The sequence below is a fragment of the Artibeus jamaicensis genome, unplaced genomic scaffold (assembly GCF_021234435.1).
Source record: "Artibeus jamaicensis isolate MK-2021 breed Jamaican fruit bat unplaced genomic scaffold, CSHL_Jam_final contig_1998, whole genome shotgun sequence".
Lineage (NCBI taxonomy): Eukaryota > Metazoa > Chordata > Mammalia > Chiroptera > Phyllostomidae > Artibeus > Artibeus jamaicensis.
The window spans coordinates 2,871,354-3,014,321 of NW_026521407.1; the positions used below are offsets into that span (position 1 = coordinate 2,871,354).

Sequence of the window (142,968 nt, forward strand, 5' to 3'; positions counted from 1 at the left end):
TTCCCTGGCGAAGTTATGTTGTATTTGATCCTACTCATCCGTCTGGTGGCCCGGAGGGGAGGTGAGACAGTCCAGAGAGGCGTGCGTTGGGGCAAGGCGGGGAGGCCTGTGCATCTTCTTCAAGCAAGAGGGGAATGGTGGCCTCTCGCAGGGAGGGGCGAAGCACTCCTGCAGTCCCGGAAGGTCCTGGTGTCCCCATTATAAATCTCAGGGTCCCTCCCTTTCCCAGCACAGCCCTGACCTCGTCATGTAGGCTTGCAGTGGATGAACATTCAACTTTACCCGGGGCCATGCTACTCCCATAATTGTCGTGGGCCTGACCCTCAGCTGTTTTGCTTTCTGGCTGCAGGAGTTGAGTTTCTTCTTATCTGCTGCTAAGGCAGTTGGTTTTCTCTTGCTGTGTAACAAATGATCACAAACAGCTGTTTTAGACAATATGCATCTATCACGCAATTCTGTAGGTCTGGGCAGGCTGGGCTGGGGTCTGCTCAGGGTGTCAAGTTCATCTGTGCCAGAGAACATCACAGGACTAGTAGCTCATCATATTAGTGAGCTCCAGGGATCAGGGTGTGGTGTCTTGGGGGCTCCATATTTAGAATTCTGCCTCCTGCAGTCTGCTCTCTGGCCCCCAGAAAGTCACATCCCTCCAAAGTTCCCGAGGGTCTCACCCTGTTACATCACCAATCCAAAGCCCCGAATCTCATCTGAACACCATCAGCTCACAAATTCAAAATATCACCCTTAAAATCGGACGAAGATGAATCCCTGGAGCAGAACCCTATAAGCACGGCTCCTGGACACTATTCTTCTCCATCTGCGGGCCTGTGACACTGAAGAAAAGGGTTCCATGCTGCCAGCACTCCCAGCACACAATGATGGGACAGGCATGGACACAGTTATATTCAGGTTCAAAATGGGGGAAGTGGCCCTGACCAGTGTGGCTCAGTTGGTTGAGCATCGTCCTGCAAAGTGAAAGGTTGCTGGTTCGATTCCTGGTCAGGGCGCGTGCCTGGGTTGCAGGCCTGGTCCCTGGTTGGGGTACGTGCAAGAGGCAACTAATTGATGTTTCTCTTCCTTTCTTTCTTCTCCCTTCCCCTCTAAAAAGAAATAAATAAAATCTTTCTAAAAAAATAAGTGGGGTCAATGCCACCCCTTCAAAGCAGTTTTTAAGTCTAGTTGAGCAGACTCCATTAGGTTTCAAGGCCCAGAAATACCTTCATCCCTCTTTTTTTTTTTTTTTTAAATTATATTGATTTTTAGAAAGAGAGGAAGGGAGAGAGGGAGAGAGAGTGATATTGATGGATTGATTTGCTGATCCGCTTATTTCTGCATCATTGGCTGCTTCCTGTATGTGCCCTGACTAGGGGTGGACCCCGCAGCCTTGGGGTATCAGGATGATGCTCCAACCAACTGAGCTACCGGCCCTTCGTGGCTCTTGACTCCGCCCTCCAGGCTGTTGGATTCCCGCTCTGGTCACTCAGGATGAGTAAAACCTGGGGACCCAGCAGCCTGCTTTCATCTGCTGCTCTTTCTCTCTCAGCCTAAGCTCAAGGTGTTTCTATGGATATAAATGCTCCATGAACCCTGTGTGGACTGCACAGGGACTCACTCCTAATGGGTCTTTCTGGGGTCATTCCTCAGAATTTGGCTTTTGCTGAGAAGGCTAAGGGAAAACAAACCCCCCCCAAACCCTGGCTTGACTGAGATCCGAAGACTACCTTCGGTAGAGGTTGAACTGAGTCTCTCCCCATGAACTCACATGTTGGAATCCTGACCCCTGGTACCTCAGAATGCGACCTTGGGAAGGGGCTTGTTGCAGATGCGATTGGTTAGGACGAGGCCAATCTGGAAGCGGGTGAGCCCTCAGTCCAGTGTGACAGGTGGAAAGTGGGATGCACACACGCGCACAGGAGACGCCATGTAGGGATGGAGGTGATGCTCCCAGAAGCTAAGGAAGCCGACCGTGGCAGGCAGACCCCAGGAGCCAGGGCACAGGCCGGGGACATGGGCTCAGTCTCCAGGAGGAACGAACGGACACACTCTGATCTCGGTTTTGTCACCTCCAGAACTGTGAGGCAGTACATTTTTGTTGTTCAGGCCGCCCATTTGGTGGTGCTTCCTGGCAGCAGCCCCAAGGAACTAATGCAACTGAATCTCCTGTGACTGACCTTTGGGGCTTCCCGACATTTTAGCACAAGGCTGGAGAGCCGCACGGCTGGGCTTTCCTCTGTCAGTTTTTGACGGCCATTTCTGGATTTCGGCATCTTTTGCAATCCTGATGGGCTGAGAATTTCCCAAATCAGCACGTCCTGGTTCCTGTTTGCTGAGCAGTTCTTCCATTAATTTCTTTCTCCGCTCTTGTATTTAACTACCAGCAGCAAACAGAACTAAAATCGGGCTTTGCCTAAAACATCTCCTCAGCTAAACACCCAGGCTCATCATCGCTTACAGGGTATTTTCTGCGTGACCGCCGGACACAACCCTGCGGGGCTCCCTGCCCCTACACAACAAAACCTTGCTTCCTCCAATTCCCACGGCGTGTTCTTCACTTCCTTCTGAGCCCATCAGGGTCTGGAAGTCCAGGTTCCTACTGACAATCTACTCACGGAGACCGAAGAATCTTTCTCTAAGGCGAGTTCGGATCTCTCTCCAATTTCCCCCACATCCTTCTGCCCAGCCATGTGTTTGCCATTGTGTTACCACCAACGGTGTGCTAAGGCACCCTAGGCTCCTTCTGCTGGGCTCCGCAAAACCCTTCCAGCTTCCACCCACTTCCCAATTCCAAGGCCAGTCCCGTGCTCTTTGGGATGGGATATGGCGCCCTCCTGGCAGGTACCCACACCTGCCTCAGTTTTCTGCTGCTGCGCAATGAATGTCACAAAGGCAGAGGCTCCTTCAGTGCCTTCGGACAGGGACAGACACCCTCAGCATCTTGCCTTTCGCTCGCACATCAGAGACACTCGCCAGGAGCCTTCAGAGTCCAGTCTTCAGAATTAGTGCTGCCCTGACTGGTGTGGCTCAGGGGGTGGGGTGGGGTGGGGGGAACGGGGGGCAGGGGGAGAGGGAGGGGAGGGCGTTGTCTCGCAAGGAGAAAGGTCGCCAGTTCCATTCCCAGTCAGGGTACTGCCTGGGTTGTGGGTTTGGTCCCCAGTTGGGGTGCGTACAAGAGGCAATGAATTGATGTTTCTCTCTCCCTTCCTTTCTCATTCTAAAAATAAATACCCCAAATCTTAAAATAATAATTAGTACTTCCCCAACATCTCAAAAGCCGGTGACATTGCCACCCTCAGCCCAAGTGCATTCCCTTTCGTGGTTCGCCACCACAATTGTACCCGTTCAGCACGAGTAGGGAGTCTGTTCCGCTCACCACCAGTGCCGGGGTCTTCATCACCAGTGCCCAGCAAGGGTCCGAAACCCCCTCTTAGGGCCTGCTTCCCCGGACCACTCCCGGCACCACACGATGTTAGATCAGTTCCCCAGCAACTGACACAAGTCTTGAGAATAACAACCTGTGTCTTTAAAGGAGCAGGATTGGTCGGGGGTCGAGGTGAGCATGGAGGTGGGATGAGATGCGTTCACACCAGAGGCCTCAGCTGACCTCACAGTGACTTCGGGAGAGGGCAGCTCTTGGAAACTGTCCCACCTTGAAACAACAGGTCCTGGTCGCTACACTTCTGCACCAACCAGTCGCTGATGCCGGCTGCCCCTGGGGAGGGCAGGAGGTGTGACTTCGGGGAGGTGGCTCCCTTCAGCTGAGAGCAATTCCTGGAGAGGGACTGGGCGGAGAGTGGCTGGCACACACTGGGGAGCAGCCGGGGGCGACTCTGGGCGGCACGGCCAGCATCCTCTGTGATGACCGTTCCCTGGGGTTCCTGAGAGCTTTTGTTTGTACTCTGTGTGGACTGTCTATTGCTGCATGACGGGCCACCCCCAACTCAGAGCTTGAAATAGCATTTACGGTATTATCCCATCGTTTCCGTTGGTCATGAACCTGAGCTCAGCCTAGACAGTGTCTCTGGCTCAGGCGCTCTCCTGGGGTTGCCATAAGCTACTAGTTTGGGCTCCAGTCACCTTGAGACTCTCTGGGACCAGACAGCCCACTTCCAAGCTCACCCACATGGCTATGGGCAGGCCCCAGAAGATCCACATTCAAGTTCACTTCCCTGGTTGCCAGCGGCTTCAGCTCCTGGTCAGGTTCCCCTTAGGCTGCCTCTTAGTGCTTTTGTGACTCAGCAGCTAGTGACTGGGGAGTGAGAGACCACACTCAGCTAATCTTGGAAATGACATTGCATCACTTCTGTCATTGTCTACTCCTTAGAAGCAAGTCACCAGCTGAATCCAGCCCAATAAAGGGAAGAGGAGGGGGGGTGCAAGGGGGGCGTGGGTGTGAAAACCAGGAGGTGAAGAGCCCCGGGGGGCCATTGCAGAGCCGCCTGTCCCGAACACCACCCAACACAGGCTGACCCGAGCATGTTCCCTGCGCTGCTGTGTTCAATTCTCACAGTGACCCTAAGGGAGCCACTATCAATACCCTCTCTTGCAGATGTGGAGACAGGCTCAGGGCAGCCACGACACCACTGTGCAGGAGAGGGGGGGCGGCCTGGGTGTGTCTGGCCCCTTACTGTGTTGTCTCCTTCAGTTGCGTCTTCAGCAGCTCAAAGGTGTCACCGAATACGAAGCCAAACAGGGCTTGACTTGGCTCTAGGTGCAGGGCCACGTCACGTCTGAAACCAGGCATTTCCTAACTCAGAAAGTTCTGGAACAAAGCTGGGAACCCAGAAGAGCGGGCAGGCCAGAAGGCCTGGTGCAGGGAATTCTGGGACGGTGGTGTTACTGGCGGGGTCAGCCGCGGACACCAGATCCTCCTTCCTGGTATGGACTGGGAGTGGAGGTGACAGGTGTTACCAGGAAGGGGACCTGGCCCGGAGCGGGTCTGCCGGCCGGGAGTGCATGGGTGCTCCGCTTTGTGCAGGAAAGATTTTACGACAGGAGTCCTGGCAATGTGTAGGGAATGTTTATTATGGCTGGGGACAGGGGGACAGGGGGACAGGGAAGGGTTCGGCATGGTGGGAGTGAGGAGAGCCTCAGGGAGGGGGGCTGTGTTAGCTCACTGAGAAGAAGTCAGAGAAAAGGGGGCCTTGGAGACAGGGTCAGGGGTTTACCGAAGCCCATTGCTCCCTGGTTGTGGGCCTTGTGGGGCCCCTTCAGTTTAGGAGACGCACGCCCGTGGGGCAGAGAGAAAGGATATATAGTCTTACTCCTAGAGGTGGAGAGCATGGGGACACCTTGACAATTCTGAGAGGTTTTAAAGGCTGGGAGCTTAGGGGAGGTATTAGGGGAGGATCTCAATAGACTATTCATCAGTTTTATGCTGATGTGCCAAAATGGGATTTATTTCTTTAATCTCATCTGTCCTCGGGTGTGGGGTGTGGTTGGCAAATGTCGTTAACTGAATTTCTGCTTTCTCTCTTCCTGAGTGAGGTCACTGGAGCTATGTACCCTCTGGCTGGGGAGGAGAAGTGCAAGGTGCCCTTGGGGTAGGGAAGCTAGATTTACTGCAGGGCTGCAAACGGCCTGGAATCTGGATTCTCTAGGGGGTTGGGAACTGCTGGGCCACCTGTCTCAGTTTCCCTGTTCCACTGGTCCTGGCTCACCGGCCTGTCCACAGGGACCTAGATACACACAGGCCAATGTTATTAGTTATGGCCTAAGCAGTGAGCTTCCTCCAGAAGGGACCGTGCAAAGGTATAAGCTCTCACCGCACCTGAGGGCTGTTTCAGATGACCTACTGCTGTGTGACAAAGCACCCCAAACCTTTAGTGACCTGTACCAATATCGCTTTATTCCTAATTACTTCTTTGGGTTGGCTGGGTGGTTGTCCTGCTGGTCTCCCCTGGGCCCCTGAATGTGCGTTTAGTTGGGAGGGTCCGCTGAGACTAAAGGCCTGAGATGTCTTTAGCTCCAAGTCCTCAGCCTCGGCAGGACAGCCTGGACGTCCCCGTGCGGTCCCTCACCCCATAGCCGTCCGGCCTGAGCTCTGCACTTGGCAGCTGCATGCCAAGAGGAGAGAGGCAGGAGCCGCCCGGCGTCTTGAGGAATGGGCTCCAGAATGGGCACGTTATTTCTGCCCCAGTCACTCGGTCAGGGAAACCACAGGGCCAGCCCAGATTCCAGGGAATTGAGAAGGGCCGTTTACTGGGAACTCAGTGGGAGGAGAGGCGAGGGACAAGAGGGTGTGAACACAAGGAGGTGTGACTCACTGAGGGTCATCGTTACTGTCACTTACTATGGAGAACTTGAAAAGGGAGTTCATGTTTAAATTGCAAGGAAGGAGGGAGGGCGGGGTGTGCTGTGCTGGAAGAACATGTAGGAGGGGAAATGGTCACGGAAAAAACACAACAAAAAATTTAAAAACTGAATTGCAAGGAAGCAGCTCTGGCTGCTCCGGTACTGGCAGTGGGCTATGGGGCCGAGGCAGGGCTGCGGCGCGGCTGAGGCTGGAAGGTCCCCGCCAGCAACGGAACCGTGCGGGGACATCTACGTCACACAACCCGACTCGGTACAAAACAATTCAGGCAGGGCTTCTCGGTGCGCTTTAAAATTAATTTAGTTCATGATCAGCTTTTTTTAAAACTGGGGAATATCAAAGTGTAGCACGAAGGTATTTTCTTGAACTTTTAATTCGCTTACATAAATGAGCTCCTCAATATGTATACTGGAAAATCAAGTAATGGAAAAATACGTAAGTTTGAAGCCGCTGGTTCGTAGGTGTCGGGGTGCGGGAGCGCCCGCAACACATCCACGAGAGAATGCGGGAGCACCGGCAGGTGTGCGTCAGAGCTACGAGAGGACAGAGAGGAGGAACCGCAACCCCGGACGCGGGCAGTCTCGCTCCGTCAGGAGAAGTCTGAGACAGAGCGGGCCCAGCACAATAATTTGGTTTCCTTCCTGAACACTGGAGTCCTCGCACGGAACAAAACAGGGTGGACCTTGAGCTGGAGACACTTGCCACTGAGGGTAGCTGACCTCCCCGCTGGCGTCAGCAACAGCTCAGAGGGCAGGCCCACCGCTGACCTCGCCGGCTGACCCCGCAGCAGATGACCGTCTGTTTACCTCGGGGGGGTCTCCTCCTCTGGGGCAGGGGCTCCCTGAGGGCAGGGCCTCTGCCAGGCTCACTGCTGGGTCCCCGGGGGCTGGATCAGTGCCCGGCACGGACCAGGCACTGGACCAGCACGTGGGGAATAAACAAATAAGCGGAGAAATGGAACCTCACCCTGAGTGCCATATTTTATAGTCACTGCTTTTCACTGAATGTACTTTGTGAGCTGTTCCCATCTGTGCTTATTTTTCTTCAAACTGGTTCGGAACCCAAGCGGGATCTTTTTTTTTTCAAATACTGTTTTCTGGGGTATGTTCGGGTTATCGCTCAGCTAGATAGAATAGTATTACCGAAACCAATCAGCATGGAGCCGGGCAGCGCCCAGGGAAGAGAACTGACCTGTGTGGGTGGCCCGCAGCCTGGGAGACGCGGGGTCCTCCGTGGAGAGGTCTGCAGGGTTTGTGGGCTGCGCAGCCTGCTACCGGGGCCAGACACAACCAGTGACAGGAGACATGGGTTGTTCATTTTACGGAAAAAAGACAATTCATTTAACGAGGAGACCTCAGAACGACGTCAGCGGAGGATGAGGAGGAAACGGAGTGAAGAAAGACACAACAGCTATGGCTACTTTTTTTTTTACTTTGAACATTAAGTTGGTTACCGTACACATCCAAAGGCCCAGCATCTCGGGGACATAGTGAAGCGGTACACTTGTACCGGAGTCTCACAAGAATAAAATAGACAATGCTACATCAAGTGGTTAAAAATACACACAAAAAGTAGTTTTAACAGTCTATAAATTTCTTATACTTAAAATCATGATTGAGTTGAAATAAAAAAGTGCATTTCAATTGCTAAAAAAATAATATTGGTATAGTTAACGCAAGGGGGGAAATCAGTACATCGGGGGCCCGACAGGACGCCGGGGGAAGAGACGACTGTGCAGGGAGGCCGGGCCGGCGCGAGGGCTGGAGGCAGCTCTGTCCCGCTCGCTGCGGCCCCCCAGGCCAGCCCGCCTCTCCCCAGTCGCTCTCCCATCTGAAGAAATCCTGTCCTTCCTCTGTCACATCCCCAATCTTCTAAACTTCTCTGCAGCATAAGAAGTACCTGCCCTACACGAGTCAACCCGACCTTCAGTCGCGTCTTGGCAGAGGTAGGAGAGGGACGCTGCCCCCTTCTGAACTTGACACAAGCACCCCAGCCACATGGCCTTCACCCTTACGACCTGGCAGGCAGAACAGGGACCAAGCAGCTTCTGTTTCGTCAAACTCCTTTGGACAAATGTTCAACATTCAACACCAAGCTTTGTAAACCTAACACTACACAATTTCTGGCAAGCAAACTGGATTTTCTTTTCTATAAGGAATGAGGAAAAGTGCAAGTGATCTCAGTACTGTTGGGGAAAACAAAAATAACACGAACGAGTCACACCTGGCCACCTGTCACCTAAACCGATCACAGCTTCCGTTTCACCTTTTTGTCACACGGTGGAGTTACAAGCGGACACCTCCATCTCCCTGTTGCTCAGGGTCAGACTTGGCCGGGGACAAGGAGACAGACAGACGGACACGCATCAGGAAGGCCAGTCCAGGGGCAGGCGCCTCCTGGCTCTACAGGGGACACTGCTGGTTCCCGACCTGCTCACCGTGAGGACACCGCTGCGAGGAGCAGGCACAGGACCCACGGCCAGAGGGCTCCGAGGGTCAGGAGCCCCAAGGTAAGTGACCCCTAACCTGGAGGAGTGGCTGCTTCAGGGGACCTCCCTGACCCCGGGCCTTGCTCCCTGGTGTGACAGGCGCCCGTTTGGAGCAGACCCCGTGAAGAGCAGTTCCGCGCTCGCACTCCAGAGCTACCCCCGCCGCCCGTCTTTCTCAGGGATGTCTGGGTTCTGCTGGTGGTGGGATTTGGAAGAAGGAGGGTCGCTTTCCTGCTTTAGCACAGAAGACATCTCCCATGAGGAGGTCAATCTCCGGCACCATTATTTAAAATGTTTTATTTGAGGGAGAGAAACATTGATGTGAGAGAGAAACATCATCAAATCAGTTGCCTCTTATACATGCCCCAACTGGGAACTGAACCTGTAACCTAGGCATGTGCTCTGACCGGGAATCCAACTGGTGACCTTTTCACTTTGCAGAAAAACGCCTAACCAACTGAGCCACACTGCCCAGGGCTCGGGCACCATTATTTTAAAAGGCTAATTAACATGCCTGACCCACAAGGACCTCTGACCCACACATCAACCTTTGTTTGCATCGTGAAGTCTGAGCAACTACTGGACACAGTAATAAGGAAAAATGTCTTAAAAACCAAGATCTATAAATAAACATGGAGTCAAAAGAGGATATTCTATAGGAGACTTAAAGCGGGCTCTTTCTTTAGAACCTTAGAATGGAGAAGCTGAAGTACTCTGTTGCCCCCTTGTGGACAGAGCCAGTACTGCCGATGAAACAACATCCTGTGGAGTAATGAATGAATGCATCTCCCCGAAGGCCTCCTCTGATTTTTAGAGGCTGTACATAAATCCTTGGGGGTATGACTGCAGAAGCAAACAGCAACATGGTGCCACGCAAGTTTTTTTTGTTTTCTTTTTAGTTTTGAAAAATCTAACGAATTGAATAGTCAAGCACAGACAAGGTATTTCTGGGAAGGTTAGATTCTAAAACAGTGTTTCCCACCAACTTGCAAATGCAACCAAACAGAGCCTCGGGACCTAGGCAGGACGTCAGCTGGCACCTCTGCCCTCTGGTCACATGGTCCCTCTCACCTGTAAAAGACAGGTAGGGACAACCTGATTCTTTGGCACATCCGGTACAGAGACAGGCTCTTTGGTTGGTCAAAACGAGCAATGCAAGTATCAGATTTCCTCCTGAAGTTGGGCAGAATTCAGCTTCTGGCTCTTCTTTTCCCGCCTCCATCCTACGCCCCCCAAATAGTTTTCAAGTAACACGCAACACCCCCAGTCTCAGCAGAGAAGGTCCCCTGGTGTAAAGGGAACCTGGGACTCGAAAGCAGAGGGGGACACTGCTCAGGGGCAAGCACCCTTGGATACCTGCTCCAAACATTTCCTACCGTGGAAGACATGAAACACGCCAGCACTGTCTCTGGGATGTGGCTTCTCCAAGCGTGAACCCACCACGGCTCTCCACACGTCCCGCCTGGGACCACACGTTCTAAAGTGATTACTTCAGGCATCCAGTTGCTCCCGAAAAGAGGCAAAAGCTTCCAGGTCAATAATAGGGGACTATCAAGGCAAATAAAAGCGGAAAGTATGAAAATAACAAGAAGCCCTCGTCACTTCCTTCTGGAGACACGGACCTCCGGCACTTTGTAAACTAGCCTCCCCATTCCAAAGAGCCAGCGAGAGATGTCCGGCGTCTTGAACTTGCTCATCGTCAAACATAAACCAACTCTCACGGCTTTGCACTGCCCCCCAAACATACCGTCGCTGGACAGAAAGGACTGAGGGTCATTCACAGCTGCCTTCTTACCGTGCCACTTGGTGTGGTTTTTAGTCTTGAAAACCTGAGTATTAGTATTATTAATTTGAAGGGAAGAGGCATGACATCTTAAGTCAAAAGGAAAGACCTTGACTAAGACCAAAATACTCAACAGCTTCCATTCACATAAAGAAAAAATCCAACCCCAAAACCAACAATAAAAAACAAAAAGCCCAACAAACAACTCAATCCAATTTCCTCATTTTAAAGCGTTTTCAGTTTTGAGGGAGAACAGAAAGGAGCGAGAAACCCGTGCACAGCACAGACCTCAGTCCTGACTGGAAGATGAGCCAATGCTAAAATGTCTTAATAATAAGGTGCTCATGTCACACGGAGAACACACTGTTAACCCCCCTCTAACTACATCCTTCATTGAGTATCTATCAATCATATTTTAAAACTTAATCAGAGGAGAGCAAGTAGAAAAGGAAGTACTGGAATTACCGAGGGACTGGAAGATAGGAGAGGCAGGTCAAAAACCAATAAGGGACTTTTGATTAAAATAAAGCCATGGGTACAACCTCGCAAAAATGTTTCTGGAAGAGATGGGACGCCGAGGACTGGCAGCAGCGACAGCAGCAGGCGGGGTCCCCCCAAAACGGGAGGCATTCGGGAAGACTGGGAGGAGCAAAAGATATTCAAAGGGCATGCTCGCTGACCTCAAGTTTTAAAAGAACATCTAGTTGCTGGTGAAAGAAAGGAAAATGAAAAGTAAGATAAGGGTAAAATATTTCATCATTAGAGACGTAATAGGTGAAGCAGTCAGATGTAAATTAAAAATGCAATCCGAGCACGACATGGAGAAACCAAACAAATACGTTCAAAATCCTCTGTCCCAAGGTCTCAGCTCTCCTGGAGAGCCAAACCCTCTGGGACAAGCGCGAGCCCCAGGACTCATGGAGAATGAAAGAGTCAGAGGTAGGAGTTACACCAGGGGACGGACGCTCCGGGATGCTGGCTTTCTGAAGGCACTCAGGGACAGGGTGAGAGAGACTGACGCAGCGGTGGGTGATGGAGGATCGGAGCAGGGTGTGTCTATCCCTGCATCTGTCATACGGAAATAAAAGCTGCAGGAACATTGTGACAATACACGTCTTAGGAGAAATACACAGAGTAACGGTAGGAATCCACTTTATAAGCAGTTTCTTACAACAATATACCTTCTGCATGGGGAATAGGAAAAGAGGCGTTTGTCTTCCAAATAGGCAACCCTGCAAAATAGTTTTGACCTAAATGAGGAATTGGATAAACGGTACATTATCTGGTTCTTTATTCAAATTTACTCAACCTGAAGCTTCAAAGTTGCGACAACCAAGGAGTTTGATCTTCCTTTGAACTGTGCAAAATCTATCCTCTAGGACAAAAAGATCTGATCATAAAGTGTATCAAAAGTCTAGAGTATAAAAGTGTAGAATTATGAAAGTGGATGCGTTGATGGCAACTGCTATGGCTTCCATAGAAGTGGAGGGGGGCTGGCTTGCTTTAACGAGGTAGTGTCCAGGGCTGCAGGGTCATCGTTACCTGTCCCAAATGCTACAGGCGACAGAAGCAGACCAGCGGGGCTACTGCTAGTGCATAATAATGCCACCATCTCTAGCGGCCAATGACCTCTCATTCCTGGGGAAAAAAAAATGACCTTTTGGGAAATTTCTCACCTTGGTTGAAGCAAAGGAAAAAGAAAACCCAACTATTTATTTGCTAGACTTTACAGTCTGAAGAGTTCCAAGTGAGTTTATTTTTGTAATGGTACACAGCTGATAAAACCCTTAAAGGTACCCTAACCGCTTTTTCATTAAATACTTCCCATACAGTCTAGAACAGCATCGAAATGGTCATCGTGTGGATCAGCAATGCAATAAAAGATGCCTCTTCTGTACAGTAGCTCAAATAGAAAGGTTTCTCTAACTTTAGTTTTCTTTCATTATTTTTTTTCCTACAATAAAACCCACCACCATCTGTGTCCCACAAACTGAAATGTGCAAGATGGGGTAAATATATACACATCTGCAATGGATTTCTTTTTCTGCTTGATCTTCTGAAAATTTCAAACATCCAGTGAAATCACAATGAAACTAAACATACACATCCACTCAACAAACATAAAAACTGAAAAAACTGTCAAGAGTAGAAAACTCAAATATCCCAAGTGTCTCTTCAGCGTATTTTGCCTTCGGTCAGTACAGGAGGGACAAGCCAGTGGGGGGAGCGCGCGACCACAGGGGGAGGCGGCTCCCGCCCGCCCACGCAGTGCAGAGACACCGCGCCCACGCGCTGCCGGAGCTGGTCGCCCAGAGAAGCGCGAGTGGCAAGGGTGGGCTGGAAAAGCTCGTGGACCTGATGTGCGAAGGCTTCTTTGAACCCCAGTAAAGTTTTATGTAGCGGCCTCCCTGTTTGCTGGAAATAACCATCAATCAAATCACAGACAGACACGGAGATGAGGCCGGATGGCTTCCCATTGTTCATCTTCTACTCAATGGGAAACCTCACTTGGGACGGGCCTACCTGACTTCACGCGAGAGAGCAGCAAGCAGCCTTTCCGTAAGGCTGAGAAAGACGTTATGTTTCAATGATAAACCCATGAGAAAAGAACAGAAAAAGGAGAAAAAGCAGCACCAACTCGAGAAAGTCCCTGCGAATTTTCCTCAAGCAGGTCTCAACCCCAGCAACGATACAAGCCTTCGAAGACAACACAGCTAAGCGACGAGACAGCCTCAATCTGGTCTCTGTGTGGTGTGCAGAGGTGGCCGCTGTTGCCTTTGAAAGACTCATTTAAGTACAGATAGTGGCTGAGAACCCAAACCCCTCCACGGTTCTTCTTCATGAACAGACAGCAAAGAGAACAAGTTTAAAAGCCATGGGCGCTTCTGCTACGGGTGGGAGGGAACTCTGACCTCAGGAGAGGCCCCGTCAGATCCGAGGCCCTGGGCATGAGGCTGGAGCGAGCTGCACCCGACGTGTGTGCACGTTTAAGGCTTAATTAACCCTGCGCTTCTTGAGCTCAGACGCCGAAGCTGTGAATACTCTTAATGCATTTTGCTCTTCGCAGGTAACCGACACTCACAAAGAGTCAGTGACGTTCTGGGCATTTCCCTCAAGACCACAAATCCCAAGTCAGAGGAGGTATACTCATATATTAAAAAAAGCTGGAAGTTTCCAGAATGTCCCACAATACCATTCGCTTAGAACTGTATTGTGTGACAATGTTGATTCAAAAAAAAATTTTTTTTTTGCTTATGCTATGAGTGGTGGTGATTATTTGCTTAAGACTGGTTTTCCTATGTATGCGGCAGATAATTTCTTATGGCTATATTCGCTTGACTAAAAAAATCGAAGATGACTACCTGAATTTTCCAGTGTATAATTACAGTACACCTCATGAAACAGTTGCTTCGGTGGTCTCAGGTCCAGAAATCACAACTGCTGCCCTATTCCACAAATTTATTTAGGACAGAGAAAGGTACAGCCAATGAACTAAGCTTCAGTTTACATCTTTAAAAACTAATTTTAATGCTACAGGTTTGGCCGTGAGATGACGGCCTGTCTGCTCAGAGGCAGGGCCCCCAGGCTCATCGTGGGGTTGGAGGGACAGTGGGAGCAGCAGGAGGCGGCCACTCAGTCGACCGTCACATACAGGGGATCAACCCCCTCATTGGTCTGGGTGCCTAGATGCTCAAAGAGTGTATCCACATGTTTAAAACACCATTCTTTAGAAATTACATCCAAACCAGGGGGAAAGTTGTCTTTTGAGATACTTTTCTGCCTCATTCCCAAATTTTTCTATGCTCATGATAGAAAACAAAGGCAATATCGGAACAAAGTGGACAGATTAAACCAGAAAGCTAACAGAGAATGTAGTATTTTAAGAACAGGGACTTAACCTCAATGGAAAGAGCTCCACTTTTGCCTACCACAGAGCTTATCGGCCAGGAAGGTGCTTAAAGTATGTCTGCATATCTAAAATTAAAAATAAATAAAAGCCAGGGTTCTGATTCAGGCAATGATTTAAGAGGCTGAGGAAAGAAAATGAAAAAAAAAATTCAAGATTAAAAAAAATCATGACAGGCAGAGAAAGTAAGTAGATCTAGCTTTGGAATTCAGTTCTCTGAGGTGAAAAATTACAAAATTTTTAGCTCTACTGAGTCTGGATACATTTGATCAGTAAAACACATCGGTATGTTAGCCCTTCGGGTCTGCCTCTCCTTAATAAGCCCCTGGCTGACTGCGCTCTCCGAGCTGAAAAAAGTGCCCTGCCAGAGGCCCGACACTAGAGATGCTGCTCCCACCGCCCGTGCACGCAGCCGCCACAAAACTGTTTGCAGAGGACACGGCAACACACGCAGTTGTTCCCCCGCACCACAGATTTCAGCTGTGCTGGACTAGAGCTCGGAGCGGTGGGCGCACCCGGCGGTGGAGCAGATGCTGTGAAACATCAGTGATAACGCTGGTCTGTTATCACCCGGGTTTCTCAGCCACTCTCAGCGCCGCCGCATCTGTGATTTTAGTGCACTGCTTTCTGAAACGGTTCTAGAAAAATAAAGCAACCTCAAAACAGGAAGCGCACTATGAGACTTCGATGTGTCATCCCACGGGGGCCGAACACGAACACAGTTCCCGAGGGAAGTGAGAGACAGACGCAGCCGGGATGAGACAATCTCCACCACTTCCTCCTCTGGACGTGAACGGCTGGACTCGGCCCTCCAAAGCGTGCGAGCCGCGGGTGGCTTCCCGGAGAAGGTCCCACGCTCTGCTAGTGGCCCGCTTGACGAGACACGGAGGACGCGACACGGAGGACGGGAGCCCAAAGACACTTGAGTGTTAGGCAGAGACTAAAAGACCACCCAGGACCGACGCCAAGATCTGCAAGCAGAACCTCGCCTTCGCGTGGCCCGGTCCGGAGACCCTCTCAGACACGCCCAGTCTCCGCAGCACCTTTGAGTTGTACGGGTGTCAGAATAACTTTGAACTATAGAAGTTATATGCATCTTTTAAGAATCACATTTTGATGATTATAAAATTTTTTTTCTAGTTTACAACATAGGTCCAGCTACACTGAAAAAATTACACCGCTTATTGAAATACATTTCATTTTAGAAACAGACTACTAAAGTCTATACAAAAACTCTAAAATAATTTCTGTAGTAAAATAAAGAGTGTGTTAGGAGAGCTACACAAAGGAGAAGACTTCCGCCCTTCTCTATAATGCGTGATATGCGTGAGACGCGGCCAGCCCCGCTCTGTAGCCAGCACCGGAAGCTGAAGAGAATTCATTACGATGCACAGTGATGCAATTAATGCTCTGGGTTAACCTCACAGCCTCCCCGATTAGTACAAAGGAAACCAGGCCTGTCCCCTCTTTGAGGAGAAGTCCAGGATATAAAAGCAAGCATACCTCATCGGCTGATATGAAATTATAAAATTCCACGAGTCTGAGTACTTGAAATTTATAAAAGTCACCAGAAAATGCAAGCAAATCGGGCTTCGGTTTGGTGGTCCCCTGGTTTAGACGACAGTCCCCTCCATGAGCTCAGGGTGGTCTTGCTCACCCCTGGGTGTGCCGATTCACCGAGACGATGGCGGAGCTCCTGGTGGGGGCCGAGGAGAGCCTGCCAGGTGCAGACACGCTCGCCAGCCCCCTCTGCGCGCTCATACGCGGGCGCCCGGCGCACAGAGAACACACACAAGGAGGTGGATGTTAGTGATGCTGTGCCGGACTGTTCTTCTCTGCCAGGTGCCGCAGAAAGCTGTCCTCGCCCTGGCCTCTGTGATTTAAAGGCTCGCTCTTAAAGAGCGCTGGAGGGGGGGGCAGGTGAGGCACGGGAGGGATGGGCAGGTGGTGTGGGTGATGAGGGTGTGGGTGGATGTGCAGGTGCGAGAAGGGGTGGGGGATGGGCCGCGGGGGCAGAGTGCTCACAGGGTTCATGTTCATCGGAGGCGCGGGGGTGGTGGGGGTGTTCACTACCGACGGCACCGGGGCGGCGGGGGAGGTCGTGAGCGGGATCTGGACGGCGGGCGGCACGTTCACGGGGCTGGTCACCCGAAAGCACTTTTCCTTGTGGGCCTTGAGCATGTTGGAGAAGCGGAACCGCTGGCCACACACGTCGCACGGGTAGGGCTTCTCGCCGGTGTGCGTTCTGCGGTGCCGCTTCATGTTGGGGCGGCTGGTGAAGCTTTTGCCACAGATTTCACAGATAAAGGGCTTCTCTCCTGAGAGGAACGGAGACACACACAAAAAATGATTAACTCCGTGGCAGTAAGTAGGTGCTCAAGCCATTCCTCAGGTTAGAAAGGACGACCACTCCTCTCCCTTATGGCATCCTACGTGCTAACACAGCCTCCCAAAGTGGGGGCTTAACAGGCAAGAGCAGGTACGAGTCACACTTACATACAACTTACTGTCCTATCATCTAGGCTCGGTTCAAAAGAAATGGCACCCACAGCAGGCACCTTCGCACCCCACGGGAAGGACCGTTCATATGGCCTTTCTGGGCTCAGGGGAGCTACCACCACAGAGACTCTCTCCTCTAAGTCCAGGCAAGTTACTGCGATCTGTCAGCGATATCTGACGTCGCACCCAAAAGTGAGGTTTTGCTGGTAGCATCCTGTGAGGAACTGCGTCTCCTGGCGTCCACTCATGCTGAATCCTTACAGTGGGCCTTACTCTTCAGTGCTGGACCCGGGAAAGGCTGGCCATGCTCAGCCCACAGTGCGCACCCCGGCGGCAGAGCGCTCAGCGTCTCAGTGTCAGCCTGCTGCAGGCCCCAGGGACAATCGAAAACGTCCCACGCCATTTCCAAATGTCCGCCATATGCGGACATTGGGGGTGTGGGTGCGCCACTGCTTCTGGCTGGGAAACGCTGAGCCGAGGCGTCAGAAGGAAACAGAAGCCCGCGGGCTGAGGCCACCTGGGGAGCAGGGGGTGGGGTTCGAAGAGCCTCGTTTTTAAGCTTCCTAACTTTCCTTTACACTCATGCTCAGTGCCCTGCCATGTCTGCCTGCTTCTCGGCCCAGGCTGCTGGGGGGGCTAAATGGTAGTTCAAGTCCATCGACCACGTCACATGGAAGGCTGAGGTGGGGGTGGAGGACCTGGGCCACCTGTGGCTCGGTGACGACGTGGTTGCACTTATCGGTTCCTTCATCCAGGCCCCGTGTGCGTAGATTGTACCTCACAGTAACTCCTGCTATGAGTGAGTTTGCTGTCACTTCAGTTGTTGTCCCCTTTCTTTCCAACGGTGGCCCTATTCCATTCCATGTAAGTGCTACTCTGTGTTGGGTCTCACTGAGTCCTCAGCAGGGCTCTCAGTTTACGACCGTCAACCCCGGTGACCCTCACAGTGACACGCCAGAAGACTCACAGGCATGTGCGTAGGTTTTGGTTACTCCTGTTTCACTGGTAAGGAAATGAAGAGACTTGCGCACGATTCTACAGCTCGTGCAGGGCCAGCACTTACAACTGCCTTCTGGCCCCAGAGTCATTTTCTGGCACTTCCCGCCTCACTGCTCCGCTCCTGCACACACCCCGGAAAGTTCTTCCCTTCCTCCTCCTCCACCCTGGGTGCTCCCACACCAGCGTCTTCACCGCATGCAGTCCTCATTCCGTCTCTCCGCCTTTGAAGCCCCCTCCCTGCTCAAAGCCAGCATTTATTTCCCTTCCGTCCCCGAGAGAGTGGGCTGAAGGGCCAGGCGCGCCCGTGTGCTCTTCTGATGCCCCGCCCCTGCCGGGCCCTCCCTGTGGCTCACAGCCGCCTGTCAGAGGACTGTGCTCCTGCTCTGGGTCCCCTTCCTCCAACCGCCTCAAAGACCTCAAATTCTACGTTAGGTGGAGTTTTAATCGATTATGATACACCCACCTGATAGAAAGTACCATTAAAAACAATATTACAAAAGTACAGAATATAATTATTGACATAAAATCTGTAATCTATTAAGGATGTAGTATACTAAGTAAAACAAGCAAGTTATGAAAAGTACAATTATCTACTTAAGTTTTTTAAAGATGACTTACTTATTTATTAAGATTATTTATTTATTTTTAGAGAAAAGGGAAGGGAGGGAGGAAGAGTAAGAGAGAAACATCGATGTATCTGAGAAATATCCATTAGTTCCCTCTTGCCCACCACCAACAGGGATCAAACCCGCAACTCGGATATGGGCCCCAACTAGGAATCGAACCGGCAACCCTTTGGGTTGTGGGACAATGTCCAACCCACTGAGCCACACTGGTCAGAGATATATATTATCCTGACTGGGTAATAGATATAGAAAAATACATATAGAAAACATATGGGAAGAAATACAACAGATGTCATCAGTGACTGTCTCTAGGTGATGGGATTATGAGTGATACCTTATGTGTTTTGAACTCATGTATGTTCTGGTTTTCTAAAGCAAATGTGATTTACTTGTCCTACAAAATATACCAAAAGAACCTGCTCCGTAACCCACTGCGCTCCAGGACCCTCCGTTCCGGGTTCTCCAGCTGGTACTCACTCCCTCGTCTTTGAACTGCTCGATTCACTAACACTTCTTAGGTGCAGTAGACCCTTTATTCACAAACAGCATGCATTTAATGAAAGTTCATTGGCTTTTAACTTTGTTAGGTGCTCAAACTTGGCTCTCGTCCTGGGTCTCTCCAACCACCTCTCACTGCAGACGTCTAGGATAACGATTTGCCACAGAAACACCAAAAAGTGTTGGAACTCCCCTGCCACAAATTCACGGATTCAAATTAAAATGGGTCCTTATTCTATATGAACATAACCTTTTATTTTCATTTCTTAATGTCCTACCCAATTTTCCACATTTGTTGTTCCAGACACAAGGCCGCGATCCTACCCCCCCCCCACTTCCCATTATTCACAAAGCCCATCTTCTGATTGCGCTAAGGACTGATGTCAAGGTTCCCCTGAAACCCCAAGGTATGATTACACAGAGGCTGAAATAAGGAAAAGTCAAAATGAAGCATATGAAACTGACCACCTGTACATGTCCCACTTTAAGGAGCAGCTGTCCAGTGGGTGGCTGGGAGATACACTAACAACCAATTCCATCCAGACAACTAGAAGCGCACGTTTGTATCTCTATAGATGCATCTGAAGATGTGGTTACTGTCACATGTGATAGAGCCACCCTGACGCTAACAAACGGGACTGTCATGAGTCTTAAGAAGGAACATGTGAATGAAGACAGAATCTGCAGGGCAGAAAGAAAAGGGCAAGGACCTGGTGAGCTGTCCTTTGCAGGGTTCAAAGGAAAGAGCGCCCTGGCCAGCAGATACAAGCATTCTGCGGGCTCATATGGGCGCCCTTGAACAGTGCCAGACATCGGTCCTCCTGAACTTTAAACTCATTTTACAAGCAGCCTCCTAGATGTTTCCACCTGAATATCCCACAGATGCCTCACAACTGACAAGTGAGAAATTAAATTCACTGTCTTACCAGCAAACCCGCTCCTCCCTCTACCACTCTCTGGACAGATGGTATATAAGCTCCAAATATGGAACTAACACTCGACCCTCCCCCCCCAGCACCACCGACCTCCAACCAGGCTCCAAGTTCACTGGACTCTACCTTGTCTGTCACTTTGATTTCACCCACTACTATTCCCACAGTCCTCGCCATCATAACCACTCACGGGAACACGGCCAATACCCACCCAGCTGGCCTCACCGTCTCTGTTCTTGCCCCCCACCTTTCGCCCACTCTCCACACCATGGCTTTCAGAGAGCTGTGTCCTAAAACGTCCCTGAATTTCTCACTGTCCTTAGAACAAAGTCCAAACATTTTTACATGGCTCATGGCTGTGTGTGTGTGTCTGTGTGTGTGAGAGGGAGGGAGGAAGGGAACCTGGTCCTGCTCACTGCTTTCCCATATCATGTCTTATCATACTCCCTGCCCGCCCCCCAATGCATCAAACTCTAGCCGAGCCCGCTGAGTTCCATGTACTTACTACGCTTCCGTCCCCAACCCACTGCTATGCCTTGCTTGTCTGTGACCCCAACCTGACTAGAAGCTCTGTGAACCTAGGGACTACTTCGGTCTGGTTCATCCTATAGCAGCCCCATTCAGCAGATCCTCATAAATGCTTGTTAATGCTAAGACAGACACTTCCGCCCACGTACGAATGTCTTTGAAACTAACACACGCCCCACGCCCACAGTGAGCCGCTGCAGGACTTCTGGTGAGCGCATCAGGTCTGTCCTAACGCCGACGGCCTCTTGGATTTGGGGAGGTGCGGCACTCACCATTCAGTTCTTCCTATTACGTTTCTTTGTTCTAATTCCCTGTCCCTGATGGCCTTTTGACTGTAATTTACCTTCTCATAGAAATTATTCTTTAGGTGAGAAACATGCTACCAAAGAACATGAGTTTAAGCTGCTGACACTCAGCCTTTTCACTGCAAATAACCAGCAATTTCATTTCTGTATCACGAAGACTGTTTAGCACATACCAATTCCTGATCCCTCGTGTGCACCGATTTCTGGAAGCCGAAAACCAGGCTCAGGGATAGTGCTTCCTGCCCTCCTGATGCCCTGGGATTCTTTCATTTTTATTACCTGTTACATTAAATCTGTATCCGAATCATTAAGCCTGGGGCTCTGCAGTCAGACTGCCTTGGACAAATCACTTAATCTCTGAGCCTCAGTTTCCTCATCTGAAAAATGAAGCTAATGGTAATAATAGGTTGTTGTGATAAGTTGAAAACACAAGAAAAGTGCCTGGAGCGGTGCCCGGCACACGGGGGACACTCACTGCCACCGTTGCTGTTACCACTACCACCACTGCCGCTGAACTGTAGGCTCCTTGAGGACAAAAATCGAGTCTGAATTCCCCCGAGTCCCTAGGTGCTTGGCGTGTGCCTGGCACGGGACGAGCCAGCAGGCGCTCTGTTCTGTGCTGAGCTCAGCCACGCACTTCACCCTGGGAGGCCCTGCCTGAGGGCGGGCTGCTGTCCTGCGTAAGATCCGCCTCGCTCCTCTTCAACTGTGGCCCGGTCAACGTGGGTTCCTCCAGTGGTCTCTGCACCCCAACAACAGAGTCTAATGTGGTGCCACCCAGGCACGAGAGACCTGTCCCTTCTCTCCCTTACAGCTAACCCTTCTGCCCGTGTCCCCTCGGGCACTGCTGTCGCCCTCGCTCACCCTTTCCAAGGAGCCAGAGGCCTGTGGGGGTGGCCTGAACCGGCTTTCGGCCGCACCGCTCGAGAGGGGCAGAGCCAGGCCTGTCCGGCTGACCTGCCTTCCCGGTGTGAGTGCCACACACCATGTTAAAAGGCGGACGGCGAACCAGGGGAAAGAACTTTAATATGGCTGTCAAACACGGTCCAGTACATATAAATGCACATAAAGAGCTACCATAAACAATGAGGCAGTCAAACACTGCGAGAGAAAGCTGAATACAGAAACGGCACAAGAAACACAGAAAAGAAAATATACCGATACCCAACGAGCATATGGAAAAATGTTCAATCTTACTTAACAACATATTAAGTGCAAGTTAATACAATAGAAACCATTTCTCACCTGTCTAATCAGGGATTTATCTGGCATTGCGACCGGCTGAGGAACTAGGTGTTTGCCTACACAGTGGGCACCTGGCTATTTGGCAACACACCACCAAGTCTGAAAAAATGTGCTTACCCCCTTGCCCTCATAATCCCATTTCTAGAAGTTTACCCTGAATGGTACTGCTTATCACAGTATTACTCATAACAGTAGAAAAACTGGAAACAAATCATCTAAATGTCTAATGGGAACTGACTAAATAAAGCGGAGATGACACGCTTTACTTTATAGGATGCTGTAAAAATTTGATTTTATCGACTAAGTGCGATAATGTGTATGAAGCATTTAAGATAGAGCCTGGCACACACGTGCGGGACAAACAATGGCGACCGTGACCATTAAAGTGACGGCGCCGTGGATGACACAACGCAGTGCAATAAATAGCAGGTCACAACAGGGTGCAAGGACCCAACTCCGTCCTGTCACTGCACACATGAGCACACGCGCACTCATGCACAGCGGCCATCTGTTATCTACGTTACGAAACTAAAGAATTCTTAGAAATGTATGCCAAAATGTTTGTTTACTGAGCGATTTTTTAAGAGAGGGGAAGGAGGGAGGGGGATGGAGAGGGAGAGAGACAAATGTCAATTTACTGTCCACTTATTTGTGCATTCATTGGTTGACTCTTACATGTGCCCTGACTGGGGATCAAACCCACAACCTTGGCATTATCAGGATGACGCTCTAACCAACTGAGCCACCTGGCCAGGGCTGGCCAAAACATTGACAGTAATGATCTATTAGCGATAATGTTATCATACATTTTAATTTTGCTTTCAATTTTCAAATACAGTTAGTTGAATAGGTATGTGTTACTCTCTTAATGAGAAGGATAAAAATTTAAGTGGCTTTAGAAGACACAGGCAATGTTCAGCTTGCCTCACTGGCCCAAAAAATAAAATTTTATTCAACAAATACATTAATCACAAAATATACAGACTCTTATATCATGGACATTTGGGGTTTGAAGGAAGAAAGAAAGAATGACAAAGGGAAGAAGAAGGAAGAAACGCGGGGGAGCAGAGGAAGGAGCGGGAAAAGGCACGAGGCGGAGCATGGAGGCGGAGGCCTCGGTGGCCGCGGGTCTCTTCCAGCCCAGTGTCACCTGCCGGCCACTGCTGTGTGCCCAGCACTGTGAGTGAACGTGACACAACCGCCACCTTCAGAAACCTGTTCTCCGTCTAGTTCCGTGGTTTCCTGAGGCGTAACCAAACCCCTGAGGCGTAACCAAACCCGAATCCTGGAAGTGACTCAAAACTTACAGCCTCTCCAAGAGCCACCAAATTAGAAGAGAATTTGCTAAATATTCTGTATATTTTGCTCTCTATTTAGGCTTCAAAATTATCATTATCTTTTGAGGTGTAATTTACTTAATTAAACAGCTTCCAGGGTCCGAGCCCACAGCGTGGAGGTTACGCCCCAAAAGCACAGTGTGGTCACAGTGTCATTCAACCTCATCGGAGGGTGTGTTCCTGAGAAGCAGTGAATTTTCCTAAGTGACACCGATCAAACGGTTCAGCGCACTGACAGGGTATTCCATCCGAAGTGGTCAGTGTCCTCCATTTTTAAAGGCCCGGAGCCCTTTCCCTAGAAGAAAGTCCACACAGAACAAGCTCCGTGCCTCGTCAGTAGACCCCGCGGCCCAGAATCAAATCCTACAAACTTCCTCTTGGAGGAACCTGCTGTTAAAAGGCACTGACAAATCATCTTTTTACAGACAGACTTACGAAAGCCTGACCTTCGGTATGATACACCTACGTTTTTGCATTTCGGGTGTACGTAAGCAAAATTCCCACTCAGAACGAGAACCAGAGGTGGCGCGGCCGTGCCCGAGCCCCCGCGCCGCTCACCAGTGTGCGTCTTCATGTGCTCATCAAAGTACTGCTTCATGTTGAAGTCCTTGCCGCACCACTGGCACATGAACTGCTTGTGCCCGATGTGGATGCTCATGTGCGAGCGCAGCTGGTACTTGTACTGGAAGCGCTCGTCGCAGTTCTGCACGGACACAGTGGGGACGCGTGAATGCCGCGCGGGGCGGCGCCACCCGAGCCCGCCCCCCACGGCCGCAGAGACAGAACCTGCTTCTGCCCACTACTTGGCTCTGCTGTGATCCTGCAGCCCCGTTACCAATAAAAGGGACATTTCATGTTGTGACCACTGACACGTGCCCGACCCCCGCAAGTTACTAAAAGAAAAACAACTCCTGTGTTATTCCCCATTTAACTCAATCCAGAAACGCTAACAATGTGTTTAAAGGACACTTGTCTACCTGGCAGTGAGATAAGAAGGGCGCTCAGAGCCCGAGTCTGGAGACTCTGCGGAAACGCAGCCTGGCGCCCCGAGCTTCGGCGCCCCCGCTTCCCGCCCCCTGCTTCCCCCACAACCGCCCCTAGGCCGGGGCCTGGGGGGGCACGCGCCTCACCTCACATCTGAAGGGCTTCTCTCCAGAATGCTGCAAGGAGTGCACCTTGAGTGACATGCTGCGCTTGAACGATTTTCCACAGGTTTCACATGTAAAAGGCATGTCTTTTGTGTGTGCTGCAACACAGAATGCACCACGTTCAAAGTAAGTTCACCTGAAAGCGCAAACTGAAAAGGACAGGCGTCCTGTTGCAAGGGCCTCACGCCATCTCAACCCCCTACACTCACACTGTGAGGCTGCGGCCGTGACGCAGCACGAGCAGAGGCCGGGGTGTGCACATGGCATAACACACACCGAACGAAGAGCAAGGGAACGTTATGGGTGTGAGAGAGAAGCAGACAAAACTCACCGACCATGTGTTTCCGCACGTGAGCCATGGTGTAGAATTTCTTCTCGCAGATCTCACAGGAAAATTTCTTCTCTGCATATCCATGGACAATCTTGATGTGTTCGTGAAGGGACCAGAGTTTCTTGAATGATTTGTTACAGGAAACACACTGAGCAGGACAAATAAAAACAATCTTTATTCACGAGGGCTTGCAGAAAGCCATGCCTGCCTACTGGCAGACGACCCACGCGTGCTTTCGGTCCGTGGTTCAAGGCCGGACTCCCGACAAATGCTTTCCTTCCACGGAGTCCGGGCTCCAACACCAGTGTTGTGTGTTGTTTTCCAAGATGCACCTTTCAGAGACGCATCGGGAGTAGAGCAGCAATGGCAAAACATAAGACAGGAAGAAATGGGAACTCCCACTAATATCAAAGAACCGACTGATGTTATCCAGTTTGTGCTGTACCTATAAAAGGAACCTCCAAGGTTTGTTTCAATGTATGAATTACCTAAAGTGGGTCACTAACAGGTGTTTACCAGAAAATACAATGGAAGTTAAAATCAGCGTAAACAAGCCCTGGCTGGTGTAGCTCAGTGGATTGAGTGTGGGACTGTGAACCAGACAATCGCGGTTCGATTCCCAGTCAGGGCACATGCCTGGGTTGCAGGCCAGTTCCCAGCAGGGGACACACGAGAGGCAACCACACATTGATGTTTCTCTCCCTCTCTCCTTCCCTTCCCCTCTAAAGATAAATAAAGAAAATTTTTTAAAAAAATCAGTGTAAACAAGAACAAGAGAAAACAGAATACATGTAAATGATTACAGATCTGCAAAAGTATAACAATGTTTGTGTACCTTAGAGAATGTCTTTGGGGCCTTCGTTAACAAATTACTGAGATCTCATTATGGTTTTCTGAGTCTAATTTGCCCTATTAGACATGTGCCTCAGGCAGAGTTTAATGTAACTCCTACACCGTTAGCACCGTTTCCCTTTCCTGCCACAGCCCGGCCCCAGGCGTCTCGGACGAGTGCGGGTGGCGCCACGGGGACTTCTGAAGTGCACTACGCCTGACCGTTCTTTCGGTCAGGGCACTGGCCTCTTTTCCCGCAGACTGCCCAATTAAACAAATCACACTCATCGACTGTGAATGAGTCACACTCGATGGTTATTTTTTGTATTGTCAAAAATACAGTTTTTTGGTGTGCCACAGCATTTTAATAATTAGCGTACGTGTGCCACGAGATGAAAAGGGCTGAAAGTCGCTGCCCTACAGGAAATACACGCAACACGGCTTAGTTCCGTGTATTACGGACCACTAGTAGTCTAGACTACCAGGCATAAGGTATAGGAAAATAAAATGCTCTGGTTGGAGCGAAACGATGCTGGAGTTCTGGGTGACCATCGGACTCTGGGACGCGTAGGGACAAGCTGGACCTTCTAGCGTCTCTCTTACTCCAGGCAAAGAGGCCTCGGCAAGGAGTGAAAGCAGAAGCCTCCGCTGCACAGAGCCCGATGAAAGGGCAGACGATTCCTACAAACCATTTGGTGGAGCAAGGTTTTAATTTTTACTTGTTACTAGAGCAGCATGATTACCAGGATTCATAATTAAGAACAAAGCAGTGTCCCTAACGAATGTAAAGAGAGTTCACTTAGCAGCATCCAAAAACCTAAACACACGTTGAAACAAATTATGGTGGGGAATAGTAAGGAAAGTCACACACACGGAAAGATTAAATGCTTCCTTTTCTGTAACTTAATGAATTTAAGTTAAGAAAAACAATTCCAGAAAGCTCTTCAAGAGTCACACAGAGCCTGGCCGACCCCTAGGGTGCAGCGCCGCAAACACTGCCTTTGGGCCTGAAGGCAGCAGCCAGTTCGTCACCAAGCAAGGCCCTGGCAGCCCCTGGAAGGTGGGGGCCGTGACTCAGTCTCCTAGTTGCCCAGCGTCTGGGAGACCAGATCACAACTGACGAGTCAAGAAGCAGCGAATTTTTAGCAATGTGCTCTTTAAAGTAAAGCAATGAACTCAGTGGTTGATTAAAAGCAAGAGGTGTGAAAAATAAGGGGCAGTCCAGGAAACAAAACAATTGCACCTTTTAAAAGAAATTTAGCTTGAATATGGTACAACAGATGTCTATTTCACATATTTTACCAAAGGCATTAATAGACTTACCTTTCATAGGCATTAACATGCATTCATATGTGCAAACCAATGTGGCTCCACATAATGTAACTCACTCAACACAATGTAGTCAGCACACCTCTTACCCTACCACAACACAGTCCTCTGACGGCCGCAGCCCGGTTTGCATACCATGTTTTGCTACCTCAACAATACGGCACAGCAGCATCACATGACCTCACTGCTGGGTGGGCAACACTGTCAACCCGCTCGGCCTCTGTTTAAAGTCCGCACATGCCCGCGGGCTCAGCCTCTTGACAAATTTAGTGTTGTCATCTCTCCACTGGAAAGAGCACACCCACTGCTGGAGATCTTCCAGTTCCACCGTCCGAGTCATTACGGGTTTGGCCCCCATCGGCTGCACTAGGACCTGGCATCCATTTAAGCCTAGAAAGGGACCGCTCTATTCCTGAGCTTTGATCAGTATTTCCCACCTTGACAGAGAAGGTGCCGGAATGAACAGAACACATGTCCTACAACTGTGACTCTCAGTGCGCAGGCAGCGCTGGCTTTACCTCCTGGGCAAGCAACTGCCGCAGAGCCCCCTTCCAATGCACCCGGGTTCCCACTAGTCCAGTGTCAAAGTAAGTTTAATGCTTTTGAAATAACATGTTACACTTGGGTTTTGAAAAGGCCAAAGCGGGAGTTTTTAAAAAGAGAGAAACTGGTGAAATCTGTCCCTTCGGCCTCTACTGCATTTATTCTCTTGGGCAAAAACACCAGGTGAGTCTGAACAGCCAGGTTCTATTCTGGAAAGTTTGCCCTCTCGGTGATGAAACCTACCTGAATGTTTTTTTCACAGTCTGTTTGCTGGTGAAGGGACAGCTCACTTTCCAGGACAAACTTCTTGCCACACTTATCACAAATCTGCATGCGCCTGTGAGTAACGTTCATGTGCTTTTCCAGGTACCAGCGAGTATTAAACACCCTGGGGCACTTCTCACAGGTCAGAGTCTCTTTCTCTTCACACTTAGCTTTCTGGACTGGTGCTCTGGGCTCCTTTGCAGCCCGCTTCTTACGCTTAGGTGGCTCTACGCTCTTCCTACGACCTCTCGTGGCTCTGGGAGTGGGGGAGGCGGCAGCTGCGGCGGCGGAGGCCGCTCTCCTCGTCCTCCTCTGCGCGACGCTGCCTTTCTCCGCCACCTTCTCCTTTTCCTTCTGCCTCTCATTCTCTCCGTAGTCGCTGCTGTCGTCTGTGGGCTCCTCCTCGCTCTCTTCCTCTTCCTCCTCACTGCTTGTCTTAAGAACAGGAGTCTCTTTGGACTGAGAAGAGACACCCTTTTCCCCTTTAGATACATTTAATGTTTGATTATTAAGGTTTACCTCCACTATGATCTGCTCCCTTTTGTAAGAGACCTCCTCCTCCTCCTCTTCGGTGTCGTCAGAATTCTCCCGGTCTTCTTTAACGGCATGCGCGTCAGACACGGCCCTTGTCTCCCTGAAATAGGGCTGTTCCTCGGTGTCATGCAGATGCGGTTTGCTCATCTTGCTGTCCACTAGCGCAGAGTAAGGACTTCCTGATTCCCTTTTGTACACTTTGGTGGACAGGTCGAGTTCCTGGTTGGCACCATGATAGAAGGTAGACGGCACTGGGCCACGACGGCTGTCCTCCTGTGCCATTCCTGCTGCATGTGCAGCGTGGTCCTCGGCCAGGTCCCGACAGGGACTGGCGGTGTGGCTCATTGGTAAGTGGCCGATCTGTTAAGCAGTTCAGACTGTAGAGAAATGAAATATCTTTAAAACAGGGTAATTATCAAGACTCAAATCTTTTTCCATCCACAAAGAATCATCTGAACGACAAAAAAGGTACCCAGGGACCTGCGAGCAATCCTTCCAGTGTGGGAGCACCAAAGCGCAAGTCAAAAGGTTTGGTGTTACGGCAAGAGCAGAGCACTAGTGATTCTCCCTTTGAAGACGGCTGCGGGTGACTTGGAGCATCTTATCTACAAAGAAAAGCAAAGAAAAAAGGTCAGACACCACGACTTCCTTCGTACAGCATGCACGTCCGCCATGCGGCAGACGCAGCTTAAAATGATTAGGCTCTTTATACACGCACTTCTTTACTGTGCTGAAATGGCTCAGTGTGGGCCATTATTTTACGGAGTTACATGAATTTGACAGAATTTCTTTAACCTGTATAACTGATCTTCATCTTCAAATGTTAGTTAACAAATAACTGAACAAATAACAAATAACTGTTAAATAAGAAACGAGCAGGCCCTGAAGTTTATCAGCTCCGCTAGGTTCACAGGGGCCCTTGGTGCCACTGGGTGGTCCCTTCACTCCTCCTTCCTGCTGGGACCCCGGTCGTGTAGTCAAAGGTCACGGTTTCAAACCTGTTCGGTTCAGGCCCCTCTGACACACACGTTGTTAGAGTCAGATCCTAAGTAAACTCTGAGACAGCAGGAGTCACATCCCTTCACTGAGACGTCCTCAGAGCCAGCACAGTGCTTAGCACTCAGCAGGTGCACGGTACATATTTGATAATTAAATGAACAGCTACTACTACAGAGCATTCATTACCCTAGATCCTAGGGGACATACTGACACGGCAAAACACATGGTCCCTGTCCGCCAGGAGTTTACAGTCTTATCACACGAGTCACACACGAAACGCACCGGGGCACTGCTCAGCTTTCTCTGTCGTTGGACACCACTGGCCCCCCGCCAGTGAGCAAAGGCGGCTGTGGGTCAGGCTCTGCGGACCAGCAGAATAAAAGTTCACCGACAGAGCTGCTGGAGACAGAGAAAACGCCCCTGGCTTTAAGTAATTTTAATATAGGTATAGATATTACTGCAGACACTATGGTTTTCAGATTTATCACAGTAATTTCAAAGTGGCCAAGCATTTTCGAACTTGTTCCATGCAGAGCTCACTAGATCCACTCCGTAACTGGGTGACTTTTGACTTTTCACGTGTCAGTGCACAGAAATATAAATTCTAAGAAACAGTAACCATCAAGTTGATACGGTTCCAAGAAAAATAAAACCATCAATTTAAAAAAATAATCAGAAAGGCACACCACTTGCTCTGTGACATACCTCACATGGCTGTTCAGCCAGCGACCTAAGCCCTGAGCCGTGTGAGTGTCCCCGAGAACACGCAGCCGTCTGGCTGACGGATGGACGGAGACCAACCAGCGCGCGCTGAGGGCTGGCCATGCCCGCACCTGTCGAGGTGCTTGTTACCTGCCGCTGCAGCTCGGTGACCACTACACCACCTTGGAGTGCATTTTTAAACTATTCTCCTCCTTCTCTGTGGATTTTTTCTTTTAAACATTATTTTACTCAGGTTACTGCTATTTCAGAAAGGAATGGTGATAAATGCTACCATGTTTTGTCTGCTATCTGAATACAGTTATACATTTTTATATTTATTGACCATAAAATTATGCCTCTGAGAGGCTAATTGTCTATAACCACGTATCTATTCAGTGACAAAAGCAATGTTTGACTTCAGGCATGCTAGACTCCAAAGCTCGTGGTCTAACTCTGCTATGACAAAGGACACCTCAAAAAACAACAAAATCAATTATTCCTGTTACTACATATCTTTTTTTGCAACAAACAGTTCCATGCCTCATATTTTAAGTGGAAAACCCTAGTAGCTTTATTTTGCATGTGCCAAAACGTCTGACCCAGGGAAATAATGTAAACTACTCTAAATATGTTATTAAACTTACAGTAATTGCCTCAAACTAACCAAGGGAGGAGAGACAGTAAAATTCAACTAACCAGCAAAAGTTATTAACAGAAAATACATACAATTAAAGGAGACAAAGAAAAATAAATGAAGAGACATCCTCTGTGATAGTAATTCATGTGCTCTTCCCACATATTTCTGGGCCCGTGGGACACCTGTACTTTCTGCCCCTGCCCCTGTGGTTGGGCGGGGCCCCCTGGCCAGGACACCGTGAGCAGAGGTGACGCACAGAAGGCCAGGGTGTCTGTCTTCTCACCATCTGAGACCCTCTGCCGCAGGGACCAGCAGTCTTCAAGGCAACAACTGGTATTGCTGCTATGAACCTGGGTCTGTGAGTGACTAAAGTGACTTACAGGACATGTGCGCAGTGTGGTGCATTTTTCTAAAAATAATTACTTTTACACAGAGCGTGTTTTAAAAGCCATTGAGCCCTGGTTGGTGTGGCGCAGTGGACTGAGCACCAGCCTATGAACCACAGGGTGGCTGGTCCAATTCCTGGTTGGAACACATGCCTGGGTTGCAGCCCAGGTCCCCTGTGGGGGGAGGGGGCATTGTGAGAGACAACCACACACTGATGTTTCTTTCCCTCTCTTTTTCCCTCCCTCCCCTCTATCTAAAAATAAATAAATAAAATCTTAAAAAAATAAATAACTTAGAAGTTAGCCCTGGCCCAGTAGCTCAGTTGGTCCGAGTGCCGTCCCCATACACCAAGGTTGCAGCTTCGACCCCCAGTCAGGGCGCACACGAGAAACCACCCATGAATGCATGAATAAGCAGAACAAGAAATCAGTGCTTCTCTCTTTCCCTTCCTCTCCACCTCTAAAATCAATCAATATTTTTTTAAAACTTAGAAAATAAGACCATTTTTTCTTTTAACAATCAGAACTACAATGCTTTATTCTATTTTAAATGATACACACCCGAGTGCATACATTCCCGTATGAACCTGGGAGTGACGTCTCGCCACTGATAAAGTCACGGAAACTCGCAGGAACACCAACGCGTCCCTGTCACAACGCGAGAGGGAGTCTACTTGTTCATCTGGAAACACACCGGGCTTTCTGCCCACACTGTACTTTCTTCATTTGACTTTGGCACCTTTCCCTTTGAGTTCTGGTGCTAATCTTTATTTTCTTTCCAGAGAACTTAAAATATCTCCTAGGGGCAAAATAAAGTAATCTTTACAAAACCAAAAGAACACATTAGGGAAATCAGAACCTTCCGCGTTCCATTACCCAGCCCTAATGTGCACCCTCAGTTCCAACGTACTTATTACAGTATAAATCATCTCAACCTAGTTTTTTAGCAGACTCTCTGGGTGAATATACTGAGTTCTAAGAACCTGAAAGTTACAGGTGGAAGGGGGTGGGGAGAAAGGGAGGAAGAGAAATATTGATGCTGCCTCTCGCACGCCCCCAACTGGGGACCAGGCCACAACCAGGCATGTGACCTGACTGGGGATCGAACTGGTGAGCTTTTGTTTTGCAAGCTGACTCTCCACCAGCTGAGCCACGTCAGTCAGGGCAACCCCACTGATATGTAAAGCTGTCTAAAGTCATCTCTTGTGATATTAAAATAACACAAGTTCATCTGTTTTTAGAGATCATCTTCTACTGTTTTACAAAATAAATTCCAAGATAAAGCGGGTCTGTCCTTAACGTCTTGCTACAATAAATGTAACGCCTTAGGAAAAAAACGCAGCGTGCTGGTGCACAAGGCAGAGCCAGCAAAAGTTTTCAAAGAAGCAATCAGTCCCGGCATTCAAAATACAACTTAAAAAAATTAGAAAATATGACCGCATATTATAAAAAGTAAAGTACTGAACATGCCGTTTTCAATGCTGTTTTTCCCCCAGGTGGACTACAAAACCACAAAATAAGTTTACAGAGTCTTCAAGAATGTTTATTTAAATTTGGTTTAAAAATGAAAACAACCTGGCTGGCGTAGTTCAGTGGACTGAGCGTGGGCCTGTGAACCAAAGGATCGTGGTTTGCTTCCCAGTCAGGGCACATGCCTGGGTTGCAGGCCAGTTCCCAGCAAGGGACGCACGAGAGGCGACCATACATTGATATTTCTCTCCCTCTCTCCTTTCCTTCCCCTCTAAAGATAAAGAAAGAAAATCTCTTAAAAAATGAAAAGAATTCTGTTCCCTGAAAAGTTTTAATGGTTAATTTCTGACAAATTCAACAGGTTCTTCCCCTATTAGAGTACAGTCCTGTGCGCCCTCCCCCTATTTGGGGTGAGTCTTTCCCGCTGAAAGGGCTGCCCGTGCTGACTCTGCCTCCTTCACAGCCACTGCCAGCAACCCGTCTCCACAGCGCGCAGGGCCCAGCACGCACTGCCCAGCCACTGCCAGCTCCTGGTCCCAGGGAATCAGACTGGTTCAAGCATACGGCCCACAGTAAAACTACCAAAAAACTGGGAAAAACAAGGGGGACAGATAAATGCACACCGGCAAAGTTCTTTTAAAAACGTAACAGCCACTAGGAAGAAAGGACAGGATGACACTCGGGTCTGTGACAGTGATGGCCTGGCACTCAATTCAGAGCTCTCCTGATTTCACAGGCTACTTACTACTCACCTCTCTCTCATGGGGAAAGGACGTGAGTGACTTTTGCCAAAGACCAACTAATCTTAAAGTCTTTGGAGAGTCAAATAGTTATTTAACACCTACTGTATGCATAATATGAGTGAAGAAAACAGAGATCTAAAACTTTAGAGGAGGGATAAATCACATCCCCTTGGGGAAATTGAGAAGAGTTTTGCAAAGAATAGCACATTTCAGAAAAGCTTAAAAGGCATGTAAGTTTTGGACTGGTAGCAATGAAAGCCAGTCTTTGGGGTAAAAGAAGTCATTTCTAGTGACGGAAGATCAGAGTGGGGTATACTTCTGAACAAGAGACAGTTTAAGTTGCTCAGCTGTGCTGGAATACAGGGCGTGTGAAAGGGAGAGATGGTACAAAGGCGAGTTTTTGCCGTATTGTGGCCGACCTTGAAGGCCAAGGTCAGGCTGGCATGAATGGCAAGACACGGCCATCAAAGAGTTTTAAAGAAAGTCTAGTATATCAGACTGGTGCTTTAGGAGTCAAATTATATGACAGCACACAACTGAAGGCCTATGTTTAAGTGTATCTTTGAAATATACATATATGTAATAAAGCAAATATACAACTAAGCAAGATAGAAGAGATTTAAAATAAGGAAGTTGAAATAGAAAAAAATAAAAGTAGAAAAATAAGATATACCAGGATTAAGATAAAAACCAGATAAAAGCACAAATCATTTTATACTAAATCCTATATCAGTACTGACTATGACAAAATTTAAAATATTTGACTTGTACTTCAAATAACTTTTTAAAAAGAATACGCTCCTTGTGAAGTAATTACTTAATTTCCCTACCAAGTAATTAAACTGAATTTAAAACTCATGTCTACACTAAGAGCTTTATTTTTTTCTTAATACTTGCCTGAAATGAATGAAATCTCACCATGTCCTGTCTTTTCCTTCAAAATAATCTCTTAGAATAAGAAACCTTTCGGCACACTTACGGTGTACGATGGGCATATGATATGAATTACTCACAAGGCCAGACTGCTATGTAATCTTAACAAGTGTAGTAATCATTCAGATGCCCTGATCTTGTTCTTTTATATAAAATAAGCCATAATATCATGGCAAAAAAAGTGTAACCAGACAGGCTCCATCATGAGATAAACAACTAGTGCTCAGTCTTAACTTCATTTTTGCAAGTATCGACCCTTAAATTTTACCATTTTACATACCCTAGTCTGCCAACCCGAAAACTGAGAGGCAGAAAGACAAGCAAAACTGAAAAGCTGGGTAAATGCCACACTCTGATCTACAAAACGCACATGGTGACAGTGATAATAATCTGCATTTATATGATGCTTTATAGTTACATAAGGCACCTTTAGCATATATTTGCTAAATATTTATTTAGTGCCTACTGTGTGCTGGGCACTGCAGGAGCCGGAGCCAACAAGGTGTGCACAGGTCTCACTGGGGAGATAGACAGGAGCGCCAGGAATCACGGCACAGCCGTGTGATAAGGACAATTACAGACGCCAGTGCGGCACAGTGGTGAGTGAGGAGCACGGACTCTGAGCCAGTGCGCCTGCATTAAAAACCGGCTCTCACGCTTCCTGGCTGGGCGGCCTCGGGCACATCCTTAACCTCTCTCTGTCTCATACTCTCCACCTGTAAAATGGAGATAACAATAGCATCTCTCTCATGGGACTGCCTGCTATTGGGATTAAATGAGTTATACATAAATGTTTACAAAGTACTTTGCAACAATAATCACTCTTACAAGTGTTTCTTAGATAAACACACTCACCTATACATATAATGCACAGTGGCAGTGTGGAAAAAGTGTCTGATGTGTCAGAGAAGTTTCAGAAATGAGATAAAGCGGGAGCTGGTCTGAAAGCAGCAGCAGTGAGAGGGGGAAAGGGAGGCAGGCAAACTGCACACAAGAATCACTACATGAAAAAGACGGGAATGAAAGTACACAAGCTTTTGTCTCTCTCCATTAAGCGTCACTGCCTACGGTGACTGGGACTGCTGCTCCCCAGTCCCCAGCTGAGGCTCAGTTCACTGACCGGCTCCCTGTCCCTGCTGGTTGGTGCTGAAGCGAGGGCTGGGATTCCGGTTTTCTAATTCCCAGTCGCAGTTTCCTGGCTGTCTCCTGTTCAGCTAAATGGTAAACAACAATGATCGTAAAAGATGCACTTAGGCCTTGAACAAAAAATACCTATGCAACACTAAATAAAAATATAAAATTCCAGGCCAGTATTTAAAGGCCTAAGTTTTATGCTTCGCGGGTGGAGTCCACCCTCCTAGACCGACTCGCACAGGTACGTTACAACTTTCAATGCGATCCGTCTGCAGTTTCTGTTTCACAGCGACCACTCTGCTGACTTGCAACAAAATTGTTAAGTTTCCGGTGGATGAAATCTAAATAAATTTAAACTTGGTGTGTAACGTGGAAGTTACAGATACAAAATTTACAGTGAAAAAGGTTCTCTATCTTAGGACCAGTAGGGTACTTATCAACGTCCTTCATTTCCAAAGATGCTCCCGAAATCAACCTGGGCCATGACAGAGATGCTACCAACAGCAACGTGCAAAAGTCAACTTCACGACAAACCAACCTCAAATGACATGTGACATGGGCCACATTTCAGAGAAACATCATACAGTGTTCTCAGGTGCCTGTATGTTCTATCACTGAAAAATAGAATTAATTTAACGCAATCTCATTTAATAAAACGTAACGTCAGAAATTATTTTTAAGCAGTCCACCTAATCCAGTATCTGTAAGAAATGGAATTGAGAAATGCCTGTCACCTTCAGTTCTAGACAAAGCTTTTGTAAAAATACAATCTCTGTAGTTTTTTAGACATGCATTTAAATGGCACTGCCATTGTGTTTCCTCAATAGCCTGCCAGAAAAGCCAGCAGGAGAGGACAAAGGAGAGGTTCTCCACCCAGGTACTATTTAATCACCTCCAAGCATCGACAGTCTTCCATTTCCATATAAGACAATAAAACTAATGAGCATTACTCATTGCACAGTTGGCTTGAGCAACCTTAACTTTCTCCAATAGCGCCCTAGGGCCAAAGAAGAAATCAAATACTAAGTAGGCTACCCTTGAGGACCTGACCATCACGATTCTGTCCTTGACAGACAGGAGAGAATGTAATTTCAACAAAGGAGTTATTTTCAAAAGAATGTAAGAGCCCTGGCTGGTGTGGCTCACTAGACTGAGTGCTGGCCTGCGAACGGAAAGGTCACTGGTTTGACTCCCGGTCAGGGCACAGGCCTGGGTTTCGGGCCAGGTCTCTGGTTGGAGGCAAGCATGAGGCAAATAATCCACGTGGCTCTTGCACACTGACGTTTCTCTCCCTCTCTGTCTCACTCCCTTGCCCTCTCTCTAAAAGTGAATGAATAAAATCTTTAAAAATAAAAAAATAATAAAAGAACGAAGGTAAGAGTTTTGTATTACTAATTACCTTTTCCATTAAAATCTGACAAAGTCCTGGCTACACAAAGGCTCCAACAAAACACAGCGCCCTCCAAACAAGCGGAAGGCACGACCCACACACAACACAGTCGGTCCTGGGAGACCTCCGTCTAGCCCGACCAAAGGCAGTTTCATGGAAAGCAATTATTTTAATGCACTAGTCCATTTTATTTTTAAACAAACATTTTGTTTATTTACTTTAGACAGAGGGGAAGGGAGAAAGAAAGAGGGGGAGAGAAACATCAGTGTGTGGTTTCCTCTCACATGCCCCCCACTGGGGACCCAGGCCTGTGCCCTGACTGGGAATCAAACGGGCGACCCTTTGGTTCACAGGGACTCAATCCACTGAGCGACTCCAGCCAAGGCAGAGATTTTCCTTAAAGAAGTTATGGGTTATGGAAGGCAGAGCAGAGTTTTATATAATTTTAGAAGCTGGTGCACGCATTCTTCCATAGTGAACACGAGACAGTGAGGACGGAAGAAAGGAAAGACCGTGAAGGGCAAGTCGGCTGCAACAATGACACAGGCTGCCAACCACCAAAGAGAGAGTAACACTGAACTCTGTCAAATTGAAAACTTGTGTGTGTCAAAGGACACTATCAATAAACTAAAGAGACACCCCACGGAGTGGGAAAAACATCTGCAAATCACAGTTGTGATAAGGGTCTACTAGGCAGAACATATGAAGAACTCCTACAGTTCAACAATAAAATGACAAAAGCCCAATTTTAAAACGGGCAAAGCATTTGAGTAGGCGTTTCTCAAAAAAAGATATACAAATGGCCCATATGCACAGGAAAAAAATGCTCAGTATCTTGTCATTAGAAAAATGCAAATCAAGACCACAGGAAGATACTACTTCATACCTAGTGATGGCTATAATCAAAAGTTGGAAAACAGCCAGCGCTGGCTCGGATGTGGAGAGACTGGAAGCCTCACATATTACTGATGGGAACGTAAACTGGTACAGCCACTTTTCGAAACAGTTTGGCAGTTCCTCAAAACATTTAACAGATAGTTACCATATGACCCAGCAATTCCACTCCCAGGTACGTACTCAGGAGAACTGAAAATATACGTTCCAACAAAAACTTGTATATGAATATTCACCGCAGCACTGCTTGCAATAACTAAAAGATGGGAACAGTCCAAATCCGCACAAACTGGTGGACGCGTGGATAAAAGACGGAGCCGCGCCATGGAGTGCCGTCGGCAGCCGGCACAGGGAGAGGAGCACTGATAGGTGGCACAACGCGGACGGACCACGGAAACGTTATGCTAAGTCAAAGGAGCCAGACACTAAAGGCTGCGCATTATACGGTGCCACTTGAGTGAAATGAGCAGAATATGCAAATCTGCGGAGACAGCACGTAAATCAGTATTGACAGGAGCTGGGCGTAGGGAAAGCAGGGAGTGGCCGCTAAACAGGCCCCAGGTTTCTTTCCTGGGTGATGAAAATGTTTTGGGAACAGATGTTGCTGATGGCTGCGGAGCCTTCTGAATATACTAAAAGCCACTGAACTGAACACTTTAAAATGAAAAATTACATGGCAAATGAATTATATCTGAATAAAAATAAATGAAATGAAATAGACTATGCGGGTACTCATTGTCCAAAGGTGGTCGATACAATAAAATTATCTGAAAATCCTGATATTTTATATAAATATGACATTACTGATCACTGGCGAGGCCACAGACTACGAACCGGGCCCTTACGGCCGTGATGCCGGGACGCAGCATGGAAAGCAAGAACTTGCCCGCGCTGAGAACTGGGGGGTCCAAATGGCCCCACTGGGGCTCCTCCGTGCTGCTGGGCAGGTGACTCTGCCTCCCGAGCCACCAGCTTGCCCTCCCGCACACTGAAGGGGTCCCCTTCCACCTCGGACACTGACTGCGTGTGCGGATGCCTTGTTTCCGTCCTCTGGCCACACAGTCATTCCCATCCTTTCGACGTTAAGAACCTCCACGTACGCCCTTCTCTGCCCCCCTGGCCCTCCCCCGGCCATGCCCCCATGGAACACTGTTTTAAAAAACTGTAAGACTTTGCATTCGGGTCGTACATTTTTATTTTTTACTAACCAAGTATAAAAAATAGCCTTTTGGTTAGGCTGACCAGTTTCGCTGTAACTTCCATTCCACCTTTCGAACATGAATTTTAAGCTCATGGGTCTCAGGCTGGGGCAGCCCAGGTCCAAGGGGTGTACTGCCCACAGTCTTGAACTAAGTGTGACACTGAGAGGGATGGAGACGGCCACCGGACCGTGCTACAGACAAGTTTTCCCAAAGAAAACGCCGGCTCACCACCCTGCCCCCGGGCGGAGGAACTTGACCACACTCAACACCGTTCCTTGGTGATTCCACTCGGGCCTCCGCCTTCATCAAAAAACACTGAAGAAATGTGCCACCGGTTTGTGAAGAGACCCACAAAGCCTCTGGTACCTGCCATATCCACCACTACCCTTGCTTTTTATTTTTTAGAAGTTATTTATTTAGACAGAGAGATAGGGAGAAAGAAAAACATCAACATAAGAGAGATACATCGATCAGTTGCCTCTCACATGCACCCACCAGGGACCTGGCCCACAACCCAGGCATGAGCCGTGACTGGGAATCGAACCTGGGACCTTTCAGTTCACAGGCTGGCACTCAATCCACTGAGCCACACCGACCATGACTACCTTTGCCTTTTTTAACAGCCCCTTTTTAAAAAATAAACTTAAGTTGCAGGCTGGGTGAAGCAAAACCAGGTAACAATGCCACGAAATCCAAGGCAGGAGTGCCCGACTCCTCTGCAGGTGGCGAAGAGCACAGCAGACAGACGTGTTTTCCAGTGGATGATGGCAAACCACCCAGTGGCTCCTCCGTCCCCATTGAGAACAACAGCCGAGCACAGAGAAGAGGCCGATCACTGGGGTTCGGGCTGTTACCCGAACCACACCGAGTTACGGATAATCAACCTTCGAGACGCACCTGGCGTGTCAGTCTCGAAGAGACAGGACGCAGCTGAAACCGCCGCTGTGCGAACACGGGGGTTTATCTGAGAACGCGCAGGCTGCCTTTCTTCCTCCAGAGAAAGAAACAGATTTCCAGTGGCTTTCCGATTATACAGGTGAAGTTTATAGGTCAAAGGGATGCTATGATTCTCCTGTCCAATTCCTACACTCTCCTCTTCGTCCACAGCTTTGACTGAACCCCAAGTGCAAGGTCCCAAGTGGTCTAATGTAAGGGAAAGAGCTGACTTACACCTTTGAATATTTATCATGTTGGTTCCCACCTTCACAAGCTTAAAATCTGTTTGGGGGGCAAGAACTACACACACACACAATTCGTAACTGTCAAATAAAACAAAAGGGTTTTTTTTTTTAAAGGTGCCACATAATTACTTAAAAGGACAGGAAGGACGTAGAGTGGATGGGCTGTGGAAGGCCCAGTGCAGAGCGTGACCGGAGCTAGTTGCTGGGGAACGGGGGGACCTGGAAGGCAGAGAGGACATGAAAAGACAGGCTGAGGGACAGGCCGAGTGGGTGAAGCTGCCACTGTGAATGAGCACAGCACCGCAGTCAGGGGCCTCACCACAGGAAATGTACGCGGGATGAACAGGCGGCAAAGTTATAAATGTAAAGAGCAGGGACGGAAAACAGGCATCTGACTGGAGAGCTGAGAGGTACAGGCATCACTGAAGGTGGCCGAGAGAGCCAAAGATGGGGCAATCGCAGAATCTACTCATTACAGGTGAACGATACAGCAAGCAAAGGCTCCAAGGTGACCTGGACAACTTCAATTCCCATTCCTATAGCTAATAGTACAACACGGGTGGGAGGGAGAAGACACACTTTTTTTTTTACTACTGTTAAAACAGCCTCGAATTCAGAGATAGGATCTAATTCTTCTATCTTTGCGGTCTCTAGATAAGTTTTCGCTCATTATTGCTAAACTCCTTTATAGAGCCAACCACTGCCAAAAACATAAACCCAGACCGTCTTCAAGACCAGAGCGTGCACTTTACCATCCCTAACGCGCCTCCCTCCCCGCCCCTCCACGAACCCTGTGCGCAGTCCTAGGGTGCGCACAGTGCTCCCCGAGACGCCACACAACTGTCTGCCAGGCACCCGTGGGTGCCGCCCCGCGGCCCTCGTCTCCGTCCCTGAAAACTGAAGCTAGCTCTCCGCAATCACTTCGACAGCCACTTACTCTTTCAGAAACCCCCCAGGCCCTAGCACTTTCCTCTCTACTGCTCCTGCCGCTGTATTACTTCATTCCGTTCTGTTTTTGTGTGAAAACTGTTTACACGCCCACATTCCCACGGTCAATGATTGCTCTGTAAGGGGGCCCATGACCATACTTCGGATGGTAAAATTTAAGTGGAAGTCAACTGGGAAGGCCTTCGAGAAAGATTTCCAAACTCTTAAAAAGCGTAAGAAAGCAGTGATTGTCACCCTCTGCTGGATGTCATCTTGCCTGGACATGATGCCTGGAGCCGTGTACCCATCCTGCATCCGTGGGGGAAGCTGCAAGGACCGAGCAGACACGTCCCAGATGGCAGAGTGGGAAGGTGGGAAGAAGGTGGTCCTGATGATGTCGCTAAACCCCAGACTGAGTCAATCCTGGACTGTAGCTCCTTGTCGCTTATAAAAATAATTTTTTCTTGTTTTCAAATTATTGTGAATTGGATTTTCTGTCATTGTCCCAGGGCACTCTAATTTACACAGTTACCTCACATCCGAGATGCAAATCAGGCATCTAAGTTGAGATGTCAAATAGTCAATTGGTCGTAGAAAGACTTCAAATTTGGGGGTTGGGAAGGCAGGATAAGTAGAGAAAAGAAACTTTAGGGTACTCTAAGGGCAGGGGAGAAAGCCAAGAAAAAAAGAGGGAAGAGAAAATGAAAACATTAAACTGCAGCCCTGGCTGGTGTAGCTCAGTGGATTGAGCGCAGGCCTGAGAACCAAAGGATCGTGGTTCGATTCCCAGTCAGGGCACGTGCCTGGGTTGCAGGCCGGTTCCCAGCAGGGGACACACAAGAGGCAACCATACGTTGATATTTCTCTCCCTCTCTCCTTCCCTTTCCCTCGAAATATAAATAAATAAAACCTTAAAAAAAAAAAAAGAAAACACTAAACTGCAGTGCTAAGAGATTAAAAAAATTCTTTTTAAGAAAGAACTACTCAGTTGTATCAAATGCTGCTAAAACGCTAAGGCAGAAAAGTAGCCACTGGATTTACTGACGGAATCATCCCACAACACGAAGGCCCCTCTCCTTCCACCAGACTCCTCCTGGCTGGAAAGACCGCAGTCCCGAGCGCGCTGGTCAAAGGCTCGGCCGGCTGCGTGCTGAGCCCCCCTCACCAGCCGCAAGGCCCACTCCACCAGCTGCCCAGGTGTGATGAGGAAGGAATGGCAGCCGAGGACCAGAAACTGGAATGGGACTCAAAACAGAGAAATGGCCAGAGTTTGAAAATTTTTAAAAGATTTTATTTATTCATCTTTAAAGAAGGGGGAAGGAGGGAGAAAGAGGGGGAGAGAAACATCGATGTGCAACAGAAACATCCATCAGCTGCCCCTCGCATGCACCCGGACCAGGGACCTGGCCCACGACCTAGGAATGTTCCCTGACCGGGAATTGAACTGGCAACCCTTCGGTTTGTGGGACAATGCCCAATCCACTGAGCCACACCGTTGAGGGCTGATTTTTACAGACTGGAGAGACTTGAATATGTACAAACGCTGATGGAAAGGAACAGCTCCTACCACAAAAGAACTCCATTACAAGGAAGCATTTTTAGAATTATACCAGGTTAGTCATTAAGCTTTAAAAAACTGTATGCAGAAGAAAAGGTATGATAAAGCCACAATATTAAGCCCCATATCATATCAGAACATATCAACCAAAAGAAAAAAGACCCACTTCAAAAAGTAGTAGTAGTAAATGCAAAGTGCCTAGTTTTCGCTTGGTTGTACTACAAGATGATTCCCATATTAAAACACAAACTCGGAGTACTACACCACAAAAGGCCACACCCTTTAAAAGTCAAGGGTGCCTGTGACACAGCTTCCTAAAGCCACTTGGAACGGCCTCCTAACACACTCTCAGGTCATCGCCATGTTCTCAGATCTGAAGCATTTTCTCCCCTTTGGTCTTGCTGAAGAAATCTGCTGTCTGGAGAGAGAGCTTTCTGTTGCATAAACTTGTGTACGGCAACCACCTAAGAAAACATTAAAACATTTTTATGTTCACTTCAGGAAATTCTAGAATTTAAAACCACTCCAAATTAAAATGTAACCACTTCAAAGAAAAAGGGATAATTTCAAAGTCAAGACCAAAACAGCTTTTGATACCAACCACGGCACGTTGCAGAAGCAGTAACCTAGTTTCGTTCTGAATATTGTGTTTGCTGCCCTCAAGGGAGCTGCAACCTTCGGCAAGATTTTTTCATTACGTGCCAGATAACAGGTAAAGCAAGGGGGGGGCGGCGGTCAACACGTCTTCATGCACCGATGCATCTGCACGCCTCGGCTGCAGGGGAGAAAGGCACGGTCCTCGTGAACACACACACCAATGCGTGTATCATAATGACAAGCATCTGCTAATTATTGCCACCTAACTCTAAAATGTTAACTCTAGGCTAAACGAAAGACCATGCGGCCACTGAACAATCTGGGAGGAGGAGAAATAACCAACCCTCAGCATCCCACAAAATCATTCTTGGCCGTTTGCTCCCTGGCACCACCATTTTCAAGAATATAACCTGAACAGGGGAAGCGGGCAGAAGATGTTCAAATATACCAGTTTTCTCCACGTAGAAGTATTAACTGCCTTGTCCCCAAGTGTGGATCTCTACCGAATCGAGAATGACGGTGCTTCTTTCAGTGAGACGACCCCCAGCAGCCGTATTTTCTGAAGGAACAACCTGTTTCAAAACACTATCTTCCCATAAACTCCAGAGAAGTTGCTTTTAGGATGTGAAATAAATTAGCAACAATACACACTTTAGACATTTGTATTTTCTCTGCACTGGGATGTCTGAAAAATGAGCCTATAAAGAGAAAAGGCACTGAGCCCAAGAGGAAGTGAACAGACTCCTCCTGGCTCGCAGACAGATGGGTAGACGGAGAAAACGTTTCGGTGGAGAGATGGGTTTTTTCAATGCTTAAAAAAAATTTTTTTTTACTGAACTTAGTGACATTCATTAATAAAACTGTGTAGGTTTCAGGTGCACAATTCTGTAATACATCACCTGTATGTTGTCTTGTGTGTTCACCACCCAAAGTCAAGTCTCCTTCCATCACCATTTATCCCCCCCCACGTTCGTCTACCTCCCCCCACCCACTCTCCCACTGGTAATCACCATCCTGTTGTGTCTGTGAGTTTGTTTTTTGTTTAAGCCCTTCACCCCCTTCACCCAGCTCCCCCTCCCCCTCCCCTCTAACAGCCGTCAGTCTGTTTTCTGTATCTATGAGTCTGTTTCTGTTTTGTTTATTTCGTCCATTCGATCCCATATGTAAGTAAATCACAGGCTGCTCGCCTTTCTCCGAGTGGCCTACTTCAACTAGCACACCACCACCCAGGCCCACCCACGCTGCCACAAAAGCCAGTATTTCCTTCTTCTTTACGGTGGAGCAGCACTTCATTGAAATGTACCACAACTTTTTTATCCACTCATCTACTGACGGTCCCCTCGGCAGCCTCCAAATCTTGGCTTTTGTAGATAACGCTGCAATGTACATAGGGATACATATCTTTCAAATCAGTGTTGCGGGTTTCTTCGGATATATTCCCAGAAGTGGAATCGCTGGGTCAAAAGGCAATTCCACCTTTTAATTTTTTGAGGCAACTCCATACTGTTTTCCACAGTGGCTGCACCAGTCTGCATTCCCACCAGCAGTGCACGAGGGTTCCCTTTTCCCCACACCCTTGCCAGCACTGGCTGTTTGTTGATTTATTGATGATGGCCATTCTGACAGGTGTATGGTAGTATCTCATTGTGGTTTTACTTTGCATATCTCCAGTGATTAGTGACACTGAGCATCTTTTCACAAGTCTATTGGTCATTATGTATGTCTTCTTTGGAGAAGTGTCTGTTCAGGTCCTTTGCCCATTTTTTACTTAGACTGTTTGGGGTTTTTTTGGTGTTGAGTTGTGTAAGTTCTTTACAAATTTTGGATATTAACCCCTTTTCAGATATACCATTGGCAAATATGTACTCCCATTCAATGGGTTGTCTTTTCATTTTGTTGATGGCTTCCTTTGCTGCACAAAACTTTGTAGTCTGATGTAGTCCCATTTGTTTATTTTTCTTTTGTTTCCCTTGCCTGAGGAGATATATCAGAAAAAACACTGCTACAAGAAATGTCTAAGATTTTACTGCTTATGTTTCCTTCCATGGTTTTTATGGTTTCAAGCCTTACATTTAAGTCTTTAATCCATTTTGAGTTTATTCTTGTGTGTGGTCTAAGAAAGTGGTCTAATTTTATCTTTTTTGTATGTATTTGTCCAACTTGACCAACGATATATATTGAACAGGCTATCTTCACCCCCTTGTATGTTTGTGCCTCCTTAGTCAAATATTAATTGTCCATAAAGGAGTGGGTTTATTTCTGGGGTCTCTGTTCTGTTCCATTAATTGATATGTTTGTTTTTATGCCAGTACTATGCTAGGGTTTTTAAAATTTATTTATCTTTTGAGGAGAAGGGAAGGAGAGAGGGAGAGAAATATCAATGTATGGTTGCCTCTCATGTGAGTCCCCTGCTGGGAACTGGCCTGCAACCCAGGCATGTGCCCTGACTGGGAATCGAACTGCGATACTCTGGTTCGCAGGCCCGCACTCAATCCACTGAGCTATACCAGCCAGGGCAGTACCATGCCGTTTTGATCACTTTTGCCTTGTAATTATAGGTTGGTATCAGGTAGTATGATTCCTCCAACTTTGTTCTTCTTTCTCAAGATTGCTGTGGCTATTTAGGGTTTCCTGTGGTTCCACATGAATTTGGAATGTTTGTTCTAGTTCTGTAAAATACGTCTTTGGTACCTTGACAGGAATTTCAATGAACCTACAGATTGCTTTGGGTAGCATGGACATTTTAATGATGTTAGTTCTTCCTATCTGCAAACATAGTATATGCTCCCGCTTATTTTCATCTTCAATTTCTTTACTCAATGTCTTATAATTTTCCAAGTACAGGTCTTTTACATCCTTGGTTAAATTTATTTGGAGGTATTTTTTATGCAGTTGTAAATGGGACTGTTTCCTTAGTTTCCCTTTCTGATCGTTAGTGGTGTATAAAAATGCAACTGTTTCTGGATATTTATTTTGTATCCTGCTACTCTACTGAATTCATTTATCAGTTCTAGTTTTTTTGGTGGTATCTTTTTTAAGATTTTATTTATTTTTAGAGAGGGGAAGGGAAGGAGAAAGAGGAAATATCAATGTGTGGTTGCCTCACATGCACCCCCTACTGGGGACCTGGTCTACAACCCAGGCATGTGCCCTGACTGGGAATTGAACTGGTGGTCACAGGCCAGCACTCGATCCATTGAGCCACACCAGCCAGGGCTTGGTGGAATCTTTAGGGTTTGCAAATAGTGACAGTTTTACGTCTCTTCCTTTCCAATTTGGAAGCTTTTTTACAATGGTTTTTCTTTTCTTTTTTGATTTAATCTTTATTATATATTTTTTCCATTACCATTTAGTTCCTTTATACTCCCTCCCCCCAGCTACAATGCCTTTCTTAATCTAAAGAAAACCACAGGTCTTTACAACAAGTATGCTCTAAATAGATGGAATCAGTCAAAAGCCTGAATATCTGTTTGCTTGTTTTTTGTTGTTGTTCTGTTTTGTAAATAACTTTGGTCATAAATGGAATCCAGTGAGTGGTTAAGGTGACAAAGACAACATGACCAAGCCGGTCTCCTCGTTGGCAGCCTGGGAACATGTGACTAAGTCTCATTCCCTTCATTTATTTACGGTGAAGAAAAGATTTTAATTAGTACTATGGGTTTTTACTGTGACACTAGAGCCAAAGAATTTTCACACTTTTTCTTCACCGCTTTGGCAAAATCTAAGAAATGTGGCTAGGGAAATCAAAGATGGTTTCGATCACAGACATGGTTCCAAGTCATCACTCCTTCCCTTCCCAGCTCCTCCCTGCCCGGTGAGGGGGGCGTTCACCTAAGAATCACTAAATTCCTATCAAACAAGTATTGGTCTCTCATAAAGGGAAGAAACTAAGGCCTACTGGTTGAAAAGCAAGTCACAAGGACTCTGGGAGGCCAAAGCTAGTTGAGGATGCAACCGCAATTCTCTTTTCTCCCTTAAAATAAAATCCAACCAGAAGACAGGTAACTTTGCAGGTGAGGGCAGTGCAGGTGAGGGTTCGTAGTGAGGAGCTTTTCTAGATTTTCTAATGTGCTTACAATGAACATGTATTATTTCTGTAGTAAACAAAACCACTAATCCTGAACTTAAAAAATAAATGAATTCATCAAACCCATTCAAATTCAATGTATAAGATCATTCAGGTGCAAGGGGATGAAAGGAAGTTTTTTAAAAGCATAAATAACCCCTGGCTGGTGTAGCTCAGTGGATTGAGCGCGGGCCTGCGAACCACACAATTGCAGTTCGATTCCCAGGCAGGGCACATGCCTGGGTTGCAGGCCAGTTCCTAGCAGGGGACTCACGAGAGGCAACCATACATTGATATTTCTCTCCTTCCCTTCCTCTCTAAAAATAAATAAATAAAATCTTTTAAAGAAAAAGCATAAATATAATGTAACTAAGCAAGAAAAACACAATCTACACCAAGCCTTAAAATATCATTAGACTTTTAGTAACAGTTAACAAATTTATTGAGCATCTACTACGTGCGAAGTGCCACAGACATAACTGTGAACATGACAGATAAAATCCCTGGCCTCAGAGACTTATAGTACTGCCAATCAGCTTTTAAACAGGGTGCCCGGTGCCCACATGTCCTACTTTGGGCAAAGTCATGGTTTTTAGCCATTTTCCCCAGAGTAATTAACAATGTCCCTCTCACACATCTCCCAGTGCAGACAATAAATTATACTCAGGGTCCGGCACAGATAACGCCCCCTTTTTATTATAAGTGTGAAATTCTGTAACACAACGATATCACACTCAAGCAAACCATACGACAGTTTAGGTGACAGGCTCAGAATCCTGTCCACCTCGTGTGAGACACTCACGTACCCCACCCGCCACACTCGGTGCAGTTCAGGCCCTGCCTCTGCTGGACCCTGCAGTTACCCGTCTGTGCAACAAACTGCTGTTCCTGCAGGGCTGATGTTTTAAAGCGTTTGTCATTTCGAGGTTTCATCTTTTTAAACTCATTTTACTCATTTTTAATACACATTAAATTTTCTTAAATTATAAACAACTTATTTTAGACATTCATCTCATTTTGATATACATTGGTTATACCATGAAATCAAACATTTGTTTTCATCAGGAGGAAATCAACACCTGATTTTATCCCATGAAAATGTACACAAATAAATCAAACAAATAGAAAAATAAAATCTTTAAAGACCATACACTTGTGGAGAGCACATGATTCTTTTAAATCTACTACCTAACATTCTGGCCTACGTCTAGCTCAGCGCTGAGAACACACTGGGTTTCCAGACACTCCCCACGAGGAGGAAACAGGGCCGGAAGTGTGTGAGGTGAGTCTGGAACGGGCTGTCACGCTGGGAAGCAAGGGCGCCAGCAAAGACGCCCAGGCTTGTGTCAAAAAGGCTCAGGAGCCAGAGTGCCAAACCCCTAACGGACAAAGACGGTAACAGCAGTGGGTTCAAATACACCATATGTGCTTAAACCCACTGGTCACCTTTCCCAGATGCTAAAAGAACCAACTCATTCTTCTGAAAACTAGTGAAGGGCAAGAATCAAGCATTTAGTCTGCCATTCCAACTAGATTTGTACCTTAAGGAACCTAAATACTTGTTGAGAGGAAGTTCTTTTATAGAAGTATTCCAGCTCATAACTGAAGAAAAAATTACAGCATTAGACATCATTTTGCAACCCCAATGAATGAACAGATATGGGCAAAGACGGCCGATACCAGCATCAAAAGGGAAACAAACAGTGAGCACTGCCTCCTGGTAGAACTACATGCTGCTATCTATTAAGTAGTCTTGTCTAACACCCACAAGAAAAATTAAACCTTAATCTGTTCCAGTCTGTTGGTCTAAAAATGAACTTACAGAAGTACAAGGAATTGAGGAACATGTTAAATGAAACTGCATGGACGCCATCAGCAAAATCCAGACTATGGGAAACTATACAACAAATTGGATTCTTCAATGAAAACTACACGGAGAGAAAAAGAAAGAGAGAGAAAGAGAGAACTCACAGATTTAAAGACACACTAACCAACCACTCTTCTTTGGATCCTAATTTGACATTCTAGCCTGTGTCTGAATGTTAGAAAAACAAACTGAAAAAACAATCGCAAATGGACTGGGAAATATACACACTGACTGAACTCTTAGTGATATCCAGGAAGTATTTTAGTATTACTAAAATTAGTAATAACAGTATTGTGCTTGTTTTTTTTAAAGACTCCTTATAATAATAAATGACGTCTAGAATCGCTCTGAAGCAACTGGAGGGAGGGCGGGCGCAAATGTGACAGGGTCGGCCCGTCTCTTAACAGCTGTGGAAGCTGGGAGATGGGCATATTAGGTTCACCGTACTTTTCTCATATTTGAGAATCTCTATAATATAAAAAGGGTTTTTTTCCAAAAGTAGTATTATATGCTTTGAAAGACCAAAAGTAATATCATAATTCAGAAACATATAGATTATGGCTTGACAATAGAGAAGTATTTTATAACAACTATAAGTAAATCTACATTAACCCTTTCTCTCCCGCATTATGACTATATTTAATTTTCTCTTTATACAACTTAAATTTTCTATTTCTAAAAACTATACTGTAAGCAATATGGTGTATTTCTGATTTAATAAAACTTGAATATGTTAACACTTAGTGATAAAATGGTATATAAAAATTAAACAGAAGTAAAACAAGCTGCCTAGTGAGACCCTCCCTGAGGCCAGATCGGAACCCAATTTTCTAGACGGCAGCCCCCGCTGCATCCCAGACACTAACCGTCACTGCATTCTTCAAGGACAGAACAAGTAAAATGAACCCAAACCACTTTTGTCTTCCCACAGAACTTACTGTGCTGATCTAGCTACAGGTAAGGTTTTAGATCTACATCCCTCAAAAGCACAGCCCGTGCTTCAGCAGGAGCTGGTACTAAAGCTGCTTTGCACGTGATCTGCTGCCGCCACACATACTACCCACCGTGTCCTGCCACCTGTGGGTGTGCAGGTCCAACCAAGGGACTGTCACCCCAAGTACATGTGTGTCCACAGAGAGGCATAAGGATGGACAGAAGACTGTTTCGGGTGGTTCCCTAAATGTGCTGTACTGCTACCAGGTGGCCAGGATTCTCTTTGTGTTCGCCAGAGTTATCGTAGCGTTATCGTGAGTACAATGGTTGGAAGCATTTCACTGTAGAAAAATCAGATGTAGGCACAGGCCGTAACCACAGCTCTCACTATTAAATGAAAACCCACCTTCTGCCCTGGCCAGTGTAGCTCAGTTGGTTGGAGCATCGTCCCATAACCAAAAGGTTGCAGGTTCAAAGCCTGGTCCGGGTGCATGAGGGAGGCAACCCGTCATGCTTCTCTCTCACACTGCTGTTTCTCTCCTTTCCTCTCTCTCTGAAAGCCATGAAAAAATGTCCTAGAGTGAGGGTTTTTTTTTAACCCACCTTTTTCTTTCCCTTGTCTGCTCCCTTCAACCGGAGTCAGCAAATATTATGTGTCTTCAAAGCTAAGCCACACATTTTATTGTTTTTGAAATAGGAACCTAATCAACAAAACAAACAAGCAAGCAAAACATAACCAGAGACACTGAAATTAAGAACAAACTGACAGTCACCAGAAGGAAGCAGGAAGGGGTAACAGGGTAAGGAGGGGAAGGGTCATCAAGGAACATGTATAAAGGACCCGAGGACAAAGCCAAAGGGGGGAAGGATGGAGGGTGGGGGGTGGAGGTGGGTGGGATGGGGGAAAGTTGTGGCAGGAAAATGGAGACAACTGTACTTGAACAATTAAAAACAAAACAAAACAAAACATTGCAACATACTTTTCTTCAGTCTTAGATGCTACTGATTTTGAGCTCTTCCTCTCTGGTCCTTGCGGAAGATCCAAATGCAGCCACCACAGTCCCTAACTGAGGCGCTTCCAAACTTCACGTTCTTGTTTGGCTGTTCTCCCCGCCTTACCCCAATATCTAATAAACCAACAAGTCCCATTTTTAAAAATTGCCCTGTCCTCCCTGTTCCAATTGCTTACTCCTCCTAGGTCAGCCCCTAATCGCTTCATATACAGATTCTAAGAGCCCTTCTGCCTCCCTCTTTCAAACCACTTCACATAGAGATCTTCTAAACTACATTTTCCTAAAGAATTTGGATCATGTAACTCCCTATCTGCAACCCTTTATTGCTTTCTATAGCCCTGGAATGAAGTACAACTCCTCAGCAACGCCTTAAAAAGCCCTGCACCATCTGGGCTTGAGGGGCTTTTCAGCGCTGGCTCCCGTCATCCTCATGCTCTCTCCTAAACGCACTTGACTCTCCACCACCACCGAACCTTTGCCTACGTCATTCTTTCCTTCTACCCAGAGCACCGCCACTGTGCCCCCCCTCAAATTACAAAATGCCAGCCGTCTTTCAAGACCTAGCTCAAATGCATCTTCTTGAAGCTTTCCTTAATCACCATTTTTATTTCTTAGAATGCTTAAGAGGATTTTTTTCTTAAAAAATGTGGTATGCTAATGGAAGGAATACTCAAGAGTTCCATTTAGAGTTCGCTGGGAGGAAAGCGATTTTTAAAAATCCAAATCTACTCAACCTTGCCAATCTCTTTCTCCTCTTCCTTAACTGTTTCGAGAAATGATTCAAATTAACATAGTGTTTGGATGCCAAGGTTTGCCTCAGAAGGGATTCTTTGCCTTAGCAAATGTGGAGTAAAAGATACCCAAGCACTTGCCCTACCTGCAATGGTATTTTGCCTCAAGACCAGCACTTTTCTGTTCTTCAAGAACCACTTAATACTCACATTCTCTCAGAGCAAGACATCAGACAGAGAAACCGTTTGGCATAGGAGACTCTTGACTGTTACTTTCAATGGACAAGTTAACTTCCTAACTGACAAAAGGTGGCTATTTCCCTCGTGCTCCCATGACAGTGACTTGGACCTGTACTGAAAAGGGGACACTGTGCAAGAGCTGCCCTCACCAATGATGTAAATCCTCTTTCTGCATGAAATACAAAACCGGTGGGGAAAATGTCTTCCACACTGCCCTGAAGTGGCCGTGGGCAGACCTGTCTGTCAATCCCAAAAGATAACTCTCGAAGATACTGATGTCTAAGGTAACTTTGAACACAGGGATCAGATATATTACATGTGGTGCATACGTATGTATGACTGAAGTTAACCTGTGAGCAGATATTCATTTATTTAAGTAGAGTTTAAAAGCTTGACTTAAGATGTTTCCGAACAGAAAGAATATTAGTTGGAATCTAGTGAAATCTGCATCAACCTTGGAGTTGACGGCAATGTGCCAACGTTGGTGTCTTTGTTTATGTAACTTTAACAAGGTTATGTAAGACTTGAACAGTAAAGGAAATTGCATGAAGGAGACAGACACTGGTACTCTCTTCTCGAATTTTCTGTAAATCTTAAATGATTCCAAACTTTTAACTTTGTAAAAAAATTTAGAAAAAGAGAACTTACTGGGATAACACAAACTAAGTTATAATCACTTTACTTAAAAGCTTTTCTTTGAATTAAAAAAAGGAGGTTACTGTACCAGTTTATTCTCAAAAGTGAGATTTCTTAAAAACTAGTTTTGTTTCTTTAAGCTGTGATGTTTTTAAACATTCTCAGATTTACTCGGTAAAGACTGCCGATTAGCAAATAGGCTGGGTTTTTTTTTCAGCAGGATCCATATACAAACATATGTAGATATTTTTATGATTTAAAACCCAAGTTGGCTAATGCCAAGATACCTTGGCTGACCTCTGACATTAACTAGAGCGGCTGACCACAGCCTAGAATGCTGCGTGAATATAGAATAACCTTCCTTAGAGCAGGTCGGCACTAGTTCCTAGGTGTGAGGTGCGGATATTTCTGGACCCTACCATCAAAGATAATGACACTAGAAGTTGATGCCATAAGTATAAAAAGATGTGTATACATAGGTATTCATTTAGTACTGTTTATTTATTTGTTTATTTGGGGGTAAAATAACAATGTTTTCTCTTTAGAATAACAGGTATCCCTTTGTTAACTAAAACATCTTTGCTTTCCTTTTTGATGAAAGCAACATTTTCCTTTATATCTTACATGACAAAGTAAACAAGTTTATAATAATTATTGTCTTTTTCTTCCAAGTCCTTAAACGGAGTACTATCTAGCACTATTATAACAAAAACCTTGAAACATAAATAATGGTGCACGGACACTGACATCTAAATTATGCTATAGCCCTGGCTGGTGTGGCTCAGTGGATTGAGTGCAGGCCTGCGAACCAAAGGGTCACTGGTTTGATTCCCAGGCAGGGCACATGCGTGGGTTGCGGGCCAGGTCCCCAGTAGGGGACGTGTGAGAGGCAACCACACACCGATTTTTCTCTCCCTCTCTTTCTCTTTCCCTTTCCTCTTTCTCACTCTAAAAATAAATAAAATCTTTTAAAAAATAAATAAATTATGCCACGGATTTATATGAACTGACATAAGAATATATCCACGTTTTAAAAAACACATGAGAATGGGATCATGCTCTCTCACGATGTGTGACCATGCACACGTGTGTGCACACATGTACACTCACGCTGAGAGAACCTCAGGCCCAGGACAGGGATAAGTAAAGGTGGAGAAGGAGACACTTTTATTTTTTTTCTTTATATTTTCCTGTAATCCTTAAATAGCTTCAAATAAGCATGCATAATTCTTTAGAAAATTAATAAAGTTTTTATTTTGTAATGGTATCGAGAAGCAATTTGTCTCCTACTCAATCAAATAAGAAATTAAGAACAAGTAGTGGAATCTGTAATTTTTTAAAAAAGTGATCTCTTATTCATGACAAAAAATGGCAAAAAATATTTGCTATTAAACTTTACTAAAGTAAATCACTTGATTATATAATCATTTAATCATTTGTAGTAAATGATTTATTTACTATAGTAAATAAAGTTCAGTAAACTTTACTATAGTAAAGTTCAGTAAAGTTTACTGAACTTTTGCTATAAACTGTAACCCTAAAAAGCTAAGAGGAAGTTATACTATAAAGACATCAGACATTAGCCAGACTAGAGGTTGTCAGTACTGACTACAACACGAACTACATACTTTCAGCTCAGAGAGGACACACGCACCAGCACACGTCATCACGTGCGGCTCCAAAGAGCGAACTACAGCTACAAATCGAATGATCTTCTGTGGGTTCTCCACACGACTGTGTGTAGCGCTAGAGCCTGTCCTTCAGCTGAGATCAGTTGACAGATTTTTTTTTACACAAGAAAACACAAATCTGTCCTCTCGCCAAGGATCTTTCCATATCAATGCATTTGGGAACTGAAAGAGAACTTACAACATATTCAATATTCTCTATTATATGAGAGAGTGGAAAAAAAAACAAGAGGCTCAGGAAAGTTAAATGGCTCTTCTAAGGTCAACAGCGAGGTCAATGGCAGAGCTGAGCCTACCACCCAGATTCTGGTCATAAGGCTCAAAATGAATTATTCCTATTTACCTATTAGAAAGGCTTAAATAAAAAATATCGACAGTACCAAGTGCTGACAGCTGGAACTTTCATGTTTTTGCTAGGAATGCAATAGAGCACATCATTCTGGAAAACAGCCGGGCAGTGTCTTATCAAGTGAACCGTACCCACCATGTGGCCCAGCAGTTCAATGCCTAGGTTATTTCCTCTAGAGGAAAGAAAACTTAAATTCACCCCAAACCCTGCTCATAAACATATGCAGTGCCTCTGTTCATAATTACCAAAATCTGGAAATAACCTAAATGTCCTTCCACTGGTGAATGGATAGCAATTTGTGGTACAGCCACACAATGGAATATTACTGGGCAATAAAAAAGGAACGAGCTTCCAATACACACAAAAACTTAGATGAATCTCAAAGGGATTGTGATGAGTAAAAAAGGTTAGTCTCAAAACATTACATACTGCATGATGCCATTTATATAACAGTCTCCATGGTGATGGACGAGGGCTGTCAGAGTTGGAGGGCGGGGAGGGGAGGGGAGGGATGCCAAGGAACAGCAGGAAGGGTGTTTCTGAATGACGGGACCGTTCTACATCCTGACGGTGGAGGTAGGGACATGAATCTGCACATGTACTGATATCTTACAGAAGTGTGTGTCCACAAAAATGTCAAGTTCACTGCACATTAATTTAAAAATGAAAACAAATAACCTACTCAGTCTCTGGTTCCTAAAAGCCAGAAATAATTATGAATTTTAAATGGCCTTTTTAGAAGATTTTATTTATTTATTTTTTAGAGAGAGGGGAAGGGAGAGGGGAGAGAAATATTAATGTGAGAGAGAAACATCCATCAGTTGCCTCTCACACACGCCCCAACCAGGGACCAAACCTGCATCCCAGGCACGTGCCCGACTGGAATCGAACCGGAGAACTTTCCCCTGGTGGGGCAGCACCCAACCAACCGAGACACCCTAGTCGGGGCAATTCTGGTTTTTGAAATGAATTCTTCCATTAGCAAAATAAAATTATTTTGTTTTTAATGTTTTAAAAACATAAACAATTATTAATGGTTTTTCTTTCCTTACAAAATCTCATGCCAAGAAAAGTACATGTTCAGCTTGGAAAATTACATTAACCTGACTTTGTCTCAATTTCTCTTGCAGTGATTATATATATATATATATATATCTCAAAGGGTTATATGAGGATTAAATGGTAAAGGTTTGTTCAATCAATAAGTAAAAATATAGAAATATACACAGAACACAATAACTTTGGGTACAGAAATGAAAGACAACTCCGACGAAGCAACGTCCAAACTGTCCTGGAGAACCAGGTCCTGACGACTGCTTTTCTGAGGAGTCGTCCCTGGAGCGCAGTCCAAGCCCACAGTCTGATTTTAACAAATAAGCAAACATTCACTATGACATTATTGCTGTATTTTTATTCTGTAACCACTCTACACAAGTTTTCTTTATACCAGACTCTGATAAAGGAGATTACACTAGAGATTTAAAAACCTTTCTATCTATTAATCCTCTCAGTCCTGCCTAACCTATCAAATAAACAGGTAGACTGTGTGTGCACATGTCTGTGTTAAACAACAGTAGGTGTGCTACCTCTCAGACCAAGACCATAACTTAAATACTAGGCAAAATGAGGGTTCAATCATGACTCGTCTGGAGTTTTAGTTCTTCAAGAATTATCCCTCTAGCCTCAGCTGGTGCGGCTCAGTGCACTGGCCGCCGGCCTGCAAATCAGAAGGTTGCTGGTTCAATTCCCAGTCAGGGCACATGCCCAGGTTGCAGGCCAGGTCCTCAGTTGGGGGCCTGTGAGCAGCAGCCCACTGATGTTGCTCTCCCTCTCTTTCTCACTCCCTTCTTCTCTCTCAAAGAGTAAACAAATAAAAAAATTTTTTTAAAGAATTATCCCTCTATATGGAGTAAGGTCATAAGTATGATTTTCTTTCTGCCACATTTCTTAGCTTTCTACGTTAAACTCATACTTCTAAGCACTGATTTTAATTTGATCACTCCTGCCTACCCCCATTTAATCTAGTAATAATTTGCTCAGGATCTACTTCAAGAAAATACTTTTTGTCAAGCACTATATGGGCCAGTGATTTTCACGCTGCCTATCCCAATTTTAAAAAATGGAATAGGATAATAATTTTTAAAAGACTGCCACACAGACAGTAAGGTAAGCACTGTTTCACGAGACTTGTTTCAGATGTGGGTGGGATGTGAATGGGAGTGGACACTTGTGTGGTGCTTCTTACCGTGGCTCACAGTCGAAGTTTAAGAAATGGCGCTATACGGAAATAAACAACAGTTCTAGATTTAGAGCAGTCTAAGCCACAACAGCTGGCATCTGTGGACGTGTCTTTTATTTTTTTTTTAACTGTTGTTCAAGTACGGCTGCCTCCATTTTCCCACCCCCTCCTCCCACCTCAATCCTTGTCCTCTTTGGCTTTATCCTTGGGTCCGTTATGCATGTTCCTGCCCTGTTACCCCCTCCTGCTTGCCCTCTGGTTACTGTCAGTTTGTCCTTAATGTCAATGCCTCTGGTTATATTTTGCTCGTTTCTTTGTTTTTTTGATTAGATTCCATTTATAGGTGAGATCACATGGTATTTGTCCCTCACTGACTGGCTTAATTCACTCAGCATAATGTTCTCCAGTTCCATCCATGCTGTTGCAAAGGGTAGGAGCTCCTTCTTTCTTTCTGCTGTATAGAATTCCATTGTGTAAATGTACCATATATATATTTTTTATTCACTCATTTACTACTGATGGGCACTTAGGTTGCTTCCAGCACTTGGCTATTGTAAATTGCACTGCTATGAACACTGAGGTGCATGGGTTCTTTTGAATTGGTGTTTCAGGATTCTTTGGGTATAATCCCAGCAGTGGAACTGCTGTGTCAAAAGGCAGTTCCATTTTTATTTTTTGAGAGAATTCCATGCTGTTTTCCACAGTGGCTGCACTAGTCTGCATTCCCACTAGGGTTCCCTGTTCTTCCCACCCTCACCAGCATTTGTTTGTTGATTTGTTTATGATGGCCATTCTGACTGGTGTGAAGGGGTACCTCACTGTGGTACCATCTCTCTGATAGCTAGTGATGCTGAGCATCCTTTCATACGTCTCTGGGCCCTCTGTATGTCCTCCTTGGAGAAGTGTCTGTTCAGGTCCTTGGCCCATTTTTTAATTGCATTGTTAGTCTTCCTAGAGTGGAGTCATGTGAGTCCTTTATACATTTTGGAGATCAAACCCTTGTCCAAGGTATCATTGGCAAATATATTTTCCCATATGGTTGGTTCCCTTTTCATTTTGCTGATGTTTTCTTTAGCGATGAAGAAGCTTTTTATTTTGATGAAGTTCCATTTGTTTATTCTTTCCTTTATGTCCCTTGCTCTAGGGGACATGCCAGTAAAAACTGTGGGCATGTCTTTGAGCACTCAGTGCACCACCTGGCCTTAGAGACATAAGTCATCTTTAAAGAAAAGAAAAAAACCTAACTTTCAGTTTGAAGTGACAAAAAGCTTGAGGAGAAACTAGAAGCCAAAACAATCTTCCGGGTTTTGTGATGACACCTGACCAGTTAGAGCAGATGCAGAAGTGTATCTGTTCTTTACTACGACATGACAAGAAGGAATTACCACTTGAAATCAGATCATTTTTCTATTATGTATGTATTTTCCAAATGTAAGTTAAAACATTTTCTCACTCATCAATATTAAAACTTTTAGGTTACCATACTGTATAAAGTTTAAAAATATTTTGTCAGTCTTAAAAGTAAACATGTATCTGGTTTTGAAAAAATTTACCCACCTAGATGTCTTTGCTATGTAATATATATATGAAGACTTCTTGTTTTCTCTTTGTGAATAACCTTTTAGATAACAGCTATATTCCAAGGTAATCTGGCTTTACCCATTAGGAAACTATAAATAGCTTAAGAAAAAGATGACTGCCCACTAAAACTTACACTAAAATCAGTCTTCATGTTTAATATATTATTATTTAGAAAATTACCTAGCTTATTTCTTCTCTAGAGTTTCATGTACTAAACCTAACGAAGTGCTGAAATAGCTGCCTGCCCAGTAGCATCAGTCTAGTGACTAGCGCTTTATAGGAGGGTCTCTCAACCTCAGCACAGCTGGACTGGAAGACCAGATCATTCTCTGCTGTGACGGGCTGCCCTGTACACTGTAGGACACTTACCAACATACCTGGCCTCTACCCACCAGGTGCCAACAGCACCCACCCAGCCCTGCTTGTGACAATCAAAGATGTGTCCAGACATTGCTAAATGTCCCCCGGAGGCAAAACTGTGCTTGGATGAGAACCACTGTTTTACAGGTTTATACTTTAATCATTATTTCCATGTTTGGAGAAAAAATGATCAAATGCAGTTTTTAATAGAAATGATGATGCCTCCGCAGTTATTAAAGTGCACAGGGTACAGGCCCTGGCTTGTGTGGTTTGCTTGGTTGGAGCGTTGTCCCGCACACCAAAAGGCTGAGGGTTCGATCCCTCGTCAGGGCACATGTCTGGGTTGCAGGTTCAATCCCCAGACAGGATGTGCAAAGGAGGCAACCAATTAATATTGCGCTCTCTCTCTCTCCCTCTCTCTTTCAAAGCAATGAAAAATGTCCTCAGGTGAGGACAATAAATAAATAAATAAAGTGCACGGGTACCAAATTTCTAAGTGTTGACAAGGTTAACTGTATTTAACTTTTTCATGTTGCTATTTATTTAAACCTTGGGTTTCCAAAGAGTTTAAATATTCAGCAGCTACAAGAATTCCATTAAGTAAAATACATTTTTAATAATTAACAATTCAGGAAGAATTGTAACTTCAATATTATGAAGATCAGATAGTAAAATAAATTGAGTTACAAAACAAATTTTCGAGAGTTGTAATAATTTTTAAGACACTTTCCGTTATATTTAACTCCTCTTTATTTAAGGATAAACGAACACAGTTTTCTCTTAGATTGGCTTGGGAACTCTCCTGACATTGTGAAAATACAAGGCAGGTCTTCGAGAATGTGAAAAAGGAATGTTTTGAAATGACTTTGCCCCACTCAGTACCTTAATATTTAATTTAAAATACGACATTACAATTTTCCTATGATCAGTTGGGTGATATTTTTAAAATAAAAAAAATTCATAGGTATACATTCACATGAGTTAAAAGTCTTAATTATAGAAGACTACATAGTAAATAGAGCAACACTACTCACACTAGACCAAACCAGAAACACTCTGAATGTCTGTCAACAGTAGAATGAATAAATTATAAGATAGGCATATAATAGAATATTACGTGAAAATAAACTATTATATACAATGTAGGTAACTTTCATAAACATAACGCCGCACTAAGGAAGGCACACACAAACGACTAGTATACACTGTACTGCACTTGCGTGAAACTCAAAAAAACAAGCAGAAGTCATCTGTGACGGCAGAACTCAGAACAGCGGCAACTTCCGGGACAGCAGTCACCGGGAGAGGACAGGGGAGGCTTCTGGAAGCTAATCTAGTTCTTGTTCTAGAAATAATCTGTGTAATCTGATTATAGAGAAAAGACCCTGTGATTTTTCTGTGTGTACCTAAGATTTCCCTACTTTTCTACGTTGTCGACTTTAATTAAAATTTTACTTAAAAAAATAATACAGCAAAGCATCTCTCTCCACCCAAATACCCTCAGTTATCCAGTTTGCTTCCCCAGATGACAACTAATACTAGTTTCAGAAAATGGATTAGTAGCTTCCTAGAGCTATTTTACGATATGGAAGAAAACCCACAGATATAATCACTCTCCCACCCAAACTTTTATACAAACAGTAACACATTCTACCTACTGTCACATGCCTTGTTATTTTCATTCACAATACAGCTTTGAGATTTGCCACAGCTATATAAATATATAAAGAGTTTCCTAAACTCTGGCTAGTGTGGCTCAGTTGGTTGGAGCATCATAATAAGGTAAACCAAAGGGTCACAGGTTCAGTTCCCAGTCAGGGCACATGCCTAGGTTTCTGGGGTTTGGTCTGGTTGGGGCGTGAGCAGGAGGCAATAGGTCAAAGCTTTCTCTCACACTTGATGTTTCTCTCCCTCGCTCTCTGCTTCCCTTCCCCTCTTTCTATAAATCAGTGAGCATGATCCTCAGGTGAGGATTTAAAAAAAGAAAGTTCCATTCTTTTTGTAGCTATATAAAATTTGTTCTATTTCATGAATATACTCTAATTTATTTAACCATACTGATGGGCACTCATGTTTTCTCCAAACTTTTGCTAAGTTAATTTAAATTATACGTGAAGAGAGGGAGGGAGGGAGGAAATTGTAGGGCTCATTACAAGAAGGACTTTCAGACTCCAACCCTAATACTATGTTAACACAGGAAAAGTCCCTGAGCATCTGGGTCACAGTCATAAGCGGAACTGAAGAAAAAATACAGATTTATCCATATAATTGTGAACACCAACACATTCCTTGCCACCTCTCAAAAAACAAATACACTTTACCGTGTGTTTCAATGTTCACAGGCCACTGATATTACTTTAGATATATTAAAATAATACATTCAAAAGCATGAAAACAATTCATAAGGGTCCAGGTAAAAGTCTCATTCTGTAAATCACACAGTGTAATTAAGAGCTTATAACCTAATGAATCCCCAAATCTGGATCAAAACTTCAAAGCTGGAAAGTACAGATATGTTAAAGACTGTATTTTTCACTAGCAGTAAAGACGAAAAGGAATCGCCCAACGCGACACAACTCTGTGAAACCCAGGTCAGAGCCCTAACCCACTGATGCCGCATGCATAGTGAAGACTCAAAAAAATGCGACTACAGAGTTGTTCTTTGCATCATTTCCATTTCTGTTCTCTTCCAACAATCCCTTCTCACCACACACTGACTGCTTTATCAAGAAACTGACTGAAGCATCTAGCCCTCTACCAGGCCATTTTACTCTAGTAAACCAGAAAAAAAAATAATAGTTTAAAAAAACAGCACCCCTCCTCCCAAGAAAAAGTTCATTTACATAAAAAATGTGTTATAATGAGAAAAAGAATCTGTGGCTCAATCATCTAAATTTTATCTGTTTGTGCAGTCTGGGCTCACCAACCCAAGTGCTGTTGGTATTAAACATTCTGGCCAAGACTAAATTTTTTCAAGTGTTCTGCAACGCTAAGGTGAGAGAGGCTAAAATCACTATTTGCCTGTCCTTTATCAGCAATCCAATACTACTCACTGATTCCACTGATGGGCAAGCCCCTAGAAGCAGCTCAATAATAAATGAAAATAAGGATTAGCGGATTCCCTAGAGGAGAATCTTGATGTAGCACTGATGTGTCTGATTTATCTGAAAAGTCTCCAGGTAGCTCTTGTGGGCTCCCGGATTTGTCATACTAATATTCTGCAAAAATGTCAGAATAATTTATTTATACAGACCCCAAGAAATCCCATTTTTAAAAGCTCTATGCACCAAAGAAAACTCTAAACATGCCCTTGAATCTACTTTTCAAAGTAATCAATCTCTGAAATTGTTTTTTAAAAGATGATGTCATAATTTACCACTAAAACTGCCTTTTTAGCTAAAAACAAGGCAAGGAACTACACACACAACCCGTAGGAAAAGGCCTAAAGTGGAGAGTTGATAAAATTTGATATCAGGTAAAGGGACCTTGCTTTTCTTTCCTCCTCCCAACAAAGCAAACATGCCTCAGACTCTCCAACCTATAGCTGGCACTAATAACAGTTTATAATTGAAACCTCAGAAGAGCAGTTGGAATTCTTTAAGAGAAAATGTTCACAAGTGTTTGTAAAAATCAAAGATAACTGCTATGTAAACAAGCAGATGAACTAAAATAAGCATCTGATGTCTTCACTGATTCTACCAAGCACTTTACCACTTGCATTGCCCATGAAAATTTGCACAAGGCTTTGCATGTGATTCAACTCTGGACACAGAACTCATTGAGATACATTAATGTCTTAAAACACCCCTTCTACCAAATAAGCTCTGAAGAGGCTTAAAACAAGCACAGCCCGTGGGTAACACTATAGAATCTGCGGCCAAGTTTTAACGTCTCCACAGAGTTCAGTCCGTCACAGAGCAACAAATCAAAGTTCCAATAAGCACCCTGCACCTGTAAGGCTTAGGTACACTCCAAGATAAATACTTGCATTTTTTCCATCCCAAATCTGCACAAATGAAAGTATGCAGAGTACAGCACCAGACTTCTAAGTCGTAAAAGCCAAAATGATCCGTAGTGACACTCCACATCAGTGTGACCGTCTACTGATTCCTGAATACTCCCTTAACGCGAGTGCCAGCAACTGCGCTACAGGTCTGTGCATATTGTCTCTCTCTCATCCTCCTAACAAACTCCACTCTGCTGAGGGGGACACTAAGACCAGAGAGGTCAGGGTGACTTGCCCAAGGCCATAGTGCCAGTAAATGGTGGGGCTGGGATTCAAACCCAGCTCTGCCTGGCTCCAAAGAACCATTTCCCTCCCCGCTCCTCCTTCAGCTTAGGTCACTAACTACAACACTGGATCACCTGCATCCGAGTAAACTCTAGTGCTGACTGAAGCGTTGACAAGCAGATGAGAAAGTTATCACACCTAAAACCGTGGCACCAGACCCAGCAAGGAAGCACCGTCACCTCTGGTTCGAAATACAATATAATCCGCAGGGGTTTTTGTTGTTGTTATTACATCGTTGGCTGTCTCCCAACTGACTTTTTAGAACAAGGGCAATGAAACTCGAGAGTATATTCACATTTTTTTGTCAAATTATCTAAAACCCTTTTAGAAAAGAGCTTTTTAACAGTTCACTCCTACAGCTGACTTCTCCCATAGCCTTCAGACATGAAAAACACAGTCACATCAGTAGCATTACTAATCAACTTTTTTCCTACAGACTTGAAAAGTATTCTCTTACCACACTACAACATTACTTCCCACACCTAGAGCAGAAATGAAAACACTCTGGGTGTCATGAATCAGATCTCCAGGCCACGGGTGCAGAAAGTAGGTGCTGTTTCCCTTGGGTAGGAGCTGCTGACCTGAAACCTCCTAAGGGCAGGGTGTCTGAAGAGGAGTGCTGCAGAAGTTAAAGCAAGCTGTTCATATTAGTGGTGAGCTGCCGGCACCACTGCTCCGTCCGTGTTCCGCCGCTATGCCATTGTTTCCCAGTTTCCAAGCCCTGCATCTACCTGGCAGAGAGAAGAATGCTGGTGTTATGCGATCAGCTGCTCTGTGGTGTGTGGGTGTTTAACTAGGTAAGTGACTGGTTAGAAGAGGTCCTGCCATATTAAAAACCAAGGAAGCACCCTGTCCCGAGGTTTTAATGATCTGTCACTACACTGTGCTGACAAAGAAAAGTGACATATTTGCAACTTTGAAATGGTTTGGGTTCGGGATAGGCAAATAATTTCTGACAGTAAAACTTGACGCATGACATGAACAAAAACTAAAACCTGTAATATAAGCCACTTCAAGCATGTTTATTAGGTAATAAAAATGCAATATTTGCAACCTCAGCATGCTTTCAAACTTCTTAGGGTACAGTGCATAATTATTAGAATAAATGCTATTCTTCAGGTATGTGGAACAGGTTCTATGCAAGATTCCAAGGTTCTGTTTCCTTCCCCAAAGCTGTTAATACCATGAATTCCTTAGCCTCTCAGGACCCCCAAAATGCAGAAAAATATGAAGGTCTCAAAGGACTTTTAAAAGATTTTATTTATTTTTAGAGGCAGTGGGGAGGGAGAAAGAGAGGAAGAGAAACTTCGATTGGTTGCCTCTCATCCTCACCTAACTGCACCCTGACCAGGGACAGAACCTGCAACCCAGGCATGTGCCGGAACCAGGAGTCCAACCAGCTACCTTTTGCTTTGCATGACGACGCACAACCCAATGAGCCACACCAGTCAGGGTGAAAAGAATTCTTTAAGTAAAAAATATTGTCAAAATCGTAAGCTCCTGGAGAGCTGCAGACTGGGCTTTTAAATGTCACTGCCCATCATAACACTACCACAAAGCTGGAATAAATGTCTTTTGATTGAAATATGATCAAAATGCAGAGTCTCAGGGCAGAGTGTTTTAAACAAGAGTAGCTGACAGTTGTCCTTTGCTTAGTGATAGAATGGTGCAAAATATTCATCCCTAGTTCTGTATTTTAAACATGGAGGCTGAACTCCTTAAGTACAATTAAAACCTTTCCATTAAAACAAAATTTAAAAATGGATGATTCTTATGGTAATGTCACCCTGAGTAATGATATAAGATCATATTTAATAAAGTTGAAAACATCCTCATGGAGCAGGTGCTCTACTATAGGAATGATAAAGCCTTCTTTGAAAAGATCAGATCAACCTCAACCAACATATAAAGACCCTGGACTGGCATCATAAAACAGACCACTGACTTTGCCGGTGAGATCTGCTACCTTTAGATTAGAGTGCAAGGAACATACATTATCAACTGATCAAATTTAGACAAATTATTTTGACTCTAGTCTTCACTTTTCTGAAATAAGACAGAAATGATGCCCTACAAACACCTAACTCACTGTAATAAAATAACAAAACACAAAGAAAGACACACATGAGTATATAATCAGCTTTGTTGCTTATTGCTCAGGACCAAAGTAATGCCAACCCTTAAGGGCAACAAACACACAAAAGAAAAAAAAACCTACAAAACTCAAGTTCCTTTCACTTTTGCATAATACAGATCTTAACCGGAGGTCCCAGGACTAGCTTCAAGACGACTGTAATTACATACAAAATAATGTGTCTACTTCACTAAGAGGGCCCCAAAGGTTGCACTAATCCCAAAGAGAGGTTAAGGACTGCGGAAGGAGACATTTCCAGGTTCACTAAAACTCAGCAGTAAACATTTTAAACAAAATTATACTAAAAGCAGTATCTAGCTGAATACATGTGCACAGTCCTGACACAACCAACCGAGCTGCCGGCCCACTCTGAGGATCACGGTGCAGCTCACCACTCTCAAATCAGCTTTACATGGGAACAGCACCTGCACTTCGTGCACGCGCGCACACACACACACACACACACACATACTCACACGCGCGCGTGCGCCAGCCACAGCAGCCCTTCATTCCCTAAGCATACACATGTTGTCAACAAAGCATGCGCTAGTTACCATTCCCAGAACAATACTGGCCTGGTCATCTCTGGGGGTAAAATACACAGTCTTCGCAAAATAGTACCTTATTTATTTACTGTGCCCTGACAGTAGATGTTGAACATTACAACAAAATAGAGGAAATTCCCACACACATGTATTTAATTAACTCGGAAAAGCATCACTCAGGTATAACTGAGGGTCTACAGGAGATGTATGTAAGAGCAACACTCTATGGGGACGATCAAAGACAGACTCACGCAGGGACATGGTTGTGGAAATCACCCTTCTCCAAAGGCAAAAGCACATTCCTTTGATTGGCACAAGCCACTCCTGACAATGGATCGCGATGACAGTGGCTGCTCAGCAATCAGAAAGAGAGAGAGAGTGTGTGTGTGTGTGTGTGTGTGTGTTGTGGGGGAGGGATGTACTAGATGTGATCAAAGACTGGCCCTCTTCAAAAGAGTATATGGGATCTTAAATTGTCAGGGCAGACTTGGAGGGTGAGGCAGGGGCATTTATCATTTCTCCAGGAGACGTCCTTCGACAATGAACACGTTATGTGCCCATGTAACAGGGGTGTCACTACCTTCAGTGTCTCCCATCTAAGAATCTTTAGTAAAGCCTGATTGGAGGGGAGGAAGAGGTGGGGGATGAAAAAAGGTCTGTGTTACCCTCTGGGGTGAGTGTTGTGCAGCTGGATACTATATATGCATTTTATCTCGGGCGACACAATACTCCCCGGGGGTTGGAGATTTGGGTGCAACCGCAGGGCGGGGGAGGCAGTGGGTGCAAGTCACCAGCTGCTGGGCAGTAGAATTGTTCGCAGGACTGGTGCAAACCTCCCCTTGGCCCGCTAACCAATGCAGACCCAGACTCCCCTCAGGCCTCGGGGCCAGCGACTCCAAAACTGCAGCCCAGCCTAGGTCCGGGAGGGAGGGAGCGAAGGGGCAGAAGCAGGCGTCCCCAGCCCGAGCGCCTAGCCGAAGAGCGTAAGCTCCCCGGGCCTCCCAGCAGGATGGGGGCTGCTTCGGCCTAGTGCACGCAGCTGCCTCCGCGAAGGGTTAACCCGGCGCCCAGAATCCCGGCCGGCCGGGCGGGAGGCTGCAAGGGGCGAAAACGCGAATGTGGTGTGTGCGTGGGGGGCTGGGGCCCCTACTCACCCGGGCCGGCCGCCTCCGCCTCCGCCGCCCCGACCGCCGCCTCGGCGGTCCATCCTGCGGCGGGGGGCCTGTAGCCGCGGTGCTCGAGTAACAACCGCCGGCCGGGCCGGCCCCTCCCCCCTCGCCCAAGGTCCGTACTCCGGGCCGCTCCGCAGACCCGGCCTCGGCCGCCGCCGCAGCGCTACGTGGCCGCCGCTCCGACGTCTCGCGACTCCCTTCCGAGCGCGCGAGGGCGAGCGGGGCCGGCGGGGCGGGCGGCGCGCGGGGAGGGAGGGCAGGGGGGTGTGCGCGTGTGGATGTGTGTGCGGAGAGGGGGGCAGGGAGGAAGGGAGAGCGGCGGCGAGCGCGCGCGCGCCCGCGGCCCCTTCCCTCGCCGGCCCCCCCGCCTTACAGGGATCCCGACACCTCCCTCCGCCCGCCCCCCTGGCATCCCGGCCACTGGGCGCGGCGGGCGCATGCGCAGCCCCTGGGGCTGGCCTTGGTGCACCTTTTCTCTCTCCTGCCACATTGTGAGCGCTCCACCGCCCAGATAACCGCCGACTCCCGCTCCACCCCCGCCTTCCCCCACTCCGCCCACTCCAGAGCGTACAGGTAAAGGCGTGGGCTGCGCGTGCGCACCGCTCTCCCAGGGTCTGGGGGCGTGGTCGCTGAAAGGAAGCCAAAATGTCGAGTGGGAGGGAGCTTTGGGCGAGGGGTGTGAGACTCCACGAAACAGGAGGCGGTTGAGGGTTAGGAAAAGGTGAAGTAAGGGGGACCGAAGTAGAGAAGTGGGCCCGAGTGATATTTAGAAGTACAAGAGCCTTTCGTTCATGAAATAGAATAAAAGAAAAAATCTTGAATGTGGCCTCCTTGTTACAGGGGGGCTGTACGAGTGACGGGACAGAAATAAAGAGGCAAAATATAAGCAGTGTGGCCATTGGCCAGGTGAATGAGACAGCTAATAAAAACGGGAAGAATTTGGAGATAACCAGAGTGGTCTGAAAAACAATTTGAGAGCCACACTTGTTCGGTGGCCAGGAATAGGGAAGGGGGTGTGTTCGTTTGAGACATAGGGCCGCTGCAAGAAAGGAAGCCTGCATTGTAAGTATTACAGCTTTATGACTAATTAGCTATTAATCACTAATATAATTAATGGTACTCTTAGCTAACAAGGTAGCGTTTATCCAAGTTCAGAGCCAAGAGAGGGTGTCTATCACTGAAAGCGTTTGGAGTACAGAGAGAGGAAACGAAGGAGGCAAGGGTGGACAAGACCCAAGACAGCAACTTGAATTGCTGAAGGGTCTGGACGACGTTTTCTGGCCATAATCCACACTTCCTTGATGTTTTCCAAAGTTTATCCTAATTGCTACTCCTTACCTTCCATTATTAAAAGCACACTTAACAAATGTTCTTGCACTAAGGCTGACCTCTCCACACTTTTTTTAATATAGATGCAGCCACTTCTCCCCAAAATAGCACTCCCTACCAAAAAAAATTATTGTAGGATGTAAAAATGACCTGAGTGTGGGACAAGATTAGGGAAGAGATCAAAACTTTATAAATAAAGGGATTCAAGTTTCCTTCCAAAAGCAGATGCTTGGTTTTTATTACACTTGGACTCCAGACTCCAGGGCTATTAATTTGGCAACTTTGGGTCATGTTCTTCAATAGTGGATAAACACTAAAAATATCATGTTTCAGCAGGTAGAGAAAATCTTCAAGCAGAACAAGAAGAAATAAGCTTGAGTAGTAAAAGGAAAGACTTAGATCCAGTGCAAGAAAGAACTTGGCAACTGTGGGCGCTGGTGAGCCCAGAACATCTGACTGAGATGTCTAGCTTTGCTTCAGGGACACTTGATCCCTTCCCCAAGGGCCATCCTGCTTAGAAGAGAGGAGGACGCAGAGTAATAGCTAAAGAAACAAGGTGACCTTCCAGTCTCTCACCAGCCAGCCGTCTGAAGGGTTCCTAGTAATTAGCATAGAAATATTATTACCTTCTGTTTGAGGAGTGCTTTATGGTTTTTTCAGGGAGGGTAGGTTCATTATCTCATCAGATCTTCCAGCAACCCTGTGAGGCAGGCAGGACAGGTATTATTCCCAAAGAAGAAAATTCAGGCCAAGGAATGTTTAATAGCTCAGCCAAAGTCACCCAGCCCAGTAAACAATGGAGTTAGAACAAGACCCAGTTTGTGACTTGCAGTGCTCTGTTCTTTCAGAGGGTTTGACGGGTCCAGTGAAAAACTGCTACCCATTCCTGCAGAGTAAGAACAGGGAGCCTTGGCATTCAGTGGAGAGTGATTGTAATGATCAGTTCTACGGCCACATCTCCTTCCTTCATTTTCTTCCCTTCTGTCCCTGTATCTGAAACCTTGGTGACTGGTACTTTGGAAGACCTTGGGCCTCAGAGCTAGTAAGAAAATCAGGAAAACCCAGTTCCTCTGCTCTCTCTCTCTCCTTTGTAAATTGTGGTGTGAATATAGGTTGAGCTTCTTCTTCTTTTTTAAATCCTCACCAGAGGATATGCTTATTGATTTTAGAGAGAGTCTGACAGGAGAGAGAGAGACACACCCGCATCAGTTGCCTCTTATGTGCACCCTAACTGGGGATCGAACCCACAACCTAAGTATGTGCCCTGACCAGGGATTGAACTTGCAGCCTTTTGGTGTAAGGAATAATGCTCCAACCAACTGAGCCACATGGCCAGGGCCCTCTCTCTTAACTCCTCTGCTTGACAAACCTACCAGATGAAAGGGGCTGCTGACTGGTTGTCATCACTCAACACGTCAAAAGAAGAGGGCATCTGCTCTTAGTCAGACTACTAATTTCAGTGCCTCCTGTCTTCAGCTGCTGGCACTGCAGCTTAGCAGTCACGGCAGACAACATTTAGCACCCCACCTGGCATTATTGGGAGATCAGGCATCTGTCCTCCTAGTTTCCTTGCCTTGGGTAGAGTTCTCCACTAACATTCTCATTAAGGCAGTGGTCAGAAACTAGCAGAACTCATTTTTTAAAATTAAACAGTATTAGTAAAAAGTTCTGTACACGGACAGTTCCGAAAACCTTCAAAGATTTCATTTAAACAGCAGCAGACCTACCCATCTGGCTTCCGTAAGGTGAGCTGGATGACTTGGTACAAGCTCCCTGTTCACTGCATTTCTTTGCTCCCCAAGTTTCCAGGGATGTAACCCTAGTCAGTGACAGTTCTTACCACCTGCACTTCTCTAGGGGCCGTGGCCATGGCGTCCTGCCCGTGCATTAACCAATGTAGCTCTGTCCGGCCGCACCGGACTTGGAGCCAGAGCCCTGGTCCTGGTCCCCTAGGCTCTCGTACTTTAGCATTGTGCCCTTTGGTCAATCACTTCACCTTTTAAGCTTTGTAAAAAGAGGGGTTTATATGGCTCTTGGAGCCTTCCAGATTGGATACCTAGGATTCTACTCTAGAAAGCTGACTGCGTTCATTAATACCTTGTAATTCCATTCCTTTCCTGAGAATTACTACTCAATTCTCATCTCTAAGCCCTTCTTACGGACAACTGCCCTTTTTACAAAATGGATAAAGCTGTCCTGGACTCTGCATTTTTATTCACTTTTCCTCATTTCTCTAAATGACAGTGTTTAGAGACAGAAAGCTGGACTTGGCTGTTCTGTCCTGGGGCTTGGCTGCATACATGCACTCATGCATGATATGTGTACATCCTGGAGGACATAGGCCATGGGCACCTGCGTTCTGTGCCCCTCACCCCCCAACACCCCCACTTGGATTCTAGTGCAAAGTTAAAATAAACACCAGGATGCCCTAGAAGAAAAAAAGCAGATGCATTAAAAGGCCAGCTATGCGACTGCAGCCGTTTCACCCTGCAATAGACATAGGGGAGGCTGCTGGGACAGCCAGTGTCACTTGGGTCTGAAACTTGGTTTTAGCTGTAGCACGACCTGGGCCTGTCACGTGGCTCACACAGCTCCCTACAGTTACGGTCTGTGTACTTCAGCTTCTCCATCTGAAGCATCTCAGAGTTCGGATTTGGATTATCCTGGTATTCTTATCCTCAAAATGCATGCTATAATATTTTAGAAACCATATTTATGTGACAGTTTGTACAAATCTTTCTTCCACATTACCCCAGGTAGTCCTTCCCTCAATGCTAGGAAGAAGGAAGGGTGCAAAAGGTGGCCCCCACTATTTATTTTTTTTTAACACAAAATGACAGTGAGGTCTGAATTTTAAGGGTCACACAGCCAGAACTAAAACCTGCATCTCCAGGGCCCAGGTCCAGGACTTCTCTGTGACACAGTACTGCAGCCCTTTGCCGGATGCCACACAAAGCAAAGTGCATGGATGTGGTCTCTGCTCTCCAGAAGTCTGGACTCCAATGGACCACCGTGATTCTAGCAAACGTGAAAGGGCCAAGCGATTCCTAGTCAACGTGTGCCGATAAATAAGTTAAATAGATGAGGAAATCCATGTTTACCTGGCCCAAAAATGTGTTCTAATTCCCCTTGGGCAGAGAGGACAGTGTTAATGAGGCTTGTGTTTGAGGCCAGTCCCATCTCCGCCTGCTTGCTTGGCACACGGGAAAATATTTGCGGTTGTGTTGCACGCCTTTTCCCTTCTTCATCTTCAACATTCTGGCAGCTGTCCTGAAGCATCTGTCCAGTGTCACGTCAGGTGGGACTCAGAGACCATTAAGCAATGTCTTCAACTGTTTTCCTAATTCAAGCCGCCGCAAAGGCATCCATTAACCCTGCATTTACAATCTCTACTGATGGGAAAAAGATCAGCTCGGTCCCCATCCTATTGTTACAGGGCCTGAGATTCATCTTTATCCATATAAGATGCCCAGTTAGGACAGTGGAGAGGTGGGCTTTGGAATTCTAGGGACCTCAGGACTAGCAAAGGGAGGCCACCACAGCACCTGCAACAGCTGAGCTTCCTGGATATCTAAGCAAAGGCATGGGAATGCTGGGGTTAAGGGGCATGGGCTGCTGAGGGCGGGGACCCAGCCGGTGAACAGCCTATCTGTAAGTGGAGGGTTGCTGCCCAATTCCTCACCTGGGGGATTCTGCCTCAGGGTCTGTCTGCAGCAGGGTGCTTTAAGGCAGTCAGGCCCCCATTGTGTCTGACTCTTTAAAGAGGCTCACAGACTCTTTTAGGCAGCACGCTTGATTGTTGTTTGTAATTGATGTGACATATGCCCTAGAGGCATGTGCTGAGGTCCAATTGAAAAGATGGTTTTGTAAAAATTGGAATTAATTAATTAAAGAAGGCAGTTGCACGGCACTGTGAGTTAGTGCCAAACTGCATAACCCTAAGCCAGCCAACCCACCCAACTGGCCTCGCCACCTAAGGAGCAGTCCTAAAGTTCTCACGGAGGTGGGACGGGAGACCTGGGAAGTAGTACAGGGAGTGGGGGGACTGACAGGGCAAAGGGCGGGGTCCACAGAACTCTCTCTTAGCTTTCATGACCCCCAAAAGGTTTGGCTCTTATGAACTATTTGGGCACCAAAAGACGTGTGTTGGGGGCCTAGGAAACTGCAGAAAAGGGAAGGCAGAGTCAAAGGGGGTAAGTGGGATTGTGGGGGAGGGGCGGCAAAGGGAGAAGGAAGGTGCGGAGCTGGGGTCTGTAATCTGCGAGAGAGCCGGAGGGGGAGTAGAGAATGATAGAGCCTCCGGGGAGAAAGAGAAGATTCAGGGGTGGAGAGGACCCTGTGGGAGGAGCGCAGGGGAGACGGCTCGTGGGTGTGGGGGCGGCAACACAGCCCCTGGGGCCCTGGCGTTCAGAGAAGGTATTAATTAAACCCTGACCCGAGGTCGTTAACGGAGCAGCTTTTGCTGGGAGTTGGGTTCAGAACAACAACAACAATAACAATTAACGATAATGAGACCTTATCTGCAGTTAAGTTGTTCTAGAGCTTTGTAGGCATTAAGTCATTAACTCCCCTGGCCCCCAGGGCCACGTTTTTCTAGAAGCAGTGGAAGTGGGAGCGGACAGAGGCTCCCTCCAGCCGCAGATCCGCCTGCTGCTGTTGCCGGGCAGCTCCGTTCACCCACAGAGTGACGACGTCCAGGGTTCCTCTGAGGCCCTAAACTGAGGGGTGTCCCACCTTTCGGCATCTCTGTCCCACACTGGGAGAAGAGTTGTTTGGGGCCACACATTAAATACACTGTGACACACAATGACAAAAAAAAATCTCATAGTGTTTTAAGTAAATGTACGATTTTGTGTTGGGCCACACTCACAACCAGCCTGGGCTACACACAGCCCACGGGCCACAGGTTGGACACCCCTGCTTAGGGCTACATAAACTGTCAAAATCTTTTGCATTTAGAGTGTCTGAAATGGTGCTTAAAAGGGGTAAATTCAGAAATGTGGAAATTGGCCACCTCAAGACACCTAAAGAACGTTGTCAGGAATACTTGAGTCCTACCTGAGAGCACCAGACTGGACAATATGCTGCATCGAACAGTGGCCCTGGGTCCAGAGATGACCCTGAGGTGACCTGGAAGTGACCGTCTCCAGAGCTCTACCTGGAAGGAGTGAACCCGGGCCGGCAAACAAGGTAAATCGAAGGACTTCCGGTATCTCTCTATCTTCCATAGAACAAGGAGGGAAAGATTTAGGGGGAGGCCTCCAGGGAAGTACAAAGAGGAGGATCATTCTAGAATGGGGAAGTCAGACGGGATGGAGCCTGGAAACCAAAGTCTTTTTTTTTTTTAATTCTAACCCGAGTACATGCTTAATGGTTTTAGAGAGAGGGAAAGGACAGGAGAGAGAGACTTTGGTGCAGGAGCGAAACATCGATCAGAAAGATCAGAAACATCAACTCGTTGCTTCCCGCATGTACCCTGACCAGGGACCGAACCCACAACCCAGGCAGGTGTCCTGACTGGGACTCAAACCTGCAACTTTTTGGTTTATAGGGCACTGCTCCAACCACCTGAGCCACACCAGCCGGGCAGATGTCTTGAGCGAACCTCAGTGCCAATAGTTACTAGCCTTGCAGATTTCAGCTATTTCATTTGTGTTTCCTGTAATAATGGTTACTACCAATTTTACACATTCAATCCAAAAATCACACTGTCATTTACATCCCAAAGATGATGAAAATCTTCATCACCATCCTAGTCAGGCTCAAACAAAGACAGCAAATAGAGCATCGTGCATTGTATAGCACCTTTTTTTCTTTAAAGAAATTCAATATACTTAAACAGATGGGTACCCTGGTGGTCCCTAAGTCATGGAGAGGCAGGGACAGCACTCCCTGTTAATGAAGGGTGCAGGTGCAATCCAGAGCTTGTCCAAATCTTGGAGCTGGGCAGCAACAAAATCCGAGTCACAGCTGAAGAGCCGTCGCCACTCATGGCAGTGAAATAAGAGGGACCCGCCCTCCTTTCCTGACCCTCGTTACCTCTCTAGAACCAGAGCCTTCCTTCCTTCCCTGCATTACTACTATACAGAGGAAGTTACCTGTAAGAAGGTACTGGAATTTTCAGGACTTGAATGCCAGTCGCCCTCATAGATTCCATCAGGGAAGACACAGCAGAGTTTGTACGGTAAAGCGAAGGAGTGGAGAGTTCTGGGTAATCGGATGGTCTGGTTAACAAAATGGCACTGAACATATCAACACTTGAGACATCCTAAAGTTACTCCTTGTGTATCTGAAATTCCCATTTAACTGGGGGCCCTGTATTTTATCAGGCTATAGCACTTGCAAGTAAACCACGAGGAGATTCCTTGGGTGTCCCTGAGTTAAAGATGCAACAGGAATGCCCTGGCTGGCGCAGCTCAGTGGATTGAGCACGGGCCTGTGAAGCAAAGGGTCGTCAGTTCAATTCCGAGCCAGGGCGCATGCCTGGGTTGTAGGCCAGGTCCCCAGTAGGGGACGTGTGAGAGGCAACCACACATTGATCTTTCTCTCCCACTCGTTCTCCTTCCCTTCCCCTCTCTCTAAAAATAAATTAAAAAAATAATTTTTTAAAAAAAGATGCAACAGGAAGGCAAGAAATACTTTGATAGCTTCAAGTTCATTGCTGCTGGGAAATAGAGATAGAGAAGGTGGCCGAAGATGTGTTAGGGAAGCAAGAGACCCGGACCGGGGTGCCCTCGGCCTCTGGTAAACGCCCTCATCGTCACACTGGGTACACGGGTAAGGTATCACCGCGTCTTTCCTGACTCCATGTCAAACTACACAGTCATTTCAGAGATCTTGGGGAAGAAAGCTGAAGACAGAATGTCAGCTACTCTTTATCCAACAGTCACGACAACATGGGAACAGATGGGGGCACTTCTGTCCCTTATTTCTTTAGGCCAACAGAGGAAGGAGGTGAGTGCTTCACTGAGCAACATGGTGCCATTCAGAGGGGCATGTGTTTCCTCTGTACCAGAGAATCCCCCGGCGTGGGGCACCTCGTCCTGTCGTGGGGAGGACCGTTAGGAGACCAGTCCTCTGAGAAGCTCGGTTCTGCTTTGTATGCCATTGGCTGTGAGAGTCTTATTCCCGACCAGGTCACTGTCATCGTCAGGCACCAGGCGCCAGCGTGTTCCCAACCGATTGAGTGCTTTTGCTGTCCTAAGTATTTCACCTCTATTGTCTCCTAGGATCCTTTACAACTATGCTTTGAAGTAGATACTCCCCTTTTACAGGTGAGAAAACCAAGGCAGAGGGAATGGAAGTAGGAAATGACACAAGGTTACATAACTGTCACATGGCAGGCTCAGGACTGAATGCAGGTAGTGAGACTCCTAAACCTGCTCTTTAAACCACAAATGCTGTCCTACCCAGCCCTCCAACTCTGTCCCCCCACTCTCCTGGGCAGAATTCTGGGGGGCTCCTGTGGCGGCCAGAGTAATGGCCACCCCGAAGATGTCCATATCCTGGTCCCTGGAACCTCTGGATATGTTAGCGTGTGTGGCAGAAGGGACTTTGCAGGTGGGATTAAGGATCTGGAGATTCGGACCCTGTCCTGGATTCTGTGATGGGTCCTGTGCGATCACAGAGGCCCTTAGAAGAATGAGGCAGAAACATTAGCCGGGATCGAATGACGCCGTTGCTGGCTTTGACGTGAGGAGAGGCACGTGAGCCAAGGAATGTGGGCAGCCTCTGGAACCCGAAATGGGCAAAGACGAGCCTGTCCCTCAGAGCCTCCAGAAAGAACACAAGACACCCTGATTACGGCTCGGTGAAACCTCTGACCTCCAGAACTGCAAGAGAATAAATCCGTGTTGTTTTACGCCACCGAATTTGTGGCAGTTTGTTACAGCAGCGTTGGGAAACTAAATCCCCATCGCCTACCGGGAAACCTGGACTGCTTTGCTGGGCCGTCCAGGGCCCTGTGCTCCCTGTTTAACTGCCCCTCCCCCCGTGCTTGGCCCACTGAACAGCTCCAGGATCCTCTACAGGTCACGCCCTCTTATTGCCACGCCTCTGCATGTGCTGTTCCTTCCACCTGAACACCCTCTCCTCACTTGTTTGTCTGGCAAAAACCCTCATCCCTTTTACATCCCAGCTCGAACAATACCTCCTCTGTGAAGCCTTTCCTGCTTTCTCCCGAGGCACCGAGGGCTCCTTTCCCCTCCTCTGCTTCATTTCATTTGCACTCCTGTTAAAGGGGCTCCGCATTTTAAGGACCCATCTGTTTCCTCCCTGAGCTATAAGCCATTTGCAGGCACAGAACCTCTCTTTAGACCCTTGGTCTCAGCAGGCGTGGCGCCTGGCACAGCAAATAGAGGCCCCCGGAGTCGAGAGCTCTTACTCTGACCGCCAGTGTGCCTTCCACCACTGACATGGGCCCTCCAGCCCATTTTTCCATCCATAACAAGCACTGGGGGAGCCTTTCCCTCCCTCCCCTTCCTCTCCCCTCCCTTCCCTTCCTTAGTGAGAGATGACACGGAAGACATGGAAGTGTCTCAAGTCCAAGAAAGAAAAGGGCACTAATCAAAGTTCTATGATATTCCAGTTGTGCCCATAGTGTGTGATGCTTCCTCTCCAAGTCTCAGTTTTTCAACTGGGAATATACGTCACGTGCTTCACAAAGGCGGGAGCCATGTCCCCTCCTCACGCCCCATGGTTTCCCTGCGTCTACACTGCTCTTCGGGGTGAATTCTTTGGTGGTGTTGATGATGAAGAGCTTGGGGGAGGTCTTTCCACATTCTCCAGAAACATGTTTTTTCTCTAACGTGCACACTGATGTCGGGATCGTCTCGACGGAAGGGTCCCGCACAGTCACTGCCCTCCCGTAATCGAATTCCAAGGCGCTGAGTCAGGTGCCTTCCTCGCTCCCTGCTCGCCCCGAGGGCTCTCCCACAGACACCTGAGATGCAGGGTTCGTTCCCGTAGGAATTATCTGATGTTGTACAAGAAGGTTACTCCACCCAAATAAAGGCTTGTTCACATTTATTACACTTATGAATGTTTTTTTGTCCTGTGTGATTTCTCTGATGTTTAATGAGAAGTGAAAGGCCAATAAAGGTCTCTATAAAGGCCTATTATGTACTCAGCCCTGTGTTCAGTGTGCAGAGGGATCCCAAATACAGGGAATGGCCTCTGCCTTCTGGAAGTTTGCAACCTGGTTTAGGAGACTAGATGCATACGCAAGAAGCCACTGGGGAACATGAGACACTGTGTAGCCCCACCAAGCCACAGAGTTTAATGGAATTAAGAGAGAGGAGGGTTCAACCAGAGATTCACCAGATGGGAAGGGGCTCATGAAAGATGTTAGACTTTAGCTCAACTAGAAAAGATGGTAGAATTGAGCTTGGAAGAGAGAAGAGAAAGGTGTTTAGGAGGTGGCTTTATAGCAGGGACAAACACATCGCTCTGTAGGGACTCACTGTTTTAGGTTCTGGAGGTGGGGGCAGGGGGAGGGAGGAAGGAAGGAAGGAGGTCAGAGGGAGGAAGAGGGGGAAAAAGAGAAACCCTTTCTGTCTGATGTAGTGATCTCCCTCTTAACAGACGAAACTCCCACAAACTTAGGGCAGCAGCCTTTAGAATTTTATTCTCTAACGCCATTCTCATTTCAGAGCTCAAGCCACTTTCACTTTCACCAGGCACAGCTAGAAAGGGACACTTGAACCCCCCCAAGACCCCCAACCCCGAGGACTCTTGGGCGCCATTTTAGTTCCACAACCTCGAATCCCCCCTCCACGCCCCACCCTCTGCCGCCAGGGAGGCTGCATTCCAGCACGTTGGTGCTCTCCTTTCCTCTCCTGGGTCACATTCTCTCAAAAAATTCCATATGGGATGTTGACATTTAGAGAGAATGAGGGTACTGGATCCCAAGACCTTTTCTTATTTCAGTTTTATAGAAGTCTTTTGGGAGCATTCGGAGTAGGTTATAATCGATCGCTTTTCTGCAGAGGGTGGTGGACAAGCCAGAGGGTGAAATTTGCAGCGTCTCATCTTAGAACGTTGGAAGGCTTTCCACCGATTCTAGAGGCTGTGCACTGACTCAACATCCCACAGGGGCGTGAGGTGTTAGAGCCTTCGTTCATGGACAGGTTTCGAAAGGAGACACTGATGGATGAGGCACCTGCCGTGGGCAGTGCCACGGGAGTACAGAGAAGTGGATGTCTTGTCCAACATGGTGGCTGCCTCTGGCGAGGTCGCAAGACCTGTTATTTCCAACCCAGTGAAACAGTGAAGTGCCCTTCCTCAGTATTGCTGCCCAAAGGGTTTGTTTGTCTGTGGAATTCTTAGGCTCTTGAGTCTGTGCCTGCTTCCTGTGTCACTTCCCTAGGAGACTGGATTTGAGAAGGGAGGGGCCCCCTCCAGGCAGAACAGATGGGGGGCTGGTGCCTTTCGGGTGGACATCCTGTTGGAACGTTCTCCGTTCCTCCCTGGCAAGGCACGCTTTGCTCTGTGACGAGTGCAGACAGGAAGTGAAAGAGATCCACGTGGCTTTAGTGGAAGTGCCCAGACTCTCAGACACCCTGGATGGTCGTCCAGCCTGACCACGCCCCTCATTCTAGTTTTATGATTAGTATCTGCCCTGCCAGCCAGTTCACAGGCTCCCCCAGGGTGGGTGTAGGGACGGGGAGGGGGGGCATGGGGGGCGTGTCTGTTCTAGTCACCATGACAGCGAGCTCTGTACCTGCCATGGCACCTGGTACAAGCAGCTATTCATTAAACGTTTGTCAAATAAATCAACTATAAATGTAGAAGTGATCCCCTTAAAAGAGCTCTTTACTCTCGTTCAGATGCAGAATTACGTTATAAACGTTGGGGGAGGGGAAGGTACATCTTTGGGTAGTAATAATAAGAGCTAGAAATGCAGTGGAAAGGCCCTGGAATTAGCCCAAAAATTCAAGCACTATCTGATAAGCAACAGAGCCACCGGTTCTTCGGGTCACCAATAAGAGGAGGCAGCCCTGGCTGGTGTGGCTCAGTGGACTGAGCACTGGCCTGCAAACCAAAGGGTCACTGGTTCAATTCCCAGTCAGGGCACATGCCTGTGCTGCAGGCCAAGTCTCCAGTTGGGGGCATGCGAGAGGCAACGCACATTGATGTTTCTCTCCCTCTCTTTCTCCCTCCCTTCTCCTCTGTCTAAAAATAAATATATAATTTTTTATTTTATTTTATTTTTTTAAAGAGAAGGCACACGAGCAGAGGCCTTACAGGCTGTCCTGGATTCAGGAGATGGCAGGGTCGCTGAAGAACAGTGTGTCCTGGAGCAGCCGATCACAGAAGTAAGCTCGAGAGATGACAGCGGGGGCTGAAGGCTGCGTATTTCAGCCGGGTGGGCTTCGAGACAGCAGCAAGAATTCTAGTGCGTGTTGCTTCTGTGTGAATGCAGAGAGCCTGCGATGGGAACAGAACAGGGGACAGTGCATGTGCACAGAGAAAGAGGTGCCTCAGGCTGCTGGAGGTGCGTTGCGTGGAGCAAAGGTGAAGCAGAAGGGAAAGTCTGTTTTTCTCCTGAGAGCAGAGGCCAGGTCTTAGGCGTCTATACCCACAGCTCCAAGCAGAGTGCCTTGCACATAGTAGCTGCTTAATAAACGCTTGATAAATGGATGCTTGGTGGGCTCTGGGAGCTACTGGGGATGTGAGAGCTTACGGAGGCCCCTGAAGTTCTGTTTACTGCCTTGTCTGCTCCAACTTCCTCAGCCTACTGTTCTGTGTCCTCCCACCTCTGCTTCCTGCCAAAGACGTTTCCAAAGATTGTTACTGTCTAGGTGGACAGCCAGAGCGGGGACGGTGACTCCAAGCCAACGCCCTTCTTTCTCCTTGGGGTTCCCACTGCCAGACAGGACCCATGCGTTTTGTGGGGTTCCACTGAGCCCCCGACCTAGTCGTCAAGTTGTCGTTCACCTTTCCTTCTGGTCTTTCTCTCTTTGATCTCCTCTCGGCAGGCAGAGACATGTCACTGCTGGAAGCCTGGTGTTAGCAATTGTGCGCTCGCTCTCTCTCTCACACACACACACCTTTCTCTGTCTCTGAGCCATTGTCTGGCCCTCTGTCCCAGGGCCTGGCCCATCTTTACAAGGCCCAGGCTCCTTCTCTCCTGGGATGCTGAGTGCAGCCTCTGAGGCGAGAAAGCAGGTAGTCTGCATGCCTGCAACTCCGGCCTCCCTCAGGGGCTTGTGGGAGATCCGCCCAGAAGGCAGGACCCTACAGAGAGACAAGAACCCAGGAGCCTGACCTCATGGTGCCCACAGTGGCTGGCAAGGAGGGGACCGGCTGTGCTGCCTTGGCCCGATTCTAGAAGAATTCTCTCTTCTAGAATCCACACCTTCCCTGGCTCTCCTCCAGGCCTACAAGATCTGCCCCAGTTGGGGGAGGATAAGCATGGCCTTGCGAATAGGGTGTGGCGGGGGAGGGAGAGGGTTCTCTCTCACAGGCTCTTGCTCAGTTTCCCCCTTGAGAAATTCTACCCATGCTTCCAGGGTTAGGAAGTTGCTCAGCACTGGAAAGTTCCCTGAGCTAACTGGGGGAGAAACCCAGTCATGTGGTGTTCCCTCGCAGCCAGGAGCCGCCCGCCCCGCCCTTCCCCACCCCAGGAGGCCTTGCTGGTTGGGAAGCTGGGCCAGCAAGGCAGGGTCCTGCAGGATGAAAGCTCAGCGAAGCCAGAGCGGGAGTAATGATGATAGTCATCAGCCTCGGCGTCTTAACCGTCCAGGAATGCAAGGCCCCACGCCCTGCGCGCCTCACACCCCGGGACACGGCGAAGGCTCCTCTCCCTTCGTTTTTATTGCTGCGATCCCACACTCTGCCATTCCCAGCCCAACCCATTTGGGCTCCCAAGAACTGCAGTCCATCACCACCCAAATTCCATGGGAAGATTCAGCTCAATAAGGCCCAAGTCAGCAGCGGGATAGGACACCAGGCAACCTACCGACTCGGGCTGCAGGCTTTCCCAGGGAAGCAGGCTGCCCGCCCCAGGCCTGGAGAGTGTTCCCATAGACCCGCCACGTCTGTGTGGCCAGCATGAGGCCCAGGAGCTTTGCCTGTGCCAGTACAAAGCCGAATCCAGGTCCTGGCTGGGCCACAAACTAGCCCATCATAGCACCTGAGCGAGTTTTGTTTCCAACCACTGTGGTTCCCTGCCTCACCTGCCCCCACACTTTCCAAGGCTGCCCATCACTCACTGAAGATTCACTCCGGACCTCAGAGTCCAGCCCGTGGCTGTTGAAAGTCTGTTTCTAATCTAGCTTTCCAGCCCCTCTCTTCTCCTTCACCTTCTAGATGGCATCCGGAAGTGCCTTCTTCCTGGTGGCCATGCTTTTCCACCCCAGGCTTCAGTCCTTCTCCTGGGACACCATTCCCTCCATCTCCACCTGACCACACTCTCCCACCCTTCAAGGCCCGGGCCAGAGGTCCTCACCTCCTGACCCTTGTCCCACCTTGGAACGTCGGTTTCTTGTCCGGACCTCTCAAGCCCCTGTGCCCACCTCGCAAGGTGGTTATGTGCTTATCTTAACCGGCCCACGCATCTCGCGTGTGCTGTGAGTCCTGTTCGTCTTTGCGGGCCCATGGTGCCTAGGACGGCACCTTGCACACAGGGCACGTGCTCAGTAAATAAATGTGTGACCTGAACCATAGCAAATAATCCTCTCCATCCTAGTTACTTTTCCACACAAATGTGCTTTGAAAAAGTAAAGTTAATTATTTCAATGTCAAATGTGATGTGTCCGTGTTCTCCCCAGCTTCCTCTGTAGTAGGTGCAAGGACCAAAGTTTCTGAGGAAGGCGTCAGCCCCGAGGCACTGTTTCCTGGGCTGACACATGGAATACTCTCCTCAACCCCTCATGGATCCCATCTGATGTTGGGCTCTGTCCTCCTCAGAGAATGGCAGTCCCGCCTCTTGGGGGCTTCAGTGTGTGTAAGCCCCAGCAGCCCCCCATGGGACTCATCCCCTGGAAGGCCCCTGGATTCCTGTGGGAGACGAGATGAATGGCTGGATGCATGTAGACACCTCTCCCTTGGTTCCTTATGGGAACCCCTTAGGGCAGCTCGCCACTGCTGCCTAATAGTGTTTTTAATAATAGTAACAATAACTTCAGCAACGCCGTGTATTTACTTAATACCTTTCTCTAGGGAGCCCGACTAGTCCCTTCCTCCTTTCCAGAAGGAAGCGAAGAACCAAGGCGATGAAGCAGAAGTGAGCCATGAAGGCCACACTCTAGAATAAAAGCATCCTTTGTTCTAAGAGGTAAATGCAGTGCGTGGTATTTCAGATGCGTAGACATGATAAAGTGAAAACCAGCTTCTTCTCTGGGACCCAAAACCTGTGACTGAAGAATTTTTGCCCAAATCAAATCCCATGTGAGAAGAAAACTCTCACGCCAAACAGTTGCATCTCATCAGTCACAACACTTGAGCACGCACCCTTGAAATATGCCTAATTATTCACATATTGCATGCATGGCCTACTGCTATTTGTATCTCAAGCACGACGTCCACTCCAGGTGAGGTTTAGGAATAATAGCAGTGCAAGTTCCCATTTCAGGTAGTCACCTTGATCGTTACAAATGACAGAAAACGTGTGTGGCCCTCTTCATGTGAGATCTGATCAGATGGTCACCGTTTTAACCTCAAGACAGGCCGACATAGAGCCCGTGTGAGAAGGCCCAGCTTTGCCATTTTCGAGTGTGCTCAGGCTGCTGAATCTGGGCGGGCTTCCCCTGCAGTTTTCTGTGCAGGACTCTTCTTAACTGCCTTGTCCCTTTCGTAAAGGTGAATTCAGGTCAAGTTAGATAACATAGGCCATAGCGTCCTCTCACCAGGCAACACGCCCTGTGCTGCTTTGCAATTTCCTAGCCATAAACGGAAGAGTGGGGGGGCCCTGTCAGCCCCTCTGCTCCTCTTCAGTGCTTCCCCCAGGGGACGCCCTTTGTCACATGCGTCCCACGACGCAGTGTCCATCTACAGGTTAAAGTAATAGAAAGCGCCCTGGCTGGAGTGGTTCAGTGGATTGAGCACCGGCCTGTGAACCAAGAGGTCGCTGGTTCGATTCCCAGTCAGGACACATGCCTGGGTTGCAGGCCAGGTCCCTAGTGGAGGGCGTGCAAGAGGCAACCACACATTGATGTTTCTCTCCCTCTCTTTGTCCCTCCCTTTCTCCCTCCCTTCCCATCTAAAAAAAAAAGTCTAAAAAAATAATAATAGAAAGCTTTCTGCACTCCCCTGCTATGCCCCCTCATGTCCGTCACTGCGCCTTTCTCCACCTCCTGGCTGTCTCATCCACCTGCAGCTCACCTCTAAAACCTGCTTTGGAGAGCCCGCTTCTCTCCCTGCATTCCCTGTTTCCATTAGACACCAGGGGATGCTCACTTACCCAAACCGGACAGCACAGACTCAGTCTCGCACCCTCGTCCCTGTCATTTTTCCCACTTAGTCCACTTTCTAAGGCTCCTCCTCTTGTCTCCGGCCCTGACCATCGCCGGGCCATGGAACCAGATGGGCGCCCTGCCAGCAATCTCTCCCACCCTCATTTCCCCTCCACATTTTGCCAGATAAATCTTTCACGTACACGTGTCTGATTTGGGTCTCCCCTTGGCCAGTCTCTCCATTGGCCTCCCACCTACAGGATAAAGTCAGAACCCTGGACTGAGTGTTGCAAGGCTGGGCCCTGCTGACCTTTCCAAATTGGCCACGCCCAGCCAGCCACCCAGGGGATGCTGCCTTGAGCACCACGCTCCCTCTTACTTGGATAGCTTTCCATGATTTCTCTTCTCGGCCTGCTGAATTATACGGCTTAACTCTAAGACCAGTTTGCCTGGCACCTTCCAAACACTGAAGGCAGAGAAAGTTACTCCATCTGTCTGCACCCTGGCACTTGGTATGAAAACCTCTCACATTAGGCTGAAATGTGATCGTTTAGTTGTCGGCATCCTCCATAAGATATTGATTCCTGAACGCGTGAGCCCACATTTTATTTCTCTCTATACCCTCCTTCCTCTGCACCCACCTAATCTGGCTTGGTGGCAGGCTCTCTGTGAAGGGCCGTTCCACTGACATGAGGTATCAGGAACTTCCTCCCACTCATCACCTGCTCTGTCCCCTGCTCCACCCCCAGTAGCTAACGCTTAAAGAGAAGTGGCTAGGAAACAGCCACTGGATCTATTAGCTCACTTCATCCTCACCGCACAGCAGGAGGTCAGCACCACCGGCATCTCCATTTTACAGACGAGGAAACTGAAGCACAGAGAAGTTCTGCGATAGTCCAGGGTCACGCAACTAGTAAGTGACAGAGTCAGGAGTCACACTCAGCATCCTGGATCCAGAGCCCCGATTGCAACCTCTGTGGCGGGGAGTCGGTGCTATGACGCTACATTCGGCCTTCCCTCTCTTCCCCCTTTCCATCACAAGCCTGGCTGCTGTCCCCAAGACCAGCTGAACACCCTTGTCCCCTGCCCAGGCCTGAGGGTCTGCTGGCTCAGGAGGCTCTGTCCCCCCAGAAAGAATGACAGGCATGGCAGGCTCCCCTCTGGTCACTCAGGCTCCACGGTCCTTGGGGAGGCCCTCTGACTGCCCACTGCATTCCTGGGCCAAAGTTCACTGAGGGGACCAGAATTCTGGTCTCTGTGGGCCCAAGTCATTTTTTCTCTGGGAGGGCCTGCCTGAACCCCGTCCGTGACCCCATGCCCTGCCCCCCAGCCCCTCAGGCACCTGGAGGACGCTCCCTACCTGTTCTACCTGATCAGCTCCCAGCCATTAATAGCATCTCATCCTCCTTCTGTGGGGCTTTTTGTCTATTCTGTCTTGCCTCCCCACACTTCCTTCCTGTTCTTTCTCTTTACAACTAAACTGGGTATTTTTAACCTGAGGTTTCCACTCACCTCTCACTGTCCAGTGGGTACTGGGTGGGGCTGCTTGTGTGCTGGGAGGGCCGGGAGGGCCGGGAGCGTCGGGCCGGCCGTGGAGGCTGCAATTTGTGTCTCTCACTGCCGGGCCCAGCCTTGCCCTCACCCTTACCCGTCTCTGCTAAGCTGTCCCTTCTCTGCTTCTGGAGTAAATACCCTACAGTAGCTGTGGGCTGGAGCTTTGCAAACTGCACAGGGCCCCCACTGGGCAATGCTGTGAAGACTGGACCTCGGCGAAGATCAAGGAGCACTGGAACCTCATCCCTGAATGGCCACCAGGGCCAGCTCTCGGTCCACGTGCAGCCCACATCATGGATGCCCTTTGGAGCATTGGGGGACCTACAGAGCTGCTGTTCACGGGTCTGCACTGTCTTCTCTGGGCGTTGGAAATGCAGCTCAGAGAGCTCAGCACCCCCTCCCCGCCCTCCTAACCTTCCCCAAGGTCTCTGCCACTGGGAAGCCCTTTCTGCTCACGAGCTGCCTCCTCAGCCCCCAGCCCGGCCAGGCGCTCTCTCCTCTGTCCCCACCTGTTGACATTTAACCTCCACGGGGCTCACGCTCCTCTGACCCAGGGGCTTCACAGAGAAACTTTTGTTTGAAGCCCAAACAATAGCAAAGGAGAGATAACTGGACTTTTAGGGTTTAGGACTTAGGATGATTTGTTTTTAAGTTCCGTTTCTTTGCCCAGCCTCCTTTGAAAAGAGAAGAGTGGCAACTAAACAAGCTGATATAAAGAGTTTTGTTGTTTTTTTTCAAGCAACTGACAGTGACTCACTTCAGGCTGCTGGGTTCCCTGCTCCTATTCTCCAAATTAATTGATAGTCCTAATGAGTGCCCCAGGCACCAGGTCTCCTGCTGCACGCTCTGAGTCACCAAAAAAGGTTACATATACTCAGCATTGTTTTTCAGTTGACTGTGTTTTTTAAAAACCTACTTCCTCACAAACGGTCACCCCTGCATGCTGTGTATAGTAACTACCTGATTACTGACTGGAAAGCAAGGACCTGATTTCCCGTGGGGCCCAGGGCACCTCCAGGACCTGTTGACAAGACGGAATAGGTGCAGCTCTCATCTCCAGCCTCCGCCCCAGACACACCTCTGCTTCACACCCATAACTGTCCCCACCACTCCCTCCTTGTTCAGCTGCCCTGTCCCCCCCCCCACCATGAGCTGTGACTGCAACCCTGTTCCTCCTTGTCTCCTGGCGCTCCTTTGGGAGTTGGTCGGTCATTCAGCCTACAAATACTTCTTGGCTGGCTGGGGGTGACCAATTTGGAAAGGTCAGCAAGGCCTGGCCTTGTAACACCCGGTCAAGAGTTCTGACTTTTTCCTGTAGGCATGAGGCCAGTGGAGAGATGGGGCAGGGGGACACCCCAATAAGAGCACCCTGCTGGGTGGGTACTGGGAAAAGGCAGAAGAAAATGTCAGTGCTTCCTCAGGGAGAAAACAATCTCCCACCACAAACACCTAGAGAGCTGCTTATGAGTTCAGAACCCCATCTCAGAACCGAAGGAGGAAGGGGGCTCCACCCAGGGTGGGGTTTATCAGAACAGGTTTCCCCAGGAGGAGAGATCTGTACCTAAGTGTGATTGTCAGAAAGGCTGTTCCTGCTGGGCAAGTAGGGGGGCAGAGCTGGGGAGCCTATCCTGGCTGTGGGACCCAGAATTCCCCCGCTACCTCAGCCAGGAAGCCGCCTTGTAAGTCCTTGGCTGTCTGGGCTGTAAGGATGGGGGACCAGTGCTAAGTGAGGAGGAAGTGGACTGGCTTCCTGTTTGTTTGTGAATCTCAGAGCAGCACGCTGGGCTGTGAACAGCAGCTAATCAGAGCAACCCTGGTCTAAGGCAAGAGCCACAGGGAGCCTGTCCACCAACCCAGCGAGCCCTTAATCAGCTGAGAAATGCAGGAACTCTACCTCAGGGCCACCGAGCTCAGGCGGCTGGCCTGGTAACAGTCACGCCAGCTGGGCAGGGACAGGAGGTGGAGTAGGACTTCCCCAAAGAAGTCAGAGTCACACATTCACAAAAGGAAGCCTCTGCCCAGCTCCAGGGGCTTGAGCATTGCCATCTCCCCAACCCCAAATGTTATTTCCTAGACCCCTGGGCCCAGCTGGTCTGCCCCGTAAGGAAATCTCGTGCAGAGATCAGTGGGCCCTTTGAACAACCGGGCAGCATGCAACGCGGTTTGTGTGCAACAGCAGAATACACCCAAACCACCAAGTCTGCAAAAGCCTGCTCGTGACACCAAAATATGACAGATCCACACCAGGAAAGAGGATATGGCCACTGAAAGGAATGGGGTGGGTTAGGGTATGTTCCACTGTGGTGACGTGCCCCAGAAATCTGGAGCGGTGAAAGCAGCGAGGCACAGGACAGTGTAAATGATCTGCTATATCAATGATCAGAACAGCAGAACACATGCTTGCAGAGGCTCGGAAGTGTGCAGGCTGCTGAATGCGCACCTTTCTCCCAGAAGGGAATCCAGGCGACCTAACCGTGGTTAATCTGGGGGAGAGGGGCGCTGGAGGGGAGTGCTGAGAAGGCTTTCACGTCTCATCGTCTATCTTTCTGTACTGTTTGCATTCCTTAGTGATGTCTCTGTATTTTTAAAATATTACCTGTGGGCAGTGGCATTATGGTTCATTCTGTTCTATTCTTTATGTGTCTCTATTATTTACAAGAAAAAAAAATGTCGGGCCAGTAAGTATTACTTTGAAGGCAATTTAAAGAACCAGGCGGTGTGCATTTGCAAGATGAACCAGGGTAGAGTGAGGATCACAAATTCGCCAGGAAAACTGACGGGAGGAGGTGGGAAAAACGCTTTGCTTTCAGATTCGGTACCCACTGGTAGCGGAGAGAATAACCAATCCTACACTTCACTTTGTGGGCTCCTGATGGCCAACACTCGAGCTGTCTCTGGCTTCCTCCCAACCACACCTCTCTCTCTTTTTCTTCCTCCATTTCACAGCCTCGTCATTAAAGCCTAGGCTTGAACCAAAGAATAAGGAACAGAACTCTGACAAGAAAAACATAATGCACTTCAATACGCATGGCCTGATCACCTGTCACTGGGACTGAGTTGTGCCAGTCTTCTTATAAAGGACCTGTGTCTGATTCATCTCTTAAACCCCTGAAGCACGTAGCCCAGGACTGCACACAGTAGGTACTCAGTCGTCGTTGTATGAGTGAATGGAGCAACCTGTGTAGACTACACTCGTCCTTTTAGGTCTGTTCCTTCATCAAGAGCATCCACAAGATGCAAGGTCAAGTCTCTCCCAAATGCTTGTCAGCCTCTTACATTTAATTTGCTCCTTTTGAGTGTTTTAAGACATTAGAAGAAAACTCCTAGGGCTTCAGAAACAGAATCTGAAGTCCCCTCTGTGTCTTAGTAATTCATGAACAAATGGGTGAGCTCTGACCTCAGGGCACCAAAGCAGAGTATCCAGCGCCCTGGGTTAAGGAAGAGTTAAAGCTGAGTTGAGGGGTGATCTCCCAGGCAAGGCGGAAGGGTAGCACCCCTCTGGCTGGTGCTTGGGACAGGACAGTTGGTGTGTTTACAGCCTCAGATGCCCAAGGGGCTCTATATCAGAAAGTCATCTGCAGGGGGTCACCTCGACCTGTGATCCTGAGACTTGGCACTAAAGTCCTCCTTGTCCCTTCTCTGGGATCTTTTTCTGAACATCCTGTATTTGTTGACATTGACATCCCCTGGCACCTGCAGCAGCAGGCAGGTTGCTGCCATCTGGTGGAGGAGAGAGGCCACTGCCTTGCAGGGCTCGGTCTGAAACAGACTGGAGAGAGAAGCGATGAGGGACCTTGAGAACAGCTCCCAGGACGGTGGTGGCTGTCAAACTTTCGCAGCCACGGAAACCCTCCGTCAAAAGGCAGCTGTGACTGAGCCCCTCATGGAAGACCGATGAACTCGCACTGGTCCGGCCCAAGCAGGGGAAGGAGGGACTCCCCGCCGGACACACCCGGCGCTTCTCTAATAAGCTCAACTGGCAAACAGCTGACGGACTTACCCTCCATGAAAGAATGGGGACCTGGGGACCTAGTGTAAAGAGACACATGGAAACAGTGACATAACAGAGGCTAAAGCACAAATCTCTTGTACAAAAAAACACCTCGGAATTTGTCTAGCCGATCTGTTCCCTCAACCTCAGATAACGACGGAACACAGCCTCCTGAATGCCAGCTCAAGCCACCTGCCTGGAGACATCCGGGCTCCTGAGGAGGGGACCCCGGAGCACAACCCCTCCTGCATCTTTTTGTTTGAATCTAATCAGTTTCAACCTCTGACGGTCCCTATGCTCCTTCTCAATAGCTGGCTCGGTCTCAGGGGCACACAGAAGCCCACTGCCACCTCAGGAAACCAAAGATCCTTCCTGGTCCCTGACACTGGGGACAGGCCGACAGCCCCCAGGACGCACTAGGGGAGGGCGGGGAGTATCCGGAGCACCTGTGGGCTGAGCCCTGCGCCAGGCACTTTTACACCTGTTACCTCATTTACCCGCAACAACACTGTAATGCGGTCACTCCTGTCCGTAGTTTTTCTGAGAAGGAAAAAAAGATGTTTGAAGTGTGTAGGTAATTCAGGATCTCCTAATTCAGGAAGCCTCCTAAGGGGGCTTCCTTAACCCAGGGTGCCCCCTAAGTAAGTAGCAGGGGGCAGAGTCAGAATCCAAACCCAAGTCTTTCTTTTTTGTTGTTAAGATTTTATTTACTTATTTTTAGAGACGGGGGGAAGTGAGGGAGAAAGACAGGGAAACATCAATGTGCCCGAGAAACATCAATCGGTTGCCTCTCGCACGCCCCCAATCGGGGACCTGGCCCACAACCCAGGCATGTGCCCTGACTGGGAATCAAACCTGCAACCTTTCAGTTTGCAGGCCAATGCTCAATCCACTGAGCCACACCAGCAATGGCCAAATCCAAGTCTTTCTAATTCTAGAACTCATGTCCTTCCCACTAAGCTGAGTTGTGTTACGGAGTGAGAAATCTGGGACGTGCAGCTCAACTTGGAGCTTCACAATGTCAGCAAGGAGCCCCGGATTCACTGGTGTGAAGGACCTTATAAGAGAGGGGGCGCTATCTCTACCTCCCACCTGTTACAGTGGGGATAACAGTGAGCTCGGGGCGGAATGGAGCTTACACAGGCGCCTGCCCACCTGGATGTGCTGAGGAAGGGTCTCCAGGATGAGGAGCCCCACACCTAGAGCACTCAGAGGCTGAGAGATGGGACGGAAACAGCACAGTGCAGGGAGTCTGGGGACCAGGATTCCACCCCTGGCTTTGTCACCCGCATCCCGTGTGACGCTGGGCACGTCTCCTCACCCTCCTCACCCAGATGAAGGGGCTACTCCCGAGGATCCGAAAGCCTGCAGCTCAGTCCTGTGCTGTCGTGATTTCAGTGGGTGGAGTGAGACAGGCGAGGAGCCCTGAAGGAAGTGAGTGTCGGCAGGATCTTGCGGAGGGGAGGGTTGTGGACACAGAAAGGAGAAGTGGCATTTCGCACTGGGAGGCTGACACAGGCAAGCAAGGAAAGGAAGCGGTTGCTAGCCAAAAATGGCAAACTCGTCTGTTCTCAGGCACAGATTAGATTTTGGCAGAGCCCACAGGGAGGAGCATCTGTAGGTTCTTTTGGGGTCTCCAGTCATCTCCTGGATAGACGTGGACTTAACCAAGAGACTGCTCAGCCTGGAGACTGAAGCTCCCAGAGGCCCCCATTTCCGGGAGTCACCACTGTATTGGGCTCCCCTTCCTGGGTGCGGTCTCCCCTGGCTTTGGAGGGCCGGTCCAGCAGCAATCCCTTCCTGGAGGGCAGAGGAGCGGTGGGCGGGGGTGTCGTTTCACCCCAGGCCTGGAGATCCCCAGACCTGAGGGGGCCAGAGGGCCCTTCCTTCCTGAGTCCCACCTGTCTACTACCTCCATCCCTACCTCCTGCCTAGTTCAGAAACCTGTGCAAGCCACTGAGGAGGACAGCGGCTTTCACAAATCAGATATGAGTCCAGGCCCTCAGGTGGCCCAGCTTCCAGGTCACCACAGCCTCGTGCACAACCAAGGACCCTGGTGCCGATGACATTGTGTCTGACTCTAAAGTTTTCAGCCCTGCTTGGTGTTGGAGACCTCCGTGTTCCATGGCTCCTCCCCTTCTTCTCCAAGGCTATCGAGTCCCCCAAGTCGGGGTCAGCAAGCTTTCCCATGAGAATACAGGCAGCGAATACTTGGCTTCGCAGGCCACGTGTTGAAACTGGTCAACTCTGCTGCTGTAGCGCAAAGGGCAGAGCTGTGTTCCAATGACCTTTCCTTACTGGCACTGAAGTTTGAATTTCATATAATTTTCATGTGTCATGAAATGCTATGCTTTTTTTTTGGATATTTTTCCAGCTGTTTCAAAGGTAAAAAACCATTGTTAGCTATGGAGTTATATAAGAAAAAGTGGTGGGAGCCCTGGCTTGGTAGCTCAGCTGGTTGGAGTATTACCCCATACACCAAAAGGTTGAGGGTTCGATCCCCAGTCAGGTTGTGGGATCACTCCCTGGTTGGAGCATGTACAGGAGAAGCAACCAGTTGATGTTTCTCTCTCTTCCTTTCTCTCTTCCTTCTTCTCTCTCTAAAATCAATAAGCATATCCTCAAGGGAAGATATTTTTAAAAAGTTGTTGGCTGCACTTGGCCCTCAGGTCCCATAGTTTGCAATCCCTAACCTGAGTGCCTGCAGCTCATTCAGCCAAACTCAGACAGTCCAAGCTGTCCCTCAACCCTGGCTTTTCTGGCTCACCCAGGCGGGTTGTCGCATCCCCCAAAACGACACCAGCTCTGAACGCTCCCCCAGGGTAGCTGTGCACCTTCGGCTTCACTTCAGTTCCGAAGCAGCTCAATCGGAAGGTGCTGGAAGGATGCCCTCCTCCGTAGCCACCAGGGGTCCCGTGCACAGGGATTTCTCTTCCAACTAGAAACCGCTTTCCCCAGACCCGGTACATTTCCATCCTTTCTCTCCCGACCGGGTGTGTCTGCTCCCAGCTGACTCCCCCGGCCCCCGCCAGCTGCCCTGCCGCCTGCGCCTGCGCTGGCCGCAACGCTCCTTTTTTGTCCATCCTCCGCCCGGTGCTGCCAGAGCTCCAGAGCCAGCGTCCTTTTTATAGGGAGACACGCGCAAGGAAAGCTGGGAAGAGTTCAGCCAGACATACGTTCCTGCAGAGGAGGGATTTTATGTTGGGCTTGGGACAGGGAGGGGGCAGGGACTGAAAAAGGGAGGAGAGACTGTGCTCGCTGTGTTTGGTGCCAGATAGGCGCTAGATTTATGGGTGATCACTACATAAGGTGTGTAAACGTCTGGTCACTATTTTGTACACCTGAAACTAATCTAATATGGTATGTTAACTCTAACTGAAAGATCATTTAAAAAAAGGGGGGGGGATATGAGTGGTGCTCCAGAGAGAGGCAAGAGAGAGTGAGCTGTGGGCAGGTGACAGGGAGGGGACAGTCCACACACAGAGGCCACATGAAGAGAGAGACTGGGGACACCCTGAGAACCCCGCTTCAGAGTAGCTTGAGGTGACTTAGCTTGATGGCCTGGCAGGAGAACACAGGGGGGTCATTACTTGCAGCCCTCGTTTCTATCCTCAGCCCCCCACACTATTCCTGCATCCACCCATTTGACAAACATTCAGTAATTCCCATCAAGAGCCAGGCATGTTTGGCTTGCTCAGGGAAAGAAGAGGAAAGAGGAATGAACGTTGAATCATTGAAGTGCCTTGTCCTCCAGAACTGTAGGGCCGGACAAGGAACGCGATGAAGAGAGTGCTAAATGCCTCATGGGAGTGTGGTCAAGGGGCTTGGGCGAGCAGGAGGGCCCAGACAGGGGGGCAGGGGACATCAGCGGCAGTTCTGTGGGAGAGAAAGAATTTGAGCTAGGATGCAAAGGACAGGGGTCAGCCGACCCTGTGAAACACGGGGGAAGGGCTGTCCAGGACGAAGGGACAGTAAGCACCGGCGGTGCAGTGAAACTATGGGGGTACGCAGTGAGGAGCCAGTCGTCTTGGTGCGGGTTTTCGGTGGGAAGGTTACTGGTATCACTTTGGGGTAATGATTCATTGTGTGAGGCTGTGCCATGCCAAGGAGTTCTCACAGCAGGAGTTCCCTGCCAGCGCCTCTGGCTCTCACCTAACGCCGGTAGCCACAGCCATGCCCGCCTGCATTTTCAAGCAGCGCTCCCCACTCTGTGGGAATTGTCACCTAGGTTTGGGACGGCGAGCGGTGAGACGTCAAGTCGGACTAGAGAATGTGCAGCCAGACCACGGAGGGCGAGTGCCAGGACAAGACGTTTGCACTTTGTTAAGCAAGCAAGGGGCGTCCACCGAAGATGGTTTGGGAAGGTGGAAATGTGATCTGCTTTAGAAAAGTGAACTTCGGAGCAGAATGAACGGAGGGCCGAGGCAAGGCGCAGAAATCGGCTCCAGCCTCCTGCAATTGCTCACCCAGGTTGTTTTCGACCAGGGTGGGGGGTTTTACCCACAATTACTGGCGGATGGCAAAGGTCAAGGGAGGTCCTATCTGCATATCGCTGCTGATTGCTGGAATGTCCTATTAGAGCAGCATTTGCTACAGCAGGATCTGACTCATAGTCCTTTGTCTCTCCTCTTTTGGATCAACCCACCTGGGTGCGACCACAGTACAATTCCTCCCCCATCGGTCCTCCCCGCCCCTGGGCAGAATCTGTGTAAAACTAGAAGACAGGAGAAGGGCAACCCTCTGAGGGTCTTCTCTCCCCTCCCTGTCCAGGACCCACTGCCTTCTTAGTGAGCAACCCCTGGACGCCTGAACAAGGGAGCTATTCAGCTTAACCCGAGGAGAGAGGAAGACACTCCCTGCTCTGCCCCTTCCCTGGCCAGGACAGGACATGGCTTTTGATCCACAGCCCAGAGAATCCCAAGCTGACGAAGAAAGGCCCATTGTGGCAGCTTCTGGAGAAACCCAGAGGCCATTAGGGAACTCTGGGGCTAAGCAGCCAGATAACAGCCCTTGCACACTTGTGAAAAGAATTACAACTTGGCGGAAGTCAAGGCACAACGAGGCCCCCAGGCTGCGCCTGGCACAAGCCATGGCAGGGGGTCTAATGGACAAAACCAGCAGGAGCCAGCCCACTGAGAAAGGACTGACCCGAAGCAGACAGAGCCCAGAAGCTGGGAGGGTGCCCCCCCTGCAGACACCTGGGGCAGGAAGCCCAGCCTCCCAGTCAAATGCAAGAAACACAAGTGCTCTTTTGAAATGGTCCTGGGGAAGAGGAGCCTCCTGCGCCCCTGCCCCCACTGCACCCCCAAGGGTGTCCAAAGCCATAGACGGCAGGAAAGGAGGATGGCTGCAGAGTGGGAGCCGGCCTGGAACCTATTTAGGAATTATGCTGCTTCTGCTCTGGTCTTAAATGCATTTTGAGTCCAGGAAACTCATCATTTGCAGGCCTTGCTAGTCTTCAGTAAAAACACAAAAGAGAGACCCTGAGATGGATGACCCCAGGACGTGTGGTAGGGAGACGGGCTAGACAGGAGGCTGGTGGGAGTGTCCAGAAGAATGAAGCTTTGGTGGGAGGTTTGAGGTTCAGCCGAGGGTCAGGAGCCCAGCGCACACTTCTGGGGTGGGGGCGGGGCAGTATGGGAAGGGCTTCACTCCCTTCCGAGAGGCGCTGGGGGGAGAGCAGGATGCAGGGATGGGAAACTCAGTCCCCAGCCCCACCCCAAATCTCCGCATTATCCCTGCCTTTCTCAGCCGACAGCTGGCTTACCACTTGGGAGAAGAAATGCAGAACTGAGGTCAGAGGACCCCCATCTTGGCCAGGTGCTGGGCCCAGGGATTAAACTGAGAGCAGAGGCTAAAGCAGTTCCCACTCTGTTCCTAAAAGGGCGAGGTGGGTGACTGACAGGGCTCACGCTCCTAGTTCCGCTCCCCACCCCCCCAAACGCATAAGCTCGGCCCTCTCCAATGTCATCTCTACATCAAAGTGAAGCGGAATGAGCAACACGAATCCACAGCACAGCCCCTCACGTAGATAGAAATACTGGGGCACACCGCGGGCTGTCACTCACACACACACACACACGCGCACTGGTCACTCCTGTCAGGGGAGTGTTGCTGGCGGCTGGTGGGCAGGCCTGCGACACCCGGCTCCTAGTGGCACCAAAGCCACAGAAGAGTTCACGACCCTTTCCTCGGCTGCGCGGACTGAGCACCCTCCTCGGTCCAAACCCCACCTAACTGGGGATGGATGTGGAGCCCAGTACAGAGTGTTCTCGGAAACGCAAGCGTTTTTGGCCTTGCCAGGTTTCATCCCGCCGGCGATACAAACACGTACATACAAGAACTGCTGGACCGCTCTGTGCAGACCCTGCGGCTCCCCCCACCCCGCCACACACACACACAAACCCACAGGACGGCGCTGGAAGGTCTGGGTGTCATTTATTGACAGCAGTTTACACACGCGTTCTCTGCCCCAGTTGCTCCCTTAACAGCACAGGCACGGAGCCCTCCAGAAGGGCCGCCTCCGGGCGGGGGCCGGGACGCAGGATGCATGTCCTTGGCAGGGACGTTTGGCCCTGGCGGGATGCAACCCTTCCAAATGGAATTCCACTGGGTGTCTTGAGACACCAGGGTGGGAGGGAGAAAGGAGGTCTTCCACAGGACTCACAGCTCGGTCCAGGCCTACTCTCACACTGTCCAAATCTGTCCCAGACACAGGACCCTGGGGGGGAACAGCAGATCAAGCCCACCCACCATCACAGGGGCACATTCTTCCACCTATGCCCTCTGTACACGCCTGCTTCCACTGCCCACCCCCATCAGACAATCAGCCTCGTGGTAAGAGACTGACCACTTCCTCTCTGACCCTCCAGGCCCCCCTTCAGCTGGTCTGTGCAGAACTGCTGGAAAAGACGGAGGCCGCCTTCTCGGTGGCGCGGTGTGCTGCCTTCTTCAAATCTGGAGTAACTGCAGGGATGGGAGCTGCAAGTCCGCTCGGGCCCCCCAGCTGCTCACACACGCGACTCCGCCTCCCTCCTGCCGACCACCAGTGCCTTGGCCCCGAGGACAGGGCCCAGCTGGTCTGTGTAGGCACTTGGCAGTTTTGGGTGGGGAGGTGGGTAAAAAAGGTGGATGGAAATGAGAAGAATGAATGAGTTTCATCTGATAAGCATAATTAGTGATCTGAACTGATTTTACTTTTATTTCCTTCACTTGAAGCCAATCATGAAATTTCACAGTGATTCTGGGGTGGGGGCAGAAGGAGGCGACGGTGAGAACCCTCGAGGCCCCAAGAACCGCAGGCGGCGCGGGCCTCACTGGGGCAGCTGGAGGAGCACCGACTGCCCGGACGGCAGGTAGGTGATGTTCCGAGAGCGCGAGAGCTGGTACGCGATGTCCTCTGCGGCCTCCAGCTTGCGCAGCTCGATCAGGCCATCGCCCGCACTGGCGAGCGAGTTGGCGATCAGCTCGGCAGCCTTGGAATCGCCCTCAGCGGAGATGATGGCCGCCTTCTTCTGCTGCTCAGCCTACGAGAGCAGAGGTGGAGAGAGACCGAGATCACACCTCAGAGCACTGGGCAGCAGGCTACAGCCTCGAAGGGCCAGGTCAGGCGCCGCCGCTGGTTCCGGAAGGAAGTCTGGGAATGTGCCTCCTCCTCTAGGTGGGGTCAACAAGCACTGTCCAGCCACCCAATCCTCTCCTGTCCTGTCTCACCCACACCTCGTCGAGGTAGGGATGCATTCTGTCGGCTGCATGAACAGCTGTCCTATTTCAGTCTTCATTAACATTAACAGCACTCTGGTCTGGCCACTCTACTCTGAGGCAGGAGAACCCCAGGCCAAGGAAAACGGGAGAGGAAGGTGCAATCATCCCTCAGACTCACCTTCCCCGCCAGTCCCAGGTCAAATGACTTTCACCAAAACCAGTGTAGCTAATAAGCAGGGCAGCAGGCGTGGGTGATGCTCCCGAGCTGCCTGTGAGCTACAGTGGTCGCTGGCCAGGAGCCCAGGCACCCAGTACGGGACCTTCTAGGCTTTCTGTACTTGCATCAGCGGGACGACGCCTGTCTGCAGTGCACGGCCCTCACAAGTGTGGGAGCACAGTGACAGGAGAACTGAATGAACACAGCTCTGAAGCGGCGGGGCCCTGTGACCGTTCACTGAACAAATGTGTGCACCTAGCACCGCCAGGCACAGTCCTGGGCGAGGACCAGGCTCCAGAGGCGGGCAGTTCACACGAAGCAAAGACGGTTCCTGCTGCAGAGTTCACATTCTCTCCAGTTAAATGCTGGCCGCCCACGCACCCCTCATTTCCCTGACTTTAAGGACTAAGGGGTCTTGGATTGGAATCCTAATTCAGGAGAAGAAGTGGTGGGAAGCACGGGATGGCAAGAAACAAATACACCTTCAGAGAGCCCAGAAGACCAGGCTGTGGCGCAAACAGGCAGTGTCCCACCACGCTCCGAACATCTGGACAGATTCAGAGTTTGAAAAAACCCAGAGACCACGGCGCATCTGGCGCAATGTCTGATCCTTCCCGCTGTCAGCTTTCACTGCATAACTACGGTTAAAAACGACTTCTTACCGAAGCTGCAAATATTCTCGGAGAAACATTTTTATCTGTAGGAATGGTTTTGATCTTAGGAAAGTGGGGAAAAAAATGACCCTTCAGTGACTTAGGAACGTAACTTCACGTATCCCCGACTGGCCCCCAAAGACTCTGGAACCAATTGCAGGAGAACAGTCCCTTCAACCCCCCTTCCAATGATCCCGGAAGGAGAGATGACAGATGATGAATTTCCAGGCCACCCAGCAAATGGGAGGCTGAGCACAGGAGAAAGGGAAGGGGGGCTCTTGCCATCTGGTTGAACGCTCACCTTTTCCACCACAAATCTGGCCCTCTCTGCTTCCTGCTGGGCCACCTGTTTGGCTTCTACTGCTTCTGTGAACTCCTTCCCAAAGGTCAGATGAGTCTAAGGGGACAGAGTGAGCACAAGGTGAGGCAGTGTAACTGCTTAGACAGCGTGGCTGCCGGGCCCCCACAGCTGCTGGAGGGAAGAGGCCAGGAACGGCTCTGGCAGCGGGAGGCCAGGTCACCCTTCCACCTCCCTGTCTGGGTCCAAACTGAAGCGACACACAGAATCCTCGGCTGCCCAAACTGCTCCCATACAGCATTCTGTCGCCCCCAGGGAGATGATCTCACAGAGAAAACAGCCCACAGACACTGAAGGCTGAGTGTCAATCAGACATTCAACTGACCACCTCCCTAAGGAAGGAGACCTGTGGGTTCCAGGACCCCCGCCAGGACTAGCGCTCTCCCAAGGTCCTCTGACGGAAGCCCCCAGGGAGGCCAGACGGAAAGTGAGCCCCGGGAGTGAGGGATGCAGCTGGTTCTCAGGGAGGCCAGAGCCCAGTGCTCGGTGCTCACGCAGGAGCCAGGCCACTTCTTTCTCACGGCACCTCCACCACCAAACGGGAAGGGGAAGGAGAACGTGGGACGCAGACCATGGTGTTCCCCGTGTGAGCGCTTCTGGTAAAGGGTTTAAAAGAAAGAGAGGGCAGGTAAAGCTGATGCTTCGGGAGAGGGTTTGAAAGCCCTGGTTCTCCAGACCTTCTCTAATAACATAAACAACAGAGACTTGGCTGAAGCCACAGTTTCTAATGCTCATGCAAACAAGGGGAACAGATTTCCGAATGCCTGTTGCCAAGTCTAGAATAATTTACTGATTTACCCAACTTTTTATTAGAAAGGAAGAGATAAAGGGAAAAGCAACACTGGTTTTGCTTTCGGATTCCTTCTTCACTCTCCAAATCTGTTTTTAAAATTTACATAGGAACAGCTCAAAATTTCTCCTGAAGAGGAAACCCTAGTCCCACGGCGTTCCAGAAATGTTAACACTCCCGGCTCTTAAACTGCAGTGGTTCCACAATGCCTGCTCCACTTCTAGACTTGGATTCTTATTCAGAGTTTGGGGAAGAAAATGCAATCCTGAGAGATGAAAAATGAAATGTGCAATTAAGGAATAAAATGCCTTTCTCAGAGGGCCAGCTGAGGGCAGCAAATTCCCCAGGAAATCTAATTTTCTTCTCACACCTCTTAGATATGGTTTCTTGTGGTCAGCCCACATTCCCCCAGATCGGAATATGTGGTTAACGTCTAGCAAAATGCCAAGTTTTTCTTCAGGTTTTACTTAGCCCTCTCTTGCTGCCAAGGTGTGCAGGTCAACAGGAAGGGGGAGGGAGAGCCTGAGGAATCTGCAGGCAAAGGAGCCACATGGCTGCAGCCTGGAGTCTCGCCAGCAGAGGGAGCTCACAGGCCCTTCCAGGGAAGGCACCCGCAGCTAGCAACAGCTCGCACCGGGTGTCACGGGGTGTGACTGCTGAAACAGCTGCGTGGATGCCAAGGGGGAAACAGTGCCTTGCCCTAGCGATGCACAGAAGAATTCAACAGGGAACGCTGCACCTCACAACCCCAACAAATCCCTCCAAGTGATTTTCCCACAGAATCCAGAAACATGACCCTTCCCCTCACCTCCTCAGTCTGAAATGCTATCCAGGCCTGTGTTGCTTTCTGTCTGAGTTGTGGCAATCAGTGGCACGTAAATGCACAGATCTGCAGTGTTAAGAGGATAGCTGGGGTCTCTGAGATGTCTCCTGCCCCCCACACCAGGCTTGGGGGAACAGAGCCAGGCATGTACAGCCCACCGCCTCCCGCTGGGGGGGGTTCCTGGAGCTCACTTCGCCGAGCTTCAGCCATAAGTGGCTAGAAAATTCCCACAGTGGGGCTGGGAGGCCTGCGCTAGGGAGCAAGGCTACCTGGGTGGTTCTCTGGTCTCACCCGGTGGTTTCTTCCTGTGTCAACAGGGTCAACAAGCCATCACTCCCTGGGCAACTCGGGGTTACAGTCAGTCACAGTTTTGGGATGGTGAAAAAACTCAGGTTGAGTTGGGTAGGCCCAGAAATCAAAAGGAAAATGTGTGGCGGGGGGAGATTAAAGAACCCTTGACTGAAAACACACCCGAGGAGAAGGCTTCACTCTGCCAAGAAGTTTCCACACTCTCGAGTCTCCCCTCTAGGAAAGGGAAGGCAGGGCCTCACAGCGTCAGCCCAGAAATGGAGCCAGGCCCCTCTCTGCAGGCTCCCCAAGGATCTTACCAAGGACACGTCATCCAGGATGAGCCCGAAGGTTGCGGCTCGCTCGGTGAGGTCGTCGCTCACCTGTCTGGAGACCAGCTCTCTCTGGGTGATGAGTTCTCCAGCATCGAAGCGAGCCTGGTCCGAGGGAGGGCAGAGGAGCCAGTCAGGACAAAGAGGAAGCAGGAGGAGAACCAGGAAGCTACTGGCCACCTCCCAACCTCCCCACTGCCAAGCTCTTCCTGCCACCTAGTGATCTCTTGGGGGCACACTGCTCGAGGCCGAGGCCCTGCCCACTCACCACCACCGACTTGAGGATCTCCGTGGTGATGGACGGCAGCACACGCTCGTCATAGTCCTCTCCGATGCTGGTGAAGATGCGTGGAAGCTGGCTAGCGACGGGACGGAAAAGGATGCGCAGAGTGATATTGACATTCTGTAAATCTTCAGAGAGGGGACACATGCTGGAGTTAAAAATAAAATGCACGGTGGCCTTCTACGTGATCTCCTACCCCAAGTACGCTACAATTTATAAGTGAAGTTGCTAATGATAAGATCCTGGAGGGGAAGGAGTAAGGATGCCTGGTTTCCTTGGTAGAGAATCCAGCAGAGCACCAGTCAGGAACTTCTTAAAGGTTTGGTTTCAGTATGTCCTGAATGGCCCCTGATATACACTGTTCAGACATGGTCAGTAGGTGCCATGAGATGGCTGGGACACCAAATGTATTACAAAAACAGGGCAATGCCGCAATTCCAGGGAGAGGCCTTTCCAAGGCCTGGCAAACTCGGCCCACGTCCAAGGCTCTGGGGAGGTTACTGTGGTTCAGCAGCGATAGTCCACTTTTGACCAAGCGACGGTCCAAAGGCCTGGGCTGCAGTCCCACTCTGCTGTTTCCTAATTATATGACCTCACAAAGCTCTAGCCAATCTCAACTTGGTTCTGCAAGAATGGGGATGGTTTCATCTGCCTTCCAGGCATGGTCCGGGAAACTGACCGAGAAAAATACCATCCAACGCAACAGATGTTAAGAGGCCATCAGAATCTCTATAGCCCACTTCTCAGTACTTGGCCCAGTCAAAGGGCTCAGGGAGGGAAACACAACGTCCCCTGATGGCTCGGGCCTGCTCGGAGCTACAGCACCGTCCCAGCTCACTTGCAGTCATTAGGAATATGCACCAAGCCCTGGCCGGTGTGGCTCAGTTTGGTTGGAGCGTTGTCCTGTAAACTGAAAGGTTGAGGGTTCAATCCCTGGTCAGGGCACATATCTAGGTTGCAGGTTCAATCTTCAGTGGGGGGGTACATAGGAGGACCAATCGATGTACCGCTCCCTCTCTGCCCGCCTCCTTTCTTTACAGAAGCAATGAAAAAAATGTTCTCAGGTAAGAATAAAAACAATTCATTCATTCACTTAAAAAAGAAAAAAGGGAATACGGACCAAGCACCCATGAGATAAGAATCTTGAACCAAGAGCCAAGAAAAGTGGGAAATGTACACCTACAAGGCCCTTAATTTAAACAGTTCTCTAAGGTAGGAACATAACGTACCCCGAGAACAACTACAGAAGAGTAGAGAAAAAAGTCCCAGAGGTGGGGCAAGCCAGACCCTTCACGGGGGCTCCCTCCTCTGTCCGTGGCAGAGGGGCTATGGGACTGTTAGGCCACACCCATTCGCCCTTCCCCGTCCTGCTCATGCACGACACACTGCCCACCCCGAAGCCCGTTCAGACGCAAGTCCCCCTTGGGAGCCTGCCCCGCCACCTGTGGGCACCAGCGGCTCTCCTCTGCTCCCCACACGCCCTACAACCTTGGCTCCAGTGCTCGCCACATGACATCGTATCTGTTTGTTCGAGTCTCTACTCCCCAGCTAGACAGAACTCCTGAAGGCCCCTGCTTCGTGACCTCTGACCCACCCTCCCCCCAGCCCACAGCCGTGCACGGCCGCAGTGAGCAACCGTCTGCTGAGGCACAGCACTGAGGGCATCGAGTGTTACTGAGACGCTGGAGCAGCATCTGTGAGCCCCTCTCCTCTCACTGTGTGGAACTGTCACCTGCTATTCCATTCACTGCCCACGCACCTCTGTACACAGCAAGGGGGACCCAGTGACAGCTATCCATCTTAGGCTGTCTGGAAATCCAGCAGCGTGTGGGACATAAGGAGACAGCTCCCAGGGATGTGGGCCTCACACTGTGATTAACGTGAGGTCAGCATTGCCGGATGCAGAGGCCTTGGAGAGTCCACCGAAGGTCAAGTTAGCACTGACCAAGAGCTGCTAGAGATCGGTTTATATGGTCACTCTGGGGAACAGGAACCAATGGGAAGGGCCGACGGAGGGCAAAAGGGCAACTTACATTTCTTTAAAACTGCATCACTATGTAACCCTTGACATAAATCTTTGTATATTTCTTTAAATTTGCACAGCTGGTCTGTGTGTATACCTTAAGTGTACAGGGTCCGGCAGAAGTAACGCCTGCTTAAGTGTGGTTGGTAGGGTAATGATATGGGTGCAATTATCTGTAGTCTTAATCTTAACATTTCCTCTAAAATGCCGCATGATGTGCTTGAGTGTGATATTGTTATGTTACAGAATTACACGCTTATGGTTTTGTAATAAAAAAGGGGTGTTCTTTTGCTGGACCCTGTGTATTTCTTTCCATGAAATCCATGTACAACACTCCAGGGAAAACATGCGAGGAATTCTTAACATGAAGTTCAACCTCTTCAGGATCACACAGAACCCCATTCCACCCTCTCTCCATGACCTACGGGCAAGACTCACCTTTGCTACCGGTGATTACTGGCACGTTACGCGGTCGAGAGCGGCAGTCAAAGATAATCGGTTTCTGTACCCAAGGGATGAGGAAGTGTGTGCCTTCCCCTACCACGATGTCCTGCACTCCCCGGAACCGGTCGAAGATGACAGCTCTGTGACCAGCATCCACTAGGAAAAAAGGATAATGACAGGTCAGAAAAAAATCCCCTCACCCTTGAACCAAAAGAGCCACGCCCTTGAAAAATCCTTGGAGCTTTCTGGTCATTTAGTAAGTCTCCCCTCTCCTGCTCCTTCTTCCCTCACTTCTGGTCTCTGGAGGCTTCTGAATAGCTATAAAACTAAGCCATCACTTCCTGTCCCATGTGTCTTCCCAAGGACTTGAGTAATAGGAGATCCTATTACTTCCTCAGCATCCGTTCTCCTTGAAATAATCGGCTGCTGATTTGCTGAATTAACCAACCCATCCCTAAACTCCCATTAACACATTTCCAGAAATCACCTTCCAAAGCTGCTTTCTATCACCCCAAGGTCTTTGCTGCTACCACAGTCCAACCTGCCTCCGATTTAACCTAGCGTTCCTAGAAGCAGCTCCCTATGAAAATCCTAAAATACGGAAGACTCTACTCTTTCTGTCCAACAGTGTATCTCCCCCAAGGTCTTGAGGGGCTGGAGAGCCACCCTGCTGACCCAAGAGAGAAACTGGCGATGGTGATTACTGCCTGGTTATGCCAGGGAGGCCTAAAAAGTCAAAGCAAATGCTGTGCCACGTGCGAAGCACGCTTTTCTGATCAGCTGCTTTATGACTTTACAGTTGGTCCAAATACCTTCATTATTTTGTCTTAAGCGATAAGCTAGTACAATCCCACTGCTTGACCAGTGAAGAAGCTGTGACTAGCCTCAGGTCTCTAGCCAAGTGGGGAAAAAAAGCCAGCTTCCACCCCTGCCACACCGTTAAAAGCTGGGCAATGCATCTCAGAGATATCTTCTCTGCAGCGGAGCAAAAGCTCCTGCTCAGGACGAGGTGGCCACTGCCTAAAGCTCTTTCTGAGTTATTCCGAGGACGGACAGAAGAAAACCAACGAGATCTGATTCAGCTAGCCAGCGAAACCCTGACAGTGGGTTGCAGCATCCAGATGGTGCAGCATCACTTCAAATGAACTGCAGCAGCTGGAAACATACCCTCCAGCGACCAGGTCGGAAGGCTCCTCGAGAACAAAGGCTCTGAGAGAATGCACCAGACAGGGGCTCTGAGGACAGTGCAACCACTGGGTACGGGATGGCAGCAGGGGAGCCCTCTCCGTCACAAACACATTCACAGAGGGCTGTCAGGAGCGTCCCTCGGGCTGTGCAGACAGACCAATAGAAGCCCTCCGGCAAAGACACCTCACCATTATACAATGCGGAGTTCACCACGCCTCCTGCCACGGCTAGGGCCAGGCCGAACTTGCCAATGGATTCAAACACTTTGGCGGCCATGTCTCCTCCTGCTGGACCCACTCACACCTAAGAAGGTAAAAAAACAAAACAAACAAACAACACAACTTCATCCCAGAATCCTCAGAGAAAGCCATCTTCTGCCACACGACACATTCTAAAGCTGGCTAGTTACTTCGCCGTTCCTGAAAGCTTGAAGTCATCCATTGAAAAACAGTAAGTAACATTCTACAGCTTGAAAAATGGTGGTATCAATTCCTTTTTTCTTTTTCCACCACTTAAGAAAAGGGGTCTGAAGCACTTGGTTCAAAAGAGAGCCCAAGGCATGGGCTCGGTACCCACAGAGAGCTCAGCATCACACGAAACCACCCTCCCATTTTCTGGCCCCAAGGGAAGCTGTGCAGCCACTTCTGTGCGATTTTGGTTTGGGAAAAGTAACTCAATGAATGTGCTACATGGCAATTCCCACAGCAGAAATAACAAGAGCTAACCTTTATATGAGACAGTCTTCCAATAGCAATTTATTTAATCCTCACACCAACCCCTCTGAAGATTATTACAGTGAGGAAACTGAGGCACAGTGAGGTTCCATGAGACCAAAATCAGACAGAACCAGGATTAGAACCTCGAGGTCTAATTCTAGAAGGCACAGCTTAACTCATCATACCGCTTCTCAACAATATATTAATAATAGCCTGCTACTATGGGAGCAAGAGTTGGATGACATTCTGGGACCAATACAACAAAGAATAAGTGGGAAGGTGGGACTGAGGCGGGGTGGGCGGGAGCACGGCTGATCTAATTGGAATCCACTCCAGTACTTAACTTTGTACTGCCCCGCCCCATGGTCGTTGTCCACTTCAGTCTCAAATCCAACCTCTTTGCCTCCCAGATCGCAACTCCTGAGCCACCTTGACCTGTCCTCGTGCATTTAAATATTCCCTTTCCAAAGCCAGGACGCCCAGCCCTTACCACTCTTGCCTTTTCATGTCTAATAGCTTCTGGATTATTCCTCACCCTGCCCCCATACACACCTCCCTTATTCTTCGCAACCCGTGGCTGGTCCTGGGCTCACCCCTTTCCCCCTTTCCGAGGAGGCGGACCAACGCACGCAAGCCACTCGCCCAAACTGAGAATGAGAGAGCAGAGAAGGACTGTAGAATTGCCCTAGAGCGGACCACTGCCATACCCCTCCGTTCTCACCTGCTTCCACTCTGACCTCCACACGAATTCCCCAGCCACACATACTGCGCAGGCGCTAGGCAGCTCCTCCTCTTCCCCGCCCTCCTCCCAAGATCCGCACCTTCAATTGGTTAGAAACAGCGCTGGGTATTCTGGGAAGGGTGGCTTTTAACCTTGACCTGGTTCTTTGGTAATTCGCAGATGAACTGCAATTCCCAAAAAGCCATGCAACAGCGGACGGGTGCTGAAAAGCCATCCGTCTTTGGTGGTAAACGTGGAGAAGCTGCCGCAAAGCCTTTTGGGGGCTGTAGTTTCTTGGAAGAGAACGCACGTGCCAATCGTTGCCAGAACCTCCGCGAAGATCGGCCCTAGAGCTCTCGAGAAGAGTGGCTCTGGACTTGCAGCTAGTAGCAGAGGTGGGCTGGGGCAGCCACATAGCCGATGAAAGCAGGGGTGGGCACTTCAGAGAAAGTTGTGATGAAACAACCGTCGGGGTAAGAGACCTTGCGGGAAACCTTGGAGTCTGGAACATTGATTGTTAGAGCCATAAAAAACCTTAGAAAACATCAGGAGTAGAGAACGAGGCCCAGAGAAAAGAAGGAATTTATTCAGGGTCAACGAGTGATTTAGTGAAGAGGCTTCGCTTAAAGTCCAGGTCTCATGGACAGAATAAAAAGTAAGACATTTTTTTAAATGTCTTATTTGGAGAAATTTTTTAAATGTTTTATTTGGAAAAGTTGCACGAATAGTACAAAGAATTCGTGTATATCCTTTACTCAAATCCATTAATTACTAACAATCTGCTCCATTTGTTTTTCATTTGCAAGCACACGCTCTCGCTCTCTCTTGTAAGAATGACACCCCTTTATATAGCCTGAGTAACTTTAAACCACCTGCTACATTCCAGTTTTATCAGTTGACCCAGTAATAAACTTTATTGCACCCCCTAACACACATAGGTTACAGTCAAGGATTAGGTACTGTATTCATTTCTCACTTCTCTTTAGGCTCCTTTAATCCGAAAATTTCCCTCAGCCTTCCTGTCCTACTACATTAAAAAGAAGGAAGGGGAGGTTTTTCTTTTGGGGCTTGTCTGATGTTTTCTCATGATTAGATTCAGGTTTTGCACTCTTAGCTGAAATACTAACTAAGTGGTGTGTGGACACTTAAGTCTGGTGAAACCTGGTCCATTTCTGGATTTCTAGAAGGATTGGATTCTTTCAACTTCTTTTTTCCTGCATTTCTCTCTCCTCCTCTTTGTCTCCCTTTCTTGTTCCCGCTTGGTACAAACAATCAGGGTGATCCATGGCAGCATTCTTCAGGTGACACGGGTGTGCCCGACCCAACCACATTTTTTTCCTCTCATTGCTAGAATGCAAGCTGTATGAGAGCTGTGAGTTTAATTCTATCCCCAGAACATAGAATACTGCTTGGCATGCAGTGGGCACTCAATAAGTATTTGTTGAATGAATGAATAATGAAGGGAGTGGAAGTGGTTGGTTGAGCAAGCTATGGCCCGGAAGCACAGACAGGATGCTCCGGAATCGTGCAAGAATAGCCTTAGTATCGTTTTCTTCTATTCTAATCTCACTAGCAGGAATGCTGAAAATATTAAAAGAAACCAATTTTTGTATAATGTTTTGTAACTGTCAAATTTGTGTATCTAGAATATCCTCCCTGAGCATCAGTACAACCCACTGCCTCTGTTTTACAGAGAAGGAAGTTGAGGGTCAGAGGCTAAATGGCTCACCCATGGACACACATCTAGTTAGAGCTAGACTCGACTGGAACATAGGTCTTCTAGGTTTAAAGCCTCTATCTGCTCCACTTTCCCCACATTGGGCCCTGAGAAGCAGTGGCAGTGGGAGAGCTCCGTGACGGAAGGGCATAGCGTAGACCTTTGCTAGTTGTAGATGGGGAGATGGGGAGGATGAAGGAGAAGGACACTGAGGAGGGTATTTTGGAATAATTTAATTGTGACGAGAAGAAGATTAGGGATAGAGCAGCGTTGTTGCATCAGCTTTAGGAATGAGCCCAACTCATTGCCACACAGAGCATTTTGCCCTTCAGCCCCCTTTCCCCAGCCAGGTGTGCAGACTGAGTATAAGAACAAATATATCTTGAACAACTTGGACCAGTTGCTTCATAAATACATAATCTTAACCTTATTTTCATATCACCATTTTGAAACGAAGAAATGGAGATTCAGACAAGTCAAGTAAATTGCTTACAGTCACACAGCTGATAAATGGCAGGTGATACCGTAGCCTATACGTTTCCAAGTTGTGGGAAGGGGTACTTTGTAAGTAATACGCAAACGAAGGTTGATTCTACTTCCTGTCTCAATGCCTACATGGGCGGGGTGGGAATTAAAGCAAGCAATTATAGAAGGACATCTCTTTTTCTTCCTTTATTTAACACACATGTATTGGAGCCCTGTCGTGACCCAGACACTATTTTAGATGATCAGGGGTCTGTATGAATCAGTAAGGGAGGTTTTGACTGCAAATAACAGACTCAGATGGCTTGAGCAGTAAGGAAATTAGACCACATAATACATCGCAGGGTAGGGCGATTTGGGGGTTTTGGTTAACTTCGTGGCTGGACAAGGCCATCAGTGATGCAGAATCTTTCCATATTTACCTCTGTCATCTTCAGGTGTTGACTTTTGTCCTCATAATTGCTCCCTCAAGGTCACAAGATGACTGCAGAAGGGCCAGGCTTAATGTTCTCACACCACATTACCCCACAGCCAGAAGGCAGGAAAAGAGCCTGTTACATTTTGGGTCTCTTTATCAGAGTGAGCTGGGGTTTCCCAGAAACACCTGCCAGACATCCCCTTACGGGTTTGGTGGGCAGAGTTTTATCATCTGCCCATTTCTAGGCTAGTCATTGGCAAAAGAATGGCATTGCCACGTCGGAACTTAGCAAATCAAGAGTCAGCCTCTGGGTCCAGGGAGGGGCCTGGCTGCTCCTAAACCACTTGACTCCCTAAACCATAACAAACCCAGACGGGGGTTCTTGTTAGCAAGGAACAGGATGGGAAAGAGAATGGATGTTGGAATTGCAACCACTGGTGTCTGCCACAAAGGGTCTATTTTGGACCAGCTGACCAGTGAAGCCTCTATGGGGACAGGACTTTTAAGGTAAGATCTAAAAAAGTGAGAGGTGGCAAAGTTTGGGTGGGGTGGGAGAAAAGCATTCGAGCAGAGGGCATAGCGCGTGGCCGTCAGACACAGCAGGGCCCGACGGATGGATGTGGCCAGTAAAGAGACAAGAGGCCCCTCTTAGATTCAGACAGTTTGTTACTTACACAGATACCGCAAAAAGGAAGAATAACCGCAGGTGCCAGCTCCTGTCGCCCCGGTTTAGGGCAGAGTTGAAACGGATGGGGCCGGGTGATAGCAACACAGACGAGAGCACGCCCTGTTGTGTGGGAGCCAAGGCCCTATGGCAGCTAATGCGGTGTCATAGTTTGCAACGATGTTCTTAGTCCAGTGAGGACTTTTCCTTAGAAAGCCACAGATGCTGAGCGGGGTGAGGACAGAGGCTTTTCCTTAGAAAACCCAGAAGCTCTGAGAAACAGTTCTCACAGCAACTTTCCTGGTAGATAGGGAAATGAAGGAGAAATGGCCTGGAGCGGCTCCTCACAAGGTGTTTTGCCAAGACCTAGGTTCAGCAGAGTTTCCAGCCTGGCCTAAGTGGACTGTATGGAGATATGTGAGGTTGCCAGGTGCCGCAATGGTGCTGTTTCCCTGCAATGCAGAAACCCTGAGGCAGGTCAGAGACCGGTCTGTTGAAGGAACTGGGGATGAATGTGGCCAAAGCGCAATGGGTAAATCAGAGAGTCGTACAGGATCGCAACGGTGAAATAAGCAAGTGCCAGACATCGTAGGCTTTGCTAAAATGTTTTAAGTGTAGTGAGAAGTCCCTGAGTGTTTCTAAGCACGAGTGTGGGTAATTCCTCCGTGGGGAAAACAACCAGCCCCCGAGAAAAACCTACAGATCCTCGAAGTTGGAAATCCCCAGTGGAGAAGCCCAAGGTCACCCAAGTGCAGTGGTTCTTAAATTTTTTTAATCTCAGGACCCCTCTTTTTTTTTTTTTAGATTTTGTTTATTTATTTTCTTATAGGGAATGGAAGGAGAAAGAGAAGGAGAGAAACATCAGTGTGTGGTTGCCTCTCGAGCGCCCCTACTGAGAACCTGGCCCACAACCCAGGCATGTGCCGTGACTGGGAATTGAACTGGCAACTCTCTGGTCCACAGGCCCGTGCTCAATCCACTGAGCTATACCAGCCAGGGTCCCCTTTACATTCTTAAAAGTTATTAAATACCCCAAAGAGTTTTTAAAATATGGGTCCTACAGAGTCACAATTAAAGTGAGAAATTTTAAAAAGCTACTTATTCATTTAGAAATAACAAGAATAAATTCATGGTGTGGAAACATAATTTTATGAGAAATAACTATAGTTCCCCAAATATAAATATTTAGTGAGAGGAGTGGCATCATTTTACACTTTTGGAAATCCCAGCATCCTTCGTTCCTGCTGCTGTGCCCTCGCAGGTCACGCAGCCCCTGAAGGACCCTCATGCACACTCAGGAGAGAATGAGAGTGAGTAAGGAAAGTAATGATTTAGTAATACCATTAAAATAATTTTGATTTTAAGCACCCCAGAAATGGCCTCAAGGACCCCCAGGATGACCTGGGCCACCGTGGAGAGCCACTGCCTTGGAGTGAAACCCGCCGCTGGGGAAGGACTCAAGCGCTCCTGCCCACAAAGCTTCCAACCAGTTTTTCAGGGCCCGTATTGCTTGGGAAATTAGTTCGAGCAAAGTTGAGTTGCTGTACCAAGGCCCCAAAATACAGATAAAAAAGCAGATAGAAGTTAACTTCTCTTTGTTCCCGAGGTCATTTACAGACCACTCTCCTTTCACCTCATTGATTTGCCGTCCCTGAAAAGCTGTCTTCCCGCAACCGCGGGCCATCTGTGCTCCAGCTTGCAGGAAGGGAAAACGGAGGAAATCCAGGGCAGCAATTTTGTTCTAAGCTAACAAGGCAGAAGCAGCACCTATACATTCCATTCTATCCGATTGGTTAAAACTTGGCTACATGCATGACCTCATCTAGTCACAAAAGAGGCTGGAGAATGTATTCTTTAGCTGGGCAGCCGAGTAGGCACAAATAAAGAAGTTGGGGACTAACGGGCAGTATCTCACTTTCACACATGAACAGTCAGACAAGGGACACAGAAGTTCACTCAAGAAAAGCCATCATGGGAAAGAGAAAGACAAGTGAAATGAAAACTAAGCAAAGCAAAAACAAAACGAAGGCGACCCAAGTGAAAAACTCGGTGGAATCAGACGAGGCAAGAGCTTGACAGATCTGAACTAACCAACCAACCCTGTAATTGGTTTTCTCAAATAAAGAGAACGATCCTATCATCCATGAAACTAGAGCAAGACGCCATTAAGAAAAATAGGTACAGATGAAAGATTGAATGTTTTCCCCTAAAATCAACAATATGCAAAGACGCCCACTCTCAATACTTCTGTTTAACATTAGGAGGTCTGAGCCAGTACAACAGTCTATGAGGGGCCAGAAAAATAAATAGGAGGCGTACAGATTGGAAAAGAAGTAAAACTGTCTCCGTTTATTGTGGAAAATCCTTAAACGTATTTTTAAAACCCTATCAGAACCAGTGTGAGTTTAACAAGGACACAGGATGTAAGATCAATATTTTAAAATCTACAACAAACATTTGGAAATTTCAAGCTTTTTATAATAGCACCAAAAACACGAACTACTGAGGGGTAAATTTAATAACACCTGTATGATAAAAATCACAAACATTGCTATGAGACATTTTAGAAAACCTAAATAAATGAAGAGATATACCACACTCAATAAAGAGAAAATTCAGTATTGTTAAAATATCTATTCTCCCCACATTGATCTACAGATTCAAAGCAATCCCAGACAAAATTCCAGTAAGCTGCTGCTGCTTTTTTTTCTTGTAGAAATTGACAGGCTAATTCTAAAATCTATATGGATTTGCTAAGGACCTAGAATTGGCAAAACAATTTTGAAAAGGAGGGCAAGGCTGGGAGGGCTGGTGCATGGAGAACGTGGTGTGCACTCACCTGTGAACTGCGCACACTGATACGGAAGGTGCGGTATTGGTTCTCAATGGGACGAATAAAGAGCCCAGGAAGAAACTCATGCGTCTGTGGTCAATTGACTTTTTTCCACAAAGATGGCAATATTATTCAATGGCAAATAGACAGTCTTTTCCAAAAACAGCACCAGAGCAACTGGTGGAAAAACAAAAGTGCTTGACCCTTATCTTACTCCATACAGAACAACTACCCTGGAATGGATCATAGGCCCAAACATGAAAGCTAAAACTATAAGACTTTTGGTAGGAAAGCAGGAGAAAAATCTTCATGACCACAGCAAGGATTTCTCCACAGGACACGAAAAGCATGAACCATAGAAGAAAAAGTGATAAATTGGATTTCATTAAAATGAAAACTTCTGTTCAAAACACATGGTTCAGGAAAAAAAATTCTCCCTCAAAGTGGGAAAAAAAATATTTGCAATATATTTATAGGACAAAGAACTTGGATTCAGTACATACAGAAAACTTACAACTCAATAATCAAAATACAAACTTAATTTAAAAAATTTAAATAGACAATAGATTTGAATAGATATTTCATCAAAGAATGGCCAACACACATGAGAAGATGCTCAATGTCATTAGTCAGCAAGGGAATGTCGATGAAAAGCCAATGAGATACCACTGCAAATCCACTACAGGGAGTTGGAAATGGAAAAACACCAACTCCAACACACGGTGGGAAAGCAGAGTATGTGGAACTGCTGGAAAATGGCGTGGCCACTTCGGAAAACTGTTTGGCAGTTTCTTACAAAATCGAACGCGTATTTACTATACCATTCAGCAACTTCATTCCTAGATATTTATCCCAGAAAAAAACCTACGTCCATACAAAGACTTGTATACACATGTTCATACCAGATTTCTTCCTAATAACCCCAGGTTGGAAGGAACCCAAAGGTCTATCGGGAGGTGAATGGGTGGAAGTCTGTGGCGTGCGATGGATACTCTTCGGCAATGAGAAGAAGTTACTGACATAGCATTAATTTGAAGGAGTCTGAGACATTATTCTGAGTGAAAGAAGCCAGGCACAGAGAGGGAAAATTCTGTGATTCTATTTAAGTGAAACTCGAGAAAAGAGATCTAATCTGCACGTCAGAAGGCAGATTGGAGGGTACTTGGGGCCAGGATAACGTGGTGATGGACAGAAAGGGGCTCAAAAGAATTTTGGGGGTGACAGGAATTTTCTATATATCTTTTTAATTCTCACTCCAGGACATGCTCATTTATTTTTAGAGAGAGAAGGGGGGGAGGGGGGAGAGAGAGAGAGATCATGATGTGAGAAAAAAAACATGGGTTGTTTCCTGTATGTACACCAACCAGGATTGAATCTGCAGTGTAGGTATGTGCCCTGACCCGGAATCGAACCCACGGCCTTTCAGTTTACAGGACAACACTCCAACCAACTCAGCCACACAGGCTGGGGAAAGAATTTTCTGTATCTTGATTGTGGTGGTTGTTACATGGGTGTTATAGTGTATCACATTTTGTTTAAATGCACATCTAATTTAATTCCAGGTAAACTACGCCTCAGTAAAGTTGATTTTTTAAAAAAGGAAGTCAAGGATAAGCTCCTGGAAGCAGAGATTTTTTTTTTTTTGTCTCTATTCACGGCTGTATCCTTATCACCTACCCCCTCACCTAGAACAGTGCCTGGCATCCAGCAGATTCACTGCAAGTATTTATTGAATGAATTATTGAAAATGCAAAAAAGGTCTTGGAGATTAAAATGTTGAGATAAAATTTAAAATAAAACATTCAGCAGAGGGATGGAGAGGTAAAATTACTCCCAGAAAATAAAACAAAGAGGATAAAGAGATGGAAGACAGGAGAGAAAGGATTAGAGAACAATTCGGGTCCAACATCCTACTAACAGGAGTTGCAGAAAATAAAAACAGCACACGGAAGAGGAAGGCACGAGTAAATAAGTAACAATGAGCTGAAGGAGGTGGGTTTCAAACTAAAAAATGGCACCAAGGAGAGCACAAGGAAGGAAAAGAACTGATATCATGAAGATGTCATCATGAACTTTCAGAACCATGAGGACAAAAGAAGATCCTCACTGCTCCCGGGGAGAAAAGAACTGGAATCGGGATGGCGCAGACACTCACCAGCCCCACTGGACCTCAGAGTACAACGGGCAAGGCTTTCAAATTCTAGCAGAACCCAGGTTGCTACCTAGGACTCTATACCCAGCCAATTGAGCAAGTGAGATGCTGGAATCAAGACATTTTCAGAACACAAGGTCTCAAACACTGCCTCCCCTGGGCCATTTCTCAGGAAGCTGCTTAAGGATAAGCTGCAGGGGAAAAAAAGAAGAAGAAAAAATGTAAAGATAAGGCATAGTATTCGGGCAATTGGAGGTCCCACCACGAGAGGCAGAAGGGATCTCTGGAATGATGGTTAAAGGAGTTTGTAGGAGCCAGAAAGCACCCAGACCCGACGGGAGCAGGAGGAAGCAGGGGCTCAACCAGGGTTCTGCAAAGAAAAAATAAAGTGATGTGAAAATACTGAGAGAAGCCCTGGCTGGTGTGGCTCAGTGGATTAAGCCCCAGCCTGAGAACCAGAGGGTCACCAGTTCGATTTCCAGTCGAACCCTGGGTTGCAGGCTGGGTCCCCAGTAGGGGGTGCATGAGAGGCAACCACACATTGATGTTTCTCTCCCTCTCTTTCTCCCTCCCTTCCTCCCTCCCTTCCCCTCGCTCTAAAAATAAGTAAATAATTTTAAAAATACTGAGAGATTTTAATTTCTGTCAGCTGTATGTGGGAATTAATTAGCAAGAATTAATTACTAAATACCTAAACAATTACTTAATAACTAAATAATTAATAATAGTTGCATTGAAAACTAAGCAAAACATTTTTTTTGAAAGAGGCAAGTTCAATTCCAGGAGAAATCAAATTATTCAAGATAGAAAATAATATCACAGTGTACAACGTTGGCTCGGCCGTGAACAACACTTCCATAGTCACGATCGTGTAAGCCCCGAACGATCTCACAGAATACGAGTCAGTGGCTCTACAGGGCAGATGAGGGAGAAGAGAGATGAGGTGTGCATGTCCGAGTTAAATCTCCTGGTCTTTAGGGTCTAATGCTTGACACGTAGACAGTGGAATTTTTTGAAACGGAGGAAGGGAGGGAGGGATGGGCCTTGTGTGTGAGTCGGTCCCATGAATCCATTCTCTCCAGGTCACCAAACCTGTCTCTGAAAGGTCATGAATCACATAAAGGGGGCACTTCTGTTGTAGGGGAAAGCACTGAACTGGAGAATCAGGAGGTCCAGGGGAAGTCCCAGCTTTGTCACTCTTGCTGATTCTGTGACCTTCAGCAATGCATTTGCTTCAGTTTTCTCCACGGCTAAGTGGGGATGTATGAACACACCTCTCAAGTTCAAAGTGGTGCACAAAGGCCCCTCCAGACTTGCTGTTACAATAACAGCCTGGGGACGCCCTCCTCACACAGGAGCCTGGTCCTCTCGCTTCCTCAGAACTGCAGCCACTGCCAGGAGTGAAGGGAACATTTCACCCTAATTGGATGCTAATCGGACAAAAGCCCCCTTTTCACGCCCTCTTTCCCAGAGCTGCCCAGTCCCCATAAAGCGTGACTGACCCTAATTGTTTTATGAGCCTTTATCCTCAGGACCAGAAAATTACTGGAAGCGCCCTGAAGGCTCGGAGGCTCCAGGAACCCACAAAGCAACAGGCACCAGACCCACCCAGACAGGCTCCTGCATCCAAGGACAACATCAAAACAAGTTGGAGCCCAGCGGAAACAGCCTGCTCTACAGGCGCCCCATCACCTGATAAAAGCCCAAAGCCCTGACCCCTGGGCGGGGGCTGGTGCATTTCTCCGCACCCAGCCCTTTCCCTCCCTTGGGAAAGTAAAAGTAAAAACTTTGCACTTTCTTCTCTGTGTGAATTCTTTCACTGCCCACGTCACTGACCTCCCAACAGATGCCACACACCACTAACCCTTCACATAAAAAAGAATGGAAAAGGCATGAAAATTATACCAACTCCCCTGCTTCAGGATTGAAGAGTAAGCAAAAAGCCTTCAGTTTCGAAAAGACCACGCGGAAAAAGGAACAGATGGTCTCGGGGATGCGCTGAGGAAGGTCCGAGGAGGGCTCTGACTCCCTCTGCCCTCCGAGGAGCAGTGGAGGGGCAGGGAAGGAGATGGTGAGGAGGCTGGCAGCGGGAGGGACGGGGGCTAGGGAGAGACCCCACCAGAAATCTGCAGGTGGTTCTGCGTGATGCTCCTTCATCTCAGCAGAAGCCTGGAAGGACCTGGCACCAGCCACACAGAGTAATCTGGGGGTTTTTCCTAAGGAAAGGAGGACTTCGTGATGATATGAGACTGGGCGGTTCAGGAAGTGTAGACCCCCACATTCTGGGAGTGTGGGGGTTGGGGGAAGGGACCACTGAGCTCCCAGGAGGACCAAGCGGTGATGGGTCCAGTCCCTACAGACGTTCCCTGAGCACCCGGCACGTACAGGCCGGGTGCTGTGTCAGGCCCTAAGGAGACAAAGTGACATCAGCATGACTCTTGCTCCCAAGGTGCTCTCAGCCTGATGGAGGGCATTTGGGTATGACAGTGGGAGGTGGACCCCACCCTCATCATAAGCCATAGAAACACATCAGACGTGTCCAGGGGTCTGGCCTAGAGAAGAGAGCATTTCATTGGGGTCAGGCCTCAGCTCTGGTGAGAGAAAATATCTCCCACACAGGCAGGTGGAGGGCTAGTCAGGGTAACTGGAATTGGGCCCATTTTGGAGGTTGGTGAGAAGCAACTGAGGTCCTATGCTCCAGGGACTTGGACTCTAAGCTGATTTGGGAGCAAGGTCATATTCCTTATGACCGCTAGGAGGAGCCAGTGTCCTCAAATGGGCCTCAGGGTGGTGCTCTCTAGGGAGAGGGAACATTCAATAGGTGGGAAGGGAGAGTGTGGGGGTCGTCCAGGTCCCCCCAAACACCTTCCCTTTGACTCTGAGCTGTCTCCTTCTCTGTCACACACATGGGGGTGGTGGGGAGTGGGTGGCAGCTCCCATGGCAATAGGCCGATGGTGCATAAATCTAAAGCAAGGCTACACTCACCTGCCCAACCCAGAGCATGAGCAACTCAGGGGGCAGTTTTGTCCAGGCCACTCTCCTGACCTGACCCTCGGTTTCCCATCCATAAGATGGTTTCTGAGGCTCGCTGCTACAGTTAAAGCAAGGATCCATTACCACGAGGGCCCTGCAGTCCCCCGGTTCCTAGTATCGTTCTTGTCCATTTTTTCAGCCCTTCCCACTGCGAAGTTTTCTGCCCCTACCTACTCCTCCTCTATCCCCGATTCAGAAACATTTCTCGGGGACAAGGGGGTGGGGGAGGTAGAGTCTTTGGGAGAGTGGGTGGGGACCTCTGTCCAGACCCACAGCTCTCCTTTCCATAATCCACGCCCACGCACTGACAGCCTTCCCAGGCTCAACCAGACCTCTCTGCCCGCCAGCTCTAAGGCACCTGCACCCCGACATGCCCCGGGCTAGGCCCTCCTCCCCGCTCCAGGCTGGTCTCCCTTTTGGGCGGTCCATCTCAGGAATGGCCCCACCACCCTCCCACTCACCCAAGCCTCGAATCTAGGTATCGACATCAACCCCTCTCTCCTCACGCTTCCCTTTCCTGGGTGCACGTGGCCAAAAAGTCCGGGCAGGCTTGCCTCTCCCGCTCTCTCCCCACTCCCGCCCTGGTTCAGGGCTGCATTATTTCTTTCCGGAACCAGTTGGTCTCTCTGACTCCAGTCTGTCCTTTCTCTAATCTATCATCTATCTGAGCTGCTGCCAAAGAGCTCTTTCTAAAACACAAATCTGATTATGCACATCTCTGCTTTAAAATCTTGGCAGAAGCCTTGTGGCCTAAAGATAAATCCAAAGCTCTAATGAGGCTTCCAAGTCCATTCATGGTCCGACCCTTGCTTTCCAGCCCAAGTTCATTTCCTAGCTCCTTGATCCATCCATACCACACTTCTCCCCGCTCCCTGATAAGCCCATGTTCTTCTCACCTTTATTGCCTTGGCAAACACAGTCCCCTTCGCCAAGAATTTTGACCCCGATGTTGCTTGGTTAACTTGGACTCGTCCTGGAGCTCCAGGCTGTGCAGCCTTTCCCGAGTCCAGGGTTCCCATCACGCTTTGTATGCCTCTGTTACCCGTCTGCCACCCCCACTAGGCTGTAAGCCCCTATTTAGCGCTGTATCTCCACTTCTAATCAATGCTTGATTCAATACACAAGTTTGAATGAACAAATATATGAATGGTCTGGGAAACTGCATGCTGGATTGAAATCTTCCCTTCTTCTCTGCTGGAGCCCATTGAGCAAAGGAAGGATGGACAACAGTGGTAGGAGATGAGGTGGGGGAGGAGGGAGAGGCCAGACCAGCTGGGATCTTGAGGACCAAAATAAGGAATCTGGATTTTTTTTCTCTTTACTGGATCTCACATACACCAGTGTAATCAATTCACTCATATTCCTCAGAGTGTGCAGGGTTATTGCACTCGGCTGCGTCATCATCTGGCTGGGTTTTTTTGGGGGGGGATTTGGTCTCTCTCCGCACTCACAGTGAGCACCCACAAACACTTATGTGAGTCTTCTGTCCTCTCTACTTTACTTTTACTTACAGAGAAGAATTTAAGTTTCATTTTGAAAGCAATGAGAAGCCTTCAGAGGCTTCTAAGCAAGGGAGTGACATGATGTGATTTTCGTGTTATAAAGATGGCTGTGTCTTCTCTCTGGAGAACGCACTGCAGGGGACGGAGCGGGGCTGGGAGTCCAGACAGACGCTGCCGGAGTGGCACAAACGAGGGATGGCGCCCGCTGGAGCAGGTGGGTGGGTGGGCCTGGTTTTGGAAGGAGAGGGGACCAGTGGCTAGTGCATAAGAGGAGCAAGAGACAGAAAGACCGGAGTAGTGAAATACCTGAGTGGCGAAGGCTCCAGAAATTCCTACGTAGAAGGGCTGGGGGGGGGGGGGGGGCAGTCGTTTGGTTGGAAGGGGGGAGGGGCAGGGGACTTGTCTAGAAGCTGTGCGTATAGCAAGCACACCGTTCTTATTTAGACTGTATTTCTTTCTTTTTTTTTAAAATGATTTTATTTATTTATTTATTTATTTTTAGAGAGGGCAAGGGAGGGAGAAAGAGGGAGAGAAACATCACTGTCTGGTTGCCCCTCAGGTGCCTCCAACTGGGGACCTGGCCTACTCTGCATGTGCCCTGACTGGGATTGAAGGGGCGGCCCTTTGGTGCACAGGTGGGCGCTCAGTCCACTGAGCCACAGCAGCCAGGGCCAGACTGCCATATTCTTGGCTCCTTTGTAACACTTATCAAAGCCCCGGCATGGTCCTCTGCTGCGGCCCCCTTTTGAGCTTTTGGTGCACTTTGGAGGCTCCTCTTTATTTCTCCTGCCTTAGAGAGCCTGGCCGGTTTTGATGGAGAGAGATCCAAGGACTGAGCAGAGGTCCAGGCCTTCGTGAGAGGCTGGTGCAGGCGCTGCATCCCAGAGAGGAGAAAAGGGAAAGCCTCGGACTTCCAGCTGGAAGAAGTATCAACCCACGAAGGTGGTAAGTGTCCCCCGCCCTCCTCTCACCCCCTCCCCCGGCCCAGCCAGCTGCTGGAGAGGGAAGCCGAGGAGGAAGAAGGCCCGGTGATTAAGAGCTCCGGTTGTCAGGGCTGAGGCCAGGGGGCACGCCCCCTGGGTGACATTTTCTCGCATTGTGTCCTCAGAACAAAAACGAGTCTTATTTGAGGAGTTGGAGGGAGGTGGGGGCAGGGGGCCCAGGCGGCCGAGTGGAATCGTGGCTCCAGGGAACGGCGATTACTCATCAAAGGCCAGGGCAGCCCCGTCTTTGTGTGCCCTCCGCAGCCCGCCCGTGCCGGGCCACAGGCCCCCAGCCCTGGACTCCCCCGGGGCACCCCGCCCCTTCCCTCCCCCCCAGGACTGGGATGGGGGAAGGGCTGGGGATCGTGTGTGGGCAAAGAGCGGCACTAGGAGGAGGAGGTGACCAGGGCAGACTTCCTGGAGGGAGTGTGGCGATGGGTTGGACAGAGGGGAGGTAGGTGCCAGGAGAATGGCTGCGGCCTAAAGGGCGGAAAAAAAAATGGGATGGGTCTCCGGAAACCAAGGGCCCAGTGCGCGCAGGGTGCAGGGGAGGGGAGAGGGCAGAACCTCTAAGGTGTCAATTCAGCCCCCGGATGTAGAATCCTGGAGGGGCTGGGGGAGGGGGCCGCTTCCTGTACGAAGGCTATTTTGGGGCCTGAATCAAATCGAATCCGCCGCAGCCCCCAGAGCCCCCAACAGCTGCGCAGAACAGCTGTCCGGCCGGCCCAGGGCTCGGAGCGCTGGAACCTCGCTTCCTGCCCCCCACTGATCTCTCTGGGGCGCGCAAGGTGTGGGCTGCTAGGGAAGCGGGAGGAGGATGCGAAAAGGCTTTGGGCCAGAGAGTCGGAAACCCGCGTTAAAACCTTGGGCCTTCCCCTCACATGGAGCCAAGACCAGCTTCTCTGTGGCACTCTTTGGGGTGCTCCTCATAGCAGGAAGGGAATCACCCCAGAAGCTCTTCCTTCCATCCTCACCCCGCTTTGAGCCCCCCCCAGGCCTGGCTGCCTGAGTTTCCTGCCCAGCTTCACGCCCACCCGGGCCTGGGGCAAGGCCCCCTCCTCTTCTCCATGGGACAGGACCTTTTCTTGAGAGTGTCCCTCCTGCTCTCAAAGGCCCTTCACCCACATTTACCTCCTGAGGTTGCCTTTGCCTCTGTTCCTGTTTTTTTGGGGGGCGCCAGGTCAGAGGGACCCTTCCCTCCATGAGGGTTTGGGGTTCTGACAGCAGGGGAGGACTTAGCAAGGGAGGGAGTAGGGCTGAGTCTCTGGTTGGTTTCACTGCCTGGCTGGGGGTCACAATGTTTCCCCCCAGACTTGGGCCCCCGAAAGGCCGAGAAGCCTGTCTCCCACCAGACCTGGATTTGATTCTTTCTCTAGCTGAGTCCCTCAGCCTCCACTTAGCACTGACTCAGGTGGCACTTGAGTGTGAGTCACTCCAAGGGCTCCTGACTGTATCAGTGGGCGCCCAGTCCATGCCCACCAGAGCCCGACTGTGGGTGTGTCAGGGAGCTGGGGAGAGCGCCGAGCCCTCCCCCAAGGAGCCTTCCTTAGACCAGAAGGAGGGCCTCTCCTCTTTGGTCTATCCTGGCTCAAGGCCAGTCAGTGTCCACGAGTGTGACCAAGGCTGGGAGGTACCCCGGGGGCAGCCCTGTCCCTCAGGTCACAAGTCTATGACAGGGTCCCCCATGCCCATCTTGTGCAGAAAAAGCCCCATTGTCTGGGGGGCATAGCTGAGGGGTGAGTTCAGAGCCCAGAGAGGTCGACCGCTGGGCTGGTCACCAGCTTCCTGACCACAGCGGCAGGGACTCAGGGAAAACCGCCAGCCTGCTTGTTGGAGGAAGGGGCTGGCACACAGGACTGAGCACAGAGCCGGCCAGACGCAGCCATCCTTGTAAGGGACACACACACCTGCCCTCAGGACAGCCCAGAGGAATGGAGGGCAGCCCTCCTCTCCTCTTGCTGAATTCCTGGGCTCTTTCCTTCCTGGAGCTCCCGAGGCAGAATCTCCCTCCCTTCCGGGGAAGGAGGGGAGGGGGCTCTGGACACAGCAACAGCAAAGGGAAGCAGGGATGTGGCACCTGTCCCTGGGGGCAGGGACAGTCCCTGGAGTCCCACCCACACTGGGACGAGAGCCCAAGGCGCTTTGATGTCCTGTGTGAGCTGTGCTAGGGGTGGGGGCTGCCAATATTAGCAGAGATGAGCAAACCAGGTGTTCTGGCCAGGTCTGCATTCCTAAGCTCCTTTCCAGATCTGAGCCCCCTCCCCTTAAGGAGATTCTCTTTCCCTCACCGAGTACTTGGCCTTGTGGAACGTCTTTCCTCTCGCTGATTTCTCTTTCCGCACCAAATCCCTTGCCCACCAGCTCTCTGGGAGCACAGCATCCTTTCCTTCTCATCTCCTTGGGCCCCAGCGGGTGGACTCCACAAGGCAGACCCCACGACAGGGGCTGAGTCAGGTTGTACTGGTCTGCGCATGCCCAACTCCCAAACACACAGTCACACCCATGTGCACACACACAGAGGGCACACATCACCACCATCGCCACCACCACAGGGCCCAGCCCAAGAAGGCTCATCCAGGCTTGTAAAGTGGGCGCATTTGGTCACCGGCCATTTCAGCACGTTGACCAGCAGCTCTTGGCCCAACTGGGCCTGCTGGGCGCCGAGCAGAACAGGGACTGGGGAGGAGTGAATAGCTAGGAGGTAGTCTAGTAGCCTCACTCAGGGTTGAACTTGATTTTGGCCCCGAATCTGTATGGTGGGGGGCCCTCCCATCCAGTCTCCTTGCAGGATCATTCACAGAAATCGGTAGTCCCCACTGCCCCCACCCCAAGCTGTCTAAAGTGAGGCCCACTCCCCGTACCCACTGTCTGTCCCGGGGACAGCTCACCCTAGAGTGGCCTCGCCTTGGTTGTCAGGAAGTCATTGTACCTGCCCAACTTCAATTCTTCCTGCGAGGATGGAGGCCCCACCTTGAGGGAAGCAGGGGGCAGTGGGCTGTGCAGCGTTCAGGGAGGGAGGGGCCCTCAGACACACAGAGAGAGAAAGCCCAAGAGGTGAGACATGGAGAGATGGAGGGGATGAGAGGGAGGGGGAAAGAAAGAAAAAGAGCAAATGAGCAGAGGGAGGGGGAGGGAGGGCGGCAGAGGAGACTGAGAGTGAGGAAGTGCTGAGCCAAGAGCCAGGAGGAAGGAAGCTCTCGGCCCCTCCCCCGCCCTCCCTCAGCCTGGCCATGCCAGGCAAGGCTCCAGACACAAGGGCATCGCTTTGGGTGTAGGCTCCGCGCTGCTCCCAGGTCCTCTGGGCTCACCTGGCCAAGGGCGACCCAGCTCTCACCACCGACCCCCCTGCCACCACCCTGACGCCACCTAGAAACAGAGGCTGGGTGTCCCACACTGAAGATGATTCTAGGAATCAAAAAGAAGATGGCCAATCTGCTCAGGTCCCCCTAGGAGGTCCGCCCCTCCATTGGCTGGAAACCCTTTCCCCCAAACAGGACTGGGCTAACCATTAGGAGGCCAGGCCTGTTAGCAGAAACAGACCACCCCCCTCCTACCCCCACCTTCCCCTTCACCAGGCCAGTGATTATTTGCTGACTGTGTCTTTCATGTCGCTAATCGCCCAGCCCCATCTAATTGGTAATTAGCCTTGAGAGCCCAGCCTGTGCCTGGCTAATTGCTGTTTGTCTCACCCTCATCTCCGGCAGCAGAGCTGTGCCAGCACCGCGGCCTGGGCTCTATCCGGGTGGTTGGCATCCGTGCCAGGCTCTGTGGAGGTTTCTGGAGCCCCTTCCTGCTCTGTTCCCGGGGGCTGTGGGGTCGAGCCTCTCCCAGCAGCGATCTCTGCCCCCCACCCCCACCCCGAATGCGCCACAACAGTCCTGGGCAGCTGCCAAGTATGGCCCTGGCTTTCAACCATGTTTCATAGCCAGCTATAGAAGAGCAGAGCCATAAGCGAGCCACAGTCCCTGATGGGGAATCCAATCTGGGAGGGCTCCAGGGAGGAGAAGATGTCTGAGCTGGACCTTAAAGCACGTCTAGGATTTAACCATCAGAGAAGGGAGAAAGGATGTGCTAGGCCAGGGGTCCCCGGCGCCCCAGCTGCAGAGCGGTACCCACCCTGCTGCATTGGAAATACTTTCTTTGAGTGAAGCCAGTCCCTGGTGCCACAAAGGTTGGGGACCACTGTTCCAGGCAGAGGGGAAGGCAGCGCAGATTTTCTGTAAAAAGAATGTGCGAAGGCAGGGCTGCTGCTTTGGTGTCGGAGGTAGAGAGAGGAGACGAGGGGGTGGATTGTTTCAGAAGAATCCATAGGATCTGTTGACGGGTTAGGAGCGCCCCTGGAGACCGTGCGCTAAGGATGGAACCCACAAAGGGTCATCGCCTTTCTCAACAGCCCTGTTGGGGAGCAGGACAAGGGGCATGTCACCTGCTTCCCATGACTCACAGTATTTGGGGACCCTTTTTGGAGAACTCATCTTTCCAGTCTTTTTAGGGGTCTCTTAAGAAGCTGGTGCCATTGTTATGTGAACTGACCTTGGCTGGGCCCTTCCCACAGGCCCATCACTGAGCGTCTGCTTCTCAGAACTCATCTCCCTTCGGGCCCAAATAATCTTAGGAGGAAGCCACTATTATTATCTTCATTTTTTTAGATGACAAAACTGAGGTCAGGGGAGATTAAGTCACCTGTCCAAGCCACACAGGTGGTAATAGCTGAGACTGGATGCAAACTCAAGTCGAGCTTCTCAGCCAGAACTTTAAATGTGGCTGTAGAATGATACCCACCCTCCAGTGATAACTATTCTAGGCGAGGGTTTGTTTTACTTACTGATTTATTCTCACCGAAATAACGCCAACCAGCACGTCCCCTCTACCTGAAATCCCCTTTCTATTTAACTCTGTTCTAATCCTACTCACCTTTTTAAGCCCAGAGCAAAGCCTGCCTCTTCCAGGAAGCCATCCTGGATTTTATAACCCACTCCCCACACCCTGGAGATAATCTCTGGGGTGTACTTGATTTCTGAACCTCGTAGAGGTCCCTCTACTCCTCACCCTGTCCTAGAGCTCCCTAAACAGATGAGGCCTGCCCTGTGGAAGGTCCCACATGGGTGGTCCACGTAGCCTGGACTCCTCAGGGATCATTTTTTTCCTCCCCACCAAACGACAGTGTCCTGGATCCCTTGTTCATCTTTGGGCCAGCCCCGCTGCCATCCATCCTGGTACTGCGGCCCGGGTAAGCGCCTGGTTTACGGCTGCATGCTGAGCGATGCCCGCCTGCCCAAATGGAAGAAGCATCTCTCGCTCACCACACTGGACTCAGGTGACTCCTGGCTGTGCCCTAGACTCAAGTTCACCCCTCACGGCAGGAAGCTTTGCCTTTGTCCAGGAGAGCCGAGGCCTGAGCAGCTTGTTCTAAAGCTGGGCCATGGTAGGATTTTCGCAAAATGCGAGGGGTTGCTAAGGAAGATTGCTTTGAAAAGGACCACGTGTGGTTCCGTGAGTGAGTCCTGGTGCTTTTATCAAAACCATCAGTGACATCTTGTGCTTTCTTTTCGGGGCCTTTATTTCCTCCAGCACTGCTGGCCTCGTGCCCCAGGGGAAAAATGCACTAGCACTTTCCACCCAGCTTGGAGCAGGCTTTGGTGGAAGCGGGTGGAGCCGCAGTGAAGGGCTAGGGGTGGGCAGATGAGCCCATTGCGCTTTGACCCAGTGGGCCCCACACCAAAGCAATCAAAGCCGAGGTCTGGAGACCCCACTGAGGGCAGGATCCCGGGAGCAGATTTAAAACAGTGACGGGGGAGACCTGTGGGATCCTGGGGGTACCCAGAAGCTGTCTCTAGGTGCACAGGGGTATTGTCCACTTTCCTCGTCACTCTGCTCCATGAGTGCTCTTCCCTCTCTGGTTCACATATTCATTGCAGACACAGGCTCTGCGACCAACCGACCAACCGTCCTGGGTTCGTCAGGCTCCGCCCCTTACTGCCTTGTCTCCCCGGGCAGGTCAGCTCATTGGCAGTTCACCTCATTGCCTTGTCTGCAGTGTAGGGACCCCGACAATGATCGAGGCTACCGCAGGGTGAGTGTGATGATGGTGAAACCCACGGCACGGGGGCTGGCCCTCAGTACGACCTTACAAAACCAGCCTCCGTGTTGTATCCAGCTGCTGCTTTGCTTCCTGGCTTGGGTGTTTTGAATCCTCTCAAGCCTCTCGGCCAGGCTTAGGGAATAGCTCAGCACGGGCAGGCAGAGGATGCGCTGACGACTGTCCCACTTCCTGGGAGGCCTTCTTTCTGGCCAACCCAACTGGGGCTCTAGGCAGGGAGGCAGAGAAGAGCCAGGTGTCCCGTGGCCAGGCCTTCCGGGGGCCCCTCAGCCTCCCCACCTCTGAGAACATTAGGCCTTTGAGACACGCTCCCGGCCTGTCCCCAAATCCCCACCCCCAGCCTGACAATGGTGGCTTCAGAGGGGATGGGTGGCAGGACACAGCCCCCTCTGTGAGCTGAAGTCCACCACCAAGCTGGTGAGCCTCAGAGGACACATTCCTCATGGGGCAGGGAAGGACGAAGGGAGGGGGCTCTCACTGACTCCTTGGCCTGGCCTTGACCCGAGGACTGGGTTGTCACTGGGGGCTTGGACAAAGGTCCCCTCTTCCCGCTCTCTGTCTTCTTGTCTCTCCCCCCAGCCCTCCGGGGAATGGTGCCAAGAAGGCTCTGTCCCAGGGCCAAGAAGGAAGACATGAGTCTGAAATGCAGGGGTCACCTCCAGGTTTTAATAGAGCACCGTGGCACTGTGGGATAGATAGTGATTGGGGCAGGCAGCCACCCAAGGGAGAGTTTGAGGAGTGTGTGGTGGTCTTGCAGGCTCGGGCACCCTTGCCACCTTCCCTGCACCCTCAGTCCTCAGCCCTCTGGCCCATCTCTTGGACACAATCTCCATCATTCTCAGAGTTCTCCTCTCCCACTCAGTAGACCAAATCTAGGTCAATGACCAAATGGCCACATCTCTTGCTCTCTGGAAGGATGAAGAGACGTCTGAACCAGGAACGCCGTCTTCCTCTAATAACACTGACTCCCTGTGGGCCTCAGCTCACCAGCGAACATGAGCTGGGCTGTTGCTGTGGGCCAGGCCTTTGCACAGAGAGCCCACCGAACCTTCTCACAGTCCCAGGCAGCAGGTACCGTTTCTACCCCCAGTATATAAACCTGGGTTCAGAGAGATGAAGCACTTGCTCAGAGTCTCCCAGAGGTGAACTGGCATGCCCAAGGTCACACAGGTAGGAAGCAGCAGACCCAGGACTTGGACCCAAGCAGTCTCACCCCCCAAATCCATTCAATGGAAGCGGAAGCCTGGGGATGACGGCCTAATGCCTTTGACAGGCTGACTGTGCCAGGACGATCATTGCCAGACTCCTGCAAAGGATGCTTGCTGACAAAGGGCACAAGGAAGATAGAAAGATGAGACTGACCCAGAGGAAGAAGAGGAAGGTGCTGATGAAGAGGTGATTCTAGCAGTGCCCACCGAGGAGCCATTAAGTTGATTCCATCAGCCATCTAACGAGCCCTGGAGAGGGCGGTGGTGAAAACCATGGGCTCTAGGGCCTGACAGACTGAGTCCAGATCCCATCTGCCACGATTCGCTGTGTGACCTTGGGCAGGTGGCTTCACTTTTCTGAGCCTCAGATTCCGCGTCAATAAAATGGGGATGGTAAAAGTACCTGTCTTGTAGGGTTGTTGTGAATAATACATGATAAAATACCTGGAAAGTAGTTTGTCTGGTGCCTAGCATGGAATGAGCACTCAGTACATGTTAGCTATTTTTCTTCTACTCCTTTAGGTGCCGGGCTAAGGTGCCGGAGTCACGGAGATGAACAGGACTGCCTCTTCCCTTGAAGAGGCTAGTGGCAAAGAGAGGCATGGACAGAATGTATTGCTAATAGGGGCTGGAAGAGGGGCCTTATAAACAGCCACAGGAATACTTACTGTGCCTGGAGGGTTAAGGAAAGCTTCCTGGAGGAAGTGGTCTGATCTGGGACATGAAGGATAAATAGGAGCGTGTCTGGGAGATGGGCAAAGAAGAGATGCAAGCCATTCTGGCTGGGAACAGCAAATGCAAAGTGGTCCAGTGCAGGGGAAGCACGCCCGGGGCAGCACTGTGCTCTGCACCGGCCGGCTCTAGTGTTGGGTTCCGGGTAGGGACAGTGGCAGGAAGTAAAGCTCTGTGTGGGGTGGGGGGGCAGTGTAGGGGACGGGCAAGGTCTCTGTGATCCTGAAGGGCATTGATGTTCCTCTGAGGACTTTACATTTTGTCTTACAGACAGAGGAGAACCAGTGAAGAGTTTTAAGTAAAAGCAAGAGAAGAATTGCATACGGGATGCTCTCCGTGAAGTGGATCCTGAGAATTTAGGCTGGACGGGAGACAGAATTTCTGATGACTGGGGACTCTTGGGGTATCTGGGAAGGAAAATGGGGAGCCTTTTATTTGATGTTGACAGAGCAAGTGGACAGTTCTCAGGTGGAAATGAGAACTGAGCACTGAAAGTTGGGCATTGCATTATGGGACTCAAGACACATTCCTGAACCTCTCTGAGCGTGGCCTGTGGGTGGAGGAGAGCCCGTCTGCCTTGGGGGTATAGACTGAGACCTGGGATGTGTGTGTGTGCGCATGTGTGAGTGTGAGGACACACGGAGGAGAGAAGGAAGGACCTACATACCACAGTGAGTCGGCTCTGTGGACCGGGGAGAGAGAGGTGGACCCTGTCACCAAACTAGAATCTTCTCCTGAGCATAAAGCAGAGAGGCAGGGTGAGCACAGGGTCCTCTGGCCGCTTTGGCCTGACTGAAGCCCTTTGCTACTCAGAAGACTTGGAAACACAGATCTGGAGTCTCAGCCACTATAGTGGAAAGCTCTAAAACAGTGACTCTCAAACTTTAACCTGATTTGGAATCCCCTGGGGATCTTGTTAAAATGCAGATTCTGATCCAGCAGGCTGGGGTGGGGCCTAAGAATCTGCATTTCTAACGGGCCTCCCTCATCTCTCCATGCTGCTGATGCAGGAACCGCACTTTGAGTGGCAAGGATCTAGAACAGTGGCTTGGCCATGCTGGCTGCACATTACAGTCGCCTGGGGAGATTTTTAAAAAGAATAACAGGATTCCAGGGCCTCACCCAAGACCAATTAAATAAGAATGTTTCGGGTAGGGCTTGGGCATCCACAGATTTAAACCTCCCTAGATGATTCCTGACTCACGGGGAGGGCATGAAAGAAAAACTGGTCCAGGATGGCCCCATTCAGGCTGGGGCAGGGAGTTCAGAACCCACTTCCCAGTGCATCATCTAGAAATAGAATGCAAGTCCCACCAAGTCTTAGCCCATGGCCCCGTGAACAGTATTCCTGTAACCCCAGCAGGGCAACCGAAGGGTACCCATATCAGGAAGAGGAAGGGGCAGGAAGGGCAGCTGCCTCTCAACTCTGTCCCCACTAACATCTTGCAAAGTGGCTTTGTCCAGTGTTGGAGGCACAAGACTAAATATAGCCTGGGCTGAGGGCTGAATTCAGGCCATTCAGGGGCCCTGCTCTCAGCCGCTCTGCCCAAGGCCCACCGGGCCACAGAGAGCTGGAGAACGGGAGGCTCGGGAAGAAGGGAGTAGGGAGAGGATCAGATATGTGGGCTTTTCCTGGAGGTGGGGATTGGTGGAAAAGACTTGGCCTGGCAAGTTGGAAGGGGAAGTCCAAGTTAGCTTATTTTAAAAAATGGGCATGCAATGTGCAAAAGAAGAAGACCCCCATGTTCACTGCAGCGTTATTTACAATCACCAAGATACAGAAGCAACCCAGGTGTCCATCAGTAGATGGGTGGATAAAGCAACTATGGGACATTTACCCAGTGGAATACTACTGGCCCCCAAAAGAGAAAAATTTACCCTTTGCAACAGTATGGATAGACCTGGAGAACATTATGCTAAGTGAAATAAGCCAGTCAGACAAAAACAAATACCATATGATCTCATTCATATGTGGAATCTAATGACCAAACTGAACTAACAAGGAAAATGGGGACAGATTCATAGATGGAGAGCAGGCTGACAGCTGAGGGGGGTGGGGAGGCTGGGGCTGGAGGGCTTGAGTACAAGGGAAAAAGACTCAGGGACGTGGGCAACAGTGTGGTGATTGCCGGGCGGAAGGGATATAAGGAAACTAAGTGATAATGGGAAAAATATAATAAAGATTAAATGAAAAAGATTTTTTTAAAAAGAAGAGATAATTCTCACTTTGTGCTATGGACTAAATTGTGTTCCTCTTAGAAATTTGTATTTTGAAGCCTTAACACCTCATGTGACCATATTTGGAGATACATCTATTTGGCTTATAAGAAAGTCATCAAGGTTAAATGAGGTCATCAAGGTGGGGCCCTGGTCCCATAGAATTAGTGTCCTTATTTTAAAAAGCCATTAGAGAGCTCATCCTGTCTCTCCCCCTGGCAAACACACACCGAAGGAAGGGCCATGTGCAAGTCAGGAGCACAGACTACACCAGAAACCAAAATAGTTGGAACCCTGACCTTGGACTTCTAGCCCCAGAACTCTGAGAAAATAAATTTCTGCTGTTTAAGCCACCTAGTCTGGGACAGTTTGTTATGGCAACCCAAGCTGACTAAGACGACTTAGAAGTATAACCCATCTGCCCGTCCCATGACCATGCTTTCAGCCATTTCTCCTAGAACCAACTTCTTTTCCAGAAATTCTTCAAAGGATAACGCTTCACTTCCCCAAAGGACGCTCACGCTAGTCTTCCACTCAGTGCACATTAGCCACCATCACTGGAGCTGCTATTAATAGACACATGGGAAAGAAGAATGGCGCTTAAACCACCAACCTACGAAAATTCATTTCTTCTCCTCTCATACTCAGGCAGCCAGGCCCCCCTGCAGCATCCCCAGCCTCGCTGGTGCTCAGCTTGCCATGATACCCAACCCCACTCTGAGGAGTGTGGGCTCTGTGGCTCGTCCCCACCGACTTGGAGTGTTTAAGTGGTGAGTTTGCACAGCAGCGAGGCCAGAGGCACATTAAGGATTAACTTCCTGGCTGCAGCCAGCTTGGCTCAGCCTTCCTGTTAGAAGATTGTGTGGGCAGCCTCTGCCCAGAGACATGGCTCTGCAAAACCGCAGCCCCCTCCCAGGCCTGGACCCCCACCCATCAAGCCCCCTCTGGCGCCCGGGCAGGAGCTGTTCCTGCATCTCTTGCCAAGACCCCTCCAGATGTCTTCAAGCAGCTGGTCAGAGTATTGAGGGGTCTTGGACTGGGGGGAGTTGGGCAGAGCTGCCTCAGCTCTTAGCGCCGAATTTAACCAAATCTAAAGGTCTAATTGGTCTGATTATCTTATGGAGGGCGCACCCCACCCTGTGCAGTTCCGGACCAGATTTAGGGGTTTGAGGAGAGAGCGCATGACTTCCAGAGTCCCAGGATCCAGAGAAGACGATCCCCACCGCTCTGGGCCCCGGGCTGATGGGGGGACACAACCTCTGTGTTCGTGGCTCCCAGTCTGATGAAGGAGGGTGGACCCCCCAGGGATGAGTGAAGTGAAGGTGGGAACATCAGGGTTGGGAGCCACAGGGAGGAGACTGCTCAGCTGGGCTAGACGGGTGCTACAGGGGTGCAGAGAGATCCCAGGGGAGGAGAGGGTGTGACGACAGGGTCTAAGTTGCTTTCACTACAGACTTTTTTAAGTCACCAGGAGGGTCTCAAAGGCGGGAGCTCTCTGTCCAGTTTCTAGAGAGCCCAGCCCTTTGCCTCGTACGCTGCATGACCTGTGTGCCCCACCGGGGCCACTCCTGTCCTTGCTACTCCCAACTGACAGAGGGGCTTCCAGGCCACCTTGGGGCCCAGACCAGTGCAGCCTGACCCCAAGTAGTGGCCCCTCCGACCAGGCCCTGGGTGTCGCCTCTATCACTTCACTCTGCTCCTCTCAAACATCTGCCTCGCAGCCCCGAGGCAGCGAGAAGAGCAGCCCTGGGTGTGGGGTGTGGGTGGGTAGTCAGTGTGTGGAGGGGAGGGGGAGCCATTAGGGAGCTGAGTTGCTGCAGGACTAGAGGATTCTAATCGATGGGCTCATGTTATATTTATCAGCCACAGTACTTAGGCGCTGCCCTGAGCAGGACTAATGGCCTCCCCATTGGAGACGCCATTACAGGAAGTGTAGGGGGAGGGGCCGGGGTGCTGAGAGGAGATGGGGACCTGGCAAGGTCTACTTCTCCTGGCAACTGCGTTCCCCCCTACCACAGGGGCAGCTGTCCTGCGGGCTGCAGTCATGGAATGTGCTCCAGACTCTTCCCCTCTTCCTCACTGAACAGGAGGAATTACCCAGAATCCTCATCCAGATGTCACCCCAGTCACCCCTCTGCCTCCCCTCCTTAGCCACTCTGGTATCTTCTCTGCTCTTGAATGAAGCCACACCCTCTCCATTGTCTGAATGACAGCCATGTGAGCCAACCAAGTGGCTCAGCCTTTCTTGGGGCAGAGCCAGCAGTGGTTGCCATGGTGATTTTTCAGGGTGGTGGGCAGAAAGGGTCTGGCTACTTCCTGTAACAGCCTTAATTGCTCATTTATTTAGGGCAATTAGTCCCTGGTGACCTTCCATTCCTTGACCCCAGCAACGACTATTCTCAGCTCACACAACATTCCACCAAGATGGGGTGGGGCCTGGTCCAGAATGAATGGGTAGGGGGAGGCACACTGTTCCCAAAGTCTGAGGATCCATATTTAGAGGCTGACCTGGTCAGACCGCTCAATGTCCTGTCACTGGCCCCTGCTCCCAGAATGCTCTTGGCGCTCTCTGGCTGTCCATTCAGCCCTGCGAGGGGACCCACCCCTCCACTCTCTCACTGTTGGTGGCCTTTGGACGGCTAGCTGTACTCTCCACAAACGGCACCACTGTCTCCCTAATCAGCCTGCACCGTGGTTGGCTCCTGCATAGCTTTGCGCCCACCCCACTCCCCAAAGGCAGCCGCTCCCACAGCTGAAGCTCTCAGTGGGCCCTTCCTGTTCTGCCATGTGCACCATGTCTCATCCGATGACCCCAAGGCCCCTCATTCCTGAGCCTCGGGTCTGTACCCTAAGCTTCGTAGAAATGCTTAGTCCACACAACTTGAGTTTTGACTCCAATCTCATTGCCCAGATGAAGGAAATTGAGGCCTAGAGAGAGGAAAATGAGCCAGGGTTCTTGGTGAGTTAGGGGCAGAGCCAGGAGCCAGTGATCCGACTCCCAGCCTAGTGCTTCGTGATGTCTCCACACTCCATTCAGACCTCCCCCTGCGGCCTGCCCCTCACGCTCCTCTTACCCACCTTCAGTCTGTTCCACCTACAGGGTCTCCCAAAAGCCTCCGGTCTCAGCCTCTCGGAGGCTCTGGGCCCAGCTCCAGCTCTGCTGCCCTCCCAGGCCATGGACCCTTTCCTGCCTCCTCCGTCCCCAGCTTTCTCAGCCTTTGCTCTCCAGACTGTCCTTCTCTGGTGGGAGTCGGGGGCTGCTGGGGCCAGGTGAGTCCCTGTGACTGTACCTGTAGGGATTTTCAGTTCACCCCCCTTTCCCAAAGGTCTGTTGGCCGAAAATGGTGGCAAGCTCTCGGAGTCTCTAGGATCAGACTCCCCGTTTGTTCTTTTTGGGTTTGGAACTGTCTCTGTAGACCAAGCGGCATGAGAGCCTGGCTGGAGATCCTTGTGAGGAAGGGTCATTCTCTAAGCTTGGAACTTTTTCTCAGCCCCTCCCCTGAGTGTACCCATCTGGAACCTTCCTCACCTGCACAAGTGCTGGCCACACCAGCCTCCCTCCTTGTCAGCACTGCTTCCTGGGCCCCTGGGGAAGTCCTTCGCGGGAGGTGGGTGCCCAGGGGGTTGGGAATGGGGGGAGGGGGAGGGTGCCTGGACTCAGCCTTAGTGTCACCCTGGCTCTGGGACAAAGAGAGCCATGTTGGGGGTGACCTCACCCGTTGGGCATTCTCCTGCCAGACAAAGGTCCTAATTGTTCCCCAGCTTGGAAGCAGGAGGTGGGAGGATGACACCCCAGTCCTGGGACCCACTTTAGAGACCCTGCGCTTCTGTGTGAGGCAGCCTTGGAGCGAGGGCGGGTGGGCAGGCTGGCGCCCGGTGAGGCGGGCCCACTGAGGGGCGCCGACCCAGTGCGCGTGGCAGCGGTAAATCTTGGAAAGTCTGTTAAGGCCTTCCCAGGGTCTAACCTCCGTCCCGGGTCCCTAAGCCCACTGCTCTGAAGTTCAATGCAAAAGCTCTGTTTTCCCTTTTTTCTGCCATCCACCTCTGCTTGGAGGGAGAGTGGGGGTGGGGGGTGGTTAGTATTTGTCTTCTCTGCTCTAGAAAAGTAGTGGTTTTCAAATTTTGTTCCCAATAGTATTGGGAGCCTACAAGTGAAATCTTCCTGGGAGTCTGGTCAGTAAAGCAGAAGAAAGGTGGAGGCTACTTCAGCTGAAATGGTGGAAATGGTGGGGTGAGAGGTAGGGGCTTCCTCAAGCCCCTTTCCCCACCCTTTACTCCCCGCTCCATGGCAGCATTTAAGGGAGGGGAGGTGTTCACAAAGCATAGTTTGAAAACCACTGCTTTAGATGGCCTTGCTGTCCCCCAAGCATCCAGAGGCCAGTCCCCTCTGGGTGCTTGAAGTCTAGTTGATGGATGATGAATGAATGTCCCCATCCCCTCGCCCATGTGGTATGAGGTTTCCTGCTTAGTTGGGGGGGCCCTGCTCCTATTCTCCCTCTGCTCTGGGCACAGCCAACTTCCTGGCATGTCCCTTCCCAGTTCAGGAGCTCTCTCTCAACTATGCCAGAGCTACCCAATGTCCCCTGGTGAGAATGGCCATAGCAAAGGACATCAGTGGTGTGTGCCGAAGAAGCGAGCAGAGCAGGGGAGTGTGCACAGGGGTGGGCTGGACACTTGTTACTGCATGTAATCCACCGCCACCAGCCCAGAGATAGATTGGGTCCCCAAGGCAGGCCCTGGAATGGCACAGAGCAATCAGTACTCGCCACCCAGCCCACTTTCTGCTACATGAGTCAGGGACCCTGGATTCTGGCCCTGGTTGGTATCAGTTACTGGCAGCCATGGGCCCGTGGGCAGGTCGCTTCCCTTCTCTGGGCCTTTGTCCTCCCCTGTAAGCCAGATGGAGTGGGACTCTGGGCTCCCCGGTTCCGCACCATGCTCCCAAGGTTGGCAGGGGCTCACGGGGAAGCTACAGAGAAGGGGAGAGACACAATCCCTGTCCAGGAACAGGTTCGTCAGCAAGTTACGGAAGAGAAGGATGGTGAGACGGAGGCTGGCCCATCCTGCCTTGCCCCCCGCGTGCCCTGTGGCTGCAGAGCTGGGCTCTGCGTTTGGATTTTCTCCTAGACAGAGGTTCAGCCCCCTGCTCCATCGATCACTGTTACCTTGCCCATGCATGTTCCATATCCCTACTTCTCCTAAAAACGAACCTCCCTCTGCAACACACTCATGCTTTTCTCAGCCATATCTCCCTGTGCTTTCATGATCCCCCTCCTCCGGGAAGCCCTCCCTGACCTCCACTTCATGTCACTGCCCCCTGGCCTGGGTGTGTAGCCCCCTGAGCTGACTTCTGTCCTGGCCCACCTCAAGCGTTGTCATCGTTGTTCACTTAGAAGCTCCTGGAGGATAAGGACATGGTCTCTTTATCCCCGAATGGCCCCCGCCTGGCTCACAGCAGGGCCGTGTGGAAGGGAGGACACTGGGGACTCAGGGGGAAGCCTCAGTGTGGGACTGGGTGAGGCCGACCTGGTGAGCACGTGGCTGAGCCAACACTGCAGGCCGTCGGATTCATCCCCGGGCACACGTGCATCTGCACGGCTCCCACAGACACACACACCGCGAGCCAGCACCCTCTCCCACACCGCGCACTCCCACATGGGGTGGGATGGGCTGTGGGAGAGGCAGTGGAGGGGACTGCCCTCCAGATGTTGTGGGAAATCCAACACGTCCCCTCCACCCCTCCCTCTCCCACTTCCTGCTCCACTTCCCCTAAATATTTACTGATTTTTATTTACATTCTTTGCCTGAGGTGCCCGGCCCCTGTCAGGTCCCATTTGCCTGCCCCCCATTCCCTTCTGCTGGCTCCCCTCCTCCTCCTCCCTCAAATCCAGAGCCAGGAGTTGTGTGTGGTTGGCAACAACCTCCTCCAGGCCCGCAGGGTGTTGGGGGTGGTGAAGCCAGTGGGCTGGTAGCTCTGGGCAGGGCTGAGGTGGGGGGGCCCGGGGCCGGGGCAGCTTGCCAACACATGCCTGCCTGCCCCCAATCTGGGAACACTTCAGCCACCCCCCTTCATTTCACAGGGACTTCTGAAGGGGACTGATGGCTGCCAGATGCCAGGAGCCCCATCACCCGGAGAGAATTCAGGAGGCCAGGAGGGGGAGGGACAGACTCGACTGCAATTGGGACAGTGCTGTTCCTGGCGGCTGGGGGGCTGCTCGTGGGCTCGCTTGTCGCCCTGGCCCCCTTTTCCCCCAGCTGACCAGGGAAAAAATGATTTCCCCACTCCATTCCCAGCCCCACTTACACCCTCTGCTCCTCTTAGCTTTTCAAACAATATTTATCAAGCACCTACTATGTGCCAGTCACTGTCCCTGGTCCTGATGAGATCAGTAAACCAACAGGCGAATTATACTCGCCTCGTGGAGCTTGTGTTCCCGTGAGAGAGAATAAGTCGACTTTGAAATATGTTAGAAGATTGTGAGGACTATGGGGGAGGGGAAAGCAAAGTGAAGGGAACTCGGAGTGGCCGGCGGGGCTGGGGAAGGGGAGTGTGGTTTTAAACACTGTCACCAGGGCAGGTGTCACTGAGGAAGTGACACCCGAGTGAAGACTACCAGGAGGTGTGGCAGCGAGCCGTGGGGCTGTCCACGAAAGACGGTTCCAGGAGGAGGGACGGTTCCAGCCGAAGGGGCCGGTGTGGCCGAACAAGGCCGGTCGGGCGGGTGGAGAGTAGGAGGCGAGGGCGGGAGGAAGGCCTTCGGTGTTTATCTGAGTGCGACTCGGAGCCTCCGGAGAGTTGTGAGCGGAGAGTGACGTGACCGAACGTCTTCACGCAACAGAGTGGATCCCGAGTTCCTTGTACTCTTCCCTCCACCTCGGTCGTGCCACCTTACTTTCTTTCTCTTTTTTAAAGATTTTATTCATTTATTTTTAGAGAGAGGGGAAGAGAGGGAAAAAGAGAGGAAGAGAAACATCGCTGTGAGAGAGAAATATCGATTGGTTGCTTGCGCCCCAACCAGGGACAGAATCCACCACCCAGGCATGTGCCGCACCCGGACCGGGAATGGAACTGGAGACCCTTTGCTTTGCGGCACGACACCCAACCAACCAAGTCACGCCAGTCAGGGTCACACCACCTTTCTTGGCCTGCTCCCTCCTGCTTCGCAGCTACCCTTCCAGTCTGCCTGTGGCTACTATGAGGCTCCTCTACTCTGGGAAGCCCTTCGGGGTTGCTCAGAGGAGCCTGCCTGGTTCTCCCTGGACAGTAGATATCCTTCGCTTTCTTTCCTCCTTTCTCCTGGGAGAGATGCTATATAAAGAGAAAAATGCATGCCTTCTGGGGCAGCCCAAGGACCAGAGAGGGTGAATCCCTTTCCCGGGGTGTCTCCCAAATGGCTGACATCCTACCCTTCACGAGTCTTTCTCCTGCCCTGTCCCCCCGAGTTTTTCATGGATGCTCTGCTTTCCCTTTCCTTCTCTGCACCTTTTCCTTCCCACCAGATCTCCACTTCAAGAAATGCCTGAAGCCTCCCACTTCTCTGTTTTGGGATGGGTGTGGGGAGGGCCATTTTAAAGGTAAAGATGTAGCAAGTGCTGAGCCCCCAAGGCCAAGAACTAGACCACCAAGAGTGAGCGGAGCTAGGGGCTGTGTGGGATTCCGTGTCCTCTTCCCACCCAGTCCCTGGAGAACTGCTTGTTATGTAGCAAACTCTGTTTCCAAATAACAACTAATTGCCAGACAGACAGAGAGATGAAGATGCCTTCATCCATTAGGACGGTGACCGGATATCCCCTCTAGCCCCCGGGGAGTTAACCCAAGGGCTCTGAGGTCTGATTCTGGTTTGGTTAAAGCCTCCCTGGGTGGCTTTGCCCCAGGTGCATCACTCATTTGGGCCTCATTCATTCAGGCAACAAGTGTTTATTGAGAGCCTACTACGTGCCAGGCCCTGTGCTAGCCATGGGGACACAGAGAAAGCAAGGCCCACTTTGGCTCCTGCCCTCAGGGAGCCTGCAGTCCAGTGGGGAGTAAATATTAATTAAATAGTCACACAGACGAGGTCAGAATGGCAACTATGGTCAGTGCAAAGGAAAGTAGAACAGGGTGCTCTGAGAGCACACACGGAGCACCCCACTTGCCAGGAAGTCAAGGGACTTCCTTAAGGAGGCAACGCTCAAGCCAAAACCTGAGATGGAAGAACGGTCCAAGCAGAGAAAATAATACATGCAAAGGTCCCGTGGCAGGAGGGAGCGCGCACAGGGGGGCTACAAGAAGGCAGATGTGGCTGAAGGGCGAAAGCAGGGGAATGAGTGGAGTGAGAGAGATGGGCAGAGACCGCCCATGTGGGGTCTTCTAGGTCATTTTTATAAGCTTGATCTAAGAGCACAGGCAGCCACCAAAGCATTTTGGGGTTGTGTTGGGGGTTGACACAATAACCTCAGGTTGGCTGCAGATCGGGGTTAATGAGAGCGGAGGTAGAAAACCCGTTAGGAGGGGATGGCAACAGTCCAGGTGAAAGCTGACGGTGGCTTGAACCGGGAGTTGGCAGGAGATTAGTAAGGGGAGGAGGGTGGTGTCGAAGATGGCTCCTGGATTCCTGCCTGTGGGGCTTCCCACCTGTGAAGAAGAAAAGAACACCTCTACTTTCTCCTGACAATACGATCATGGAGACAAGGATTCATGCGGAAGGTACTGGGGTCAAGTGTAAGGAGAGTGCACCAGGTGGTGTACCAGATAGCTGTACTTTGCATCTACCCCAAATCCTTCTGGCTATTCGTACCCTTACAGAATCTGGAAAGTTAAGAAAATGTGCACCTAGAACTGCAGTGAGCATAATTTAGATTAGGCTGCGCACTGCCAGCAGGGCTGGGGGAGCAGTGGTAAGCACCAGGGGCAGGGCGCAAAAGAGCAGACAGGGTCCAGGTGGAGGAGGGCCATGTGCCGGGAGCGCCGCAGAGAGGCTGTAAACACTTGCGGAAGAGTCGGGATCTGGTGGAGGTGAGGAGGTGGGCCCCGAAGCTGCTGCTGGCCTGGGAGGCAGGCGGGACAGCCCAGGAGGGAGCTTCAAAGGAGGTTCTGTACGCTGTACCTGCAGAAGGGATGCTTTCCAGAACCCTCCACAGTCTCATGGGCATTGGCCCACCTCCTGGAACCTGTGCGTGATGAAGGGGATTGAGCATGCTCCGGACAGAAAGCGAGACAGTGTAGGCACAGGAGCTGGTGGAAACAAGAGGAACATTCTGGTGGGGTGGGGATGATCTGAGGAGGGTTTCTGGATGGGGGAGGGGAGGCAGCATTCGGAAGGGGCTGGGGGGTGGGGTGGGGGGACTGCTGAGTTTGTCAGCCCCCTGGCTCAGCTGGGATGTGCTCATCTAAGCTGACAGCAAGTCGGGTGTTGGGTGACATCGCCCACCCCCACCTCTCCATGCAGCTCGGACCTCCAGGATCCCTCCCTGCTGCCAGTTTCTAGGCCCCCAGTAAAGTGCCGGTGGGCTCACCATTCAGCCCCTCATGTCTCCTTCCTCTCCTCCCACTGCAGCTGCTCTCGGCATTGGCTTCAGAAGATCTGCGTGTTTGGCTCCTGCTCCTCTCCCGGCCCCGAGGAGACCCCACAGTGAGCACCTGCCTAGTTCCTGTGCCTTTGGCTCACTCACGGCATGTGGGGAAGAACCAGATCACCCTGGTCTTCCCGGAGCATTGTTCCACCCAAAGGAGGCCCTGTCCTTGATCTTTAAGGTATGCAAGTTCAAGGGCAGGAAGGATTTCCTGGACTGAGAGTCTGGAATTTGAGGAACCAGTTCATGAGCCCCCTGTCATGTAGACGGTCCATGCATGAAGGCTTGGAAGGAGGAGGGTCAGAGCCCCAGAGAGGGACCACAGTGACTAGGGACCACAGTGACATGTAGGCCACAAAGGATGTCACTCCACACAGCCAGACGGGACATCTGCACCGCACCGTGAACACGGCCCCTGGTCCAGGGCAGGCACTCAGTGAATTCCTGAGGAGAGAAGGGAGGTTTTGGTCTCTGCCTCAGTTTTCCACTTAGTTTTCCCGCATCTTTCGTTGCCTGTCTACAAAATGGAGTAGTAACCTCTGCTCTTCCTGTCTCATGGGACGGCCCTGGGGAACCAAGGGAAGGATGATGGCGGGAGTGTTTTGTAAACGACACAGAGGGCCAGAGCCCAGCCAGCGCCTGGCACACAGCGGTGTGTCGGGATTGAAGAAATGAGCGAATGATTCCATTGCTGCCAGACTGTGAGCTCCATGCTGGCAGAGACCTGGCTTGTTTTTTGGTTTGGATTTTTTTTTTTTTTGGCATTGTCTCCTCAGTGCCTGGCACATTGTAGGCACCTGATAAATATTTGGACTGAATAAATGGATGGATGATGTGACTTAATCCTTCCCTTGGGAACTTCCAGAACTTCGGAGGTGATGAGACTTAACCCACAGGGCAGTGAACCCATCTGTCTTTGGAGGCATCAAGATCTCGGTTTGATTCCTGACTCCACCAACTAGCCCGGGAGCAGCTGCCATTTCCTTGTTTTACAGAGAGGCCGAATGACTCGCCCAAAGCCCGGCAGCTCCCGGGAAGGGGTGGCATGGGGGCCGGGATCCCACCTCCAAGGTCCGCACTTCTCCTGCTGTAACAGGTGCTTGCCCCAAACTGAACAGCGCGCATGTTCTGATGTAGTAGAAAACGTCGGCACAGAGATCTGATATAATTTTATTTATGATTGATTAAATTCTTCCTAAAACAGCAGATCTTTAAAAGATGGGTCTGTGTCCTAGCCTACACCGTATGACAAGTTAGGTTGGGCACACTTCTCACTCAAATCAAATGGATTCTTCTGATCTTGGTTGTTTGGCTTTGTTAGAGAAGCTCGCTAACCCACAGTGTGATTAGACTTGTCTACTGTGTCGTGATGTGGTGTATTCTCAGGGTTGTGTCTGGGATACTCTTAAAATATTAGTACAGAGATAGACTCGCAGCCCAGGGTTTTGATAAAGATCAAAATACATATGTCTTGTGGAAAACCTCTTTATTAAAGTTCACTAGTTATAAAAAGGAAGGCTCTGCTGACCCTGATCCATGGGGTCATGGCCTCCATGACTATCTACTTGACGAGCTGGAATATTCTTTTGGGGAAAGATCTCATAATTACATTCCATGTCAGTGACCCCTAGTTGGGGGCTGCCGGGTCCAGTAAGAGGCCGAGATTCACTCAGGGTGGGCCTGGCCCAGGAATCAGACACCTGCCCAGGACTCCCACGTTCAGAGGAGAGAGCTGTGGATGGAGTCTCCGGACCCACAGTGTCTGTCCTATCTGCCCACAGTCCTGCCCCCACCTTAGGCACCTGGGCCTGCACGGCTTCCCGAGCGGTCCCACGGACCCCTGCCCTCTCGGGCGGGGACTTGTCATGTCACAGCTGTCCTTCCTCTCCCCAAATCGACTTCAGGCTTCAGTATTCAGCTCACTGCTTCCCAAAGTGTGTCCATGGGATGGTTTATTGGCTACTCCTTGCCAAGGACCTCTGTGTGTGATGGAATAGGTTTGGAAGGCGTGTCAGATGTCCTATCTGGCTGCACACTAACTGTGCAGGACGGCGCAGGGCCCTCATCATGCTCAGTTGGAACCTGAGTCTCCGAGGGGCGGGAAGCTCCAGTACAGAGCATTGGCTAACCTGATCTGGCCCCCTGACTGCTTCTTCAGGAGCATCCTTTGGGAGCGATGTGCCCCAGGGCACTCTGGGATTATTGCGCAGCTGTGGGGGATCCCGAGGGCATCTAAGCTGAGTCAGAGGGTCTAACTGGTGTGTAGGAAGACTGTCGGGTGGACTGGAGAAGCTAAGACAGAGGCAGATAAGGCATTTAGGAGGCTGAGTCGATAGCCCGTGGAAGAGGAGCAGAGCCCCCTGCAAACCAGGCATCACCCCAACCACGGTCTCTGTCCTCAGTGAGCTTGCCATCAAGGAGGGAGGCGGAGGCGCCCCCAGGAGCCCTCGTCCAAGGCAGAAGATGCTGAGCGATGCAGCCTGAACCACATCTGCTATCCAAAAAGACTCCTGGTGACTTACTGACCTGGCAGCCACGGCTTGGGCTGGCTTCCTCTCCTTTCTCTTTTGAAGAATCAATAAAGTATTTGAGATTAAGTCAGGTGGTGCTTTTCCCCCCCACCCTTGTCCATGGGATTGATTGCTTACCCCCCAAAGTAACATGAGGTCAGCCTGCCACCTCACCAGGGCGTTGGAGCTCAAGTCAGGAGACAGCGGTTCTAAGGGGCCATGCCTACCTGATTTTGTATTTATTTTTATTGGATTTTGTCCATTACCATTTATCTCCCTTAGATCCTCTCCCTAGGTGATTTTTAATCTATTGGGTTGTCACTGGTCCTGTCCCTTGGCCCCGAGGACAGCTTAGATTCCACCAGCCTGGGGGTCAGGGCGCGGTAACCCGGCACCCTCCCCTCTGCCTGCCCGTGCCCCACCCACACCCACTCTGTTTCTCTCGTTCACGCCTTTGCCCCCTCCTGGGGCAGGACAGAGAGGGCTTTGCCGGTTCGGCGTTCACACGCAGCCCCAAGACCTTGCCAGGTGCCTTCAGCTGGCAGCGCCGAAGAGTAAAAGGGGGCGCTGCTTCTTATTCAAAGATGTTTCGGGGAAAGGTTTGGTCATTAACTGGGAGGTGAAGTATCTTCCTACAGAACAACATGGGTGTGTTGCAGAGTAGAACACAAAATTGGCTACACGTTTAGAAACGAGACTGGAGAATCCATCGTGGGCAGCCACTGAAGGAAAAGCTGCCAGAAGCAAAGCGGAGGCCTCTACGGCGGGGACCTGGGGGCCACTCGGAGGAGTTGAGGGAGAAAGCAGGTGTGTGCTGGGGGCAGCCAGGAGTGAGGGGACATGAGGAGATTAGGGACAAATCTGTCCCTAACGAGGCCTGTGGGAGGTGGGGACCAGGAAGATGCCCCTCCCGCTCCTTCCGTCTGCTGCCCCCACCTCAGCCCTAGCCGCCATCAGCTCTTCCTTCAGAGTCTTAACTGAGACCCTGAGCAGGAGAGGCAGATGTTTCCAGATGAGGCCAG

The 142,968-nt window shown here is 49.4% G+C and overlaps 2 protein-coding genes across 9 annotated transcripts; both read right to left on the reverse strand.

Annotated features, from left to right (window-relative positions):
* Nucleotides 1–12,314: 12,314 nt before the first annotated feature.
* ZNF652 (zinc finger protein 652) lies at nucleotides 12,315–85,137 on the reverse strand. Of its 8 annotated transcripts, none has more exons than XM_053655172.1 (8): nucleotides 67,015–67,378; nucleotides 28,915–29,039; nucleotides 28,420–28,811; nucleotides 27,880–28,335; nucleotides 24,934–25,081; nucleotides 24,585–24,700; nucleotides 24,013–24,157; nucleotides 12,315–16,803 (listed from the first exon to the last, which is right to left on the reverse strand). In XM_053655172.1, exons 3-8 carry the CDS (start codon nucleotides 28,777–28,779, stop codon nucleotides 16,292–16,294), a joined length of 1,737 nt encoding a protein of 578 aa, XP_053511147.1. In that variant the 5' UTR covers nucleotides 28,780–28,811; nucleotides 28,915–29,039; nucleotides 67,015–67,378; the 3' UTR covers nucleotides 12,315–16,291. The 8 variants fall into 8 exon arrangements, with proteins under 8 accessions (XP_053511147.1, XP_053511138.1, XP_037005765.1 ...); XM_053655163.1 differs by adding an exon at nucleotides 63,763–63,912 and having other exon boundaries at nucleotides 27,880–28,811; nucleotides 67,015–67,377; XM_037149870.2 differs by lacking the exon at nucleotides 67,015–67,378 and adding an exon at nucleotides 85,117–85,137 and having other exon boundaries at nucleotides 27,880–28,811.
* Nucleotides 85,138–96,475: 11,338 nt separating this feature from the next.
* On the reverse strand, nucleotides 96,476–105,918 carry PHB1 (prohibitin 1). Its single transcript, XM_037149967.2, has 7 exons — nucleotides 105,842–105,918; nucleotides 104,593–104,707; nucleotides 103,211–103,372; nucleotides 100,735–100,877; nucleotides 100,455–100,571; nucleotides 98,177–98,272; nucleotides 96,476–96,827 (listed from the first exon to the last, which is right to left on the reverse strand). The coding sequence occupies exons 2-7, from the start codon at nucleotides 104,678–104,680 to the stop codon at nucleotides 96,615–96,617; spliced, it is 819 nt and encodes a 272-aa protein (XP_037005862.1). The 5' UTR covers nucleotides 104,681–104,707; nucleotides 105,842–105,918; the 3' UTR covers nucleotides 96,476–96,614.
* Nucleotides 105,919–142,968: the final 37,050 nt, after the last annotated feature.

Bases quoted from the DNA above. Each gene is read 5' to 3' on its own strand.
- ZNF652 (XM_037149870.2), bottom strand. From the start codon at position 28,779: ATGAGCCACACCGCCAGTCCCTGTCGGGACCTGGCCGAGGACCACGCT. The intron at 25,082-27,879 runs GTAGGTTTCATC...TGTCCTGCTCAG, and splicing joins ACTGTGAAAAAAACATTCAG to TGTGTTTCCTGTAACAAATC. The intron at 24,701-24,933 runs GTGAGTTTTGTC...TCTGTGTTGCAG, and splicing joins CGTGCGGAAACACATGGTCG to CACACACAAAAGACATGCCT.
- PHB1 (XM_037149967.2), bottom strand. From the start codon at position 104,680: ATGGCCGCCAAAGTGTTTGAATCCATTGGCAAGTTCGGCCTGGCCCTA. The intron at 103,373-104,592 runs GTGAGGTGTCTT...CTTTTTTCCTAG, and splicing joins GAACTCCGCATTGTATAATG to TGGATGCTGGTCACAGAGCT. The intron at 98,273-100,454 runs GTAAGATCCTTG...CTGTCCCCTTAG, and splicing joins TCCTGGATGACGTGTCCTTG to ACTCATCTGACCTTTGGGAA.